The sequence below is a fragment of the Lemur catta genome, chromosome 1 (genome assembly GCF_020740605.2).
Source record: "Lemur catta isolate mLemCat1 chromosome 1, mLemCat1.pri, whole genome shotgun sequence".
NCBI classification, from domain to species: Eukaryota; Metazoa; Chordata; class Mammalia; order Primates; family Lemuridae; genus Lemur; species Lemur catta.
This window is the reverse complement of record NC_059128.1, coordinates 16,464,934-16,609,112: the sequence shown is the minus strand read 5'-3', so window position 1 is coordinate 16,609,112 and position 144,179 is coordinate 16,464,934. Positions and strand designations below refer to the sequence as shown.

General features: G+C 39.3%; 1 protein-coding gene across 2 annotated transcripts; it reads left to right on the top strand.

Annotated features, from left to right (window-relative positions):
- The first annotated feature begins 39,241 nt into the window (after positions 1-39,241).
- On the top strand, positions 39,242-128,110 carry FLRT2 (fibronectin leucine rich transmembrane protein 2). 2 transcript variants are annotated; one of them, XM_045562424.1, is made up of 2 exons: positions 39,242-39,608; positions 121,275-128,110. In XM_045562424.1, the coding sequence occupies exon 2, from the start codon at positions 121,650-121,652 to the stop codon at positions 123,630-123,632; it is 1,983 nt and encodes a 660-aa protein (XP_045418380.1). In that variant the 5' UTR covers positions 39,242-39,608; positions 121,275-121,649; the 3' UTR covers positions 123,633-128,110. The 2 variants fall into 2 exon arrangements, with proteins under 2 accessions (XP_045418380.1, XP_045418389.1); XM_045562433.1 differs by lacking the exon at positions 39,242-39,608 and adding an exon at positions 42,832-43,054.
- The last annotated feature ends 16,069 nt before the right edge of the window (positions 128,111-144,179 follow it).

Here is a 144,179-nt window from a genome sequence, read left to right as displayed (position 1 = left end):
AACCATATTCAAAACCTTGCAAGCTACACGTACAGGTGCCTACCCTCTCCCCCATCAGTGTCTTCCCTGAGACACTGAATCCAGGATGGTTTTCTGTCATTGGAGATGGAAGTAAGGTTAAGTGGCCATGGGTGACAGTGCTCTACCTCCTATCAGATGCCACAGGGTGCTAACCCAATAGCCTCAAAGGGCTCATTCGTGGGGAAGGAGGGTTTATCTTATAAATTTCATGAATTATTGACCATGAATTATTGCTTCTCTTATCTATTACCACCAACTACTGGTAGGAAGCTGCTGTTTGCACAGGCTCCAGTGGACAGGTAAATGTGAGGCTATACCAACAACACCTTGAAATGGTTTTATTACCAATATATCTAACCTTAGTGAATTATAATAAAATATGTAAAATAAATAAACCTGTATGTGAAATATAATTTTTCCTGTAGTTCAAGTTAGCTGTGGCCCAATAAATATTATTCTTGTTGCCCAATTGTGAAACAATTGAGAGATAAACAATGAAGTTAGGGAAGTGGAGTTCGAAACAGTTGCTTTTCACTTCAAAAAAAAAAAAATGGATTGGAAAATGTGGCTTAGGTATGTGGCCACAACAGACTTCCTACTAGCGAACTCCGGAATGAGCCTGATGCACCTAAGCCCAGGCAGCACTGAGCAAGCACAGGCTTTCCCACGTTGGGGTCATCCCTGTCACACGTGGAGCATGAGGACCAGGCAGAATGCATCCGCTCTCTGGGCAGACTAGTTCCCAAGGGGAAGAGAAGGAACCGGGTTACTCTGTGCTTATGGGCTCCTTACCCGAACTCAGCATTCTGACAACTTCTTCCCCTTCCCTGGGGGAATAGTGAGGGTGTGAGTTAGGCAGGAGACCAGGAATGTTTATGGAAAAGATTTGCTCATTAGAAAGCAGAGAACTGGGGAGTAAGTGAATCCTCCCCCCCGCCCCCCGAATAACAAAGAGAGGCTTCCCTGGAATGAAGCATCTCATAGGAGGTTCTTCTTACATGGATTCCCCCAGTTTCTAACTTTGCCAAGGTATTCATAGCTTTTACATTGATCTATGAAAGTGCCAATTTCTTCTGGACTTTGACTAGCCTCTACTATAAAATCAGTTGCTCACTATCTGGAAAACCTTGGCCTTCTGACAATAGACAGCCTATACCATGATATATCCCCCTCTCTGCATCAGTATCATTTCCCATGTGAATTTCTCAGACTATAACAGTATCCTCAAAGAGGTGCATTCAAGGTAGTCAGTGGTGGCATTTGGCATGGATATTCCACTGCATAATCCAGAGGAGCAGGTGGGTGCTTTGGAATGAAACCTTGGCACTTCTAGCCCTGCCAAATAGGCCAGAGTGGATGTTCCTCCCTACTCCCCACAACACCTGTGTTCCTTGGGTCTATACATACACCTTTCTATTCTCTTATACTGCTGGTTGCCTAAGAGAAAATATTGACTCTGTCACAGCCAGCACCCAAGGACAGATTCTTTCAGTTAAAAAGTTATAGGCGTAGTTTACCATTAACAGACATAAGGACCAGCCAAATTAGAGTAATAATCTCTCAAAATTTCTATGACTAACATTAACACTGTGGTCTACTGACTTAAGCATCTTGTTACACACTACAGTTTTTTCTCCTTTAACAACCAAATCACGACTTCCTAGACTTTTATATGGAATATGCATTAAGTACTTTCCTGTAGATTAAATCTATTTGCCCTATAAGTGTCATTTGAAGTCTACTTTGATGTCATCTTATCTGACAACTCTAGCTGAGGACTGACTCTGATCCCATATTGTACTTGTCTATATTAACTGTTTCAGCATTATATTATTTGTCCTGGTTTAAACAAAATTTATTTTCAGAAAGCCCTGGTAAGTTCTTGAAAGCACTGACCCTGGCTTCTATGTCTCTAAAATCTCCCACATTATGTGTTCATTGACTGCTAATTGATTGCCTTGGCTAAAGAATGTGTCCTCTTCTGACACTATGTTTGTGAATAATGTTGCCTAATTACACATACTTCTTTATCAGTGTCATGTTTTAATACAACTTAATGGAGATAGGAGGAGAAGGAGGAGGAGGAGGAGGGAGAGGACTAAGAAACTGGAGCCAGATAATTAAAATGTTTCTGCCCCAAGCCATCCTGCTAGTTAACAGCAGGTGTGGGACCAAAAATTTAGTTTTCCTGACATTTAGTACAATGGGGTTTTCCTGTCACCATTCTGAATCCTTTTTGGCTACTATGGTGATTTCTGTAGTCTGGGAAGCCATGCTTATAATTAAATGTATATTTTGGAGCCTGAATCTCAGAGATTGAGATTGATTAAATTTTAGGTGGGACACAGGAATCTGCATTTTTAGCAAATACCCAAGGTGATTTTAAGCAGGTAATTTCAGAACCACAATATGAAAAACACAGGTCTAGTCTTACCAACAGTTTTGCTGTCTCCTACTCACCATGTTATTTTTTCCCTAGGCCTAACTTTTACATATATATATATATATACATATATATATATATACACACACACACACACACATATATATACACACACACATATATATACACATACACATAAATGTACATATGTCACAATATATATGTTGCATTGAGTAAGCATGTTTAGAAATGGCCAAGGAATAGTCATGCCACCAATAAGACAGTCCTTTATTGTAGCAACAGTGACTCTGGTCTATAACCACACACTTGCCGGAGTAACTCGCAATCACAGGCCCTTTCCTCTTACCTACTCATAGCGAGCCCCAGGATCTAGTGCATAACAATACTCCCTAACTACTTTACAAGCTCTTAATCAGCAGTGAGAGCCAATTAGGATACACTAATTTGAAAGTGTTTCTGACACATTTAAGAAATAGCAGCAATATATTCTCCAAAGCAGTGGAGTTCAAAGAAAACTGCCATTTGCTATTGTCCCTTGAGGAGCAGGATACAGTAACTTTGACCCAGCTTCATAGCTTGAAATGTCCAATTTGTTCATAAATTCATGCTTATATTACATCTATGCTCTATCCCAATTATAATATAAGCTACTTGAGGGCAGGGGCAATGCCTACCTTGCTCATTTTTATAATCTAGAGCCTAGCACCACACCTAAAAGACAGCATATACTCAATAAGAGTCAAGAAAACAAGGGTCCTGAAGAAATCCACAGGAGGCTTCCCCTACCCATAGGAGGCATTACCAGAGAAATGTGTATGTTTTATGCCAGCAAGCAACTTCTGCTAAAATGCAGGAAATGAAAAATACTAGATCATATTTTTTTTTTATGGCTGAGTAGTTCTAAGTGAAGTTTCACAAGAATGGAAAGACAAACACTACATATATTCAATACTAAATTGAAACTAATCAATCAACACTTACGTGTACGTATGGAAGTAAAACTCAACAGAAATCAAGCAGGTGGGAGGCGGGAGGAGAGGATTGGTAAATTCACACCTAACAGGTACAATGCACACTATCTGGGTGAAGGGTACACTTATGACTTTGACTCAAACTGTACAAAAGCAAATTATATAACGAAAACGTATGTACCCTGGTAATATTTTGAAATTGAAAAAAAAGACAGGAAATGAAATGCCGTTCTTGTTTATATCTGAGGAAGTGATTATAGAATGACATGGCATATATAAGGGAATGAATGTTACATATAAAATGTATGAAAAGTATTTAGCATTGAATCTGGCACATAGCAAATGCTCAATAAATAGCTACTATTATAATTATTGCTACTATTATAAATATTAGGTTTTAATTAAAGGAAACCGTTTAGGAACTGACCTTCAATTATATGTGGTTCCTTAGCCATGGAACCTGACTAAAAATTCCAATCCCCAGGAATTCTGCCTCTGAACATAAGGATAGGGATCTCTAATATGTAATTACAAGATTATCTCTGAGTTAGCAGAATATGGGCTTCTGATCATTTTAAAAGAAATCTCTCTTCCTACGATCATTTTAAAATAAATCTGTCTTCCCATAAATTGCACATATTGAGAACACCTTAAAACCACAATGAATTATTTTGTGGCATTTTACAAGATTATACATTTTAGGAGAAAGGAAGGCTCTATATGACCCTGCAGACTCACACATGTGTATATGTGTGTGTGTATTAGAAAGAGAGAAACATAATAACTTTCTTAATTGATACTGTCTAACATTGCCTCTCTTGATTTTTAATGTTCCAGAATTCTGTTAAAGCTAAATGTATAAGCCAGAGACATGCATTTTGCCCATAAGTCTCCATAGTTCAAATTTTAGACCAATATTACACGGCAATAAATTCCTATTTACCCACAGTCCAGACCACTAGGACAGGGAAGTACCATAAATGGATTTTCTGGGATTTTTGTAAATGCTGTCCTTCAGTTTTATGCTAAAAGAGAGGGAAGCGGTAAGTAAATACACTGTTAAGATTATGGTCAGATGAAAACAACCTCCAGGATGCGTCAAGGATCAGCGGAGGCTGCCCGAGCTTTCATGACAGGTGGTTCTTAACCTTTTATTTCTCAGGGATTACTTGGAGAGCCTCATGAAAACCATTGATTTTCTCTGAAGAAATACACTTTTACACATGCACATAAAATCTGGCATGCAATTTCAGGGTGTTCACAACTCCTGGAGAAATTAAGTTTAAGAAAAGGACCACATGCCAGTTATTTAAGAAATCCCCAGCTGAGGTTGAGAGCCATTACTCTTCCTTGCCAAATGCTACATGTTTCCACTCAGTGACTCAGTTGGTGAAGAGCCAGCACAAAGCCCACATGTGAGCAGGTGCACGAGCAATGAGACACCACTTTCTTAGAAACCGCAGGCATAGGGCTGAATGTATGACTCTGGCCTTTTCTTAGGGATGATGTCCCTCTTTCTCTTTGCAAATCCCAAGAACTCTCTCTTTAACAAATTGTGACAAGTATAACGGTCTTTTTGAATGCATCTTAATTATCAGCATGTCAATAACTTGCTATATTAATTGTAAGTATTTACCCTATGTTTGGTGTATCTCTGGCACTGCACTAGATAGACACTATGGCAGTCACACAAAGGCAGCGAAAAGCATGATCTTACTCCTTGAAGAAATTTAAAGCTGTTTGAGAGTCCTGAATATACTTCGAAACAAGGACACACCTAATGAGAATGTAGCATGCACCAGGCAAATCTTGAGACGTTTGGCATTATTTATTATATGAGTCACTAGGGGAATACACACTATGTTTTAGATTGGCAAAATGTGATGTCATATGTAGTGTTAGTTGCCATTGCATTGCGGGGCTCAGCCAGGTATTGCCCACTGGCTTATAACAGGAGAGAACAGTCTGAAGCAGGGGCTGGAGATTGCGAATAGACTGCAGGGACGAGCCTGCTCCTCTCCCTCCCCCATGTCATAGCAGCTAACTTCAGAATGTGTGTGCCGGGCTCTTTTCTAAGGCTTTTACATAGACTAGCTTTGTTAGTCTTCATATGCACACTATGAGGTAGATTCTACCTTCATTTTACCCCTGTTATAATTGAGGCACCTCATCAGAGATCCCATGGCCAGGAAAATGGAATAGCCAAAATACCAACCTGGGCAGATGTGGTTCCAGAGGCTATGGCTTTAACCAGTGTGTTATTCTCTTTAGGGGACGGTGAGCATGTATTCTGTGCTAGCACAGTGCCTGGCTCTGGGAAGACGAGAGTTCACGGCTAATGTTCCACTGTGCTAGGTGGTGTTTCCAAAGATGGTCACGACAGCATCTCTCATCCCACGTGGTCTGATGCATATTGTGGTCTTGCCCCACTCCCATCGGTGGTTGCAGTCTATTCTTTTCCCCAGATCTGGGTGGGCTCTGTGACTGCTCTGACCAATAGAGAACAGCAGAAGTTCCGGGGACTTCTAAGCCCAAGTCTTCAGGATAAGTAGGAGCTCCTGCCGGAGCTTCTAAGAATGCTCACTCATGGGGCACTATGTGCCCCAAGAACCCTGCTGTCATACTGACAGAAGCCCAAGCCACGTGGGCTGAACAAGTGTAGGAGCTCTGTAGACAGACCCAGCTGTGCTCACAGCCAACCACAAGCATCAGCTGCCACAGATGGGAATAAGTACCCTGTGCATCCGGCCCAGCCCAGCCTTCAGATGACTCCAGCCCCAGCTGACATCTTACTATATCCACATGATACCTGGCAAAGATTTTCCATTTAGCCAAACTTCGGTCAGCCTCCTGAACCTTCTAGGTCCATCTGTGCACTTTCTCATAAATTCCAGTTTTACCAAAGAACCTTGCCAAGTTAGTTTAGCAAAAACCCTGCACCCTCGATATCTGATCACCTTCAGTATATAGTTAAGTGCCTCATTCTCCACCCCCACACCCCCAGGCAATGCTTGATCACCATGGCCTGCCTTCAGTAATAATTCTATTATGTCTATTTAGCCAAAATCTTTCTTATCTCTGATGTTTCCTCTTAGTATTAATAATTTTCCAACCATTGACCACTGCTCTGCTCCTTGGCTATAAATTCCTACTCGCCCATGCTGTATTCAAGTTAAACCCTATCTCTCTCCCCACTGCAGGACCCCATTGCAATGATTCCTATACCTATTGCAATGGTCCTGAATAAAATCTTCCCTGCCATGCTTTAGCAACTACCACTGAATAATTTTTCTTTAATAGACCCCAAGTAAGAATCTTTCAGCAGTTAATCCACCAAATCACAAGAGGTAAAAATAGTTGCTTGTTTTAAGACATTAAATTTGGATTACAAATTTTGGGGGGGCAAAAAAAATTGGACTGATGTGTTATATAGCCATATATAACTAAAATACCCACCCACAAGAAGCTCTACTAGGAGATAATCGAGTGGTGATCAAATAAATATAAATTAGAAATAACATAAGTTACAATTAAAATAAACATAGAAATTCTGGGAGCACAAAGCAATAACACCCACCCCAGACTGGAGGATGAGAAAAGCTTCTTAGAAGCAGCAACAGCTGAGACAGAGAAAGGTGAAGGAGGAAGGGAAGGCATTTGGGGGGGGGGAGGGAGAAGGTGCCAGGAAAGGGGATGGATGGGGAGAGAAAGGGAGGGAGAAGAAGGAGGAGAGAGAAGCAGCTTTTGCAGAGAGGGATGCATGAGAGGAAATGGCTTATTCAGGGCAAGCTAAGTAGGCTGGCTTGGCTGAAGGAAAGAGAGTATTCGGTGTGAGTGTGTGGAGAGAGTGGTGGTTGGTGAGGGGGAGGCTGGGTTACAGTAGGCTTAAGTAACTGGGTAGCATGCTAAGAATTGTAGACTTAATGCTAAGGTAATGGAGAACTCCTGAAAACTGGCACAAGGAAGAGCTAACTGAGCATATTTGCGACTTGGGAAGGTTAAGTCTATTTGAAAGCAGTGTGCAATGGATAATAGGAGAAGGTAGCCACACTGAAGGCAGGAGATTCTGCAGGAGGTAGTTGCAGAAATAACATAGTAGAAAGGGGAGCAGTGAAACTGAAGTTGCAGTTGTCAGGGTGAGGAGGGAGTGACATAGAAACAAACGAAGGAGCTAGAACCAACACTACCTGGAGACTGATTCCATGGAAGGATAAATGAGAGGACGCCGTCATAGACCAGTCCCGGTTGTCAGGTGTGGGCATTTACTGCCTGGTGCTGCTACTCATCAAGATAAGAAATAGAGACCAGGGAGCAGCAATGAGGGGAAAGACAAGGAATAAATGTTGAACACGCTGAGGCTGGTGTGTCTTGGCGGTATCCATGCGGAGATATCAAACCACTTGATCAACACGAGTCTCTGAAGTTCAAGAAAGAGTTTGTCTCAAACTTACAGAGCTGGCAGTCACCGATATGCAGGTGTCTATTAAATTGCAGGAGTGATTTAGAATTCTTAGAGAGAGTACGGGTAGTGCTCTCCCCTCAGGAAAAATGGTAGGGACTGATTCTAATGAAAATCTAATACCTCAGTGATTCCAAAGATATATATATTATTTTGACATTTTAAAATCTCTGAAATCAGAACGCTTCTTAAAATTAATGGAAGATCATAGTTTAGTTGACAATACTTTTTAGTGTTACAAAAAATAATAATGTCTTACAATCAATGACACTTTAGATTCAATAAAATAAAAGAGCACATCAAAGCAGCCTGGATCTAGTAATTACTTAGGAAAAGGCTTACCTTTATTTAAGTTAAAGAAAAATTCCATGGAAAATATATTAAGAAAATGGTAGTGCAGGTAATATGCTAGTAGGGAAAAATAATGACAGGACTCAAATGGCAAATTTGGGAACACTACTCTAAAGAGCTTTAATAAGAGCAACAACAATAGTGATTATCTATTGAACACTATAGTGCCCTGATCGTGCAGGTGATCCACCAAGTATTTATGTGTATTAATTTCATCCTCATATCGGTCCCTTGGGGTAAATACTGTTATTTACCTCATTTTACAGATGAGGAAATGCAAGCAGTATGATATAGCATCAAGTCTTAGTCCTAACAAAGAACACAACAGGAATCAGAATGATGTGACGGAGCCCAAGATTGAAACACAGCCACAAAGAAATTTTGGAAAGATAGCACTAAGCAGTAGAGGTGCAATAGCCTGTAGAAAGAGACAGGATTCTGTTAGCAGATGGCAGAATTCAAGCCACACATCACAATTCATGAATGAACAAGATATAAATACTCAGGAAAGGAAACTTCAAGAATAAAGCAAGACTTCATTTCCAAGAAAAGAATGGGGCACTTAGGAAAGTTACTAGAATAAGGAATAAGGGACAGGACCAAGGTAGACACCCTGATGTGAATAGGATAAAAGTGATTAGGATCCTTCCGGGATATACTCCGGGGAGAGTGAAAGGTGATTGCTTGGGATACCCCAGATCATGCACTGAAAAGTAGCTTGGGACCTGCTTCAAACTTAGTCAACTTCAGATTCAAAGTAATCCCGGAACTGGGCAAAGAACTAGCTTATAAAAGAGGATGAAGTAGCCACAGTTATGAGGAGAGAGAGGCTACAGAAACTGGAGAATCAGGCAGGACTTGAAATCAGCAAGAAAGATGTTTAGAGATTCCTTGGCTGTTTGATGCTATCAGTCAGCAGGGGAAGACTCAGTACCATAGGAAACAACGTTCCTCTTCCCAGACAATAATGATGAAGATAGAGACTATCATTATAGTAAGTTTCAAATAACTAGACTATTTGGCCTTCCAAATGATGGGCCAAAAATGATAAAGTAATAAAGCATGGAAAATTTAAAAAAAAAAAATCTATTGTGATTTAACCAGATCTCTCTATAGATTAAAAGCAAAAAGTAGAAATGTTTATAAGGATACTGTTAATATTAATAATTGAAATATAATGTGTGTTTATCATGTACCTTATGCTGTACATTTTACATCCACTATCTCAACTCTAACAACAGCTCAATGAAGAAGGCCTGCTAGTACCACATCTATTGCTACATACAAGGAGACAGAGGGTCACCAACGTGATGCAATTTGCCCAACAAATAGGTAGTAGGGACAAGAATCAAACTCAGTTCATTGACTAGAAGCCCATGATCCTTTCATTATATTATTTTTTTTCCAGTGCATTTTTAAACCCTCAGATAAAATTTTAGATGCTGGCAATAGATAAAAAGTTATTCAGTTCAAAATGCAAGTGGTTAAGGAGACTAAACCTCAGTAGATTTTTGGTCAAATGAAGAAGGACTTCAGAACTGATAAGGCTTTCCTATACAGAAGCACCAATAAATAAACAAGCCTCCCATCTTTCAACATGAGAAACAAACCTACGTGTCAAGGAATCCCGGTTTTTATGCAATTCAGGTGTTAAAAGGTAAGAAAAAAAACTAGATTCACAAAGCTCCGTGGTGGTCTGAGCTCAGAATGTGAGTTGGAAGATGACAAAATCCTTGAAATACTCTAACTCAGATATGAGCAAACCACAGCCATGGTCCAAATCCTGCCAAATGACTATTTTTTATACAACCTGTGAACTAAGAATAATTTTTCCATTTTTAAATGCTTAGAATAAAAAAAAAAAAACAAACACACACAAAATAGAATATTTTGTGGCATGTGGAAATTATATAAAATTCAAAATTCAGTTTCCATAACTAAAGTGGATTGGAACACTGCCACGTTGATTCACTTGCATCTTGCCTGTGACTGCCTTCGTGCCACAGCAGCAGAGGGGAGTAGTTGTAACAGAGACCACGAAGTCTTACTATCTCACACTGCACAGAAAAACTTTGTTGACTCCTGCTCTAAATGAAAAATGGCAAAGCATTTCTCTCAAGCCAGTCTTTCATGACTCCTGAGATCATTCATAACCCTCTAGAGGCAAATGAATAAAGCCCAGCTTTAAAACTGGTGGGGAAGATCCCTCTCATTTCATATCTCTGTTTTCCCTTCAGCAACCCACATTCTTAATCCTGGCTACACATTATTTTTAGAATCTAGAACATGATGTCCCTCTACTTTGAGTTTCTGCTTATGCTGTTGCCTGCCTGAAACATTTTTCCCCTTCCCTCCCTGCACCCATAATGATTATTCATTGCTCAATCATACTGGCCTACGATAAAAATATGTAGACAAATTTAAACTTATTTTAAAATTTTCTGTAACTATAAATCTACAGATTGTATGTTATTTTTTTTCTGGATTGAAGTGTCATTGCAATTTTTAATTAATTATGTTCAATTTGACCAGATTATATCATTATTTTACAAATTGGATTACAGTTATTAAATATAAAAGATGAAATTGTATTATAACAGCATCCTTAAATAGATGGACTAGGGTGTTTTTAATCTATTATTTCCCTAGGTTCATGTGTCAAGAATGGATATTAATCATTGATAGAATAATACAGGACACAGAATCCAGGGTTTTCCCCCCATTTTTCCATTATTGTCTTTGTTTTTAGATGTAGTGTTTACCATAAACATAGTGGTTGGAAATGGGAGAGTTTTGGGAGACTCAATTCATAGACCCATCTTTTGAGTTTTGCACCAAAAATTACACCATCATCTAGCACCTAAAAATATTTTTTATGATTCATCGGTCTTCCACTATATCAAGTTCCCATTCTTTTTAAAAATTTATTTAAGCAAATGATTGGAAACCACCAGATTTTCAAAGGAATTTGTTACGCAGTTCTTAGTGATTCATTTTCTTATCATCATTGTTCTGTACCTGAAAAGTTCTTACCCCTCTGGGTAGAACCCCAGAGACATGCCTTTCTTTTGTAACTGGAAGGAGAGTTCCATGAAAGGAAGTTGGCAAAGTTCCAGCCAAGGTAGATTAATTTTAGAAACTCGTAAGAATAAAGTCGACAGTCTAGACACTGATGTCAATAGAATTCTTTGGCCTCTCTTACCTGCCTTGAACATCTATCTGTACAGGTCTCCAAAGTACGTGTAGTCACGTGTAGCCAAGTGTGAAAATCATTGCTCTAATAGATGTCTTTATATTCATTGTATTGATGACATTCACGGCTGTATCCCCAAGTGGCCAGAACAAAGTGTGTTCAGTTGTGTTCAATAAATTAAGCTTAGATGAATTACTGGTCGAATTACACTGTAAGATTCTGATTCTCAAAATGCAGCGTTTTCCTTCCTTGTCATTCAAATAAGCCAGAAACTTCTAGATTTCAAATTTCTCAGCTTTCAAGGACACAGTTTTTCTCTAACAAAATCCTATAAAGAAATGCAATGCAATGCTTCCAACCCTTTTTGAGAAAAGGTGAACAAGAAGCTTTGGGCTATGACAATACACTAACCTTACCTTTTGAAAATGTATGGCTACTGAAAGAACAGATTAATTAACACTTCTAAAGCTAGGTTATATTCACAAGATAGAAAACTCAGTCGAGGTGGCTTCTGGCCAAAATAAGAGTGATAAGTTGCTAATTAGCTTTGCCTATTATTTGCAGAAAGACACTTATTCTCTATATGAGAATAAAGTATATATGAGCTGCCTAAATTATTAAGAAACTTGATACATTGCAACCAGCTAAAAATAATGATGGAATAATAGAAAAACCTGAATGCTTGCATTTTCCAAAAGAACTTTAATTTATGTTCTGCTCCTTCTTTGTGGTTATCTTTTTTCTATATCTGAAAACTAAAGGAGGGATAAATCACAATACAGGAGTTTTCTTTTTTACAGAGCATTTTCCCAGGTACTTTTCCTCCTGCCAAGCACCCCTTTGTCTATAAAGGCAAAGAATAAAATTGATTCCACTCAATTTCTCCTAAACCTGCTACTGTAGTTTTATAAGACAGGAAAACCAAGGGCAAAGCCATCCAGATTTGCTGCCTGTAGTGGTAGAATTAGCTGAAGTCTCTGGTTCACTTTGTCTTTATAGATATACCATAAATTTCAGGACTTGACTTTCTACGTCTGTATGTCTTTATTGGCACCCACAGCAAAAATTGCTGACCCTATTAGATCCCTATTCCTAAAGTAAGTATTGAGCTTTCAGCTTTTCTTTTTTCTTTTCAATGGCAACTCCTATTCCTGAGATGATCGGAAACTCATAGGAAATCTCAAAACATACTGTGGACAAATGGATCTACAATACTAAGACCAATATATGTCAAAGTTGGTTTCATCTCATAGAAAAGTGGGCCTAAGTGTAATTTCAAATAAAATTTATAATAATGTATAACACTGTCTCTGTGTACAGATGCAAAACCTAGAACTAGAGTAAGCTGGCCAGGGTTACAAGGCTATTAAAACACAGATCTGCGTTTGCTGACTTCAAATTCAGTGTCCTTAACATACCATGCTTCAAAAGAATTTAAACTCTAGAGAGGAACATGCAGTGATAGGCAAGCACTTAGAACAGTTTGTACCCAACACAAGGCCAAAGACACTTTCCTTCTCTTCCCCCGAGGACAGAAAGTAACACACAGCAATGATTGATCACAATACTCCGAGGATATAGAGTTAATCAAGTTTTGAGTTATTCACTACAAAACGTAAATGAATATAATCTAAGCATCTAAACATATGGAGATTATTTACATGTGAGTTAAGAGTTAAAATGACTATAGCTAAAAAACTGTTCAAATATTTCAAAAATGTTCATCCTTTAGGATCGCCAAAGACGACAATCAAAAAGACAAAAGAACATGTTTATATCAATAAGTTCTACATTATGTTTATATAACTCAATTAGCAGAATTTTATAATAATATCTTAAAGTGTCTTACAAATAACTCAAGTTTGAAATACTGGAAGGAATTATAAAATCCATCAAGTATCTTCTTCCCACCTCCCAATATCTATCTCAACTCCTCTGTAGTCTCCAGCATCTCTGCTGGTCACTCCAAGGTCAATACTCCAAAGTCAATACTCCAAGATCAACACTCCAAGGTCAATATAAAAATCAGAAAATTCTCCAACAAGAGAGGCAGCTCACCCCTGAAATAACCAAACATCTACCCATGTCTTTCCTACCTAGTAAAAAAAGAATATATAGAACATTTCCTTCCCTTCCTTTCTCTGTCCGGTCCCATTCCTACTTCTTGGCTCCCCTTAATGGCAACATTCCTTACAGATGTTGTCTGTGTCCACTGTCTCCAGGTCTCTCCTTCCATACTTGCTTGAAGCCACCCAAGTCAGATTCTCTCTGACACACCTCCATGACACCAAAATTATTGTTACCAAGTTCATCTAGGACATTTGAGGAAATAATTAAGATTAAATGAGGTCATAGGGTGGAGCTCTAACCCAATATGCCTAGTATCTTTAAAAGAAAGAGGGAAACCAGGGGTGTACATGCACAGAGAATAGGCCACATGAGAACACAGAAGAAGACACTGTCTGCAAGACACAGGGAGGGGCTTCAGGAGAAACCAACCCTGCCAGCACCTTGATCTCAGACTTTCAGCCTCCTGAACTGTGAGAGAAAAAAAAAAAAATTCCGTTGTTTAAGCCACCCACTCATGTTATTTTGTTATGGCAGCCCTAGAAGACTAATAGAACCTCCTCTTTACTAAATCCACTGGCCGATGTTTTCATTGTCTAATTTTATTTTAACTATCAGTAGCATTTGATACAGTTGAACATTCAAAGTGTGTCTCTGGGGATACCACAAGCAACTAGTTTTTCTCTTATCTTCCTACCTACTCTTTCTCATCTCCTTTTTTCACTCCTTCTCATTTCTCTACTTCTAAATGTTGATGTGCTCCACTCAGTAAACTGATTCTCTTTTCTAACTGTGCTCAGTCCTGAGGTGTTCTCATCTTGTTTTTGGCTTTATTCATGACCTGTATCCTGACAACTACCAAATTTGTATCTCCAACCTGGAACTCTCCCCCGACCTCCAGACCTGAATATCCAACTTCACATAAGACATTGACACTTGAATGCCTAATAGACATCTCAGACTTATCCCAAACTAATGTAATAATCTGCCACCACCTCCAACTAGCTTATGCCTCCTAGAGTTTTCTCATCTCAGTTAATGAAAATTCAATTTTGCTCAAGGCAGAAGAATTATAATTTACTCACAATCCAGATCCTGTCCATCGGCAAATCTGTTTGCTTTATTTTTGAAGTATATCATTGAATTTGTTTACAAAATGAAGGTACACTTAGTTGGAAGAGATCAAACAATCAATCGATTATACCACACACAGTTTAGGCTACCCATCTGCTATGGTTTGAATATGTCTCTCAAAAGTCATGTGTTGGAAAGTTAACTCCTAATGCAATAGTGTTGGGAATTGGGGCCTAATGGAAGATGTTTATGTCTTGAGGACTCCACCCTCATAAATGCATGAATGTCAATTATAAAAAGGCTTAAAGCTGGGAGTTCAAGCACTTGCCCTCTCTTACTCCCTCTTTGCCCTTCTGCCATGGGATAATGCAGCAGGAAGACTCTCACTGGATGCTAAGGCCTTAGTCTTGGACTTTCCAGCCTCCAAAACTGTGAGAAAATAAATTTATGTCCTTTATAAATTACTCAGTCTCAGACATTCTGCTGCAGCAGCACAAAAATGGACTATGACACCATCCATATAATTTTCTTCCTCTAAGGGGGCATCTTCCACCCACAGGACCCTAAAGAATTGGCTTAGGCTTCTCCTGGTCCTAAAGATTAGACCAGAATGAGCCACAGCGCAAGAACAGTGACATACACAGTCCTTTAAATTAAGCTCTCATCCCTGTAGCCTCACTCAAGGGAGCAGGGGAGCCAGTAAGAGCGCTCTCTCTCCAGCATTTGGTTTTGGAAAGCTGAGGGATTGACCCACTTGCTAGAGAATGATCCAGAGATGGCAATGAAGGTCTGTGTGGACAGCAAAGGTAAGAGGGAGCAGTGGAGAACATTTGAATGCAGATGAAGTTAGTTTATAGGGAAATGGAACTGGAGCAAGAACAGAGCATGGAAACTGAGATAATAAAACAAGGGCTCAAGAGGAGCCTTGTTTCCTAAACATACCGATATGTCTATAAATCACTGTTTTAAGGAAACTTGAATAGATTTTTTTCTTCCTCGCCAACAAGCTAGTCTGACAAATTCACCAGTTAAGGGCGCTGTAAGGTTATATTTATATTAACTATACAAAAATGTATCTTACTCATGCATTTGAGCCAATGTTTAAGTCAGGTGTGTTCGCCTGAGGATGTCGATGAACAAAAATGTACAGAATCACAGTTAAAGGATTAAATGTTTGAGTGAATGGCAGAAAACAGTGTTTTGCTAAATGGCATTTTGTTAAAACAAGTACATTTAATGAACTACTTGCAAATGGTTTTGTCTGTGTAAAAATCTAGTGAAGCTCAGAACTGTGCAGTCATAATTTAAACTGAACTGATGGTAGTTAAGTGTAGCAACTTTGTGGTCTTTCATTTTGTTCATAATTTTCAAATATACTCAGCTAAAGATGAACCCTAACAAGATAAGTGGTGGAGGGTGATCTTTTCTAAGGGGATAGAAGCCACATTTGATTGGTGATGCTAATTTTGTGACATCTATTGTGTGAAGGTGACAGAGAAAAATAGACCCCAGAGACATTAATCACACAAAATCTGTCACTAAGGAGGGACACAACCAACAATTTTACCATCAAAATGCAATCCATAATCAGGAGAAAAGGGAATTGCTTTGCTGTGTGATTCTACCCTGATAACTAATTAATTAGATGCCAACTGCTAAATACTGGAGCCAAGGCAGACAAAGGGTCTATTTTCCCCGTTTGCAACAAAGGCATTTATCAATGGACTACATTCATTTCTTCAAAAGTTATTTCATTGGTTTGAGATTTGAAATGAATCCTTTTTAGAACTCTGATAATTAAAGTCTTTAAAGCCTTGGGTATAAATTTACAAGTTGAAAATTTTTAAAATGTGATCAGTAATATTTATTCTATATATCTTTGAAATAACATAGTGTGCTGCTTAGAAAAAATCTATACATGTGTTGTTACCTTGAGCTAAAATTTAAATAAATGTTAAACCAGGGCAAACAAGTTTTACTTAAAGGCCAGATTGCTATGTATTTTTTGTGTACACATGGTTTACATTTCCTGTTAAGAATTAACAAAGGAAGTAAAATATGAATAAAGAAAGAAAGAAAAATGTTGTCCTTGGTCTTCAGATTTCAAATCCATTTTAAAAAAAGGTTTTAGGGAGGTAGTTGTTTTATCTGAATTGTTTTTCTTTTATTTCTATTCCTATCCCAGCTATTAACCAAATTAGAGTTATTACCCAAAGAATAAAAGTCCTAGAATCAGGCCCAGAGGGAATTCAAGGGCATTAGCTTTTGTGTATGAATTTGTGCTGTTATGGTTAAAGAAAGCCATTCAGGCTTTCTACAACTTTATTTTTATCAATGTTTTAGGAGGAACAAAAAAAAAGAATTAACATTGTGTGTGCATGAGGGAGGATGGGGTGGGGAGGTTGGGATTTGAACGGTCTAAAGGTAAAACTGAAAGGAATTGGTGGAATTTATTTTCAGTGGTTTCTTGGAAAATGTCAGACCTATGGGATGTTGTATCATCTAGTTGATAGAACTCAAAACCTTACCTGGTAGATGTACAGATCAGTTACCACTAACTATGCCCAATACTTACCCACACGTGTTCTGTGATTCCCAGTGGGAAGTAATGTACGCATGCTCTCTGGATCTCAAACCAAATAAAAATCTCTTTAATCAAAAACATTAATCATTTTTCATAGAACGTAAATTATTTCAGTCCTCTTGGGCTGAAGCCACTACATTTTTATTCAGTACTCATCATGTGACACACCTATGCAGCACTTTCTGGGGGATTCGATGTTTATGAGAACTATTTAGTTCCTGCCCTCAAAGAGGCCTGTAATCTACAGACTTGCAGTGGAGGTAGACCCAACATACGAGAAATAACAAAGTTAGGGGAAAGGAGGGCAGGGAATGGGACAAATAAATTGTGATGCTGACTTAAAAAATCAAAAGAAAGTCCTTTATTGTCAATCCTACAGTTCTAAAGTAATTCATTTATATGTGACGGTGGGGTATTATGATAGCAAAACACAAGCTAATTCTGTTTATATTTATGGTATCCATTAGAAAAGTTAGAAAAATTTATGTTCTTTAAATATGAAAAAGAAAGAAAAACCTGTTTCCCAGTTGCTCAGTGCTGGCCAGCTTTTCTTTAAATGCCACCTTCTATAAATGTCTCCAATATTATTAGTTTAATTTTAATGGCATGGTCATTTTGTTCAGAGTGAACAAACTCCACCTTTGAATCCTTCCTTATCACTCCATTTTCAGTTTCCATCTATTGCAAAGGGTGTCAATGACACCTTTTCTATGGTTTAAAGTAACTATTTGATTAAGAATTTCTTTTTCTTCACCATATAATACATGGTGACATATTTGAATAGATTTTTTTTAAGTATACCTGTATCATCTTTACTTGTCAAAACAAGGCTGTTTTAAATTATTTTTATGGTGTTTTATGTAAATTTTGCACTTGGGTACACAAACATCATTTGTGTTTTAAAATGTATGCAGACAGGGTTTGGGTATATTATGCCAGTTTATTTATGGAGAGCACTATAGCATTCATACTTTTGATATCAGTGGGCTCTATAAATATTGTACAAAATGGCCATTTTTTCAAAGATTTTTAAATACCTTTGTTTCCACAAAATGTTAAAAGCAGTGTTCTGTGCTAGGAATCAGGCGTCCTAAGCCTTACCCTCTGCTATATTGTTATTTTCTGACTGCGAACAAATCACATCAAAACCTTTAATGATTCCCCATGTTCTAATAATAATAGCAACAACAACAATGAAAGTTAACATGTACTGAATGCTTACCACACACCGGGTGCTACATGTCTTTATGCATTTACTCTTCACTGTACTCTAATGAGGCTGGCACCATCACAGTCCCCATTCACTGATGAGGAAGGACGCACAGAGAGACCCAGGATCATCCAGCTAATAATTGGCAGAGCCAGGACAGGGACAATGTGACTCCTAAGTTCAGGTTACCTCTGAAACCTAAACTCCCTAACATGCCATGCACTTCTTTCCACCACGTGCTTTATCCTTATTCTCCAACAGCTTTCTTCAGACACTGTTTGTTCCAAACAAATTACACTCTTTGCCCTTCCCAATACATCTTCTAATCTTCACAGGCTGTGGATTTGCACTTAGGTTTGTTTCTCTGGAATGTTCTTTGCCCATCTCTACCTTTCCAAAGTCCTACCCACCCCTTAAGAACTAGCAATTATTAACACTAGTAATAAGCAATGGGCAAATAAAATACTCTTCACAATAACACCAAAACATTTAGCAACCCACTACACAAATAAGAAGAGGTTTACAGTCATAGGAGAAAACTTGAATAAATGAGATGATAAACTATTTATATGGATGGGGGATATATCATGACCATGTCATGCTTTCTGAATTGCACTACAAATTCAAAGCAATTACAAAAAAACTGTAGCTGAAAGTTTTAGAGAATTAATACAACTCCTCTTAAAATTAATATAGAATAATAATGGCCTACAAGTATTTATGTGGGTTTTGAAAAAGAAGAACCAAGGTTGGGTTAGGCAGAATTAACTGACCACATATTAAGATGTATTACATGTTTATAATAAGAAGAAAAAAAGTGTGGCATAGGTACAGGAACAAAAATGCTGATGAAACACAATGTATAGCTTATAAATAGAAGTACTTAGACCAAAAAACCTATACAAAGAAATAAATGATAAAGATGGTGCTTCAAAGCAAAGAGGACAGGATGGGTTGTTCTGTAGATGGTGCTGGGAAAACAGGCTCCTTCTATAGAGAAAAATTAAACCTTACACAAAATGCAAAGTATACTCCATAAAAATTATTAAAAAAAATACAAGAAGTAATTCTATTAAGCTGATAAAAGGAAATGTTTAGGAATATCTTTGTGACTTAGAGAAGAAGAAAAAAACTTTTTTTAGAAAAGGATTTTTATCTAATAAAGGAGAATATAGACAAAGTTAAGCAGATAAGAGACTGAAGAAAGGTATTTGAAATGTCTAAAATAAACACACTATTACTATTCTTTTATTAGAAAGAACTCAAAATTTAAGAAAAGGAAAAACCTCAATTTTTTCAATTGTCAAAAATATTTAAAAAGCAATTGACCAAAGGGAAAGTTCAAATACCAAATATATAGATAGAGATCCAAACTCTTTACTAATCAAGTAAATTCATATTATAATGATGCTATTTTGTATTCATTAGAATTGCAAATTTTTTTTTTTTTTTTTTTTTTGGTGAGATTTGCTGAGGGTGTAAACCAGCAGTCAATCTGGAAAGCAGTTTTTCAAAACCTGCTGAAATAAACTGAACACATACTCTATGACCTATGGGCACCCCGTTCCTAGAGGTTTGTGAGGGTCCAGTATATAAACATGTTTCTCGGCTTTGTTTGACATAAAGAGTTGGGATATATAACTAGGGAGATGGAAAACAAAATGTCAAGGGTGCATGCTATGGGATGCTATCTGTCAGAAGCAATAAATGCACATAACTCAAAAGCATAACACTTAAGTAAAAAAAAGAGGAACAGAATAATATTTATAGCACAATACGATTCATGTTAATTTAACCACCCCCCCAAGCACTACATTTTTTTTAAACAAAGCTGCATATGTATTTAAGGACATACCAAACACATGACAGTAAATGCCTGTAGGGTGAAAACATTGGGAGGGGAGGTCAGGGATGAAGGGAGAAAACTAAAGATAAAGTAAGAGAGATACTTTGCTTGCACTCACAATGATAATCTGGCACAAATGGAGAAGTACTATTGTCTCCAATCTCTGCACCTTAAGATCAAGAGAAAAACCAAAAAAGTATGCTTTAGATTCAGGTGGATACGCCTGGACTGCTGCAAAGGGGAACCCCTGAGAGGGGCCTAGGGGTGCGGAAGGGTCTCAGAAGGGGGCAGGAAAACGGAGCAGAGCTTTGCCTTTCCTGTTCACTAGGAGCAGGTGCTGTTCCACATTCTCACTTTCACTCTGATATGATCATTTTTTCTGAAAGCATGTTCTTATTTGGAGAAGAAACTGAACTAAGATATCCTTAAAGGACACCAAGGAGTCAACAGAAAAAATGGCTGCTTGGGCATCAGAGTTAACTCTGCCCACTTCTAGACAGGCCACGGATCTTTGAGTGAGTCACTTCTTTCTGTTTCATAAGCCTCGTCCATAGGATAACAGCACTTACAGCACAGGGTTGTTACAATGAGATAATTTATTCATTTCATTCTACAAATATTTATTGAGTCTCTGTTGTACTCCACTGTTCTTGGGGCTGGGATCCAGCAGTGAGCAAAAGAAGTTAAAAAAAAAAAAAAAGCCTAGCCCTCATGGATTATATAATAGTTAGGGGGAGGGACTACAATAAATGAAACAAGTAAAATCTCTAGGATGAAAGATGGTGATAAATTTAGGGAAAACCAAAAAGAAGGAAAACAGATGGGAATCCAATTCCATGTTAAATAGGATTGTTGGGGAAAACCTTGCTAAGAGTTTTAAACAATGATCTGGAGAAAAAAGTAAGGGAATATGCCAGGCAGATAACTAGGAGAAGGACAATCAATCTTGACCATGAGGTAGATGCTAGACTGACATGTCCAGGAAGAGCAAAGATTGGGTGTGATTAGAGAACTGGGAGCCAGGAAGGTGGCAGGGGTGAGCCATTGTAAAGCCGGTTGACCTCTATTCTGACACAGGAAGTCCCTGAAGGGATCTGAATGTGGAGGGCATAGGACTTGACTGACTTTAAAAGAGGACTTTCTGGCCACTGTGTTAAAATAGATTGCAGTAAAGCAGGCTGGAAGCAAGAAACCAGCCAGGAGGCATTTGCAACGATCTCAGCAAGAGGTGAGGGTGGCCTGACCAGACCTGCAGAGTGGAGCTAGTGAAAGAGTCAGATTCTGGATCTCTTTTGAATTTGCTGACTAATTTGGATGCAGAGTGTGAAAGAAAGAAAGGCATTCAGATTAGTGCACATAAGTCACCTAGCTGAACACTTGGAATCTAGAAGTCACTTTCTAAGGCAGTCACCTAAAACATTAGTTTATACCAGAACTCCCTGAATGGACCCAGTTACAATGCAGAGTCCTGTTACCTATGGTCAGGGATTATCATTCAGTATGTCTGGGATGAGCCTTCCCAGGAATCTGCTTTCTTGGCAGGTATGTTAGGTGATTCTGGTACAAATGGTCCACGACCACCCTTCAAGAAACACTAAGCTCTATAGTGGGGCTGATGTTTTCAAAATGTTAAGCATGCTTGGAAGAAATGCAATTAAACTTAAAAAAAGATCAGTAAAAATCCTGCAGCAAATATTGCATTTTAATTCTATAATAGGGAAAACTCTACTGTAGATAATATTTATTTCTAAGTGTGACAAGTATAGAGGCAAGTGATGAGTGACTACAGTTAATGCTTTCCAGTGAATATAAAAACCAAGACAAGTACTGAATATGCCTGTGAAGATATATATTTAATTGCCTTTATACATGGGATGAGTAGGCAATATAAAAATTGACATAAAAGCAGAACCCAGGGGAAAGGGACTGACTGTATGCCAATTCTTTTGCCGTTATTTTGTGTTGAGGTTAAAATTAAACATCTGTACCTCGGCTGGGGCAAAATCAGATGCAATGAAAAGCATCTAACCCTGATTGTCAAATCTCAACCTGAACTTGAAGAGTCAAGTTGAAGGAGTAGAAAATATTTTTAAGCCTTTTTTTCTTTTTAACATGATTCTTATCTTTCTTTAAAAAGTACAAACTACTTAATGCCTCTTACCCAGGGTTTCTGTATTTGTAGACTGAAGGCTCTCACATGGATTGTAAATTAAGATTCCTCCTGAGTCCAAAATAATATGTCATGCTAAACAAAGCCAAGTGACAAAGTGTCAGTTGTAATTTTAATTAAATATCAAAGGCTCACATACAGAAGTCCCCTGCATATGCAAATTCTCCCTGACTTAGTTAGTTTTCTTAAAAGCAGGAAGCCTAGAGACAGAGCTTGCTCTCTGATTTCAGTTCAGTATTTGAGATGTGAGATTCAGGAAGCCCAGATCATTTAGATAAGGTTCAGATAAAGATCCTAACATCTGGATGTGTTTGAACCTCTTAAATTCATCCTCTCCATCTAAAGTGAGAGTTGAGTATTTGTGAATAAAGCCTAGAGATTGTTGGTGCAGATGGAGGATGTAGATAAACATCAAAGTTAATGGCAAGTGGTACCTTTCAGTAATTTTTACAAATAAAAATACAAATAACATCATTATTTTGGCTTGGGGACAGTTAGAAGATTATAAACAACCTTGTTATGTAGCCTGGAAAATTAAAGGCTGGGAGTGCCAAAAGTGGCTTATACTGACGACTCATCACAGATTGGTAAGTAACCAGGCAAAATATAGTACGAATGCAGAAAGACCAGGCTCAAATGCTTACAGATGACAGACAGTTCAATGTGGAATGAAATGTAATTATGACTTTGATGGTCTTCATGCCACAAGACAATGCTTTGTAAGAAATAAAATGTGAGATTTTTTTTTTTTTCCTGAAAGGATGAAAAAAAATCTCTGGAGACAAATGGCTATGTGTCATTAATTGAAAGAGAAACAGAAAGAAAAAGATAAATCAATGCAGCTAACGAGAGTCTTAATGGCTCAATTGTGTATTCACTTCACCAAATCTGAACACTTGAGAGAGCACAAAACAAAAGACACTGGGGAATTACAAAATCCTGGAAATGAGGGATAGACTTCCAAGGTCTGGGTAATCTCTGAATGGGGAGGATCTGTCCTGCATCCTCTCAGGTTTGCCTTTGATAAATCAAAAATTATAAAATGACACTCACAAGATTTCCCAAATGACAGCATTTTAGAATATGTTATTTCCTCCTTCTTTTCTTTTTTTCCCCCTATTCTTGTCAACTGCAATCAATCCTTCAAGGGATCTCACTGCCCTTCAAGGGGCAAGTGAGAACAATTCATTTAAGATGAATTCAGTGGATATTTGGTGGGCATGGGACCAAAGCCAGGAAGACGAAAAGGTTTAATTTACAACAATGGTTTTTGACATCCAGGCAGTTTTGCTCCCCAAGAGACCTCTGACAATATTTGGAGGCATTTTTGATTATTACGACTGGTTGAAGTACAACTGGCACTTTGTGATCAGAAGCCAGGGTGGTGCTAAACATCCTGCAATGTTATGGAGAATGTTCCCCATACAAAGACTGGTCCAGCCCAAAATGTCGGTAGCACAGAGGCTGAGAAACTCTGCACTAGAACTTTAAGGAGCAATCAGTCTATGCACCTGGAGCCAAATAGGTAGAGTGCGGTATTCAAAGTATAATGGGAATGTACCTGAGAGAGAGAACAGTTTTTTTAGGGATGTGGAGAAGGTGGGATAAGAAAGATTCTGAGGCTCTATCAGGAATCAGTGAGAGATTACATGAATCTGGTGATACCTTCCATGGAAACAAGGAAAATAATAAGCAGTACTCACAACATACATTTGTCACTTATGGACCAGAGGAAGGTAGCTCAAGATAGTTTGTGTAGTGGTTTTAAACATTCTTAGCTCATGAAAATTTTCTTCAAGAGAAACTGCACCTAGAAATGTAAACAAACAGAACAGATAAAAGTAAAACTGTCTAGATAATGTCTAGCCTAGAAACCCCACCCACTCTATTCTTTCTCCCCACTGACATCAATACTCATGATAGCTTCTGGAGTTAATTAACTCGTTGTGAAAAATAAAGCTAGCAGATGCTAAAGGAAACTAGATTTGATGGACACAAACATTTCTACCTTATCAGGAGAACTACTTCTCTCTTTTTTTTTTATTTTCTACATTTAGTTCCCACTTGTTCTTCATCAATATTCACTTAAGATTTGGGGAACTTCCAGAGTAATTCAGTTTGACCAATAGATAATTAAGGGGAGAGATTTTTGGCTCACACGGGGACATTAAGGTAAAAGATGGGAATTTACCGCTGAAGGACTCAGTGGATGCTGCGGGGTAGATCGGCTGCAGTAACTGACAGTGGGAAAACACTAAAAGAAAGATGGATCTGTGGCAAGCAGAGGCAGAAATCTCTTCTCTCCCTGGCAACCACCCTTGTAGAACCTGAGAGGTTTTGAGATGGTATTAATAACTCGAGAATGATTTCTTTGCAGTCCTGGTTGTTAACTTAATGGTTTGTCCTGTAAACTCACAGTGAACTGCAAAGTGCAGGAACAACATATTTTAAAATCGTATTTTGTCTTGGAACGAACAGAGAAGTACTACAAGAATAATTTGTCACTTTCACAAGCTTCAGATAGCTAATTTTGAGCTTGTGGCACTTAAACCAGCAATAAAAAGAAAGAAAGAAAGATAGCTAATGAAATTGGTGCTTTTTAAGATTAGATCTAGAACAAAAGCAAACCAATAATTTGGAGGTGGGCAATAATTGATGAGTTTTATCTGATATATACAAACCATTGTTGTCAACGAAAGTAACTTAAGGTTCTTTTCTCCAGTTGCAACCAAACCCTGAGGGCTCACAGCTAGGAGAACTTCCTCTTCAGCTTTACATCTCCAACACCTAGCACAGGTGTCTAGCACATGTGCGGTAGGTTCTCGGGAATTATTTGCTGATGTAAATTTACTGTCTTCTGAGTATCTAGACCACATGCAGTAGCCACAGCTATCTTCTGAGAGAATTGAACAAGGAAGCTGAAAAACTCTAGTCCTCTTTTCGGAGGCCTTGTAGATATCTATGAGGGCATAAAGTCTATGCTCAAGTTGACACAAAGTCCTGGAGGACTTTGTTCCATCCATAGATGGTGTAATTAGCAAAGTAGAAAAAGAAAAGGTAATTTTTGCTGTATTACAAATTCCAGCCTATTACAATAGATTAATAAGCATATTTTAAGCAGTGACTCTCCGAAAATAAGCAGTAAATCTCAGAACATTCTCCTAGTGACTTGGATAGTTATTTGCCTAGATACGACTTTTTTAAATAGTATTTTTATTCTAATGCACTGATTTTGTGTTTTGAATTATCTAAAATATATTCCATGTACTGTGGCTGTGAAATTTTGAACAGTTACAATCTTGATCACTAACCCTGGGTTTGTTTCAGCCAAAGCAATAAGTTTTTTCAACTAATTGTAAATATCACCTTTCAGTGGTTTTAATGAACCTAATAAAGAGATGTGGCAATTTACCTGCTGTGTACACACACTTTGCAATGAGAAAATTAAACTAGGATTAAGCCATATTAACGCTCATTACTTAGAGCAGGGATATATTTATATAACTTAAGACAATAAAACAATGTTATATATGAATCTTCTGAATTTTTGAAATTAACATGTGATATTCTTTACAATTATATTTTAGGTGGAATTATTCTTTACATTTTGAATATGGTCGACTATCCACAGGGGTACTTGAGGTTAAAACCGGATCGATTCAGCCTCATGCTAACAATGTATTTGGTAGAAAGCTGGTACTTTTTCTTTTCTTTTTTGTTTTTAATGTGCACCCTATTTCATGAAAATAGACCATGTCATTAAAGAAAAAAAAACTCAAGGATATGTTCAACCTATGTCCTTGTTTTCACACGACAGACAATATAACTAAAAAGACCTTTTGAAGTTGATGAAAATATTTTTAAAAATTAGTGAGTCCTAGGACCTGCACTTTGGAACATAACAGAAATGATGTATGTTATGTCTGGATAATGGATTTTTTTCCTCTGAAAATGTAAATCACTATATATACACATATATATACATATACACACATATACATGTATTTTATATATATGTATATAGTAAACCACTATACACACATACACACAGGCTTTAAATAAACAGCCTTCAACTCCACGTTCTTTTCCGAGCATGCTAAATGAAACCTTATCCACATGCATCTGGACATACTCAGGGCTTGTCATGTTGGAAATAAGAACTCGGGATGGCATCAACCCTGCTGTCATTGGTTTTTGACATTAATATCACTGTCCCTCCTTTAAAATAGGGGCATTTAGACAGTTCCTGGGGGGGATCTCGAGATCTAAAGCACATGGACTTGACTTGATGTACATGAAAAGGAAATGTTTCATTGTTTGGTGGTGGTTTCCATTGCCAAAAGTTTCCAGACGCTGGAGATACTGACAGTAAGTTTTCAGAGAATAGGGATTGGTAGAGTGGCAAAGGGTATGGGTTATGGGCAGGATCTCTGGATTCTGGCTGCTAAAACTAATGAAAGCTTGAAGTTTCAAGTTCTGTTTGCCAAGAATTAAAAAACTACATCTTCTCCCAATGGTGGGCTAACTGTGATGACCCAAGAGAGAAGCGTGCCAAAAAGGAGGGGCAAAAGGATTTCCTTTACTTGTAGCATATAATATCTCCCAAATGTCTTGCAGAACCCAGTAATTAGGAGTTGCCAAAACATTTTAACATCACACTTGGCACATTATGGCACAAATTCACTGACTCCACATTCATTTGTAGAATATGAAGGATGGAAGCAAAAACCGAGATGGAGAGAATGAGAAAAAAGTGGCATGAGAATACCAGGTCGTTAAGGTGACAGCGGCAATATTATCTGGAAAATTGGTAAAATTCCAATTTTGGATAAAGATAAATTATAGGTAAAACCACTCCTAAAAGGAAAGAAATGGAATAGAAAATAGAAGGTATGTAGCTTTTTAAGAAGAAAAGGCAGATTCTTCACTCATCTTATCTCTTAAGAATGAGATATTGCACCATCTGCTCCCCAAACCACTATTTCATTTCACTCTGGATTTTCGCCTTGGTATCCTCCCTCTGTTTCTCTGAATTTTCGGGTTGGCTTTCTTCCTGTGAGTCACATCCTTTCTTTAAATGTTTCCATATTTCCTTCCCTCTCTCTGCAGCTTATGTGTGACTCTTTGTTAAGCATTTCAAAATATTACATGTTACTGCGTGGTAATACTTTGCCTGTATCTAGCACCCTTTTATTTTTAGAACTCAGTGGTGTTCAAACAAATGCTGTTTTTCTGACTACTATGCTAAAAAATGATTATTCATTGTACAGGTGTAAAGTTGTGGCATAATTTTTAAAATGGCAGAATGGCTAGCTTGTACTCTGATTCTACAGCGCTTAATCTAATTTCATGGTTTTTGTAGGGCCATTTCAAGATATTCTTCAAATTAGAGTCACTCTTTTATTGTGTCATTGCCTTTTTCTATAATATTTGACATGGTATATTAACATCCATACTTTAGGATCACTCAATTAGTAATTATCTGCTACATAGTGACTAAGCTAGAGACTTGATATCTCCCTCTCCCTTATTTTTACACAGTAACCAAACCCTTGTCATTTTACCTCATCAGCAGCTTTCTACGTTTTGCAAACTATGAACTGTGGGCTAATTCCAATCAGCCATGTTGTTTTGCAAATAAAGTTTTATTGGAACACACCCACACTCATTTGTTTACATATTGTCTATGGCAGAGTTGAATAGCAAAAGCAATGGGTCACAATCAATAACATGTGTTTACAGAAAATAAAGCCTATATTTCCTATGCCTGTAACAGCAACTTTCTTCAGATTTATCAGAGACCCTAATATCTCTTCTTCTTCTACCTTCTAGAAGTTTTACCACTTTCATGCCAACTAGCACTTTTCACATATTTCAAAATAGTGAGATTCAAACTAAGCAATTATTAGTAGTAATACTAATAATTAATAAAATGCATATCTAAATAATTGTAATGAATAAGTTAGAATCATTAAAGCAGAGTAATGCAGATTTGGAAATGTCAACATGCTTATAGTACAGGACTGAGCAACAGAAAATATGGCTACAGAATTGTTTCTTGGTCCTTGCATATCACAATCCAGTAAATATGTCTAGCTATTATATCATTATGTCTTATAGCTATATCATGACCTATTTATTAATAGGTGGTTATGGGTTGTCTCAGATCCAGCTATATGTTTTTTCAATGCGTACGAATGTCACACTGCGAGATAGATGAGATTTTCTACATTATCGAAATGGAAGGAAGAGAGCTTGGCTACTACATTAACCCCAACATTTGCCTTATTAGACCAATCTCTAACCACCTTACTCATGAGTTTACCTGGAGTGAAATGAATGGAGGGGGTCAAAGGCAGAAAAAGCAGCCAGGAAATTATTTATATTCAATTTAGTGCGTCTGGACCTCCCAAAACAACTTGGAAATTGGGACTTAATATGGACTTCAAATACATTGTAAAATTTTATTCATTTATTTATTTTGAAGAAACAGGGTCTTGCTTTGTCACCCATGCTGGAGTACAGTGCTGTCACAGCTCATGGCAACTTCTAACTCCTGGGCTCAAGCGATCCTCCTGCCTCAGCCTCCCAAGTAGCTGGTGCTACATGCATGCACCACCACATCTGGCTAATTTTTAAAAATTTCTGTAGAGATGGGGTCTTGCAATGTTGCCCAGGCTGGTCTCAAACTCCTGGCCTCAAGTGATTCTCCTCCCTCAGCCTCCCAAATTGCTGAAATTATAGGCATGAACCACCATGCCTATCCCCCAAATTGTAAAATTAATAATATTTAAATATACATTTATATGTTCTGTACAAACTTCACCCACGCAGTTATTTAAATGGTCTTGTTAGCATTAATTCTGCTGGGACTTTGTTATTATTAATATAACTAAGGAGTAAAACTACATTCCAACTAATAGATGGACTTTAAAACATTTCCAGGAAAGAAGATATTAATACAATATTAGTAAGTAGATAATGAAATATTTACAAATGAGAAAATTTTGGAGGCTAAGTATAACCAAAATATAAAGCGGAACCTTATGTAGCTGAGTCCTAGTGAATAACAAATGTACTTTAACCCATAGTCCCAAAGGTGACCTGGCTTCTTGGTTGTGTCAAAATAGCCCCTTCCTACATAAAAGGCTTTGCCAATAGAATTTATGAATCGGTCAGAAATAACACTTGCCTTTTAATCTCACCCAAAATATCCACAGGAAGGACTGTCAGCATTCTTTTTCTAACTGTAGCTTTACAGCTTTAGTTTCCAAAGGCAAAGAAATGTGGAATATTATGTGATTCGCATAAATGACTTGACTCATCCAGAGAAAGGAAAGCCCCCCTGCTGTTCTTAATGGTTATGTGATGGGGACAAACCATGTTTTAACTGTTTGAATACATATCCCCTTACTTCTGCCTTGTGGGATTCATACTCACCCGCTAGGCAAGGTTAACTAATGACTGAAATGAAATCCAGTCATTCAAAGAAATCTCAAAGGCTTCCCGGAGTTAGGTTGGAAAGATGTCACTAAGAGAAAAGCTATGCTTTATGCTTTTGCAATGTTTACAGAACCTATAACACAATGGAGCATGATTAATGAGGCTCTTCAAACTCTAGCCCAAGCATAAGACTTGTCATGTCTAAAGATCAGCCTTTATCACCCCCGTAACATAAGAAATGTAAACCAGAACCTAATCATTTCCTAGAGGAGTTATCTTGACTTTCATCCTCAAGTAAACCAAGGGGTTAAGGAGGAGACATTCTCATTTTTTAATAAGAATGACACCTTTGTTTTGGGAAATGCTTTTCCTTTAGATACTTTTACATTTATCATTTTATCCTATACTTACAAAATGATGTAAGGCAAGTTTGCCAGAAATGAACCCCTGTGACAGATGAAACATCTGTGGCATAAGGAAATTAAGTGACTTTCCTAAATGCCCAGCTAGTGCAAAACATATTTGATACCAGAACTCAGCCTGATTCTATTCCAAATAGACTGCAATATGCAATTATACTTAAACACATTCTACAAGACATTAGCAAAAGAACCTAGCCAACTAGCACATTTTCTCAATATCTTCAAATCAAGTTTCTAATCTTCTCCTAAAGCCTGAGAGTAATGTAAAAAATTTTTAAAGATGTGATTTATAGCCACAATAAAATATTTTTTCATTGTGTCAGTTCAAGAAGTGGATCTCAAAACCTTCAGAATTGTGTTTTTCTGTCTGTTCAAAGCTCACACCCCATTAAATGTGCTCACCCTCATCTCTCTTCCAGCTGGGATCCTGTTGTGAATGGGTGATGGATGACTAACAGGTTCACTAGATCCAGTCACAATTCTAACCTTCTTCATTCTATCAGCAGTTTCCTGAGGCCTGACAAACAAGACCTTCCTGGCTGTAAAAAGGCCATTAAAGAGCGTACCAACTCGATTTTACCACATCTAGTGGGAGAACTTCTGCTTGAGAAAAATGAAGACAGAATACCAACCAGGGTCCATTTCCACCTGACGGCAACTATGCCAGTTGTCCTGAAGGTCCTCATGTGGGGATCATCAATCTGTGCTTTGGGCCCTTTTGTATCATTGAAGGAGATGTAGATTATTCTTCCTGGGCATTTTCGTCAGCAGCATCTGGGAAAGCATGGTGGTAATTTATCCAAAATGTAATAGACATGGCATGTCCCTTTTCAATTTTCTTCTTTTCTCTTTCTCTGTTTTAGTTATTTTTTTTTAATCAGGTAATCCTAGTAAAATGACATGTTTATCTGTTCCAGACATTACAGTGGAAACCATGGAGAAACACCTTTGGTGGTTTTGCTTATTTATTTTCTTCTTTCTCACAGCTCTGGAGCTGTCATCATTTGAGAAAAGAATGCCTTGATCTGTGCCCCTTGATGGACAAGATGTTGTCTTTATTTTTTTCCCCCTTTGGCAAGTGATGCCGTATCTGACTTTCTTCTTATCCAATCTGTCTTATTCTTTCTTTTCTGCCAAAAAAAAAAAAAAAATTTGACACCTCACAAAATGTTATTTATATTGCCCTAATTGGAGAGAGTCAAAAATAAGATGTTTGATTGATGAATATCTGAAAGAATGAATCTGTTTTGTGAATATATTAAACTATTTCATAATTATATTATTACAGATAGATTTTGATTAATAAACAATCATGTTACCTTGAGCTATAGTAAACAAATGTGTCATGGGTTGTGAAAATGGAAGAATCTTTTGGCAGAGGAGACTGGTGAGCAGAGAACTCAATACAAATACATAAAATTTGTTTTCCCTTGGTGATTCACAAGCCATTTAAAAATGTTATCTTTTTTTTTTTTTTAAGAGAATAGGGTGGAAAGGACACGTCACTTTGTATTGTGTTTATTTTACTTCCGAATTTTACAGATCATATAGATAGATTTAATCAGATTGGAAATCACTTGGTATTTTAAGGAGAAATTGTTTAAAATTGTGTATTAGTTTACTATTTCTAATACTCACCATAGCCTTTATTTATCACTCTTAAGATAATTCAAGTCCTATCTATTGGTGATGTAAGAGGACCTAAAAAGAATTTTACCAAGATTAAATATTTGTAGGTGTTGACATCTTCCTTCTTAGCTTTTATAAAATAATTATATTTAAATATATTTTGTATATCATATAATTCATTCTTTTTGAGTGTACAGCTCAGTATTTTTTTAAGTAAATGTTCCAAGTTATGCATCCATCATCAGGAATCTATTTTAGAACATTTTCATCCTGGCATTAGGATTCCTCATACACATTTACCATTAATCCCCATTCCCTCTTTCCTCCCCTAGACTCGCTCCCTGGGAAACCAGTAATCTGTTTTCTGCCTCCATAACTTTTCCTCTTTTGTATATTTCTATACATTAAATCATATACAATGTGGTCCTTTGTGTACTGCTTTTCTCACTGAATGTGTGTTTGAGGTTCTTCCATGTCATGGCATATATTCATAAATTGATCCTTTTTATTGCCAAATAGTATTCCATTGCATGGATATGCCATATTCTGTGTATCCCTTCACCAGCTGATGAATTAGGTTATTTCCAATTTTTGACTATTATGAATAATGCCAATAACATTTGTGTGAAATTGTTTGTGTGGACATGTTTTCTTTTCTCTTGAATAGATACCTAAGAGTGAAACTGCTGAATCATAAAGTAAATTTATGTTCAAATTTTTAAGAAATCATTATGTCAAACTCTTTTCCAAAGTGGTTTCACTCTTTTACATTCCTATCAGTAATGTTTGAAGGTTTCAGTTTCTCTACTTTCTTGCTAACGCTTGCTATTGTCTTTTTATTTTAGTCATTCTACTAGGTATGAAGTGGTTTTTCATTGTGGTTTTGATATGTATTTCTCTAACGAAGTGGAGGACCCCTAAGCTTTTCTAGGCTTACTTTTATAATTTTTAAAGCCATCTGCTTAAGATAGCTGTATAAAGAAAATACAGTGTCTTTATGGGAATTTGGCTTTTAATTCAGAGATATTTAGAAAGTCTTGAAAGTATCTTTGGTTTTTATCCATAATGACAAGAAAAAATTTTCTGCTGATGAGAGAATCACATATATAGCAGGGCAATGGGCTAAGCTCTGGACAGGCTTCTGGAGACCTGGGGTCTATTAGTGTCTGTATCTCTGATTCTGTGACCTTGGATATGTAGCTTACACTTAATTCTTCATTAGTATGTCATGGTGGGCGTGGGGTGGGGACCTCTCAGATAAAATAATTCATTTAGGAATGCTTTAGGATAAAGATTCTACAAATGGAGGTATGTTAATGTCAACTGCTTGACTTCCTATCAACTCTGACCTATAATACATGTTCTTGTATCTGCTGCACTTAAAAATAATCTAACACTATTCTATGTATTTACAAAGTATTAAATGAAAATGCAGGAGAAACCCCACTATATAAATATGAAAATGCTGCAAAATCTCCAGAAATAAATAAATAAATAAATAATTCAAAACCAGAGCAATCCTGACCTGTCTGTGGTTTGGTATTGTGTTTGGGATTAACTAGGCATCCCTTCAAAACACTAAGGAAAATAGGAAGGATTTTCAAAATCAAGTTCTTAATGACTTCTTCAGAGAAAAGAGCCCTTAGGCCTTTGTCAACCTACAAAACAGGCTGGTGACCCAGACTAGCTCTTTAGCATGTAGGAAGGAGAATTTAACTCTTGCCTCTGTACTATTAATAAAGAGCAAAAACCTCATACAAATAAACTCACTTATATTCATGGTAAGTGATTTTTCTAACCTGTTTACAAAACACTATACTAATGGAAACTTTGGAGCTTTTCCATTAGACAGGAACACAAAAAGAGACACTATCTGGGAGGAACTATTTCTTTAAATTTACTCTCAAGTTTTAGTGTTAATTTTACTTTTCAAAAATGTTTTATGTGGAGAGAGAGGAAACATGAAATCCAAGTTGTTCCAACTGAGTAAGTAAATGAGATGACTAAATCCAGAAAACTCAAGCACTAAAATAATTCAAGAATAAAATTAAAAAGCAAAATAAAAGAAGCACTTGAAAAACTTTACAGTTACCTCTATTAGCTAAGAAAAGGAAGTGTGAAAGAAAATTGGCCAAGCAATTTATACGAATTCTTTAATAATTTAGTGAAAAGGTAAGCTCAGAAGTCTGTGGGCTGAGGAAGTTTATTTCTTGGGTAGGTAAAAACTTGGTAGCAAAAGGTGGTACTTGAAGAAATTGTATAGAGTCATTAAGCAGCCTTGTACTTTTGAAGCTCTCAGAGGTTATGTGGAGCAAGGTCACCTGCAAAGCAGGCAGTAGCAACACTAGTAAAACTCCATGGAGTGGCTAAGGTTATACAGAGTAAAGTATTATATATCTCACATTAAAATGTGTTCTGCAAAACACAATAATTATATAAATAATGGTAGTTTATCCTTATTTTGAGCTTTGAAATACCTCACCTCACTTGATCTTCATGTACCTATCCTGGAATATAGTCTTGGTTTTACTTTTCATATTCGATAGAAGGCAGACTGTAAGCTCAGAAAAGTTAAGTGATTTTCCTGATAAAGTAATGGAGATTTGAAGTCAGATCTTCCAAGTTCAAGCTCAGAGCTCTCTGTAATTGCACAAAGCTCGAGTGAAGACATTCATTCTTGCCATAAAAGTCAGTATTGAAAACTGTCTCTGCCACTCTAAAGAATGTAAGTTCAGTTTTCTAATATGTTGATAGATAGTAGGAGGAAATATGTACCAATTTTAATTCAGAATCTTATATGCACATTTAATTGTGTTTTCTTAGATTAAAAAGTCACTTCCCTCCTCCTCAGACCTATAGTTAGATACAGGTAGGCTCAGTAACGTTTTCTACAACGGTAGCATCTAGGTTTGAATAAGTCCCTGGGTAGATCTTTTACCTCTTTTTATACTCTTTTTAAAAAGGCGTTTCCTTTACTTATTCCTCCCAGCACAGTTGGAGAATGTTTGTATCAAGTTTATGCCAGCTTCCCTTCAAAACAGAGAGCAACTGCTTAACAAATGGCAGGTTTATGTAAGAGGAAATCTCCATGGTTTAACGTGCTTTTGTTTCCTGTCAGTATGTACCTTCTGTTTTTGTTCACGCATAATCATCTTGTAACCTGCACAGAAAGGCAAAGAAACCAAGGCTTGGGGAAATGGATATTCAAGCAATTACTTCCACACTGATTTTCCAATTCTTGGCCCCAAAGGGCTTTTCATGAGACAGGGGACTCTATTTAGTAGCTGGGGCTGCTGTATGCAGAAGGCTGGATATAAAATAACGCCGCAAAGTCCCCTGTAATATCAGTACATTGTCAAAAGAGCCTCATCATCACTTGAATGAAGCCATCTCTCTAGACTCTGTTTCAGGGCACTAAAGTATTTTGCACGTACGTAAGTTGTTGTATTTCCCTAATGAGCACATAATTATTTGTCTGTGTGTCTCCACTAGACTGTGAGTTTTGACAGAAGAGAGACTGACTCTATTCACCAAGGGCCTGCTACATGTTTTATATTTTCTATGACGTTTGTTGGATCAAAGGATGAACCACATACTCTAGCATGGTGTTTCCAAATCCGTGTGCATTTCAATGCCACATATTCATGTAATGAAGCCACAATTCACTTCACGAAAAGGATGTCATAGATTAAGAATATTTTATATTCATGACAGAAAAGAAACGCCACCTCTCCATAGTGTACTAGGCATGGATTTTCTTACAATGGTCCTCATTTTATGGAAAAGGATGCATTTCTCTCTACCTGCCAGAGGAGCTTATTTGTTAAGTCAACAAGCACGTTTTGAGCATCAGCCAGGTGAAAAGCACTATATTGGACACTAGGCAAATATAAAAGTGAAACCAACTTAATTTTTTGAGACAGTAAGATCTGGTCAAGAGATGAAATTGCACATCGCTAATATCACTTTAAGGGCAAATGAAATGAGCACCACACTGGTCGAAAAATATGAAAGGGAGAAGGGGCAAGAAGGTCATGGATGTCATCCTTTCATAGGAAAACTGAAGTTTTGAACCACACAGAGATGTGGCAATGGGATTGGTAAAGATGGGGGCATTTCAAAAAAAAAAAATCAAGATTTGGGGAATGAGTGGGTTTGTAATACACAGATGAATTGAAAATGGCTTCAAAATATGTAGCCAGAGGAGACTGTTGAGCACTCTCTTGAGGAAATATAGGAGGACTTTCCTAAATTCTATGTAGAAGGAATTTTGTAAGACTATTCCTGAGTGAATTTGACATTTGGAATGTTTACAAGTCACACTAAATGCTTAATTTAATCATTTTAAAATCCCAAATTCATGAGGCTGGGCTGGACTTTGGAGCTCACTTTCAAAGAACAAAGTATGGAAAGGGCAAATAATTGTACAGTAGAGAAACCTGGTGCAAATATCTTGGACACTATTAATGTCGTCAATGACATCATGCCAATACCATGTTCCACCTGTCGTAGTGATGTGACCAGTAGGACATTCTTTCTTTGGTATTTTTTCTTAAGTCTAGTAACTAGAGTCTTATTATAAGAATGCATCAGACAAACCCAAACTGGTAGATATTTTACAAAATACCTGATCATTATTTCCCAAAGCTCTCAGGGTCATAAAAAATAAGGAAAGACCGAGCATAGGTTAACTATTGATTAAAGGCAGTGTGATATCCTAGATGGGATCCTGAAACAGGAAAAGAATATTGGTGGAAAAACTGATGAAATATGATTGAAGTCTGGAGTTTAGTTAAGAGCAATGTAGCAGTATTGGTTTCTTAGTTTTGATAAATGTTCCAAAGTAATGTAAGATGCTAGTAGTAGGGGAAACTGACAATGTTTATATGGGACCCTGTGATATAATGTTAATACCATTAACAATAACAAGTCAAATTTCTAAAGCACTTTCACATATGCTGATTCATGATGGGACAATGTCAGAAGGCGAACAGGAATTTTTTTTTTTTAATGTCCATTTTACAAATGAAGAAGCAGTGACTCAGAGATGAACTTACCCAAGATCAAAATTGTCAGTGCTTTGAGCTTAAATCATGATCTTATGATCCAGATACTGTTATCTTTAATTTCACCAAGTACTAGACAGACAGGCCAATGTACATACATATATGTGTGTGTCTGGATGAGGAATGATATAAGAAATTTGGAGGGGTGGCTAAATAGTTTGAATAATTTGAGATAGCAATCAAATTTCAATTGAAATGAAAACTCTATTGAAGAGTAAAGTCTTAAGAATATTGAATGAGTTGAACTTCTGTTTTTTGAAGCTCACAAATTTGCTTTTTGTTTCACTTTGGCCCACCTCTCTACCCTTATGTATTAGTGAGTTTCTTAATAAAAATAAAGGAAACTCATTTCCACAGTTTTGTAAATCTGCAGAATTATTGTGCTTTGGAGCCCCTGAACCACATTTCCTATTCTTTTGCTAGCTCTGGCTTCATCATTCTACATTTCTAAAGCTGATTCACAGGTCATGTGGATCAGAAATTTGTTACAACGATTCTGCTCATACATTGGGTGTGATATTTTTCCCTATTTAATTTTTCTTGTCCTGGTTACAATAACTGACCCAGTAGCCCTTAATAGGAAGCACATACTTACAGTTTAGAAACAGCAATCATTTAAAATATGAATTCTGTACGTCTGCAACCACCCCTCCCCCATTTTCAATCTCATTCCTTCTCTAACAGCATAAATCAGAAAGTAAAACCTCTACAGGGTTCCGTTTTACCTTTTCAAATAATGTGTTCTTAAAGATGAAATAATTATGCTGCTGTTTCAGATCAAGGTTGCAAAGGAAGAGCCTCCTGCAGATACTTATATACACTTACATACGAAAATGGATGTTTAAAAGCAGGTAGATGAGTATTTCTCCTAAAATGTGATCTTCCTCGTTGATTCTGGAGCCTGAGGAGCTATCCCTATGCTTTGCTGCCACCTTGGCAATCCAGAAGGATTTACAACGGAGTCCTGCACAGGGAGGGCTGGAAGCAGCGTTCCACTGCTTCTGTGGCTGACATAGCTCAGGGAGGCATTTGAAATGGCTATTACTGAATCCCATTGGCTTGGGTATGCTGGAAAGAGAAATTAGAACGTCTCTCTGGTGGAAAAACACTTTCTCTTTTTTAAATAACTGAGTTTGAGCAAGATCCACGTGCTATCCTCTGAATGCTTTATAACGGCTCAGTATTTCTTTCTTTCTTTAGTCCGGAATGGAGTCGAAGGAAGAAGGAATCGGTTGAAGATGTCCGTGTGTGGATCTGAGTTTGCGCTCTGAGAGACGTCCCGGCTCATTTGGGCGTGACGGTGACAGCAGAGACGCTCTGCTGACAGCGTCCTCTTGTCTAAGCTTCCATCCAGCGTTCAGTAGATGACTCGCCTCCAACTCCAGTTAACTTCGTGGGAGTCCAGAGCGCTTAGTCAAAGCTGTTTACAAAATGCAAAGCATTTGGGCAGCCAAGGCAGAGGCTCCTGTATTCTCTATTAAAACGCTGCCAAAGGAGATGGGAAAATACCGCGGATCAAAATGTAGGCGTTTAAAGCTGACCTGCTGCTTTCAATGTTGGGACTTGGATTTATTTATTTATTTTTGCATGGTCATTCTTGTTTGCTTTTCCCCTGTTTATTTCATTCTAGGGTTGGCGCGCATTCTCTCTCTCTCTCTCTCTGTCCATTTCCCACTCACATATCAAACTCCCTCCTCTCCCCCCACCCATTTTCCGGTGTGGTGTCTTAGTCTTAATTATTTGAATCTGTGTCATTAAGCGGACTCGGGCACTTGATGGGTGGGTGGGAGGCAGCTTTCCTTGTGGTTTCATTTACATTTAGCATGGGTGGGTGGGTGACCTCCACAATTGGTCTCGCACACGCAGCACAGTTAAAAAACTAGCTAGCACGAGCGACGAGTTCCAAATCTTCAAAGCGCAGCTAGGAAAGGAAATAATACGAGGGGCGGAGGGTGGAGGAGGAGAGGAATAAAAACCAACTTCGCTGGCAACTTCAATAAATCCGGTAACTGAAGGCAAAAAATAGATTCCGAGGGCTGCGTCTGGTCCGGATGAAACGCTGGGGCTCCTTCCCATCCTTGAGACTGGCGCTGGCGGCCCGCCACTGGCGTCTTGCCACGCGGGTGCCCCTAGACAGCAACACACCCACTGCAAACGCACGTGAACAAAGCTCTCGTCCCGGCAGCCGCCGCCCGCGGTTTCCTAGTCGATTCCAGCTTCTCCAGGGAGTGTAGGGCGCACACAGGGTTAAGTTAGTTCCCTCCCTGGTGGGAGGGAGAGGAGGGGGATGGGAGAAGCAGCTTACTCTCTCAGGCTGGGTACCTTGCAGTTAGTTGTACGTTCGAAACCTGTCGCCTTCACTTGCGAGTTCGGTATCATCCATTGCGACCGCGGAGGCAAGAGTGCTCGGAGTTGACGTCCGTGCTCCCAGCCTCCGCGCCCGCCGAGGTGCGCGTCTCGTCCTCCGTCCCACGGGCCCAGCGGCGAGGCGGCACCTCCGCGCCCGCCGCCGTGTCCGCCGAGCCCGGGGACCAGGGCGGCAGTTCTCAACGATGGGCAGGAAGGACCTCGACGGCGACCCCTAAAACAATACCATGCCCCGGGAGCCCCGCTGCTGCCGCGTCAGCTTCTTCCCTTTCCACCTCCCCGACCCTGTCGGATTCGGATGAGCCCACCGCCGAGAAGACACGGCCGCCAGGTAAAGGGGCTGCTGTGCCAGGTGAAGTTTCCAGTAACCGCCGGAGCTGCAGCTGCGCGGGCGCCACGCTTTCTTTGGGGGAAGATTTTTTTTTTCTTTTTTGAAACAGCGTGGGGTGGTCATCAGGGCGGGGTGTTCTAGGCTTTGTCTTTCGCATAGAGAGAAAACGGGCAGCTTAGCTTTCCCCTGACTTTAGGGACGTCTCTCTGCAGGTCAAATCCGTCTGCTCTGAGGAGTTTTGTGACTGAGCTCGGGGTCAAAACGCAAATTTGCTTGCCTGCTACAAACATGGATCTTAAATTGGGGCTCCAGAGCCCCTAACCTTGCCGGAGTCCAGTTTCTCACTTCCCTAGAATGAATCTCAACTTCCATCAGTAACAACCCCCTCGCCCCATCCGCTGTTAATGTCACCAGAGTTATTATCAAGGTTGTATTTAAAGGCACCAGCCCGTTCCCTGCCCACAATCCGCATCGGTTAGCGGCTAAAGCAGATGCAGTGGATAATAATTCGTTTTCCTTGGGAGGACGGGGTGCTTTTTTCAAAACCAAGCTCCTTTCCAGCCCCGCTAGTCCTCCTGGAGCTGGCGGGCACTGAACTGAGGCCATCGCGCCTTCCTGGCGCGCCTGCGGGGGTGGCGAAGGCGCTAGGAGCGTACCAGGATGAACCGGGATTGCTTCCTTGAGCCGCGTACGTGGGACGCAGGGAGGGGGCGGATAACTCCCCTAGGCTCTGAATGCTTGGGCAAGGAGACGGCGAGGGTGACTTGAGCAGGGCCTCGTCAGCTGCCACCCAGTCTCTGCGGGAGGCTCGAGACCTGCTAGAAAGATCCCTCCGCGGCGCTGACCAGGGGCTCAACTCCTCGCTTTCAGCGCGGGCGCGGTCACTTCTCATTTGTAATCAAGATCAAGATCAAGGTTGCCGAGTTGCTGTGAGGGCATTAACCAGGGAAAGGAAGCCTTAGGGGAAGAGGATGACTGGGGCAGGCTGGACTCACACCTGACGCCTGAGAAATTCCTGGAGTTTGGGGGCGTCCGGTCAGCGGCCAGTTGAGGCTGGGGCCAGCGCCACAGTCGTCGTTGGTGCTTTGCTCCTGGAACCTCCCAGCAAGATGGCACTTGCTGTCTGTTCCCCTCCGATTAGCGCCCCTAGCCGCATTCCCCACCCTCCCAGATATTTATTAGTCACACGCTCTGTTTGGAGAGAAGATAGCTTATGTGCATGCAAGTCAATGCTTTTTCCTAGCCACCTTTACATAACGCAACAAGAACAGTGACCCGTGCGCACGGTGCGGCTACTCGAGTGTATGTGTGTGTATCTGCATGTGTGTGAGCGCACGCGCGTGTGAGCGCGTGTGCCATCGTGCGTCTCCGCGAGGGCGTGCATCTGGGTGGATCCATGCGTGGCTTGGGAGGCAAATCGGGCGTTTCTCCAAGTCGTCTTAACATTGGAGCGTCTTAGGCGCTCAAATACCTGCAGGCTGTAGACACAACAGGGATGCGAAGGAAATAAAAACAATCTGGGAAGTGATGCCAAGTGACTCAGGTTTTGAACTGAGAATGTGGAGTGCGGTCGCGCCTCGGGCGCGTCCGGAAATCATCTTAAGCGGGTCTCTGGCACCGCCCGAGCCCTACTCTTCTGCCCCAGGAACTGAGGGGATCCCTAGGAAGTTGGTCCCAAGCAAGTTTTAAACACGCTGGTTGCAGCTCGTGGGCCCCAGCGACTGCGCGTCTCCGTGTAGCCCAGCGCTTGGCGCGGGCTCGTTCTCCCTCTTCTGTTCAGATTCAGTGTCTCTCCGGACTTGTTAAAACATGACAGCAACTTACCGGAGGCAGGAGGAGCAGCAATGAAAAGAAATGAGAAAACCCGAACCTCCCCCCAACCCCTATAAAGAGACGTGCACCTGGTTTTCTTACATTACTCTTTAACCTTTGCAAAGAGATTGCGAAGTGGAAACGTTGCCTGTATACAAATTAGTCTTCTTTAGCTGTCAAGCCTGTTTCCTAAATCTTTGAGGCTGAATCTCTGGTTGTCTACTGCAATCGATGGGGAAATTAAACCACGCTCTTTCCAGCAGCCGCCGAGTGAAGGGAGAAAATGGGGGTGTTTAAAATAATCATATCAAACTTTAGATTATTTCCTACTTAAAGTTATTTAAGAAGGTCCAGGATGAGGGAACCAGTGATGGGGTGGGGCGTGGGGGGCACATCACCAAGGTTGCCTGCACTTGAAATAACGCCATTTTGGTTGAGAGGCTTGCTATATTTTTACCCTTTAATCTCACGTTTCTATCATTTCTCAGTGTCTAAGTAAAAGATCCTCCCGCCTGGAAGTACATTAGGCAACATGGGGAAATCGCCTCTCTGGGCTCAGTTGGCGGCTTTATCCCTACAAGCTGGAGGTAAGGGAGGACATGTACAGGAGAGAGAGAGAGAGAAAAGGTGGGCTGGGAGGGTCAGGGTGGCATTCGCGGTGTCAGCCTGGGCGCTCTGCAAGTCTCTTCAGAGAGGACAGGGTTAAAAGCCGAGTCTGACTTTGCCTCTTGGAAAGCTCTGGGTAGCAGCCGCGCCTCCCAAGCATTCTTTAAATCAGAAAAGTGGGAGGGACTCCGGGAGGGAGGGAGGGAAAGAGGGCTCGAGAAGGGGAGCGCGCCAGTGCGCGAGGGACGGAGGGAGAGGAGGAGCGCGGGAGCAGCGGAGGCGATCCCGCGAATTCATTACTGTAAACATCTCCCGGGGGTGTCAGGAGGGGTGGGGGTGGGGGCGGCGGCGCCTACATTAGCCGTGCCGCGCCGGATCGAGGCAGCAGTGCGGTCGGAGCAGCCTCCAGACCCGCGCCGGGCGGGCGCAGCACTTGGAGCGAGCCCCGCGCCCGCCCCCGCGCGGAGCCGCACGCCCGGCTCCACGCAGTCAGCACACCCGCGTCGGAACGGAGCCCGCCTCGCTGTCCCGCCGATCCCCGGGGCCCTTCGTCTCCTAGGAGCCCCGGCGCCGCGGGGCCGCTCTCCGCCACCTTCCCCGCTCGCCCCGCTTCTTTCGGGGTTCGTTAGCTTGGCCAAGCGGAAAAGGGGAGGCGCAGGAGCAGAGGAGGCGGGGGCCGCGGCGGCCGGAGCCGAGAGAAAGTGGTATGCCCGAGCCCTGGAGGCGGCGGTGGCGGAGGACGGGGGAAGACGATGCCGCGGCTCCGTGGGGGAAGTAGGCGAGAGCGAGCGAGGAGAGCGGGGCTCCCGGGCGCCAGCCGGCTGCGGGGAGGCGCGCGCCGCTCTGAGTCTCCGGCCTCCGCACCCCGGAGCCCCGACGCTGCGGGCGACAGGGCTTGGCTCCAGCAGCCGCCGCCTTCGCCGCCGCCGCCACCTGGAGGACCGAGCAAAAGTTTGGATCTGGGGGAGGGCGCGGAGCTGAGCGGGATTACCATCAGGGCTGGAAGGAGACCTCGAGAAGCTTCGCAGGTAATGCGCACCCCCATCCCTCTCCCGCCATGCCCCTCCGGTAGGCTCCCGCTCCCTCCTTGAGCTGTTCGTGGCGCTCGCTAGGTCTGGCTGAAAGTAAGAGGGAGGCGAAGTTCAAGATCCCGGGGGTGGGTACTGAGCGCAGGCAGATACAGCGTCACGTTAGAGGGGTAGCTGTGCAGGGAGGCGAATCCCCCCGGGAGTGGAGGAGAACCCTCAGCCCCAACTGGTGCCTCGTCTTGGATCTCTTTGGAAATTTGGAATGTGAGTTCAGGGGCTTTTAGTATTCTTCAATCCAGAGAAATGATTCATGGATTTCGCTCACGCCGACCTTCTCACTCTCTCACCCTTACCTAGCATATTAAAAAAAAAAATATTTTGAACCCGCTGCCTACTCGCCGCTTCGTTTAGCTGGTGCAGGAAAGCAAGTTTGGGGGGTGAAAATTGCAAGCGAAAGGGGAAAACTATCCTTTCCCCTTTTGACATCCTCAGAGTCCTCCCCCTCTTCCTCTTTTGGCATCATAAAATAGGAACTTTGGAAGTCACATTTTCATTGAGGGGTGAGATGAAACGTGTTAGCCATTGGTGATGTGAATTTGGCATGATTATCCGTGTGTGTGTGTGTGTGTGTGTGCCCGCGCGCGCGCGTGTTTAGTGGTGTTGCAGAGAGGCCGAATTTTTATCGGCGGCCTGATGCACTGTGGGGCCGGGGGAGTGAGTGGCCACGTGTGCATTGAGGCGGGGGTAGTGGAGGAGAGACGACGGTCACGTCTCCCCTACGGCAGCCTTACTTTGGGTAAGAAAATAGCTGCTGCTTGCTCCAGGAGCAAAAAGATTCCAGCCCCAACTCCCTGACGCCCCCTTTCCCCCAACTGAGTTTTGAGTTTCTAAGCCACTCAGTGTTTGCTGCTGTCTTTATTATGATCATTACTTATTCACCTGGAAACTCATCCTGTCTTCCCTTGTGAATGGAAATCAGCCTCCAAGAGCTTTTGATTAATTTTAGTGAAGGGAATCTCTTGTAAAGCTTACAGTAAGCTAATCAAGTGCAAGGCACAAATCCGTGTAAATGCTCGCACAGGAGTGCAAGGTGCTGATTAGATTTCTTTACATGCTGCATTTGCTATGCAAAGCCTCTTCTAAATGGGAGCTATTGCTCCCCATTCAGCTGGGAGGCTCTTTAATCACACAGGGTTTCAGGGCGCTTTGGAGCATGTCCACTCGCTCACAGGCTTATTGCTAAAAATTTATGATGTCTAATTTCTCCTAGCCAAATGACGCTAGCTTCCATATCAGACCGATATTGTCTGCAGACTTAGCCAGCATGACCTTATTAAATCTCCAATGAAAGGATCCCCAAAACATTTTGAGGTAAATAGAATGCAGGTTGGCATTTGTCCAAGGATGTATTTGGTTGTTGCAGTGTGAATGTAAAATTTTAGTTCAGTACTTAAAGTGTTAGAACTGGATTATTATTTCTTTAAATCATGGAGCAACATGAACCAGATACCTATGATGGGACAGACCACCGTATTAGAAGAGAACCAATCTGTAGATAATACACATATCATAAAAAGTTGCTTATTTCCCCACAACATGATTGCTCCTGAAAATAGAACTTCTCTTTCTCCCGTCCTCAAAAGCCAGAAACAGGATAGGGTTAAACCATTTACGGATTTTTAATAATCATAGATGACAATGCAACACCATAGTGTCATGTTGAGTTGCAAATATCTGTGACTAGAGAAGGTTGGAAGATGAAATTTCAAACATTATTCCATTTCTCTGCCAGTAGGTACGAGAAATTGTAAAAAGAATCCGGCTAGCTGTAGCAGAACCTATTACATACCTAGCATGGAAGGAATGCTGTTTTTTTGTTTTTTTTTTAAATGCCCATGTCTTAACACTTCAGTAGTTTCATTGCAGTTTTAGAAATTCCAGGGGATGCTTTTAACAGAAGAAAGTAGATTTCCAAATGACACCATGCTGGGCTACCCTGGAGTCCCCAGGGCACTCATGGCTTTTCCTGTATGCTGGGTTTCAGATGATGTGATCATATTCGAGTTTGACTTTGACCGGCTGGATCTAATTTGAACCTTCTCTGATGCCCATTACATTTATATTCTGGCCTGCTGGAGAGTTTGATTTAGGATGTAGACATATCTCCTTAAAGCAACCTTATATTTTCCCAGTTTGAAGCTGTGGTTTCAAGAAAGGCTCCAGGATGTACAAGTCCAGAAGCCTTATTCTGTAGAGACCCAGTGTGAACATCTGATCTAGTCTGACTCTTCAGCTTTGTACTTTACAAGGAAGAAATTCCTGCTTCTGTGATCATCGGTGTCTGAGTGTCTCAAGTTAAAAAACAGCAAGAGTGATGTGCGGCTTTGGGTTTTGCTCTCTGTTTATAAGATTCAGAGAAGGTCAAGGTGATGTAATTTTTCTTTTCAAGTCAGAAGATAATCATGTTTTGATATCTTTATTTTAATTTCAATTCAAGTTCATTTTCACTAGATTACATTAATAACTTTGTGGTTTCTGCCACAGTGATTCAAATTCAGTCCATTAGTGACCTCTATCTGTGAGAAGTGAATACTCATTGTTTTTCTTCCTTTGCATCAGACTCTGTAGGTTATGTTGGGGGTGGGGACCCCACTGGCTCTTAGTTCTTTCTGGATATTTCAATTTTTCTAATTTGATTTTTTTTCTGATATGGAGTTCAGTATGGATAATGATATTTAATAACAGTAATAAAAATGTTATGGGCTAATAGAGAAGCTACTAAATGGTTATTCCATGTAGCATTGACAGTGTAATCAACATAAATAAAACACTGGAACTCTCCAATGCCAATGAAAGGATTGTACAGTTAGGTAGACTATTGTTTTAGGACTCACAATACTGCCGAATTTAAGTGAAATTTTATTGCTCCTAAGTGCTTACATAACAAGGGAAACTTGAGACAAGCTCAGAATATATATGTGGTAACTAGACTTCATGGTAGCTGTGTGTATGTCTTTAAATTCAGCTGTGCTTCGACTGTGAACTTATTGTACAGATCAAAGAGTGTGAGAAGAGTATTTATAAACAGATGGACCTTTTAAGGAGACTTTTAAAATTTGATTCCTAATCCAGGTTTGTCTTCTGAGGGTTTTCAAATAGAAATATCAATTTTAGTTGATTATTCTAAATGCTAATTGAAGACAAAGTTTACTGAATTTCTTAGGTGGGTGGATACCATTATCTGACATTTTCCAGATGGTTTTTGATGTAGTGGTATTTGGGGATATGGAATTTTTAGGAGGTTTTCTTTCTTTTCCCTTGGGCAGGTTTTACGCAAAAGACTTTTTAAGACGAGTTATTATTATTATTAAAGTTAAACATCCATTATACTACCTCAGGCACCTTTCTTACCTTTTCCACCCTCCAAATTTTTTGCTTTTGTGCAATTATGTTTTTCTTCTAAAACTACATGTTGAAGATGGAACTATTTTTTTTTGTTGTACTCTTTTCAGTAATAAGCTACTTCCAATTAAGTATCTGATTATAGTAAAATGCACACACACAAACACACAGCAAGAACCATTTAAGACAGACATTCTTTTCAAGGTTTTAAGCATGTTCCTTTTTTAAGGGCTATGACACAAATATTGTAATAAAAATATCCTGTGTTCTGATGAATACAGAGACTTATTTCAGCAGTATGGAACAGTAAAACACTGTATTAGCAGAATAATCAGCGGTATTTTGAGTACATGGTCAAAATCTGTTAGAACCTTCATGGTTTTTTTTGTTTTTTTTTCCCTTGGCGAATTTTGCGTCTATTGGTCTTTTTGGTTTTCTTTGATTCCTTCTACTGTGGCTCTTTGAAGTGATTCAAAATTAAACAGTAGCTACTTTTTTAGGGAAATTCATCATGTTATGTTCAGGATTCCAGAAGAGTTAATGATGCAGAAAAAGTCCTGTAAAACATCTTTCTAAAAGAAGGCCTTCTCTTGCAGGCTTCCTACTTGCTGGCCTCCTGTACCATTTGCAGTGAATTGGAACTCCATTATTTATTTATTTTTCAAATACCACCTCTAACTTAATTTAATGTGGGATGTGTTTCTGCACAAGCAGGCAGCGCCATGTGTCCTGAGTCGCCTGAACAAAGCAGTGTCATTGTTACATAAGGGAAGGTCAAAGAAAATATCCTCGTATAATTTGGGAAGTCAAAAGGCCACATTCATGATTCTCAAACACTGGTCAGTTTTGCTGCTAATACTTAATAAGGACATGCTTTTTCTGGCAGTTTAATAGTTAAAGACCGTAGCCATTTTTTGAAGCATTCACAAAATAAATCTCTGGCGCTACTAACCATTAGGTGCTCATTAGAACTGAGCATTTTTCCCCACTTTCTTCCCAGGTTGCTTTTAAGGGAATGTGCAAGAAACTTGGAAAAAGGTCTTCTGTTCCCCTCAGTTCACAGGTCATATTGTTATATTTCAGTTCTCTTTATTAGAGCTTTCAAGATATGGATAAAAAGAATCTTCCATCTGAACCCTTTAAAAACCTGAGGGCTTTTGGATTTAAACCCACTAAAAAATATCAGGTCTCAAAGTTCATAGATGCTATTAGGCCTCAGAACACTGAAACCACCTTCAGCAGGGAGTAAAAGAACAGTGGTTCCTAAAATCAGTTCACAAATATACTGTCGATTGAAGTCAACAGAGGTCATGTGGCTGAATGGAAAACATTAGACGCATATCAGTCCTGAAATAGGTTCACATGCTGGTGTCACTCTTAGCCCCAGCTGCCTGTAGGTGTCACTTTCATCAGAATCCAGTATCTAAACAGCCTCTGTGATCATTTCTTCTCCCACTTTGCTCCCAAACATCGACTCAAATATTAGAAGAAGGAAATAATGCAAGAAATTGTAATATTCATTGTGCATAGTAAAGAGGAAGTGAGAGGTTAGTGGAACAGTGTGGATAAATACTGGCCATAGAGGTTCTAGGGAGCTCTTTTGAAGATTGATTTAAAAACACATTCATACCTGCCATAATTACCCCTGGCCTTCACATTTTCCAGTTCTCACCTGCAGGATTTCACTTACTCCTCACAACCGCCTCTGTGAGTTGGTACAAGAAAGCCCTACCCACCTAGCTTCTGATTAGGTAAACAGAGTCAGAAATGAGTGAAGAGCTACCTAAGGCTGCACATTTTACATTACATCACATAAACATAGAATTCCCCAGATACAGTTTAGAAGTTTCATTTTTCACAAACCCACCTAAAAGGATCAGAGTTGGGTTTTTAAAAGTTAAAACAGTAAAAAATGTTGCAGTCATATAAACATTTAGATTTAAAATAGTAGCATGTCATTCTCTCTCCAGCATTATAGTAGATTACAAGTTTGCCTGTTCTGAATGAATATAATTTTATGATGTAAACATTTGGCACCTTAACTATGGTGGGGAGTGAAAAATAGAGGAAAGAAAAGAAAACCTCATTCTCATGTCAGCACACTCCTTTCTACATACGACCTTGTACAAATTACTTAATCTCTCGGAGACTTAATTTTCTCTCTGCAGAGTTCAACAGAGTTGTTGAGGGGTCAAATAAGATTAATGTGTGTGAAAATACCTTGATAACAATACAGTGTTATATTCCCATAAAGAGGCCTTATTCAAATTGATAACATTTATCACTGCATGACTGTCTTGTGCTAGAATAGACTAAGTTTTATATAAATAAGATGGTAACCAAGACAGAATGCCCTGCCCTTTAGAAGCTTTTGCTCTAGTGGATGCTACTGTGTACCCAATAAAGTGTCTAGTAGCCCCTGCCTCATTTGTTGCATTGATTTAATGATGAGTTATCTCCCTTTGTGGGTTTGCTCTATTTTGATGCAATTATTTTTTTAAGGATGAAGGATAATTAGGGTGAATTGAGTTCAGGGGTCAAACTTTCCTTCCTTAATAGGTTGGCTTGATTTTGTAAATTGAAAATTAAGGATCATTTTTGGAAAAAAAAAAAATCAATGTTCCCTGAAGTAAGGTTGTTTCCCTTTTGGATGGGGTTTATACTTTAGCCATCCAAGGTTCCTTTTGCAAAACCAGCACATCATTAATAGAATATACAATGATTTTTTAAAGATTTTGTTTTGCAAAATAAGGCTAGTGCAAAAGACTATCTTTTTAGTAGTTTGGCAAACCTCTTTAACCCATTACCTGTGTATAAAAAGACATGATTTATTTAGGAAGCCAACATACATTCCTAAGCCTGGCCTTATTTTGATGATGTTAGTGTCACTAAACCCTGTGGGACGGTCCTTTACAATTTCTTTGCAGGTTTTGTTCAGTTGTATTTTTACAGTTGTCAAATCTGAGGTACTTTTAACTTTAAATGTTCCAAGTGTGAGCATGTTTATTTCACTTTGCTAATTTGATTGCATTTAAGCCTTTGTGAAGGTTAATTCTTAATTGTTTTATCATTGCTTAATTGAAGGCTTCAAAAAACACATGCCTGTGTGAAATGCGTATTTACAAAATGCGTGGTTAGATTGTGATTCTTGGTCAAAATGAATATTTCTAGCAGTGATTTGAACATGAAATCTGTATCTAGCAAGGTTCTTTTCTGTTTCTGATTTGCTATTTTTCAAAATTCTAACACTTGCTTTTTTTTTAAGTTGATCAGTATTTTAGTAATACATTGTAAAGTACATTGCTATAGAACTGTATTTTAACATGAAAAATTACTTTCATAGTTTGGCAAAATTAATCTGAGTACCTTTTGTTCTAGTAGTTCTGAAAGATATAATAATAATATTTGAAGAAAGAAAATGTTTGTTCCTACTCTGATAAATTCTAATAAAGTGAGAAGAATCTCTAGGTATATGCCTGGAAGTTATAGGTATTTGTGTCTTTGAAATGCTCAAACAAATCTAAGTCTTAGCTACTCTGGGGAGGGAGTACTGTTATACTCTGAAGTTAGGTGGTGCTAATTTAGCCTATATGTCCCCAGTATGATAAAGTAATGAGACTAACCCAAGTAATTTTTTGTTTTTTTTTTTTTTTTTTGAGACAGAGTCTCACTCTGTTGCCCGGGCTAGAGTGCCGTGGCATCAGCCTAGCTCACAGCAACCTCAAACTCCTGGGCTCAAGCAATCCTTCTGCCTCAGCCTCCTGAGTAGCTGGGACTACAGGCATGCGCCACCATGCCTGGCTAATGTTTTCTCTGTATATATGTTTTTAGCTGTCTGTATAATTTCTTTTCTATTTTTAGTAGAGACAGGGTCTTGCTCTTGCTCAGGCTGGTCTCGAACTCCTGAGCTCAAACAATCCACCTGCCTCGGCCTCCCAGAGTGCTAGGATTACAGGCGTGAGCCACTGCGCCCGGCCAGTAATTTTTAATTGGAGACTTTTTTTTCCCAAATAGGTCTTAGGAAAACTGTAAATGAAGAAAAGCACAAAATACAACCAGAATATATATTTTTGTGCCTGGTCCTTATCAAGGAGATATTCTTGTAGAGGCTGAAGGTATGCACACCAGATGTTGAAGAAGGCTTATTTATTCATTCATGAGACTGTTTTTAGCCCTAATCACGTACCAGGCATAGAGTAAGACTGGACGTGCCAAAGGTAGGTAAGACAGGATCTCTCCACTGAAGGCCACCCAGGCTGATGAGGAGAGCAGGAGACACAAAACCTAATTGCATTGCAGTTTTATGCATGATTGAAGACAGTGCAGTGAAGACTAAGTGTGCCAGGAATGCATAGTGTTAGTGAAAAGAGCTCTGCATTTGGAGGGGGATAGTCCTGAGTTCCAGTGCTGGCTCTGCCACTTGTTAATTTTGTAAACTTGGCCACATTTTCAAATGTCTTTTAGTCTTTGTCTCCTCAAGTAGAAAATGGGGGAAAAGCCTTTCTACTCACAGAGCTATTCTTCTGAGGATTGAGATAATCGTGTTAAGTGTCTAACTGTTCTTGCACATAGTAGAAGCTTAATAAATGCTGACTGTCGATCCTTCTGTCTCCGAAATGATAATGATTTCATTATGTTACCCTTACCTTCTGACAAATATTTTTGCCATTTTTCTGGAATCCCAAAGGCTTTTGATTCCTGGAACATGATACAGCCTTTTCTGCAAAATAAAATTTCATTCTTTGTGCATGTAACAAAGCATGAAAAGGACAGCAGAGGAAATTAGCATTTCACACAGGGGCACAATGAGCTTATTAAAGCTAGTGGTGTGTAATGTAGGATGATGGCATAAGAGAGGACCCAGGGAGGGAAGAAAAGGGGAGAAATGAGGACATGTCTCAGTTTGGGGAATCAGAAAGTGATGTTAGCTGGGTCCTGCCTAACTTGGACTTTTTTTGTTCGTTGAAAGTATAGCCTTTGTGGTAATTGAGAGGTTTGTCCCCACGCATCTCTGCTTATGGACATACAGCCTTCCACCGATGACCAATGCCTGCAGCTTGCAAGGAGTCCTGTGTCTAGACTGTGATACTGAGCACAGTGAGTTGTGGTTATTATGTCTGTGCCATTAAACACTTGCTTCACATAATTCATTTCACACGTGACTCTTGGCAGAGTCATGAAAATACTTTATTGTAGAAGATTAACACGTAAATTATTGGTCTGCTTACATAATGCTTATTCTGTCCTTATAGAATGATTATACCTTGCTCGTATAATGACAGATGTTAGAATCAGAATGATGCTATTGGAGTATCAGCTCAGTGGGGAAATATTTCTTTCAGAAGGTAATTTTCAATTAATTTAAGTAAAGGAACTTCTCACTGATTCTACTGCAGATGCTTCCAAACAAATACAGTGCTCAGACAACCTGGTCAAAACACGTGATATTGGAGTTGGTTTTCATTTATCCTTATAATTGCATGTATACATAGTATAATTTCTATATTTTATTTCATAGTTGAGGTTTGTTGCTTCCCCCCACACCAACACTTGGAATCTGTAAATGTATTGATGTAAGAAAGTTATGTTTAACAAGACGTTAGGCATGCCCCAGACCTGCACGCTGGGAAACACACAAGCTTTTCCTGTTAAGATCACATAATATATAATGTAATATGTACACATATAATTAATCAAATTGGGAGCAGTGAGAAGCAGGCACTAGAGTATATTTTGTAAGCTGTTAACATCTTAGTAAGTAGCTTCTGAACCAACGTTCAACCCAACATAAAACAATAAGACCTTGTTTTGCTACTTTAGGAAATGTAAGAGAGATTAAAATTCTTTGGGAAATAGTTTAAAAAAGTATTTCTTTACCCAAATGGGTAAAGAACAAGTCCAGTAGTGCTGACAGCAATGGAATTTAATACTCGATTCTAATAAACTCTGAGTCCCTAAGGAATGCCAGGCAGACTTTCGTTCAAGTCACGATCTTGTGACTGAGGATTTGACAAAGATTGAGTCCTTACTGGGTGCCAGGCACCATGCTAAGTTTTGTGCGAGGCATCAGGGATATACTCTTTCCAACAAGACCTCGTCCCTCTTCACAAAGAAGTCTGGTGGGTTAGCCTATAGTCACTCTTTTTTTAAACTTGACTCCTCTATCTGAATTAACTGGAGGAGCTGGTTAAAAATACAGATTCCTGGGCCCTCATCACTTGTGAATTTCTGAGTATATATTTTTTGTGTGTTTATTGCCACATAGGAAATATCGCTCAATTTAACTCCATTCTTTTAGAAAAGAATCTTCAGAGGGGCCAGATATCAGGGCTGGCTTTCCTCTTGGTAGCTAAGTCTCCTGTGTTCTCCCCACCATCAATGTGCCCTAAACCATTGTGATGTTTTTGATGTCTCTAGAATTAATGTCCTAAAAAAAATTACATCATATTTTTTAGTGGTTACCTACCTCTTGGATCCCCTGCCCCTCTAGATAAAGCCCATTGAAACTTGTCATGTCATGTGAGATCCATGACGGTCTGGCTCACAAACCACCACTCAGACCTCATTCTGCAGCACCCATAACCTGCACCCTTGTTCCAGAGATGGTAAGTCCTGGCCCTCTTGATGCTCTGCCTCTACTGTGCTGTTTACCCTGTACAGAGAGCGTGTCCTGCTCACTCTCCATTTGGCAAAGTCTTTTCCTTTAAGACCCACAAAGATGTCACTTTCCCTCCCAATCAAAATTAATCACTCCTTTCCCTGGGCTTCTGCAGCATTTTGTCTGAACCTTTATTGGTTCCCTGTTTGTGTTGTATTTTAAGATGTGTGTGTTTACATGTCTGTCTCTCCCATTAGGCCCCAGGAACCTAGGCCCATTCATTCTGTCTCCCTAGTGCTAACAAAGGTACCCAGTGCGCCAGGTTCTGCAGAAATGTAATTGAATAAATAGGCCAGGTGCGGTGGCTCACGCCTGTAATCCTAGCACTCTGGGAGGCCGAGGCGGGTGGATCGCTTGAGCTCAGGAGTTCGAGACCAGCCTGAGCAAAAGCGAGACCCCGTCTCTACCAAAAATAGAAAGAAATTATCTAGCCAACTAAAATATATATAGAAAAAATTAGCTGGGCATGGTGGCGCATGCCTGTAGTCCCAGCTACTCGGGAGGCTGAGGCAGGAGGATCGCTTAAGCCCAGGAGTTTGAGGTTGCTGTGAGCTAGGCTGATGCCACGGCACTCACTCTAGCCCGGGCAACAAAGCAAAACTCTGTCTCAAAAAAAAAAAAAAAAAAAGAAATGTAATTGAATAAATAAACTTATAATTGCACTGGCCAATCCTGGAAGACAAAAAGATCTTCATAACGTAGTGAGAGGGACTGCTTCCTTAGAAGTACTTTTTCATTCCCATAGATTGGTTGCCCAGTCGGGGGGAAATATATTAATATAACCACCAACTTTCTGCCTTACTCCAAGCAGGTTTGTCAGGCAGATGGGTGCTGGTTAACCCAACCTGATCCTCATCAAGCTCTCCAAACCACATATGAGGCAATTTAGATGCCACACCGGATAGATCTGTTTAAAGAAGAAATAATTTTGCTTGATGGTATGCCTTTCTTGGCACTGAGCAAAGCTGTCGGTTATGTAGATATTCACACAGATGTGGTTTTCCACAGAATGAGAAGTTTAACTCATAGCATTAATTTTGTGTGTCTTTCTTGGCATAATTAAAAAGAGCAAAGCAAAGAACTTGTGAAAATTTGTGCGCTCACTCTCTATTTTATCTTTTGCTCTTTTTAAACAATTTTGTGTATTTTTATCCTAGGCACATTATTCCCTGATGGAGATCTCTGAGGAGCCAAGAGTTTTCAGAAAGGAAAGATGACTAGAAATATTAATAATTCCTTAATCACTCTGTCTTCACAAAACAGGATCCACCTTAGTCTTCATGATTTGCACATTGAATACAGCAAAGAGCATGAGAAGGTTACAATACATTCTAAACTTGCATGATTTAATGTGATCGTGATGGTTATATAATAGAAGTTGGACTTTAGGTCTTTCTTGTTGGCCAAAGGATGATTCTAACAATACTTTGCCACTTCCATGGTGGATTATCCACTGATGGACAGAGATGACTTGCATGGAAGTGGTGTGTTTGTGAACACACATTAAACACACTCCAATTCCCGTCTCCCCCTTTGCAAGCAAAATTTCAGTGGCTGAAAACAGTAGAAGAGGATGGAGTATTTGATATATCCTTTCCTTGGCCCTTGATTTCCTCTGGGCTGTCTATACATTGGCAATACTTCCCATGCTGGAAGGAAATACATGATGTAACACCTGAAATGATTTTTGATAAGCCACTACCCTTTAGTTCTGGGGGCTTACAACACCATCCAAATCTGTTAATGTTAATTCATGAGACTGTTGAGAAACAATTTGCTCTCCTAATTCTTGAATCACACTGAGTATTAGCAAGGCCATATTCTCATCCAGAGAGGATCAGTAATATTATAACAACAACAACAATAATGGTATTAATAATAGATAAGGTTTATTTGGAGTATTGCTTATGTGGTTCATGTATGTTATCACATTTACATACTATAAAGTAGGTTCTGTTGATGAAAATTGGACATTGCTCACTAACCAATGGCTGCTAACCAGTGCTTCTGGCTTTCCCTATGTGATTTTTCTAACAGATAACTATCTAACAAATCATTATTTAGTCTTTGCCATTTTGAATGACAGAGATTCTCGAGTCTCTTGATGTATTTCTGTAACATGGGAGTAGTGGAGAATCGCTAATTTGAAAACAAAGCATGGCAACTTTTAGCACATTTTCAATACTAAGGAAAGTTCGTGGAAAAGTGCCTAATGATTAGAGGCTACATTTATTGTAGAAAACACTCTCCATTTTTTTCCCCTTACCGTTTTACCAGCACTACTAATAAATAGTTAAATGGATTGATTCGAGATTTACCTCTTTTTCCCTGTGGAGGTGATAATGGACAATGGAATGACTAGAGGGCAGATAATAGCATAAAGCGTGTAGCTTCTGAGAGACCCTAGGAATAATGGAGAATTGACTGTGTTATAAATAGGTCAGATTCACTCATTTTCAAAATCTATGTAATTGTTCAGGCAGTGGAGTTTTATAGGGTGAAAAAATGACCACAGATGGGCTGGCAAAGACTTATTCCACATTGATAATGTGAAAATGAGTACGGTGTGTGCTTGCAAGTCTTCACCTTGTCGAGTTGGGTTTTTAACTATCCCTCCCTTTTTGTACTTTCTGCTGATGTACTTGTCTCTGCATATATGAAAGTTGTTTTTTTTTTTTTTTTGAATTCTGAGATTGTAATTAAGACCATTATTTGTCCATGGTATTTCCATGTAAATATTGTTAATACTGTTTAAAGTAAGTGATCCATTCCTTAATTCCTTCTCTTCCCTTCTGTTCTTTCTATGTTCTTTTGTTACCTTGTCCCCATGATCTGTCGTGAGGTGACTGTGGATTATTTCTGACCTGGGTCAGCTGAGATGGGCTCATCGATGGGGTTGTTTATGAAATCAGGTACTATCTAGGTGTGGTAGCAGTTGGGTGAATGGCTCCACAAGGAACCAGCCCCATTGACACATGAAAGCACCAGCTGTGTTTGGCCCTCTGGTGAATTCTGCCATGTGTCTATCTATGAATGTGCAAATCTAGCTGAATTGGGTAGAACCAATATATTTGCTCCCTGCAATTTGCAACTGAAAAATGATCAGGGCCTGTAAAAGAAACCTGAACATTCCAGTGTTGCTGCTACTGGAAATGGCTGCTTGGCTTCTCTGGACCCCATGCATCTGTAAGTGACCAGTCTGTGGCACGGTGTCCCTTTTCCCACCCCTGTCCAAGTGTTGAACTCGGTTGGATTTTTTGCTGGACTTCAGAGTCAGTATGTTTTAGAATGAGCTAGTCATTCTCCGTAAGTCCTACTCGTGCTTAATTCACATTTCTTTATTGAACAAGATATGCTGCCTGGAAACACTACTTTGGGTCATCTTTGATGACTCCCTTTCACTTATCTTCATCTCTTCCATCACTAGTTTTATGCATTTAAAAAAAAAATTCTGTCCTTCTTGCCCTTTCACTTTGGTTCTACTGTGGCCATCGTAGGTAAGCCCACGTATGTCTCCCTCCCTTTCATGGTTATTTCCCTCACCTGCACACCAGTTACATTACTCTTCTTCATGCCTGTGCTGATAACATCACTCCCCATCATTTACAGGGTCAAGTCTAAACTGATTTTAACACTCAAGGTCCTTCTTTCTGAAGCTTTCTGTAATCTTTCTAAAGTTAATCTTCTCCTCTTTAGAACAAAATTTAGCATATACCCTTAATTTTATCTTTATAGCAGTCTCAGTGTGGTATGAAATGTCACCAGATACTCTGTCTTCACTGTCTGATGGTGTGCTCATTTAGGGTAAAGGCCATATTGCCGAATAAATCCTTGAAGAGTTTAGTTAAACTTAGGTGTCTGGCCCCAACCCACCCCTGTGAAACTTCCATACAGTACCATATCTGTCTACCCCATGGATGCTACTTCCCATCAGATTTAAATATTGAGCAGATTGATATTTACAAAGTTTGTATGAATAACTGATACATATGAATTTTAAATTTATCTAATAGAAGAAGAAGCTTCCTTTGTTTTCTCCATGGAACTTTTTCAAAGCTCTTCAGTCTTTTGCTTTGAAAACAGGAAGGTAGAACATTCCAACAGCATCATGAGTCCTCTGTTTATATTTGTGAAACCTGTACTCCTTCCAGGCCTCTAGGCAAGAGCAAATAGAAATAATCAGAGGCATTAGAACTTGATTATGTTGAATTGGATTCTTATAACTGAGGCTTGATAGCTAAAATTAATGGTGTGGTAGTTTATACTGAAAGAGATGCTTGTAATATTGCTAAACCATAGTCTCCAGCTTGCTGGAATCTTTGAAGACATCTGGATGTTTTGAAAAATACAATAATCACATGCTTTTTATTATCTCCATAATTGTGTTCGTTTTAAAAGGGAGCTGTATAAAGATGAAGGGTGGGGGTAGAGAGAAGGCCTTGGAGTTTGGATTCAGACAAGACTGGATTTGAATCTCTGTTCTGCCTGAAGCAGCTGGGATGACTTCAGCATATTTCTTCATCTTTGTGTCTACTTCCTCAATTTTTGAGTAGAGCAAAATCAGTTCTCAGAGGATCACTCTGATGAACAGATTATGTGATATCTGCCACAACTCAAGTGCTATTATGCATTTAGCTCCCTTCCCGTTTGCCCTCCAACTGAAATAGTATGAATGCTGTGGCTTATAAATAGCTATTTTTTTCTGCATAGATAAGGCTGTTCTGTGAGACCATGTTACCATTTCCCCAAAGGATTTCTCTGTGGAGCAACAGTACATCTTGCCAAATTTCTTTATAACAATATTTCTTTCTGGGGTCCAGAAGAGGATAAGATACCCTAGAAGTAGTCACCACTCTATCTCAGTTAAGACACTTATTGTTGAAGAACTCTTAAAAATCACTTCTCTTCCTGGGAAAAAAGGAAATCTTTCCAGCAGTTGCATTACCTTAAAACCAGTGGGTATGATGGATTATTGGAAAGAGATTACCCAAAGAAAGTGCTCTTACAAACACCTGCCTATATAGAAAGTTGGCTTATCAACAGGCAAAAAATGAATTTTTCTACTTATTTTCAAGCTTGTCACTATAAATGATAAAATAGCAACATTCACAATATACTCTATGGGGACAGTGCTGTGTGTGTTTCCACCAGGTGGAATTCTCGAGCAAGAGCTTCTAAGAATGAACATTTACTCTTACAGAGCCTTAGGGAATGTCTGTTAGGAAACAGGTAAATAACAAAATGAGAGCCATTACAGAGAGGGTAGTAAAAAAGGCGAATCAAGTAAATAAATTCACTGTAGACTGCATTGTGGGAAATGTGTGATATGAGACACATTTCATTTAGCATGAATGACCAATGTAATTATAATCAGCTAATGACTCTTTTTTCTGCATAATATTAATATGTTATGAAGGTGTTTTCCATATCAAAACCCTACAGTTGTGGAGAATTATATAGACTTCTTTTCTGGTGCTTGGAGAGTAGTGTTGTTTAGCCTTTACTTAGATTTCAGTTTAAAGGCTTCTCCACAATCTGGAAACTCATGTGAGAAGATAAAGAAGGATGGATTTTTTTTCCCCGAAAACAAATGGATATTAGAGCTAATACTTGATTGTATTTTTCTTTGTGTGGAAGGAGTCATCTCTTTGCATAACACACTTCGGAAAACTAGAAGGGGTTTCATGGGAAAATGGTGGCATTTCCTTCATTAGAGCTTCTTAAGGAAGAATTAATGTGATGGTTTAGCTTAAATTTGGTCTTCTGATGACAGGTATACAAACAAGTTGGCCTGTCATTGCCCCTTCCTGTTCCATGATTCTGTATTGCTAAGTCATTAATGGAATTTCCATGAAAATATATAACAAGTAGATTCCTGAAAAAATTCGTATTCAGATAATTCTTCACCCTTAAATGACAGAGAGACCTGTAAATAATGAAATCTAGTGAGAAATTTCTAATTTCATTTAACTGGTCATTTGGATATGATTCTGATTCCACCTTTTTACCAGAACTCCTAAGAAGAAGACAAAGGGATTTAAACTTCAAATCTCATTTCCTTTTCTGTTTGGAATTAAGAGCACCTCCCTGATGGACGAGTGGTACTTGGTATCTATGCAAGGTGGGAAACAGGACCGTTGGATCATCACTGAAGTGCTGTAAAGAATGGGATTGTCTGGAAAGATTAGCAAATTGCAAGGGGGAGAAAGTTGAGAAAGGCACAGGCATGCCACTGGTAGAAATAACCCTCTAGTGTCTCCTTTTCTGTGTACAGTAGCTCTTACCCTTCTCCAAGAGGTATTTATTGAGAATTCCTAAAAATGTGTAATATTTGCTTTCTTCATGTCACTCCGGATTTCTCTCCTTAAAGCCCAAACGGTAGCAGTAGTCTCTAGTGTCACCTCCGTTTGTCCTGTGTGATAGAAGGGGATGGGAGGTGTGGTACCTGCGGCCCTTGGCATATCCAAACATGACTCTAGGTGGGTGGAATCTCAGGCGCAGCATAGTTGATCCATGTTGGAGTTAAGTGGGCCTGACTTTAAATCCCAGCTCTACCACTTCCTGACTGTGAAATCTTGGGCAAATTATAAATTGTATCTAAGACTCTTCTGTAAAAATGAAGATATTAATACTTTATAGAGTTCTTATAAAGAATTAAATGAATAAGCTATGCAAAGCATTATGCACAGTAGGATTGTAGCCTGTTGTTGTTATTTTATGTGTTTGACTAATTACCACTGCATCCTAAGTTCTTTAATAAATGGATGGCTGAATGCCTGCATGCACAGGTGGCTGCGTGCAATAGATGAATGTGTGGAGGGGTTCTGCCCTGAAATGCCTTAAACATTTATTTTATTTAAAATTGTAATGGTACCAACTAAGAAGACTGAAGATTTAATTCAGCTATTGTTAGTGAGAAAGTGTAGCTATGCAGTGAGCAACTGGGAGGTGAGAACTGTTTTTCATAATTCTTTCCATTTTTGTAACTCGTATTTCTTTTATTTCTTAAACTTTTCATTTTAGTTTTCATTTTACTTCCTTATCTCCTATAGTAGGTAGGGCATGTGCAATTATCCCTGCTTCTAGATTCCCAGAGAGGAAAATAAACTGCTGAAGGTCATATCGTTTTCTGTTTTGTTCAGCTGTGTACTAAATGGGCATTTTGTCAACAACTGATGCCATCAGTTGAATTGTACAAGCGGTATGAGATACTCACAAGAACAGTAGGACATTAGGCAGCAGCACTGGATTCTGGTTTTTGTACTGTCCCTAAAATATCTTTGACTTCTGTCAAATTACTTAAACCCTGGGCCTCAGTCTGCTTATCTATACAAGGCTGGGCAGTTCTAGTATAATAATTCTCTGATTCTTAGAATCTAAGGAGCTGGTATTTGGTTAGGAGCTTGTTCCTGGATTTAATCTTCATGGGTTTGTAGCTACCTTCATTGCCTCAAGCTCTGTCACTTGGCAAGGTGCTTAACCTATATAAGCCTCACTTTTCTCATCTGCACAGTGGGGATAGCAATAATAAAATCCTCTGAAAGAGCTGCCATGAAGATTAATTGAGGTAATCCACAGGAAGCATTTCACGTAGTGCCTGGTGCAGTTAAGTGCTCAATAAATATTAGCCAGTCTTCCACCATGGCTTATTCAAAAACGTTAAGTACCGCTGATGTTTTCAGAAAGCAATTGACATTAATGTGTTCCTGTATTACTAACTCAGCAGCCTAAATCATGCCCATCAAAGCTCCCCAAAGGACAGAGCCATCATGGCTAATTCTGGAATGACCCCCATTCCTCTTCAAAGAGAAAATTGGTCCCTCTAGAGACTTAGCAATTGTTTGAGGATGCTAACATTGACAATTACGTCGTAGCATAGGGTTTTCTGGTGTAGACAGGTAAGACGCAAGGACCTTTGGGTTGGTGGCAGGATTTTAAGGGCTGATTATGGCATCTTTGATGTCAGGGAGCTATTCCTGAAATCTTTCTGAGATACCTAAGCTGTTCTAAATAATGAGTCTTGTTGCTCATATATCGGATGCTTCTGCCTCTGTGATAAGTCTCTAAAAAACATCTAGGATCTAGTTTTAGAAAACTGCAGGAGTAATTGTATTTTTTCCCTACAGTACTCAGCATATGACTTCTATGTTGAATTTTAACTATGGGATTTTTGTGAATTAAAGACTTTCAGGCAAAGCAGATACAGTGAATAAGGCAGAGGATACCTAAGACAGCAGCCACCTTTCACCTATTGGCTCTTTTGATTCGGATAAGATTCTGTGGGCATCTGCATTAGTCATTGTTATGAAACGCACACCCATCTCTTCTTTGCAGTATTCAGACAGAGCAAAAGGATTCAGTGAATAGTGCAGCATAAAGGTTTATTGGCCAAGAAATGTGAATGAGGACAAGATGTGATGATAAAATTTTTTTAGAATGCAAACAGAGTATTTAGTACTGGCCAACTTTTAAATGCTTGCCCCCAGTAATTCATGAGCTCTCTGACTCAGTGGGGCTATGCCACTATGGATCATTTTCTTTGTTGAACCCCTTGGAGACTGTGTACGTCGGATTTGTATTTTTGTCCCCAGATCCTAGCACTGATGGGGTATCTCTCTAGTCAGGATTCAACAAATATTTGTGGAAGGAAAGAGTGAGGATGGGAAGGAAAGATTGAAGGAGAAGAGAAAGGGAAAAAGATCTCAGCTTACCTCCAGCAGGTGAGTATAAATAGTTTGTTGTTGCTGTTAGTTTTTGTTCTGCATTTTAATTTTGGAGAAGGATAGAGTGTTTTTGTGCTATTGAAGAAATAGCATTAATCGATGAGTTTTGGGGTGCATTAAAACTCAACTCTGCCTATATACTGGACAGAGTTGTCCAGAATAGATTTCAGTTTTACGTTCATTAGCTTACAGGGTAGGGTAGATATATGTCAAATGTGGTTTTGAGGATTTAAATTGGAAAGAAAATTTCATCAGAAATATAAAGCAAAGCTTCCTTCCTCTTTTCATTTTCATGTGGACGAAAGGGGAACATATCTTATTTTATTCTTTTTTAAAGAGCTTACCTTATTAGAGGGCTTTATTGCACTCTGCAGGACGCCACCTATATTTGAGTAAAAAAAGATTCATGATTGAGCGAGCAATCAACAAGGATTTACTGAAGTCCCAAATACCAGAGAGTTCTAAGTGCTAGTTTAGTGGTCTTCCTGAGGGATTTAACAAACTGGCATCTTGCAAAATACATTGTAGAAGGCAAACATTGGTCAGTGAGCCGTCACAGGCTGCAAATGCCCTTACTACAGAGTGCAAGTATGGGCTTCATTGAGTCCATCAAAGACATAGAGTTCAGGTTGTATAGGATGTACAACATTTTCACTTTTTTTTTTAAATGCCAGTGGCCTACATATGACTTTCAGATCCTATCAGACCACTTCTGTGTGGTTTGTGTACCTATTTTGAATCCTCTCCTCTTTTCCTGAATGGAAACCTGACATTCCAATTAAAACTGATTACAAGTTCAACTCACCCATTAGAGTAGAGAATGCTTCCTTCTTACATTGTGATGCTTCTACCTGACCTATTATTTGTAAAATTTAATTCATTGGCTTTGACCAAAACAATTAGCATTGTGCATATTAGTGTGATTTTTAGTCTAATCCAAGGCATGGTTACCTGTCTTTGTTTATTCCTTTCTAAATGTAAAAGTAGAGAGTTGCTGCTGTGAATTTTAATAAACTCAGCCTGGTTAAGAGAACAGTTCTGTATCAATACAGGATGCCCGTTAAGAGATGACCCTGAGGTCTCTTTTCCCTGTGGCTGAAGGTGGTGGCTGGCTGTCCGTCAGGGTAGGGGTAGCATCTGTCACATGCCACTATACCATGTCCTCATCCTTTGGGTGCATATCACATGCTGCAGGATCCATTGGTGTGGATTAAACACTTACAACATAATCTTATAATGCCTGTCTAATAGAGATAGGTATCATTCCGGTAGTGTAATTTTTATCCTTAAAGACTTGGTATGTAAGTTAAAAATTTGATTTTACTGTTTGTCTAAAAGCTATCTTTAATGTAAGGGAGAGAGGCAAAGTCTAAGGTGGTAACATATTGAAGGTGAGTTTTTCACTTCAAATATCACAGTAGATTCAGATCCTGACCTATGGGGCCAAAGGAGGTTAGTGGTCCCGATAACCTTGCTGTGCATTCAGAAATGAGCTAGTTGGTAGGTTAGAATATGCCTAGATTCCTAGAAGATGTTACAGATCAGTACTATAACTGTTTCTCCCCTATCTGAAATCTTAAAATGGATCTGGTAAGGAAAGAAGAAAATTGGAAGAAAGCCTACTATTAAAAACCAGAAAACACTTTTTAAGAACTGAAGGAAGAAATAAACATTAAGATGTATACATGTTTCTGTTTTCTAGCAAGGAAACGTTAGGATAATATGGATAGAAGGCATGTAATTAAGAAATTTACTATTAAGTTGGTAAATCCTATCTCATGAACATGGATGTTTTATACTTACATAAATCCATGTGGAGTATACACATGATTTTCTTCAAATTAAATTAAAGCAATAATAATAAGCAGTGCTATCTGTATGTTAATTTTTTTTAAAAAAAGTTTGGTATCCTAGAGACAACTGTATAGATTTCAGCTGAAATAGTTGCCATTCTGAGAAAATGCCTACTAAGTTGTTGAAAAATAAACTTACACAGGGGTCTGTACATGGCATAGTAATTTCATTGGTAGGAGCTTTCTTTTAGATTTTTACTTACCTTTTAATGGGCTTTATCCTACATCTCAGATACCCTATTTTTTCCCCCTAAACTTCACAGACGAGTGGTGCTCTATTAATTTTAAAAAGTTAGTGGTAAAATTCTGTTGTTAAAGGTGTTTTAACTTTAAGAGTGGAATCATAGCCTGAGCTTGGTCTGGGGAAGACAGATGTGCCTGGAGAGAAGCCACGTTCAACCCAGTAATACTGCATATGCTCTACCCTGCAGGGTGCGTCTATTCCAAGAGGCAGATGTAGAAAATGGTTAATCTAGTCCCGGGCCAGACTTTCTGCATTCAAAATCCCATCTCTTCCATATACTGGGTAATCGTAGACACATTACTTGGCTCTCTATGCCTTAGTTTTCTCCTTTAGGGCATGAAGATAATAATAAGACCTGCATTATAAAGTTGAGAGAATTAAATGAGTTAATACATAGAATGTCCTCAGAACAGTGCCTGGCACATGGTATATGCACAGTAAGTATTAGCTGTTACTATTGGGTATAAATAATGCCTTTCTAGCACAAATTCTGTACCATTTGCAGTTGACCTGGTAAACGACATTAGGAATAAAATTGCAAAACACAGAGATCCTCTTACTAAGGTAGAAGCTTATAACCATGACTAATTTCCGGTGTTCTTTTTTTAAAGCACTTTTTATTAGGTAGCTGCATTACTAGTTTGCAAATGCCTTGAGAGCAAGGTTCATATCATATTCCTCTTGTAATACCTCCACAGCACCTAACTGAGTATTGAAGTGATGAATAAATAAATCTTCTGGAACTTCCTCTTTCTTACGTTTACATTATGAATATGAGATACCATGAGTAGGGCACCTAGATTTTCAAAAAGGAGATTGACTAGGTGATGTCCCTACACAGGCCCAGACAGAGTATAAAAACAAAAGCAAAATAAAAAGACACTTTTCGTAGCCACTTTGCTTATACCTCTGGTTCATGTTAGAAGGAAAATGGTGATTGCAGAAATAGTCAACCTGGGATCCTTTTTAGGAAATGAAGCACGTAATGGACTTCTTTCGAAAGCATCTCTTACGGTGTTCTAAGACCGTAAGGATGATGATGTCTCCATGTGTTCTCTTTGCCCTTGGAATATATGTGCCTATATGTGTGTGGGGTGTGTGTGTGTGTTTATTTTCAATTGGCTTGTGCTGACATTTTTATTTTGTAAGCAGAACACGAGGCAAAGGGTTCTCTTTTGGCCCCAGAGTTATAGTCAGGTTTTTCAGGGAATTTGTACTTTCACCATGCAACGTTGATCCTTGCATGAAAAAGAAATTAAAAAAATAAGTAAATAAGAATAAATAGAGAAAAATTGGGTAGGTGGGGGGAAGGAAGACAGAGTCATGGGAATGGCAGGTGCTTAGCTGATTTAAAATGAGAAGTAAAGCAACGACTGATATTCCTGGATAAATGTCGATATGCATTATTAAATGAAACAGTGGTAAAATATAGACTGTCAGAAGTATTTTTCTTCTAGAGACATGGGGAGAATTGAAATGCAGTTTCAAAGAAGTCTCCTTCGGTGTTTCTTCCATCATTCTCTGTTTGAAGCTTTAATTACAGTGCTCCTTGCTACCTAATGCTTGCAGTTTAAAATCACATCACAAAAGAGAGGGAAAGACGCAATTGTTCAGATGAAGCGCAGGCATCTCAACAGCATTGAGGTGTTTATTCACCAGGGAGTTCCTGCTACATGATTCCTTCCCAGATCAACATTTTGTTTTTAGAATGCTTTTGTATCATGCATATTTGACACAGTTTTTCTTTACAGTGATTGCTGTGATACTGCTATTGCCAGAGCAGGTAATAACCTTTGGGAAATAATGTATTCTGAAATAAAGGAACTAGTTATTTGCATAGCTTTCTCTGGATTGGATAATGTGTACAGGGTGGCTAGTAGCTTTCTTAAGGTTTAGTATCCTAGTCAAAGAAACCTATATTTAAAATACATTTATGTGGACAGATAAATACACATGGAAGCATATGCATACACATAAATATGTGCACATGGGTATACTACATATATATGCACGTATGTAATTGTCATAGTTACTCATGAAGAGTTTTGTTATTCAGTCCCATCAACACATACATTTTGAGCATGTCCTCCGCATAGTGGTGCAATGTATAGAGGACTCAGCCCCGTTTCTCAAGATGCTCATGGTCAGGTGGGGGACAAATGTGGGCGCCAGGATCATACGCTATCATGGAGGGAGTGTACGCAGCAGCCTGGAAACAGAGTAGAAGGAGGGCTTTTTCCCTTGTGGGACTCTAGGAGGTGATGACTTTTGAGATGATCCTTGATGAAGGAACAGGGATTAGCTGAGCAGAAAAGAAGATGGTGTACCAGATGTAGTAAGTAATCATTTTGGGACTGATTTACACTAAAATGAATATTAGCTCTTTTGCTTCCAAATAGTTCAGATGTTCTTTGCAGGCACTGTTCTTACTGCCCAGTGGAGTCATGGAGCTGAACCATGATTGCTTGTAGTAAATATTATATACATATATGTGTGTGTGTATCATAAATGCATATGACATATGTATATATACATATATGTCATGTGTGCACCCAGGGATAGATGTGCCATATATATATATATATATATATGTATGTATATATATATATATATATATGTTTTTTATAAAGCCCTTTTATGCTTCATTTTTCTTTTTACTTCATAGCAGCTCAGCGAGTCAGACTGATATAATCATTATTTTTCAGGTAAGGAAAGGGGAACTCACAGAGGCAGTATCACTTTTGCAGTGTCACATGGCTCTCTTTCCCTCCAGGGACATTCTGGGACTGACTTCTACTTGGGTCTGTGTCGCCCGTTGCCACCCTAAGGTTAGATTACAGGTTACAGGTTAGATCTCTGGCCCCAGTGTCCCCTGGTGGTATCAGCAGCATTTAGTCAGTGACTTCCTCGGGCCTGCCTGAGTCACTCTCACATCATCTCTGACGATCCATCTCAGGAAGCCCCTAGAATTGAGCAAAAATGTTGACTTACTGGCAGCTTTGCCTGTCCTCCTTCTTTCTCCGCGCCCCTGCCTCAAGGAATTTCAACAAATCTCTTAATATTGCTTTGTCATTTTTATACTTCAAAGTGTTTCTGCCAGACATACCTTATCTGTCCCAGCTCTGACTCTTCGGGGATGAGGAGGATTATTGGCTTATTTTTCAAATCTTACTTGTCTCTGACTACATGTGGAGTTTTTTCCAATTGGGTAAAACAGTTTTGATTTTCTCATGTTTATAGGTGAGAAGGTGGGAACACACAATTAATTTAAACTAAGCTCAGAATCAGGAAGCACAAAGGAGAAACACATTTTAGGTTATCAGAATTACAAATGATATCATACAAAAAAGGACCAAGTCTTGAGAAAGACAGTTTTGACACGTAGAATCCATGCTCTGTGACCAGGAATCCATAGCTGCTAGAAACTATAGTTGTTCATAGGAAAAGAAAAATTGGAAGAAGCTATGTGGCAATGTGGCTGGTATATCTGCTTTAGGGTTCTGTGATGCTATTGGGAAACTAAAAACAATATATGAAGAACGTTCATTTCTCTTCTTTTTTCCTACAACTAGATCTTCTTTACTAAGAAAAAAAAATGCAGAAGAGCAATTACTCTGTTACTTTAATTACTCTCCTAATTATAACGATAACCTTGTCACATTATCATAATTCCCCAAACAGAAAATGCATGCTCCAAATTGTACCAATATTTGGTAATTTTACCTTGCTAATGGCTTGCTGTCAGTGTGTAGAACACTAAATTTTTTTCCCATTACCTTTTTTTTGGCACAGTGTATATTTCTTTGCTTCAGAAAATGATAATACATTCTGTACAGCATGTTTGTGTTTCACAAACCCATGATTTGAATGCAGCTTTTTAACGTCTCCTTATAGTTTCAGGAGTTATCTGCTAAGCAGTATGTAATTCTCCCTTGGCTGTTTGATGTAATGGGAACTGTACATGTATCTGGAGAGAGGAGAGCACAGCCCGGGGTAAGAAAATAACTATTTATCAAGGTATCTTACAATCTCAGTTTATGTTGTTGTAAAACATTACTGTGCATGTTCTGTGAGATTATATTCAACAGAAATTTGTCAGCCATTGTCAACATACTGTAAGGAATAAAAATGTGTACTATTCTAGTCAACTTAATTTTATTCTGCATTTCTTTGCCCCTATTTTCAAAGAGACTGACTACCAGGGACACTTGCTTAATGGCGCCATCTGTTAGGTTATGAATTGTACAGAATGAGCACTGGAAATATACTAGAACACTCCCCAAACCCTCGCAGGTAGATGACAAGGTCTCCTGATGCATGGGTCCTACCATCTTGGAAATTCTCCTTCCATTATGACAGGGGACGATATTGACAACCAATAAAGTTGCAGAATGGCTGCCTAGTATATTCTGATAAAATAGGAATGAGATAAAATAGAATCATACCAGAAGCCTTTCCACATAGAATGGCAAATTGCCCTTATCTTAAAATGTATAATAATGTGGCTTGGAAAAATCATTAGTTCTTCAGACAGCCCTAGCCTTTGGTAAAATTATGAAATTGTTTCTGTTGTTGTTATTATCTTTGCATTTTATTTTTGTTGTTGTTGTTTGGCTTTTGTGCTCCTAAAATTCTAGAGCTCCTCATCCTCCTGTCTTTGGGACACTTTTATCACCATATTTCTTTTCTCTCCTTAAGCTTTCTTCCCATGAAACTGGTCGCAAGATGAGTTGGAGACTCATTCCCATTACAGTGAACATATTATTCACTGACACCAATGCTAAATGTTAGCTTTCTGAAAGTTTTTACACTTTAAAACTATGAATAAAGCCTCAGACCAAATGCAAATATCTGCTGAAATGGGAAGTTTGGTACCTGCTGATAAAGTGGGTAAAAAATGTTCATGGGAGGAAAGGCATCACTTGCTTCTGAAGTTTCACCACACACCTTGGTCAGCCTTCTGAGTCCATGGGATTCACTCACTTTTCCAAAAGAACATTTAATTTTCCCACGCAGACATAGACATTTCGGAAATTCAAACCAAAAGTCATTGGAGTGTTATGCAAACTTTGACAACTGCTTTATGTATTTCTTGGATGTATGGCAGTTGGCATCAAGAAGACCCAACTTTGAATGAAATCTTGATCACATTTTGGCTGTGTGAATCTAATACTGGTGATTTAACTTTCTGGAAACTCAATCTCCTCCTCTAAAAATTAAAATTAACACTACCAACTCATGGACTTTTTCTAAGGATCAGATGAGATGATATAAATATCAGAAAGAATAGTGGGTATATAATGTCAGCTACTTGGAGCTAGTTTCCAAATATTCTCTAACCCCACCCTTTTTTTCCACTTTGGAATCCAGACTCAGGATTTCTAATTTATTTTATTGTTGCCTTAAAGACTATGATGCATATGGACATCAATTGTTTTCCTGTTCTTTAGGGCAGTTTTCATGCTACACAGTTCAATAACAGGAAAGAATGCCATCTCATGATTGCATCACGTTCTTCAAAATGAAATCTATTGATGGTTGAACAGTATAAACAACAAAGAACATAATTGGTCAGAATGGCCCAGGGGAAATAGCCCAGTGAAATTAAGCAAAGGAAATTTTATACTGTGAGGAAAAATCAATGGACAGTAACAGAACCCTGTAAGAGGAGACACATAGCTCTCAAGTCCCGGAGACCTAGAAGTGATTGAGAAGCAGTGTGGACCAGGCTTTTTCAGTGCTGTTCCTACAGTGTTAAATATAAAAATAAACACTAAAACTTTTCTTCTGTAAAGGTAGACATCCAGAAGTATCTGTAGGACATCTACTGCTTAAAAGGAACACATCCTATTTTTGAGAATCATGGTTTTCTGTTGCCTTACTCAATTTAATTATTACAGAAGCCTATTGAAGTATAGATTATCACAGTTTTTCCCAGGTAATAGCACAGCAGTTGTCCTTGCCACCAGGGCCACACAACCAGGAAGTGGTGAGATTGGAATGGGACTGGATGTGCCTGATTCTGTAGTCTGTGCTGTTTAACAAACACTAGATGCATCGAATCCCACTCCCCTTTTGCGACTGGCATGGCTCAGATCCACTCTTACCTCTCAACCCTAGTACTAAATTTATGTGATCTTGGGAAAGAAAAACTGAAAAAGATACAGTAGACCTTTCTCTCAAAAAACAGGAAAGGTATCTGTTGCCTCCTAGGTGAATACCATGGATATGTCTGTTATTTGTACATGACTCAGTGGATGATAGCTGATCTAAATCCCAATGAAGATACTAGCATTTAAAGGGAGCTGGAGTTTGACACTTTTAAAAGTTCTGTCATGAAAAAAGCTCTTATAAAAAGACAGTCCTCCATTTGCACTTGAATGGGCAGCCAGAAGGTAGGACACTTGTCCTCTTCCTATGTAAGGTGACCTTATCAAGGAACAGATAGAGTAGGCAGTGGGTTTTTCTTTTCAGTGGCTCAGTTTTCAATGTTTACATGGCAGACAACCAAAGTGGCACTTGGCTACCTGCTCTTCTCTGCTCTTACGTGGAGAGTATCACAGCCAAATGTCATTTTTTTGCATATCCCATGAATTGATTTGGCCAGTGACTGTGTATTACTTGAATATGTGTTGCTTGGATTGGCTTGAATTGCCTGTATCGGTTTAGAAGTTTTAGCAATGTTTAACCCATATGTCGAGTAGCAATTTGGGAGTGAGTGTTAAATGCTGATTTCTCTCATTTTAGTCCAAATGAATTGTCTTAGAGAAATAGGAAGTAATCAAAAATTAAACAAGCAAATACAATCTCTAGCAACCTGAGTTAGAAATGTATTTAGGTAATTAAAAGTCTAAGCCTTTTTACATCACCATTGGGCCAACTAAGACCACTGCAGATGTATTTGTGGAGGATCTATTCAAAGATATTTTGACATTGGCAAAAAGGGCTAGTGTTCTGGTGTGTCATAAGACTCTCAGATAACATTAAAAGAAAGTATTTGAAAGTAAGATTCTGTCATACACACCATTTTCACTGTCTTTTGTAGTCATGGGTAACGTACTATTACAGAAAAATACTACTAGACCTATCATGATTGAAACAAATGATATGTAATTTAATGTAATAGTTCTTAAACTGTGCAGCTCTGTATCCCTGCAAATCACCCTCTTTATCTACACAATGAGGATTATAATAGCACTGATCTCAAAGATTTTTTTGTAGTGATGCAAGATGAGATATTTATCATGTGATCACTAGTTTTCTCAAATGGAGGAGATAAGATGTTTATCATGTGATCACTAGGTTTATCTTGGCTCCGTCTTACCATTTCTGTGACAGCAAGAAAAGAATAGTGGAGTTAGGAACTCTGCCAGTCTTAGGTACAGAGTTTGTAAGATACTAAATAGAACAGTCAAGGGTACAAAGCCATAAAAATCCTAAAGTTTTATTTTAAACTAGATGTTGATTTTTGTCACCCGCATTCCTTTCACGGATCTTGGGAAAGAGTATGAACTACTTTAAAAGCTGGTTTTTGTTTTTCTTTTTTCTGAATGATGATAATGAAAGCCTTTCTGACCCAAATGGCATGCAGCCTAGAGTGTCATAGATTGTTTTTGCATAGGAGTGATATTAATAACCTCAGTATATATGGAGTCATAAAAATAGCTTTTGTCATAACATCACTTGTGTGCTGTTACTTTTCTCATAAGAAATCTGTCACATTCATTTTAAGTTAAAATGTAGATGTGAAACAAGCAGATCCTGAAGTTATTTTAATGGGCTGAGTGTAGAAATAATGACCTTCATGTAGCTATTCAGAGTATTATGTAGCATCTGGAATCCCGATAATTTCTCAGTCTTACTTTCGATAATTTCTCAGTCTTACTGTACTGATAGTAATATTACCACTTCTCCATTACATGATGATTAGTGACCACGTTTATTTATTTATTTATTTGAATTTTCAAATGATTTCTGAAACCAAATACATGGATAATGCATTAAGAGGTATGTGCATCTTGTGCTCCGGTTATTGGTTTTAAAAATACAGGTTGTTAGCTTTTAAAATAAAAGTTGCTATTTCAGATTGTCATCATTGAAAGACACTCGGAAACAGCATAAAAAGACTCTTAGATTGAAAGGGCTATTACAAGTCATGAGGGAAAATGTGCTTGATATGACACTGATGTCTTTGTCCCGATTGAATCCGTGGAGCCTTGGAACCTGTAATGGAATTTATTACAAAATATCTACCAACAGGCCTTATTTTAAGGGAGAAAAGACATTGCTTTCTAGTCCTCCGGACAGAAACTTCACTGCTTGTGAGTGATTTCAATATTTCAGTAGAGGATGAATAAGCAAAATGCAACAATTTTTGTAAAATCTCCCCTCATCATTAGAATAAGAAAGATGGGCCCTTGCCCTTTGCCAAATCTAGGCCATGCTGACAGATAACCAGTAGGAGAAAATGACAAACTTAGGGAAATTTGCAAATGATACTGTGCCAGCAGTAGTTTTTTTCCATGAAGTAATTGGATGATTCATATGTTGGAAACCAGGAAACAAAGTAGATTATACCTGGATAGATATCTACTTTCATAATGGTACTTGGTCTGATTCATTCTGGTTGAGGGCGTTAAAGAATACACATGATTGAACAAACAGTAGTGTCCCGATATGTCAGAGGGAGAAAAGTCAAATTGTTGTACCCCGATGAGCCAGGCATCTGTGGGTCAGGGAAGATGATTGTGAAATGAATCCTCTTCACAGTCTTGTAAGACTTACAAGGGAAGGTTTCATTGAGAAGAAATGCAAACACAATAAATTGTTATACTGTTAAAGACTGAAATGAAGACTGATTTCTGAGAATAAAATGGCTTCATAAGGGAATCAAGGAAATCATCTCGATTTTTCAGCTCGTAAAATAACAGTAGGTAAATTCTTAAGTCTAATCCTAAAGAAACTTTCCTCCTCATTCCCTTGGTTGTGTGTGTGTGCCTAAGATGGAAATTTCTGCTGTTATTTTAGTGAAAACATTTTGGAAAGTGTGATATTTAGTATTGCTCAGTAGTTGATCCAAATATATATGGTAGAATATATAAGGTTTACATTCCTAGCCTAGTTGCAGGGAAAAGAAAATGTCATCTTGTGGCTGAAAAATATTCTCAGTATTGGACACTATCGAATCTTTGGCGTGAAAAAAGGACCATATCACTTATATGTATCAGCTTCCCAGGAATGAAGAGAGCATAAATATTTTTCAGTTTGGTCGTTTGTAAATTAGTCATGATGAAAAAGCAGCCCATTGCTGCCAGATGAAGGGTAATACAGTGCAGAACTTTCCAACAGTATTAACATTTGTGTTGTGACTGAAAAGTAATGAAAATGGTTTCCACAGGTCACACAAAATTTCTCATGATTCAAACAGTGTTGTTGAAAGTTGGAGGAAGGACACATCTGTTAGAACCTATTTAAATGAAAAATGTGTTGATGCTTGCACTCAGTGGCAATTTTTTCAAAGGGGCTGGGGTTGGGAAAAGTACATGCAAACACATGCAGAAATTGGGAGTAGGATAGTAGTTGTGGGCTTTATAGAAGGGGTTGAAACCATCCTGGTTCAGCTGCTGCACTTGACATGTCCTCAGAACCCACAAACACCAGGACAGTGTCTTGAACAATGCAGTGGCCCCATCTCTGGTGGATGCCTGCACATTATAGAAGCCCCAAAAGTATTTGGAACCTCTAAGTTTCTCCCAGCGTGCTTCCCTTGTTAGACCAAGATGGAGCTTTCTAGGAAAACACACACTCTGAGCGTGCAATGTGTGTGTTTGCCCTATTGCTGTATCGTATTGGTTAAGAGCTTGGATGCTAGAGCCAGACATCCTTGGCTCATTTCTCAGCTCTGTCACTTATTTAGGAGCTTGGGCAAGTTTCTTTATCACTCTGCCTCGGTTTTCTCTGTACAATGCAGATAATTACAGTATCTACTCATAGGGTTGTTGTTACAATTAAATGAGTTAATATCTGTAAAAGGCTTAGAAGAAGGCCTAGCACACAGTAAGTGCCTCATAAGTGAATTTTTTTCTTATAGGTACCAGGGGAACTTTAATTTCTCCTATGAACAGCATGACTTGCCCTCTTCTCAGCAGACGAGTTCGGAAGGCCTGTGCAGTCCCACTAGAAAGGGACCTGGCTTACACTTATTTGGAAATTAAGCATTTCTGTTCTTGAAGTAGATTCCTTGAGAATTTGCCTCCTTTCCTATTTCATAAGGGAACAAATAAAGAGGAGGTAGGGAAAGGTGGTAGGTGCTGCCTCTGTTTGCAAAACCGTGCTGAGCTGTGGGAGGGAGGCTGCTAGGAGGAGGCCAGGGGCTTCCGGGGCGGAGCACATGGTTTGCTCTAGTCCTGCCCTGGGTGAATGGCTCAGTGTCTCGCCCAACGGGCAGAGTGTTTCTTCCCTGATGGGCAGTTGAAAGGCTTATTGTAAGGAGGATGAACATGGAAATCACAAAATGATGGGACAGGCTCGAGGACTGTATGTACAGCTTTCATTTACCTGCCATTTCTTCTGTCTTTTTCTCTGTTTCCATGACCTTCCTTAGGGACTCCGTGTCTTGATCCTGCACCCTCTTCCCCCAAATTAATGAGGACACATCCCTGTGGAGCCCAATTGTGGCTGCTTTCTCCTCCTGTTTCTGGGATCTTTATCTTTCTCCTCACACTCACCTTTTTGAAACCCAGTCTCATTGTCTGCAAAACGCAGATGCCATTGCTGACGTTAGAGTTTCAGGGATGTGGTGTGTCTAGCACAGTGCCTGGCGCAGATTAGCTGCCTCTCTTCCACTCGCTTGTCCCACTTCCCCTTTTCCCTAATCTCCTGTTCTCTTATGGATTCGCAGGTCAATCTGTCTTTTATTTTGGACATCCCAATTATGATACTAATTGATCAGCAAACCCTTTCATGATAAATAGTAACATTTTAACAGCAATTTCCTAGTGACTGCAACCATTAAGGAAAGATTGCTTAACAGTGGAACTGTAGGCCTTGTGACAGACTAGGGAGGCCTCTCTGAGGGAACAGGAGCGCACTTTAACCACTCCAGATGATTGCCATTTTGCCTTTGAGCAAAAATCTTTCTTGTATTTCTCCTAGAAAGAAAAAAGGAAATGTGTCTGCCCAAAGCAGCTCTGCCATCACCCCGCACCCTTGGCAGCGGAACATGCCTTGTCAAGGCTACCACGGGCGACGCAGGTTTTCTTTTGCCAGCCTGGCGTGAAATGAAAGGGAAGTCTGAGCTCCTCTGATTCCCTTAGCTCACCAGGAAATGGCACCAGGAGCAACAAGGAGGGTGGAGTCGGGCGTAGAGTCCTCTGTGCTGGGACTGTGGGACAGGGCAGGACAAGAACGGAAGGAACCAGAGATCATCTCGTGCAGCAAATGCCACCCACACTGGATCCATTCACCTTGGCTCTTAGAGATAAATCTTAGAGACAAGGAACCCTTAGGAACCCAAGGCATTGTAAGTGTACTCTAGAGTTCTCATAAAAGCCTGCAGACAATCACAGTGAGGAGTGTGGTTTAAGAATTTCAGATGACGTTTATTTTGTCCTCCAGCCCTTTGGTTACCACAGTTTGTTTTAGTTTTATCAGAGCTGCAAAAAAAAACCCCCCAAAAACAAAAAAAAAAACATTTATCTTGCTACACAGTGATGAGACAATGGCAGAATACCAAACCCGAAATAATGTTATTAAAGCATTTTTTTCCCCTGTACTCTTGAAGGGATTTTGTATTAGCCATAAAAAGGATCACAAGGGTTGTCACAACCAAGCTGTTTTCTTTTAAAAGTTTTAGCCAGATTGAATTTTCAGATCATGTTAATTAAATGTGACAGCGAGTCTTAGTGGTATTTATAAGATGGTGGCTTGGCCATTTCATCTACTACAGTATTCTTTAAACAGTCTTTCTCCAAATGGGCGTATCATCTTTCAACCTTAGAGCAAATAGGGAACAGAAAGTGACAAGCTTTCACACCAAGCAGGACTATGTATCTCCACCGTCCTATTCTCTAGCTTCCGGGATTGACAGCCATCACCCAAGAGGGTAGACTTGTCATTTTGACACATAAATTATACTTTGGCTCCTGCAAAGATGTCTGCTTGTTCCTTTGCCAAATTTGCATTGAGTATTAAAGGTGAAAGACCTTGGTTTTTATCGGTTTCGAATTCCAACTCCAGATTAGAATCTGTGTGAGGAAATACATACGAAAATTGAACATGTAATAATTCCACTCCTTTTTCATTTTAGGCATTAAAATTCACAGTCTTACTTTCTTACCTCACCCTGAACACAGTATTGGAAGCTGCCAAATGACTTTCCATTTAGAGGTCAATTATTTTTTAAATCATTGCCTAGGTGAGGTTTAATCTGTACAGTTGGCTGGTCTGATGGTAGTGGGTTATCAGAACTTATTAATATTAGTGTCACTAAAGTTGGTATACAACCCCCCACTGCTAAATTTGACTGGCAAAAAGAACAAAAAAAATCTGTACAGTTAATGAGAGAGCAAAGAGTGAAGTGCATGGTTTTAACAAATTCTTTATGTTTGTGGTTTTCCTTTAAATTCTCCCTATTTCTTTGAAAACAGCTCTGGTAGCTTAATAGATTCCATTATACTTTTCATTGCCCTCTTTACTGAGTCGAGAGTTTAGATTTTAAAGCATTTGTTGCTTCAAGTGTCTGAATCTTAAGAAAGTGAACTGTTTATGGTTTTCAGTGGTATTGTGATTAGGTGATGTTAGGTGGTAAGAGTGGATAAGAGTTGAGTCCTGGTGACATCTTAAGGGTTTGAAAATCAGGGCTTTTCTTTGTCTATTTTGCTCAAGGCTGATGTGATTTAAAATAGGTATACTTTTTTCAGCACAGGATGCTGTCTGCTAATGTGTTTCTATAGAAGATTATGTCACTTTAAGAATGCCATGATGTTTACTCAGGGTTTGCTATAAATGTTTTTTATATTCGAGAATTTCTTTCAAAATGGAAATTTCACATTATTATACATTAGTTTCAGAAACTTTACCAAACTATAAACAAAGTAGTGGGGTGGGGGGATTTATTGAACTATTAGGGGAGCAAATAATGCATAATATGACATTTTCACTTAACTGTTCATAATTGGCAACATAGAGAGTGTCACTCAATGAATGGGGTGATTGATGCAGGCATGAGAAAGGAGAAATGGTTTGTCTGATCTCTGGACTCTTCCCTTCCATTGACGTGCCCAAAGACTTGCTGTTCCAAATATCGATTCCAAAACATAGAATCAAATGTAATCATTGCTCATCTGGTATTGGATATTTCACTTTCTTACCATGGTGGAATGGGAGGAATTGTATCAAGGCAGGCTGGGGTGGGTCAGCACAGGGGCAGAGCCATAGAGGGGCTTTGCTTTTCTGACTCCTTGTGCATTTGATGTCTGAAGAACACAAGTAGCACCTTCTTTCCTTATCAAGTGTCTCATGATTTGGCATGTCAAGGCTCTTAGTGGCTCTTGTTTACCTCAGCAGCGACATAAACCAGGTGTCAAGAGACACTGTTGTTGAGGCCTAGACAGCAATGGTCCAGTTCTCTTGTACCTGGAATTTAATGCTATAAACAACGTGAATCGTGTACTGTATGTCTTTAAGTCATCACTTAGTCCTGCGTTTTCGCATTTCTGTCGCTTTACTTATATCATAAAACTAAGTTTCCTCTTTTCTGCTTATCTAAATCCTACTTCTCTTCCAAGTCCAATTTCAAGTGGCTTATCTTCCATGAAGAATTCCCAGACTGTTTTTCTCAAGGTGGCTCCCTTTTCCTCTGAGCTCATAGTCTTATCAGTTATACCACTTTGGGCTATTCATCAGGAACTGCTATGTGTGCTTTTATGTTGTTCTTTTGTAGTCGTTATTTAACTGCCATTGCTGTTATTTCTATTTTGCAGATCACTAAAGGGTGCAGAGAGTTTGAGTAAACTGCCCAAGGTCTCATGGCCAGTCAAGGTAGAACTTGGATTTGGACACAAGTCTCTGTCACTCTCCAGAGAGAGCTTTTTATCACTCACTGCTTCCCGCTATACTGAATTCCTGACTGCATAGACGCTGTGCTTCAATTTTTCCTAGCCAGTTCTTGCCCATTGTTATCCCTGATTAGCCACAGTTTTTGTGACAATATCTTTCCTTGTCTGAGTCATCATTTTGGACATTTAGAACTCAGAGTTAGCACCCCGGAATTGTCAACTGTAGCCTCCGTGGGAGGGAAATTCTTATCAAAGTAAATGGAAGGGTGGGTGGGGAGTTATTTTAAATAGCCAGTATATCACAGAGAAGACATTTTGCCTATATAAAAAGAAGGAGACACTCCCTCCTCCATCCTCCACCCCTACCACACATATCACACACATACACACACACACAACCTTGGAAGCAAAAAGGAATTGAGTTTGATTTTCAGTGTAGTGCGATTAGCTTTTTCTTTACTCACTTTTAATGCTATGTTAGCATTTACTGATAGAGCAAAGAAGCAGTTTACATCTGTTGAGGTAATTCCCGACTCAGATGTGAATTTCTTTATGTTACATTGTGATTGGACAGTTGGCTTTGTAGTGAAGGAGTCTGCGCTTTAGCTAAGGTTAGAAAAATGTCTCAGCTCCTTCTGTTGGGTGTGTCAACTCTTTCAGCTGTTCAAGAAACAGGATGTAAGGAGGAATTGTTGAGCAGTGACAGCACGGGGTGAATTCTGGCATCAGGTGTCACAGATGCTATTCTTGGTTGTGCTTCTGATTGCTAATTTAGGGTGAGGATGGTTTTTCCCTTAGAGTCCTCATCTGGGTAATAAAGAAGTGGTCCATGACAGTATTTTCTCAACCAGTATTTCAGTTTACTTTATCTCCTTTTGACAGTCCCATTTAACACTGCCTTAAGATTTAAGACTTCTAAACCATCTCTAAAGGCCTGATGGAGTGATCTGAGCCATCAGAAAAATCCAGCTTATTGTGTCTTCCTCATTTCATTTTACTAGTCTGGGTTACAAGGTCATTTTCAAGTGGTCGTGTGTCATGACTCACCTGGGATCTTTGTAAACACAGTGGTGCTTGGCCCACAGAGACCCGATCCACAGGGGAAGGTTCCAGTAGTTTGCATTGACAGAGTACTTCCAGAAAACCATGAAACACACTAGAGATTAAGGACGGCTGGGTTGCACCATTAACTGACTCAAAACTAGTTTATTCAGAATTTTCCCACGACTGTTTTATTGTTCATTTGTTAGGGTTGATAGATTTAATAAATAAAAATATAAAATGCCCAGTTAGTTATATTTGAATTTCTGATAAAGAATAAATTTTTTTTCAAACATATATCTCATGCAGTATCTGTATTTTCTTTTATCTTGTCTGGCAACCCTTTATGTTATAGAGCCAGCGGAAAATCTCAGTTCTGAGCATTATTAATGCTGAGAGGTCACAAAGACTCTTGAGACAAAGAGGTGTTTGTGGAGGCTTTGCCCATGAGCGTGTATCTTGAGTCCTTTTGAGAACCATCATATTAAAAATTTGGAGATGCTTTTTAAGTATATTTTTTCATTTTTTTTCCTGCTGCATTTTGCCAGTGTAGCATTCACTTTTATTCCTTAAATAAATTGAACTTTTTTTTTTTTTTAGAACACAAAGAAATTTAACCACGTGGCTTCTATTAAGCCATCACCTCGTATGGAAGTTTGTTCCAACTTTTCTCTTGTGGGTACAGCTACCTTCTCCTAACTTGCAACACTTGATTTTGATGTGAGGCTTATAATACATCTAAGACCTCCTTGTTGGCCAATTTGTTGTGTCTTCTCAGTTATTCTTCCAAATAGAATATTTTCCACTGTAGTTGAATTGCACCTCTTCGGTCTCCTTTGGAAAACTTTTACCCAGGACATACTGGGCAAGGTTGGAAACAAAGGCATTGGCCATTGTTCAAGAGCAAACCAGGTCAGCCCCAACAACACCCGGATTCATTTCCGCTTAAATTGATCTCAGGGTACCACTCACACTTATTACAAACTGACTTGGCAGAAAAGGCCTGTGGTTGTTAGATAAGCAAATATTTTCACTTTGGCTTTTATTTAATAAGTTATCAAATGTGATTTCCCAGCCCCTTAATGGGCACACTTGTCTTGTGAGTATGGCAGATACAAGCACACCACCTGTATTGGGGGCTGTGATTGCCAAGGATATCATTCATCTCACGGGGCCCAACCTTATCATTGGTCTGAGGTTATTTATTCCCAACCATTATTCCAGGGCTTTTACCATCTTACTGAAATGATGGAATCTAGACCCAGATCATCCTTATGCAACAATCCTTATGTCTAAAACAGGCCCAATGCTCTTTTGCATGTAAATGTTGAAAGTGTGCATCTGCTATTTCTGGGTACTTTGAGGAGGAATGTGGATGGGTGGACTCAGGCCCTCTGGGACTGAGAACCCCATTCCCTACCTTCTGGGGTTGATAACAGTTTCATTAATTCTTACTGAAATGTTTTTTCAAGCTCAAAAATACCAATACTGCTGTTTCCCCTTGTAAAATATTGTTTTAGAACAAATTAAAGGGTTCTGCAGCTCGGAAAAGAAAAGTGCCCCAGAATGTACTCACCTTTCTAGTCAGTACAAGTTAGGTTGGAACTGGGGAAATAAAACAGTTCTCTGCTTTGCGACGGGAACGTGAGCCTCCCCCGTGGTGATCCCAGGCAAAGGGTAACTAAATGTAGCAAGGAGAGATGAACAGTTTGCATCCCCGAGGCCCCAAACCACTGGTTTTCTAGGCAAGCATTGAAATCCCTCCCCTAGACTGTACTTTTCCCCATAGGGCGAATGGACTAATGAATACAGAACGTTCTGCAGCAATTTAAAGCATCTCTGGAAGAGTTCCAGAGATGAGAGTGTTTAGGAGGGAAGGCAGAATGGGCATGGCTTTGTTGCCCTGGGCCACCTTCTAGCTGTCCTGTGCAGCTACGCTTCACTTCTGAATGTCAAATGTTCATCTGTGAAGAAGTGATAATGCTACTTACTTGGCTGGGCTATGGAGATTAAAGCAAGTAATATATGTTAAGTGCCTAGCACAATGCCTGGGAGGGGTACAGCTTTTCAGGAGTTCAGTAAACCTTAATTCCCTCTTGTCTTTAAAACTCCATTTGTGAGGGCATATTCTCGAATTGGAAAGGGCGCTTATTGCAGGAACTCGTTAAGAGATTATTCATGGACTTGTTTATTTATATGCTGTGTTTCCTCTGATTAATGACCTACCGTGGTGCTCACCATGACCAATTATGAGGTAAAATGATCTTTCTTTACTCACAGTCTGTGCTAGATTTGAAATTCGGGCTGACGGAGGCAGCCTCAGAAACCCATGACCTCAGTTATCCAGGTTTCTTTCAGGTTTGGTGCTGTTTTAATTGTATGTGTTTACTTATTTTTCTTTCAGGACAAGAGCTATGCATTCCCGTCACCATGGTTATCTTCCTATGCCTTAAAGTATTTGACTATTTTCCTCTATTTAGGCATAGAGGCAGAGACATAATTTGTCCAAAAGCATTTGCTGTCTCCAAACAGCAGACAGTGTGGCTTACATTTATAAAGTGCTAAAACATTACCATTGTTTTGTGTTTGGTGCTTGCAAACTGGGAACTTTACATGTTATTAAAAGCTTTCAACACTTTCTTTTCCTCCTTTGAAAAATAATCAGCATATTGCTTGCCTCCAGCATCCTTTTAAGGAAAGCCAGAGACGGTGTTTTTCAGTTTCTGAAAATCTAATTCCAAATGCGATAAGCAGTACAAATGGATTGTACCTTTTGGGGGTGGGTTAACAAGCTATTTGTCCTGTTTGTTTTCAGATTCATTTCAGATTTGCAGCTCTCCACGTTACAACTAATTGCTGGCTTGACGGTGGAAATACTTTATTGCATTGGAGAAAAGGCACTGTAGACACACCTTGAAAATATTGCAAATGTGCCCGCAAGAGCACCGACATGCGGCCATCAGATGGGAGCAGGAATTCTGTCTGCAGACTCAAATCCCTGACATGAAATGCACACAACACACACATGTTTTGTATTTCTATTTAGAAAAAGTGGGAAGCCGGCTCTGCCCATGTGCGCTTGTGATCTTAAATACTGTTATGCTTCCAAATATAGTTCAGGACATTTGTCAGCTAACTGTGAAGCTATTGTTAAAAATAAAATGGAAATTCAAGCCTCAAAAAAAAGAAAAAAAAATTGAAGAGCGATTTGTAACGCATTGCCACTTGCATTTTTCATTTGGGTTGGTGAATCTGAGGCCCGTGGAATTCCATTGTGAGTGACCCCATTCAAATAATTATAAAGGCTTTCGAATCTTGTAATTCTGATGGCTACTTTTGCTGTTCGACTAGAAAGCTACATAGCTGAATTGATATTTTAAAAATGTATTTTTATATTTTGTCGTTATATATAAAAATGGAGGAGAGAGAGTTTCAGATGACATATGAACCCATTTTCCCCTGCAGTGCTGTCACAAAATTCCTGTTGACATTAAAGTTGAGCACAGGCACGGAGAGAATTCTAGTCACAAGCTCACTGCTACTGTTTCTAAAAGGAGATGCATGGATTTTTATTATTAAATAATTCCCTGCAGCCATGCTCCCTTTCAACATTCTGCTTTCTAGGCAGTATGCTCTCTTTTAGTCTGTTTATTAGCCTCCGAGGACCATGTCCTAGCTTCATTGTGTGTTTAACTTTTTTTTTTTTTTTACTGTCGATAGGACTTGAGTGAGAAGGAGGTCAAGGACAAACTTTGGCCTTTATTCAGCAAATGACCATCACTATCCTTAGAGAGTTTGTCAAACTGGGAGTGGAGCAGGAAAGGGCCAGACGTGTTTAATGTTGCATCCAGTGCCACTTTTTTGTTGTCATCTGTGCACAAAAGGACACCCGGTTTGTTGTTTTAAAAAATACATTGGCACCTGTTTTTTTGCCTCAGTTCTACGTGTAAGGATTCAGAAAGCTGCTAAACATTCCACTGCAGCAGCTTTTTTTGTGACTTGTGCCAGAACAAAACTATTAACTAGGCACTGTAAAAAGCATATTGCAAACATTAGTATCAGAAGAGAACATCTTTATAAGTCTATAATCATTTTGAATAATAATGGCAGCAGTAACAATGATAACCGATGGATGATAAACCGAGAATGGAGGGCTAAGTGGCTGTCTAGAAGAAGTCAGCTTGTAAATCAGAGGCAGAGCGGAGGATGGAGGCGTCCCCTGACTTCCAGGCAGAGAAACTAGACACTGTAGCCATGTGGGGAGAATGGGGGTCGAGGAGTATCACAAACCTATTTTAAGGAACTTTCTGGTTTATTTCACATGTTTACTTTGTCGCTTAATCCGGGGGCATTCTTTTACAAAACGAGTATTGCTCTGAATTATAATAATGTAATAATGTGCAAAGTTACAGGCAGCTTTATTTGAGGATAAAATACTTCTGCCTTGTCATGGGAAGGGTTAAAATTGAGTCTGAGTGACACTTGGATGGAAGTCGCTGCTGCTCAAACCCAGACTGGCGCTCCAAAACCTGGAACTGTCTTGCAAACCTGGGAAATGTCTGAGCAGCAGAAATCCGTCCCTCCCAGGTAGAACCTCGCATCTTCTGATCCTCCCCAGCATCCCAGATAGAAATCAGCTTTAGGAAAACACTGTGAATTCTTGTTTTGGCATGACTGGTGTCTACAGTGACTCTGTGCTCTTCTCCCTCCCTCCCCTATGGAGAAGGTCCTCCTTTCTGCAGGCCTGCTGGACCCCATTGTTCCTCCTCCCCCCAGGAGCTGTCTTTGAAGTCAGTGGGAGCTGTTTGGTGGGCTGGGGGGAGCAGGGAAATTGGAGGGGAGGAATCAGGCCAGCTGCAACCCATGCTGCTCGGTGGGATAACAGGTTTCTCCTTCTCCTTCCTTTTTATATATTTATTTTTATTTTGAAATGTGTGTCTTCCTCTGGCTAAAATAAAGACTGAGGGAATTTATCTGGCTTTAAAGAACCCTCCAGAGCCAGCTTGGTTTATATACAGAGTGGACTGAGACATGCAGCTGCTACCAGACACCTAGCCAGGATTTGGAAGCTGGACATATACCCATTTCATTTTGGCTTAGGTTATTTGGGGGGAGGGAAGCAGAGTGCCAGGAAGTGTCACAAAATTTATAAATGAATCCTGTTGCCCTCCCTTTCCTGGTGTCTCATTTTTCTGCAACTTGGAGCAAATCAGTTTACCTCTCAGAATCCCAATTTTCCTTTTCTGTAAAATGGAAATAAAACTCTTAGCTTATAGAGTTGTTATGAAGATCAAAGGATATGATATTCTTAAGCACTTTACATAGTTTCTAGTTCATTTTAACTGCACAATAACTTGAATCCTTTGCCATTATCGGGACTGTATTCATGGGATGGCAAGTTTTTACCGAATATGCATGAAGGTTTTAAAGGACAAAAATGACAGAGTTCTCTTTAAAAGCAGTACCACCAGAATCATAGTGCATACTTTGTGAATGTATATACCAAAAACTCCAGATTGGGAGCGGGGTGGACATTCCATGCATAGGGTATTGGGAGTTCCTAAAATAAGTGGTTATCAAAAAGGGATGCCTGGGTCACTTGTATATTTGTCCTTGAACATTCACCAGTCTGATTTGGGTTGTCTCAATTTTGTCACTCAGATTTGCATCTTGTTTTTCTTTCTGTTTTTAGTTGTTTGGATTTCTCCCAAAGTATTTGTGGCTGAAATTCCTTTTGGACTCTGAGCTGCTTTTTTTTTTTTTTTTTTACATGAGCTTTGAATTGGAATCAATAGAATGTCAAGATGCCAGGCACATTCAGCCTAATAGCAGGTGGGTGTGTGCTGGACAGTGTGCCTGATTTGCCTGACAGTAGCAAATTTAGGCCAGAATTAATGAGCCTGAGAAGGCACTGTTGGTGTTCCAGGATTTCTGCAGAGTTTTCAGAAGTAATTTTATTTTCCGTTCTAATCCGATTATATTTGCAAAAAAAATATGTGTTCACATACATGTGTGTGTGCCCCTTTATTACAATACCTTTATTATGACATTGACCCAATTTATTCTTGGAAAATAATATTCACATATACCTAAAAAGCTGGTTCATAAACCTTAATAGAGTTTAGTTTAACAGGTTGTCTTAGTCTGTTTAAATGTTCAAAGAGAAGAAAACACCCCAAAGCTTAGTGAATTGCTGCAGTTTTTATTTATACTTATTAGGACACATTCCTGCTATGTGAAGAGCTAACATTAGAAAACAGCCAGCCAGCAGAAGGCAAGTCACGTGGGCTGGCACGTAAAGGAAATGGGTTTAGAGTCAGACACTACTGTGTTTGAATCTTGCTTCTGCTGTTTAGAGGATGTTTAATATTGAGAAAAAAATGCCTGCCTTTGGACTTTCTTTTTTCTCTGGGTTTGTACTTGTATCTCAGGGAGTGAAAAAAAACTTCCTAGGTCTTTTTAAATATTAAATGTGGAAATGCAAGCAAAGTGCCTGGTGTACATCACAGACACTCCCTACGTAGTGGCTTTCCAGCTAATCCACAGCAATAGCAGTCTGTAGTTATGATTTGAGTTTCGTCCGTGTTTATACAGTAGCTGGCCTCTTTGTTTTCCTTGTTCTCTGTGTTACAACAGGCATTCTCTTATTTCAGCTTTTAATTTCAAATATAAATGCAACTCTGGAACCCATACCTTCTAATTGTTGACCATGAATGTCCTTTATATTTGCACGACCTCCCACGGTGGGATGGTATTAAAACATCCTGATCTTGATTTGGGCAGAGGATGAATAAAATAGAAATGAGGCTTATGCAAATTAGCTTCCCGTTTGTTTGGGGATGGTCTAGGGCAGCAGCGGTCCTTGAGTATTCCAGATTCTAGAACAGAGCAAGCAGTGCTCTGAATGACAAGATGTGGCTTCACGTGGCTCATGACAGGATGCCAGTTACCCCAGAGAAGACTGGCCTCTATAGTTAGTGGTTAGAAAAAGGAAAACCATAGTTTGATGGTACCACTGAGTCCTAGTTCAGTCTCAAAAACCCTACCACGTCTCCACTTCTTGGAACAATATGGAGTTGTTCCCTTTGCTTAGGTGCACAGCCTGAGTCTTCATGGGCATTCATAGTCACAGGACAATAATGTTAGTGTTTGATATTGGGTCTAGGAGGAAGACCTGCATTTCCTTCTGGAATAAAAGAATAAAAGGTTTAATTCTCCCTATAAAATGGTCATATGACATACATTTTTACAAATTTGTTTCACAGTATCAGCCATTTTAAGTTTATAGAAATGGATTTCCAATAATGAAATTATTTATTTTTATTCAGGAAAAACGTGTTTTTATCTGTGGGACTTAGGAGAATGGTGCCCCCAGATTCTTTTTCCACATTTCATTTGAGTAAAACAGGATATAATATTTAGGGTCATTTTGCAGTGTTATTTATTATTGATAATAGTGCTTCACTCACAGGAGGTATGACATATGTGATTCTGTGTCATCTGATTTCAACTTGGGTCATAGCCTTGGAAGGGGTGAAGTTTGGCTGTGGTTGACAGCTGCTCTTGCAAACATCGATGTGGTTTGGTATTAGCTTGTATCTTTCTATACAGTGAGGAGCATGGAACAGTACCTTTATAAATGGGAAATGCTTACTTCATAATAACCACCACTCTATAGACTGTGTGATATATGGGGTTACATATAGATGCAGTTACTGCTCTTAGGCCCTCCGAGTTGGTGGTAAAGCAAAACAAATGGAGTATTTAATTTTGTTCCATAGCCTTATGAGCATTATTTTGGTGCATATACAATATGGCTTTGTGATTATATGATGTGTGTGTGTGTTCATGCATGCAAGGTGCAGTTGTGGTTTGTTTCAATTTAGGAAACTTTATGAAAATGGCAGAAAACTTGAATGGAGAACCTAAGAAAGAGGTAGAAATTATTTGTTCATTAACTCTTAGAAATCATTTTCAACTCCAGTTATTGATTTGTATTTGTACTTAGTGTTTGTTTGAGAGTGTAGCAAAGTAGATAAGAAGTCTAGAATCAAGTCAGTTTGGGTTTAAATCTTGGAATTTATTAGCATAGATTTGGGCTATATTACTTATCCTCTGTGGGATCAGTCTCTTCACCTATGTAATGGGAGTAACTGGAGAAACAACCTCATGATGCTACTGCAGGTATTGAATGAAGACATTTTAAGTAAGGTGCCTGGCATGTAGTTAGACATTCAATAAATCATAGCTTTTATCATTGTTATAATCATTACTTTAATACATATAATGGGAATAATAATTATTCCCATCTTATGTGGTCCTTGCAGGGATTGTAAGTGCTCAGTAAAGCCTAGCTGTTTTTATTATTAACTCAGGATGAGAGCACCTAATTTTGAGAGCCATTAAGTATGGCTGTGAAAGAGGACATCATTTTACACGGTTCTGTGTATGTTAGATATATTTTAATTTTAACTATATATTTCTATAATTTTCTGCCCTATCATTTCATTGCAAAACTCTGGAGGTTAAAGCTAAGCTACCTCTCTCCACTTTCCCCTTCCTGCCCTTATCTAAAATAGAAAGCCATCTGAAATAAAAGAACCTAGGGAAAATTCCCATGTGAGCAATGAAACTGTCCTTGTGAAGGGTTAGGGCTCTATGAACTATGTGCAGAAAATCATTGAAAGATAATCTCTATACGATTCTGGAAATTACTGGCAGGAATCAACTCTGAAGGTTAAACTGTCTCTCCCGATACTTCTAATAGTAAATACTTAAGGGAGATTTATTTACTTGTAATGACCACCCGCCTTTTATATGCTATGTCATCATTCTTAAAGAATACAGGCAATGAAAAAGAATATGTAAAGTTCATTCATTTTGTTAAATCAGAAATTAAACACTCATATTGCCTTCAAAAGCTTTGGTGTGGTAAGCTGAAGTGGCCAGATTTCCCCTAATTGTAGCTGTCAAGGGGTTAATCCAGTGAGCAATCGATGGGCACCCTGTCTCATGAACAGAATTCAAATGTGGGTTAAAGCAATGAATTTTAGGAGCAGAATATTCCTATTTTGGCAACACTTACTCGAAGCCCCAAGTACTCCCAGAATCAGGCAGTAGATGCCATTGAGAGATGCTCCTAGCACATCCCAGGACTCCTACAGGATAAAGTCAGGATTAGAGTTCCTGGCCTGCTTAAAGGATATTCCTTCAAGGCATCATGCAAAGGAGGTATAACTTTATGTAACATGGGGTGCTGCAATGTTGATTGCCAAGTGCTAGAGAGAACAAAAGCAGAAACCTCCTGAAAATCAGGCAGAAGGAAGACAAAGTGGGCCTTTCTTAAGCTAATCAGAATCTGACAGAACCGGATATTGTAAGAATAAGTACCAGCCAGGCACGCCTATAGTCCCAGCTACTTGGAAGGCTGAGGCAGGAGGCTCGCTTGAGCCCAGGAGTATGAGGCCAGCCTGGGCAACATAGTGAGACCCCCATCTCTTAAAAGAGAAAAGAATAGATGGTGATTGGCATTAGCAGTTTTGTTATTGATTAGCTCCTGTGGTGCAGTGGACTGTCTTTATCGCTGCAGTAGGACTTAATTCATTTACCCCTCAGGGAATAGGGGCTTCCACGCTCTCTCACCAGTGAACTTGCAGGCTCAGGAAGACTTTACGATTAAATCGCTCTATTGTCCTAACTTCTCTGTTTAAGCGTTGGTGAACGAGGGCTCCTTAGCTACTTGCCTGGCAAAATGAACAAATTGATTAATATTTGCACAGGACTAGGAAATGCCTTTTTTGAATTTTCTGAATGGGATGTGCACATATCAGGCTGCATAATATTGACTCAGGACATTGCCCTTATTTCCTTGTTTAAATAATTAGCAAAAGAATGACATGGAAAAAAGTGCCGAAAGGTATAAATGAGAAAAACATGGGGGCCCATCAAAGCTGTGAAAGTCCTTTCTTAAGCTGTGTCTTAATTCTATATTTCTGTAAAGCGGTAGACATTGAGTGCCTAATTGGGGTGACACGGTACAGTCAGACTTTGAGCTTTTTCCTTAGACCTTCTGTAGTTCTTTCACTCCTTCCTGTCTTTCAAGACGTGACAGTGTGCCCTCCAGAGCCACAGAGAACAGACTTTCTTCTCTGGGCCCCCTCACCTGCTTCTCTGTCCGCAGGGCAGGCCTGCTTGGGCGTAGGAATCACTTCCTGTGCAGTGGCAGACGCCTGCTGACACAGGGTTCTAAGTGGTGCTGAAAGCTGATTTATGAGGCTTGCAGAGGCCGTGTGCACGTCTGCAGCTGCACATCTGCGAGGATACTGGTGGCTTCGGGCATCGCTGGCCCCACCTTAGCCAGGCCTTCTGTGTGGGAGCTGTAGGAGGCTTTTGTCCTCTTGCTTACTTTTCATTGCAGATGGGGCCACGTCCAAAGGCATATAGTGGGGGTGGGCTGGGAGGGAGAAACGGTCCCGGTAGTGCCTAAAGGTACAGGGCTGGAAGGCCAGAGGCAGGCGAGCACCCGTGTGGCATGGCGAAAGAATATTTAACTTAACACTAAGAAATGGGGTTGGCATTGTAACCCTGCTGCTGACCCGCTGTGTGTGCTCGAGCCCTGTTTTCTTTGTAAAACGGTGGCCTGATTACTCCCTACAAAGTGGGAGTGAGAGTAAGGGAGACAATGCACGTCCAGTCATCTGCTGTGAGCTCTCAGGAAACCTCTCCTTTGCCAGCCATCCCTCCTCAGGTTGGGGGTCTGCCCTCTGGGTGAAAGAGCCCCATGTTTTGTTTCTCTTACTCATCTCTTTTACACTTGGTTCACCCCAGACACTCATTTTTCAGGGCACTGTTGATTTTATCCCTCTGCTCATCCTGCCTTCCCCAGACAGAGGGGGGGCATAGTAGTGTTCAGTTATACTGGTAATACTAAAATTATCCTCATTTTAAATACGTGAACCTTTTTGATTTCCGATCACTAATAGAAGGCAAGTTTATTGTAGATAATTTGGAACATCCAAAATTAAAGGGTAAAATAACTATTAGTTGTAATCTTAACACACAGAAAGGATCATTGTGTGTGTGTGTGTGTGTGTGTGTGTGTTCTGTATGCATATGAGTGTGTATACAGGGCATTCTATTATGCATTGCGTTTCCTGATATACTATTTAGGGTTCTTGATATTGCAAAATAAAGTTTTCCAAGAAAGAGGATGGATGAATTTGTTTTCTTCATATTTAGCTAAATCTAAATGACAAGAGATTCAGTGAGGAGAGGTATAAAAACTACAAGGGCCCCTGCGGCACCTGCCGTGAGGCCTAGGTGAAGAGCCGGGAAACCAAAGGTGAGCGGCTGCATTTTCTGTTCTTGATGTTCTTGCAGGAGTAGCAATGCTTTGGCTTTGCTAGGAGTTGATGGTAATGACAGCAAATATTTTGATATAGTTACTTCCTTTGGTGTTGGTTCTACATGCTTTTAATTAACATATAAATACATATTTAATTAAAATATATATCACATTTAATTTATATATAATCAATGTATATATAATACATGTACACACCAATATGCACCTATATATGTTATATATACACACACATATTATACATAAATGTATGGTTAATTCTTACAACTTTATGATAATGAATCAGAGAGAGGTTAATGAAGTAACTTGCCCACGAGTCACATAGCCGGTAAACACTGGAGCCAGGCTTCAATCCCAGGGGACGCTGGGGCCTGAGCTTTACTTATCTACCTTGCTTACCATGTTGACAATACTGGTTGGTATACGAAATAATGCTCCGTGAATGGACATAAAGCTTCAGTTATGCAACATGAGTAAGTTCTGCAGATCTGCTGTACAACATTGTACCTACAGTTAACAATGCTTTGTGGAACACTTAAAAATTTGTTAAGAGGGAAGATCTCATGTTGTGTTCTTACTACAATAAAGTAAAATTAAAAAAACAGAATACTCAAATTTGATATTTCATAGTCCTGATATAGCTCACTTATATTTATGTACCAATTCTTGCATAGTTTAGGAATTGAAAATATGGTATTTTGATATATATATATATATATGTGTGTGTATATATATAAAATACATATGTAAAGTAAAGTAAATACATATATATATATATCTCAAAGTAAAAGGGAAAAAAATGATAAAAACAGTCTTTGGTCTTCGTTTAGCTTTCTTTTTAAACAGTTAAAGTTTTAATACCAGTCAGGCAAATTCTCATGGGCATGGTAGACATGAAATCAATTTACCAATGATCTGGTCATTTGTACCAAGGGGCCATGGCATTTCTCAAAGTCAGAAGAAAGATATTCTCATCTAAAAGGTTGACACAGGAGGATAAGCTGGTTCTCATGGAGCTTAGGCGGAGCTGGTTTTCCTTTACAGGTCAGTATTCTCCGGTTTGACCACAGGAAAATCTACACTGTTCTGTATAACTTATATCTAACTTGATATTTGGCCCTTAGCTATATTTTAGACAAAGTTGTGGTACAATAATTGCCCATTTTACTATCAAATGAGGAAGCTAAGTTTTACTTTGTTTTCAAAGTGATACTTGAAAATACACACACTCATGCACACACACATTTTTTAGCGGTTCAGGAAGTGGGCACAAGTAGATTTTAACCTTGAAACTGCTTTGTCATCCAGTTTGTAGCTGGCTAAGGAATGAAAAAAGAAAAAAAAAAAGCAGAACTCATCTTGGTCACTGTAATTGGCACCGACAGCAGACACCAACGTGCCAATAGTTCCAAAGAATTCCTGCGTAAGAGCTACTTCAGCTGTCTGAGATTTTCCCGATTTGTTTTGTTTGCGCATCTGATGTATAATCTTGTGGTTTCTGGCCCTCTTCACCACCTAACACAGAAGAAACATATTCAATTCAATTCTTAGGGCGTTTTAACTGGAACTAGTTCTTCAAGTTTCAACTATGTCAACAAATTAAAGGACTTGACCGTGGACTTATTTTTTTCCTTCCAAGTGAACACTTTGGTGTTACTCAAACCGTACCACGGGTTCAGCAGACACAGGCCAGGGGCTTCCTTAGATGTGGTCACAGTCAACAGCTCTAAGGAACAAAATCAAAACTCTTTAGACTTTAAATTAAAAACTATCCTTGGAATAAGAGCTCATATTTGAAAGACGATATTAATATGATAATTTTTAACATCCTCTTTTAGCATACGTGTCTCCTGATTAAACTATTTATTTCAGCTTCCTTTCTCATTGATGGTGATGGGAGTAGATTAAAATATTCTAGAATGAACCAAGAGTGACTATTCGAGGTACTGAATTTTATTTTCTTAATACAATTGTAAACTTAAAATTAGTGCTTATTTTTATGGCATTTTATAGTTTCCTTTCCACTCCTCATGTGTTCTTAAATGAAAGGCATACAGGCATTATTATTAATAAAAATAATAAAAATACTTCCCATTCAATAAGCACGCCAGTAACTACACAACGTGCTTTGCTTAAATTATCTCTTCTACGCTTCTAGGTAGGTACTGTTGTGTTATTAATAGTATTATACAGATGAGGAGACTTGGGCTTCCAGAAATTGTATAAGTGGTTCAAGATTCTTTCACTAGTTCAGATTTTCTTAGCTATAATACTGGTGACCTTTTGAGCTGTTTGTCGTAGGATGCTGTGGTGTCATTGTATGACATTTAGCAGAATCTATGGTCTCTACCCACCAAATGCCAGTAGCATCCTTAGTCGTGATTATCAAAAATACCTTCAGCATTGCCAAATTTCTTTGGAGTAAGAGCAGGGAGGCAAAACTGTCCCCATTGAGAAGCGCTGTGCTAATTACATGCAGAACCTGGGCTATTAGGCTCTGGACTAATTCCCGTCCCATTAAGTCTTGTGCTATGTTGCCGCTCCTTGTTTATAGTGTACGTAGCTATAGCTGTCAGCTCTTGTCCTTTCGATTCCTTCTTCTGAACATAGGATTTCAACCTTGGAAAATGAATCCCTAATGTCTGCTTGTTCATCTTGGTGATAAGTGAAGTCCATTGATAAACATTTCTCTTTTCTTTTTGTGAGTATAGTCAATTAAACATGGTAGAGAGCTTTGTATTGTGAAGGCAGCATCACATATGAAGAGGCATACATTAATAGTAAGTATTTCATGAATTACCGCTCTTTCCTCATTGAATATGTGCTTGGGATATGCATAGTCACATGTTCACTGAGTCAGGCTTCTAATCACTGTTTCCTCTGAATTGTCAAATTGCCTTGAGCAAGTCACTGAGTCACTGAATCATTTGTGTTTCTTCTTTCTCCTTTTGGGAAAACAAGCTACTCTAATGCCTCTTACCTTTGACTTTGAAGGGTGGTACGATGTTTATTGCAAAACCCTTTGAAAGGAATTCTAAGACATCTGGTTCACTGAAAAGTAAATACAATTTGGAAAAAGAAAGTATTGTTTATAAGAATAAATTTTTGAGATGAAATAGTCCATTTGTCAACCACTAATATTTAAAATACTGTAAGAAGAAAGCCAGGAGGTAGCAAGACAGTGCTTTTCTAAGCCAGCTACAGTTTGGTCAGGTATAGACCCTTACAGTCACTGAGGATTGGGTAGATACAAAACCATGGTAGAAAACCTGAATGAAAGCACACCTTAGTGGTGACTTGATGTTGGTGACATCCATTCATTTCACAGAAGCTGAGGGCACATCTTGGCCTTTTCCAGTGAAGATATATTTGAAGTGCATTGTCTGATGCGAATGCCTTCTCTCTATTAGAAAGTCTGCCGTGGAAAAAGGTTTGGCCTCTGAAGATCTGAAGATGGACAGGCAGGGACTATACCTGTGCCTCTTGCTTGAGGAAGTTACAGAGCATGTTCTTATTAACCACTTGAAATGTAACTTACATGAATGCTTAGGTGATCCAGGAATCTCCTCCCCTCAAGCCTAGAAAACAGCCATCAAATTGTTTTTGCTAATTAGTACACAAAATAGTTAGCTGAGAATAAAATAAATCGTCATATATCTACAGTAGTAGGCAACCAAATGTTTCTTCTTAATTGCTCTTGATTTATTGAGTGACAGGTGTACATGGCTGCCTAATTTATAAATGAGGTGGAGTTTTGTCTGGTGAATATACAGCATTTTTATTGCTTAATAAATATTTCATGAGCTAAGCCCTGACTCTTATGGATGTGGGGAATAAAGAGGTATTACGCTTACATAGAATGCAATATAATTTTAACATGCATTTATCTTGCTGTTTTAAACACATAAACAGTCAAGAAATAAATAACTCACTTCACTAAATTGAAAATAACAAAGTAAATTGCAAATTGATTTTAAAAGTGTCACCTTAAGTATTTCTTTGCAGACTAGTTGATTTCACCCTGCCTGAAATGGGTCATTAAAATAGAGGTGACACCAAGAATACAAAATTCTTTCATAAGGTTGTTTTAAAAAACAAGTGATAGAATAAAAATGGCTTTCTTCTTGTGATGATAGAAAATAGAAAAGGAAGGAAATGACCCTCCTTTTTCTGCTCATCACATCCCAATAATCACACCCTCGTTTCTTTCCCCATCTGGTAATAATTGGGCTGCAAATTGTGGAACATGCAGTACATGGAACCCCCCACCCTCCTTTCCTTCTTTATCAGAGGATAGAACTGGTAGAACTTTCTGTTTGATGATAAGAATGTATCAACTCTAAGAATAAATAGGGTCTGCCATGTGCCAAGAAGTATTGGTATTACTTGTTCAATTAATAAAACCTGGAGCCATATCAATTCTGTGCCTGTTCATGCAGGATACATTCCGAGTGTTCTGGAGGATTCAGAGGTGGAAAACATACTACATTGTCTGTTCCACGAGCACTGGGCTTTCTTTGTAGTCAATCCATAATATTTTTAAATTTCATAAAGAGTTTACATAGTATTTTCAAATCAGTGGATGGATGAAAATGAAGAAAATACAACTTCATCTACCATATATTAAGTCTCAGTTCACATCTGGATATGGGTAACATTTTCTTTTCTTCTTTGGCCCAATCATTGCCAGAGTGTTACACTACAATATGTTTGTTTGAGAACATTTAGGTTAACTGCAGAAGAAAAAAAGTACATTTTACTAGATGTCTATATAATATTCCTAGATTAACTTTTAATATTTTGGGTATAAGTGCCTTACAAATGGGTAATCAATGAGTTTTTAGACTTTTCCTAAAACTTTTAGGTTTTTCTACAGTGTGTATGTGCCCGGTTCTGTAGTACTTGTGACATTCCATGAAGTTAACTGCTACTTCTTGCACGTAACTGTTCAAACTCTTTTTTTGTTCTTAGACTTCATCTTCTGGGTGTATGGCCAGTAGTTTAATTTAAGGCTTGTCATACCTTTCATACGGTTCCTCCTTAAATACAGTCAAAACCCTGTTGGTTCGATAAGATTGAAAACATATTGAGCCAAAACAAGTTAAGTGCCTATAAAATTTTAAATGTCCTGTACGTTTTGAGGATAAGAACCAAGGGTTATTTTGGGGTATTTATAGTTTATTGAGAACCAATGAATAATGTTTTATAAATTCTGGACTCTTTACCTCATTGCCAACCCTTAAATATTTCTTTTGATTGCTTAGCAATATTTACACGACTGTTAGTTACCTGAGTATTTCTTATCCTTTAATTGATTTTGCATCTGGCTCTGAGCATTAAAGGCACTTAGCATCTGATTTTTTAAAAATTATATCTTTAAAATTCCTGATGTTCTTATATATTGTGGATCCCATCATTGGTCTGCTTATTTAGAATATTCAGGACCAAGTATTTGTTTATAATTTCTTTTCAAATTTACTAGAAAACAAATATCATTTAATAATAATAAACATACATTGACCATATAATGTTTAAATATTATTATCTAAACAGTATTAAACAAATAAGTAACAAAACTTCTGACAGTCAGTGAATGAGCATAATTAACTCTTGCCTAAGCTAAAATGTGTACTTTCAATAGTAATGAGGTTTTAATTCCACTTGAATTGTGTGGTCTTCTGAACATTTTAATGATCTGACTCTAGACTTAAATTCAAATTGAAGTGGGCAGAGCCAGGTAATTCTTCAGCCATGTGAAAAAAGGAGTAGGCTCTGTCTTGACACGGCTAAGATAAGCCTCCTCCCGTGGTTGAGAACATGCTGCCTCCGCTGGGTGGGAGGAGCCCGTGCTGCCATGCTGTGCTTGGAGACAGGGTGGCTGGGTGCCCTGCCCCAAACACCAGCCCCACTGCTGTCACCCTTCAGCATGGCTTTCTTCCTTTGGATCCCCAGGGCTTTTCTGTAAAGAAGAATGCATTTTAAAATATTGAGCCCTTAAAATGGGGCACTGTTGGCTGCTAACTTAGAACCAGAATTGGCCTAGGAAAGGTGTCCGTGGAAAGAAGAGGTGAGGCCAGATGCAGTGGCTCGCACCTGTAATCCAAGCTCTTTGGAAGGCTGAAGATGGAGGATCTCTTGAGGCTAGGAGTTCATGACCATCCTGGGCAACATAGTGAGACCCCGTCTCTACAAAGAAATACAAAAACTTTGCCAGGTGTGGTGGTTTGCATCTGTTGTTCCAGCTACTCAGGAAGCTGAGGTGGGAATATCACCTGAGGCCAGGAGTTTGAGGTGACAGTCAGCTATGATTGGGCCATGGCACTCCTGCCTGGGGCAACAGAGTGAGATCATCTCTATTAAAAAAAAAAAAAAGAAGAAGAAGAAGAAGAGGTAAGATGGACTAAACCATCTGATGTAAGGTAAGGGCCAAAGGAATAATAGGAGAAGAAATTCCACAGACATACCCTATGCACCTCAAGAAGCAAGGCCTTGGCCCTAAGGAAAGTTAAAAAGTATGTAAAAGGAAGCGACTCTTGGGCAGGAGGTTGGGCATGCAGGCCATGTGGGAATGACTGTAGCTGGGTGCAAGGGTCTTGCTCAGGTCCTACCTGTATTTCAGGTTTGCTCTCAGTGAAGGGAGAGGAGGAAAAATGTGCAGGCCTTGATCACCAAAGCTGGGAAAGTCTGGGATTTGGGTTGTGTGCGGAACGTGTGTGCGTGTGTCTGGGGTATGGTTTTGTGCCAGTGAGCAGAGCTTCACTGAACAGCTCACAGCCAGGGGTGGGGACCTCCGGTCTCAAGGCCACATGTGGCCCTCCAGACCCCCAAGTGTGGCCCCTCAATTGAATCCAAACTTCACAGAACAAATCCCTTCATCAAAAAGATTTGTTCTGTAGAATTTGGATTTAGTCAAAAGGCCGCTCCCTTGTGCCTGCAAATCTCAGCTCTCGTGTCCTGGGTGAGGCTTAGCTTGACTGTGGCTATTTAAAACTGCACCCGTGGGGCCCTTCACCACACACCCTAATTGTCTCTTACCTCAGTAGGTGCTCAGTAAACATTTTGGAACTTTCTCCCTGAGCCCTGAAAGAAATAGGGCCTTTGGAGTTGTCCTGATCTCACTCATTTTCAGTTGAGAGACATACATGATGATCTTTTGGTATTTCTGAATCTAAATCCTTCTCCTGTTCATTTTTTCTATCACCCCCATAAGAATTACAGTTTAATACAGTTGACTCTTGAACAATGCTGGGGCTAGGGGTGCCCACTCCCTGAGCAGTTGAAAATCCACGTATGAGTTTTGACTTCCCTAAAACTTAATTACTATTACTATTATTAGCCTACTGTTGACTGGAAGACTTACTGGTTACATAAATAGCCAACTAATGCATGTTTTGTATGTTATATATATCATACACCGTGTTCTTAAAGTAAGCTAGAGAAAAGAACATTATTAAGAAAATCATAAGGAAGAGAAAATATATTTACCATTTATTAAGTGCAAGTGGATCATCATAAAAGTCTTCATCCTCGTCTTCATGTTGAGTAGGCTGAGGAGGAGGAGGAAGAGGAAGGGTTGGTCTTGCTGTCCCAGGGGTGGCAGAGGGAGAAGAGGTGGAGTAGGCGGAATGGGAGGCAGGAGAGGCAGGCACACTTAGTGTGACATATATTGAAAAAAAGCCACATGTAAGTGGACCTGCACATTGAAATCCATGTTGTTCAAGGGTTCAACTGTAGTTCCGTATACCTGGACAGTAATTAGCTAATAGGAAATGTGTGCCATAAGTTAGAAAGACCTTGGGATTTTGGAGTTGCATATACCTAGGATCAATTGCTGATGTTTACGATCTGTGTGAATTTAAGCCAATTATTTTACTTTTCTTAACTTTAGTTTAAAAACAAATATCGAAAATGGGTTTGTAATAAGTTGTTAAACAGTGCCCAACAAGGTGCTTGACATTGAGAAGGTAGAGCTGGTATGCACACATTTTAGCCATATTTGTGTGCCTGTTTGTTATGTATGTGTATATGCAGACAACTATGAGAAATCATGGATTCCTTTCAAAGATATGGAAGAAAGAACCTTTTGAAGTCTATATGAAAAGAGCTTAGGAATTAATGTCCTGCTTTTATCCAAGGTATAAGTGCCTACTGTGTTCAAAAGGCATCAATAGGATTAATATTCAAAATTTTCTTTGAAGTCCTAATACAGGAAAGCCTGGGAGTAAAATCCATAGCTATTTCTATAGGGGAATAAGTTTTCAGTATCAAGTAACAGGCCTAGTGGGAAAACTAGGCCATTTCTGGTTTGCTGTGTTTTCTTATCTTCACATATGCATTTTCTTGGTTCTGTGAAGAAGATTTGGAAACGTTCAATTGACTGGCAAGAAGCCATTGTGTTTCTTGGTCTGTTGCTTGGAGTTGAGCTGTACACGTCTCCTGGGGCAGGTTCGGAGGTCTTTGAGATTTCTGCAGTTGCGATTGGGCTCGTTTTCGTTCCTATTCAGACAGACTTGAGGCTGCATCTCTCAGGAAATTGCAGTTCACTTTTTGACTGTCCAGGAAGAGTTTTTTAAAATCCTGGTGCCCAGAAAACAAACAGTGACTCCCTGCACAGGGCAAGGAGGCCGCATCTCACCCAGGGGCCAGGAAACAGGCCCCTCTGAACCTTGGCCTGCTGTTTGTTTTCACACGTTATCTTATCTTCCAGATCTGGAGAGTGACATAGAAACTGTCCTCACGGATTTAGGTGGGGTCAGTTCAGTAACCACCGCCCTCATCATCACAAGATGCTTAAAATGAATCAAGCATTTCTGTAAATATTAAAACAGTCGGACACACTTTTCATGTAGTAGTTTTATTTTCTTTTTTGAGAAGCTCCAGCACATTTGTTAGCTGTTTGTCATGTCATGCCTTTTAGAATCATGGACCCAACCAGAGCTTAGATACGAACATAAGACAGGCCTTTTTTCAAGTAACTTTTTTTTAATGTGGAAAAGGGATTTTAATGGGAGAATTTATTTTTTGTATTTGTCCAATACAGAACTAGATAAAAGAATTTCAGATGTAGAAATTCTAAAGTGGTTGAACTCATCATCTTTCTAAAGAAATTATTATTTTTTTTACATTTTCACTGTTTAAACTCTTTTTGCCTGTCACCATGGTAGCTGGGAAGATTGGGATGTTTCATAGGTGAGCAGTCACCACACAACTGCACAGAGCAGAGCGTGCTGGCTGTGCCCTGCTATGTGGTGTGTTGACTTTCAATTGATTTTAAGCACACTTTAAATGGTAATGAGAATGCTGAGCTGGGAGATAGCATATGGCCTTAACGATTTGATTCTCAGAAAGCAAGCAAACACTTAAAAATGATAGAGTTTTATGATAGTCACAGTCAAGGTGAAATCAGGGTGTTTGAATGACAGATGTGATTTCTTCTTCTTTATTATTTTTAGCTATGATTTTATTATATTTTATTGTGTTGATATGAAAAAATAAAGAACACCAGTGTTTGCTATCCAAGTTTGGATCAAATTAAATATGACATAAGGTCTTTGCTCAAAAGGTATGACTTCTCTGGTACTTTCGAACTCAAATCATCCTTTCAAGCAAAATTTAATATGAAAAAGTCAATTAAAATATAATAAGGAAAAATGTAGTTCATGGAACTGGAAAATGAGAGAAAGTGTGTTAGGGCAAAAGAGAAAGATGAAGAGAAATATTAGCTATTTAGGCAGGAACTTCATTTATATATACAATGCTCAGTACATAGTCTTTTATTAATGGAGAGAAATATGCAAGTAAATAAGACGGGCCATTTAGAGATAGTTGATTTCTTTATGAGGAAAGACACCATATACATGCCATTATAAGTTTGTTTTTTTTTAATTTTTTCTACTAGATTTTGGTGACTGCCATTCCCAGCTAAATGCCAAAGTCTATGAGCTTATTGATTTCTTAAATCGTCCTATTTTCTTGGTTAAAAGCCTGATACTGGAAGTAACAAAACACAGCAGACTTCAAGATATTTAGTGGCTTCACACAACTTTCAAGAAATCCAGTTTGTTCCCAGAGACACCATGCTTCTCTCCTGTGTAGTCATTTCTACCTCTGCAGAAATCCAAAGGCATTAGTGAATTATGTGAAAATATATAATGGCTTAAAATTATTTACTGATACTGAGTGGGAATGCTGAGACAATAAATTCTGGTGGCATTCTTTTAAACCAGCAAAACTGATTTATTTACAGTTATAAACATAATTGCAGTTGGTAACTGAGTTATCTCCTCAGTTTCCAACTCTTTTTAAAAGGCTTGTCTGCACTTGTCACTATTCAACTTCAGTTTTTGCACTAAAAATGTCAATCTAGTCCCTTCACATAGACATATCCTACATCTAATGATGACAATGATTACTATTTATTGAGCACTTACTTCATTCAGGTCATTTATTAATACTAAGTAGAGCCTTTGCATAAGCAGCCCCATTTAATCTTTACAACCATGTTGTAAGGAAGCTTTGGATTAGAGAAGTTAAATGAGTCACTGAATATTTGCCTACAGCTCATTAATGGCAGTGGAAGTGTTCAAACATACAAGTCTGTCAGACAGCATTTCAGAAAGAAAAGAGAAAGATGGAGTCGGAGCTTGGTAAACTACATTTCATTCATCCCGGAATTAAATAGGTTTCTTAACTGAGTCAAGACATTGGACTGGAATTCTAAACTTCCTTAGATTTTTCAAGTGATTTTTGGTTGCAGTGCACAAGTAATACCATATACTGGAAGCCGATTCAGGTATCTGAGTCTTCTCTGTCATCCTTATTAACACTTTATATCCACTGGATTCATCGTAGAGCTTGGCTTCTGACGGTGACATTCTGATGCTCTGAGGAGTTCTGCAAAAATTCTTCAAATCATTGAGCTACTTCTTAATTGACCCAATGGGTGGCTTTCTATACTTGGGACTCATGGGACTTTCAAGTTGGAGGAGACCTTAGTTAGACACTATAAAAACCCTCTTCTTCCTGTTACAGTTTTAATAGTCAAGCCCAGAGAAAGGAAGCGATTGACCATTTAGTTAGTGACAGAACTAAGATAAAGATCCATGTCTCTGGAATCCAAGGGCTTATCTCTTTCTACTGTTCAGACAGTCCATCACTTGATTAACAAATGTATATGTGTATTTTACAGGCGAGGAAACCAGGTCACAGGAAGATTAAGTAATTCCCCCAAGTTCACACCATTAGGAAGTGTTGGATCTCTGAGATTTCAGTCTAAGATCCAAATCAAAAGGCTACAAACAGCTGTGGAGACATGCAAATGATATCATTGTCACAGGCAGTAGAAATATGTTTTTAATAGAACAGGACAGTGATGGGTACAATGATACTTTCAGAGTATCAACTGTAAGTGGTTGAGGGTGATTAGAAAAGAGAGACTGAAGACAAAGATACGAGGCAAGCGAAATTTCACTTCATTCATGGGGTTAGCAGTAAATACGTGAAGAAGGAGAGGCATGTGAGAGATGTTGCAAAGGAAGAATTGACCTCACTAATGATTCATGGGGGAATAAGAGGAAGTAGGAGGCAGTGATGGCCTCTTTATTGTGGGTAACAGGATGGCAATGTCTTTGGTCAAAATGGAGAAGTCATCAGAAGAGCCTGAGAGATGTGGATTGAAGTTCCCAGATACATGTATGGCACAATATCTATGAGTTTGGAAATGCAGGGCTAAATTTCTGATCACGTGTTGTAATTGGGTGAAAGATTTGGGATCCAGTTTTATGGGATTAAAGTGGTAGCATTTACATATTCACGTACCGGAGAGAAGGTGCCTGGGGGTAGAAGTATGAGAACTGTCCACATGTAGGGGCTGGAAAAAGACAGGCGTGGTCAGAAAAAAGGGGACTCTGACAGGACATCGGAGAAATTGATGGAGGGGAGAGTTTAGAGAAAGGAAACGTGGTCAGCACTATCAGTCCTCACAGAGAAATCCTGGTAAAGGAAGATGGAAAGAGACCATTAGATTTTGTCTTAGGAAATCGCATTGTGGACTTCTTAGAGAGTGGTTTCAAAGGTATTTCAGGATAGTGTGGATTATAAAGAGCCAGATGGTAAGAAATAGAGACAGTATAATTTACATGAAAGCAAAGAAAAAAATGGAGTAGGAACTTGGTGAATTTGCAGTGCTGGCAAAGAGTTTTTGGAATAGTGGGACCTGGTTGTCTTTTTCATCAGGGAAGACCTGGTTGGAGTCCTGGAAGTCTGTGGCTTATGCATCATGCTATGCACAATGTCTAATCCATTCTATGTGCTGAGTAGATGTTTGTCGAATGACCAATTTAGCCTTTTATTAAGACTTTCGTATCTCAAAACAAATCATGGGATAAAATAAACAAACAGAAGCCATGTCCTGCAGTAGCAGGAAGGCAAAAGAGAGGTTGCATGAGGAGCACAAGTTCAGCAGCAGAAAGGAGAATGTTCAGCTGATGAGCGGGGAGGGACTAAGGCACAGGAAGGGAGCAAGGATGCAGGGACAGAAGCTGGAGTGCTGAAGGTCGTGTAGGATGACATTGAAGGGAGATGCAACATGGAAGCGACCGAGTGACAGAATGTGGCCCTAGATAGGCAGTCTACTGGCAGTCCCAACCCATCAGGGCCAGGTTGAGCTCGCCGAGGGCTCATAAAGTGTGGTTGAGGCATTTTGTCAGCATTGCTTACAAGCTTCTTTGAACTTTAAATGACACAGCACGATCCTAGTAAAGAGGTTGTGGAGCACAGCCAGACTTTCAGGACTAAAATTATGCCCAGCATCACCAATTCCCAGGGGAGACCGCAGGCCTCTGGGTAATGGAAGGCAGCAGGCGGCCCTAGCAGCTGGTGAGCGGCAGGCTGCAGTGGATAATGGCCTGGGGAGCAAAGCTCTAAAGACCTTTCCAGCCCAAAGGAGGGAGCACAACCCTGGAGTCAGATTACTTGGGCTTGAACCCCACCTCTGCTACCTGCCATCCAGACAAGCTTGAGCAAATCCCTGGTGCTCCCTGGGCCTTGGGTTTGTCGTTTGTAAAATGAGACCAGAAACAGAGATGTGAATGGCTAAGAATGAGTACTAGCGGAAGGATTGCCCTATGTCTGGAATACACTACTCAGAAATGGGAGATTTTTCCATGAAGTCACTCTGAAATATTTTGGATCCCAGGCTTTACAGATAGTTGCTCCTGGAGGTCTGGTAGAAAAGTTCATTGTCTTCTTGATCTATGCTTCTTGATCTATGTGAAGAAAAGTCACTTTTTACAGTAGATACTTGCTTTTTAACTGTATTTAAACTTGTTAATAAAATTTTTCATTAAATACTTATTTATAATACAGGGCAGTAAAGTGTTTGCCTAGATATATTGTGGCTGTAGCTGCATCTGCATATATATTTACATGCATTCATACACATACCCTGTAAATGCATACATACATACATGTATATTACACAAAATGAATATATGACTACTTGATTTCCTTTGCTCCCTCATGACAAAGCAGTCTATTCAAATGATGATACATTTATTCCAATTTCTTGAAGTAACCATTTTGCTAAAACAAGCTTAGAAGAGTCCCTTTACTCCAATAGGGAGTTGGCATTGCAGGAATTATTCCTGATACACCACTGGCTCTTCTCCCTGCCCAGCTTCTCTACTGGAAGCCAAGATGGCACTTCCAGTTTCATTAAAGCACCTTGTAGCTCAGAGAACAAACTGGAGAGATCAGGATTGATTACATTTAGTGCTCTATCTTCCTCTGGGTTTGTTCAAAGCCAAGTTAGAGTTTTCAAAACAGGAGTAGCTTAGTGGCGCGCTACACTCAGCACAGAGAATTAGGATTTGGCAAAAGTTCCGATTATTATAAAGAACGAAATGGAAAGAGTGGGCATGATTTTGCTTTAGGACCTGTACCTTCACATCAGTGACTTTTGTGCTGATAACTGAATGCATCTGGCAACTTATTAGGAAACAAGTTGCTAGAATGTCACCAATGAGTGGTGTATCCTTTGATGCATGTGAATTCTGTGTAGGGACCCTTCATTTCACTTAAAAATGAAACTAACAACCTTTTGGAAGATGTGTTGCAGAGAAATCTGCCACAACCCCAGAATAATGATCGCCTCGGTTCGAAGGTCACTTATTTATTTTTTATTGGAGGGTGGAGGCATTTGGATATCATTTCCTTCTTTGCAACTGATGAGGAGTGTGAAAAGTGCAAATGCCACTTTCTCTCCAAGTCTTTCAAATACTCCCATTCAAATAGGGTCTCTCTTTTGTGCCTGTATATAATTTTGTTGATAACTCTATAATGGCATTTATAACTGTCTGCCTTAAATTATTCATTGAGCCATCATCCTTGTCTTCCTCTCTCCTAAGTAAGGTAAAGGCAAGGACTTGGACTGATTTATTTCTTAATTCCCTGAAGGTATGTAGTATGAGCTCCTATAGAGAACACTACCATATAGAGCCATCTACAGAGAACAGGAGACAGAGGCTCCTTTGTGTCTATAGAGAAGAGGAAAGTTGAGTTTCTGGGCATTGATTATTAAGGTAGGAAAAAAAAAACTTGTGTCCTAGTGTTGTCTAGAATAATGGAACTGACTGAATAACTGGTAACCTATAAAGAATGTCCCTGTCTCATTGCCCGTTGCTGAGTGAAGCTTTCTGATGAGGACAAGATAAGGGCAGATAAATAATTTCTGATATAAGATGATGGGATTCCCTCTTCGTTCTTTTGTCACATCTTGGCAGGTCATTAAGATGTAGACTAAAAGTGGAGAAAAGTTCAGAGATTAAAATCGTACATATTCTGGGTAACAAAATTAACTTTTCCTTATGTCTTGATGGTGCCATTTTGACTGGGTTGGAACGTACTACTTTCATGAAAGCCTGTGTCTGTTACTTTCTTCGAAGTTATTCCAATGAATTTAAGAACTTCAAAAAGCCCTCCTACCTAACTAAATCAATCCCAACTGGTCTTACTAGTTTTTTTAAAAACATTTTTGTGGAGTGATGTTACTTTATGGAGGTGTGGGATGAGTTGGAAAATTGTCATCTATTTTAAAATTGGCAAGGAACTTAGATATAATCGAGTCCATCTCCTTTCACACATATTAGTGACACGATACACAGCAAAGTTAAGTGATGTGTCTGCCTTAGTGGATCATTCGGCAGTAAAATCTTACTTTGTGACTCTTACCGAGATCTTCCTTTATTTAGACCTATTTTCTGTGTTTTTCCTATATTAATATGTTGCCTGGTAAATCTCTTATGTGCTCATTTTATTTACCTGACTAGACTGTAAATTTTCCAAGGACTTGAATCATATCTTTGACTTCTTTTGACCTCTCTCCACCTAGCCCACGTCTTGGGAACATTATTATTCACAGCAGTAGTATTATTCACTTTAAGGATTAATGATTGATGTGGGCAGCATTTGTTTTCATAAATTGCTGTGGGTGAAGAAATTGAGAGAGAGTTGCAAAACTCTACCAAAAAAAAAAAAAAAAAAAAAAAAACCAAGAAGAAAAAATCAGAAGCAAAATAAATAAGCCTAGGATTGTTTTTAAAACTGAGAATTTTTTTTTTCCATTCTTACTGTTTTTGAAATTGGACTAATGGTAGAAGGAATAAAAGGATGCAGATCAACTAAATTGCTCTAAATCTCTGCAGTTCAGAGCAGTGCTAAAGAAATATCTTCAAAGAAGGCTTAGAAAATGGGGAAGAAATTAGTCTTTCCAACTGGGTGTTTGCAGAGGGGTGGAATCGGGGGGTGGGGTTAGGAAAGAAAATGGGAAGACAACTGGCCCTCCCAGCCTGGCGTGGCTGTCACTGCTGTTAGTGCCCATGTGTTTCTTTGACACAGAAGGTTTAGAATCATCCAGGTCGCAGAGAAGATGCCACTAAGAATTCATAGTCCTTTTGGGGCCTGAATGCAGTGAACCTGATAAATAATTCAGGCAGTCAGAAGTGCCTGGGTATGGAAGACTCTAACTCGTTTTCATCTTTTACTTTAATATCGTCCCAGGCTTTTCTGTCTGAGTCAGTTAAAACCGACACCTCCCCACAGCCCTTTCTATTGTCAAGAAAGACCATTTAGAGAACCCAGAGTTTCGTTTTCTTTCAGCTACATTTTGCTTTTGATAATTCACAAATATTTTATTGGAGATTGGGGAGCATAATTTATATCAGCTCATCACTTTTGCTTGAGTTTTTTCCCTCAATAATTTGTAGATTTTGTAGGTTTTAGAGCTGAGAGAATCATGATATGCATTTGAAAATTTATATAGTGTACAAGTTATCTAATAGCAGACATAATTGGGACAGTTACTTTGGTTAAATTAAGAAAACAAAAATACCTACTCATAACTTATACAAGAAAAAAACATTAAATTGGACATTAATTGGCCAATCTTTTGAAGTAGAGCTCAGGTTTTTGTCTGCATATTTCCATATCACTGATTGAATTAGTATCGTTTTCTCTCCTAAATATGTCAACTCTGATTTCCTGTTTGCTTTCTCCTGTAGAGACGAAAGATTTTTAAGATTCTACCTCCCTCACCAATTTGCCTGCAACTTTAACTGACGTGCATTCATTCATTTTTCTAAGCCATTCACTAATTTTCCATATAACAAGTAACTCCTTTCTATGCCTCTATTTTATTGCTTTACAAAATATTTATTCATGTTATATAATAACAGTTAAAAAGTATAAGAGACATCGTATACTTTGGACCTCTGGATAAGCAGAGTGCAACAGTCAGAAGCAGCATGTAAACATACTGGAAGAATATCTTAGCAACAGCTAACAGTGTCCTGGGTGAGTATATTTCACCGAGGGCATGAGAGCGTAGTGTTTTCTATGATGAAGTAGGAAACTTCCTCGTGTATACATACGTATCTCAGAGTATATCCCAATCACCTGTAATCTTGGGAGAGTGACTTAAACACTTGATGCCTCGGTTTCTACAGCAATAAAATGGCAGTGTAATAATACTTAACTCACAAGGTGGCCGTGAGAATTAAATGAGTTGGCAAATCTCAAGCACATGGCATGGCGCATCTCCCACTTGGCAAGGTACTCAGCACGTGTTAGCTGTTATTATTCTTACTTCCGCGCTTGATAGTCTATGGCAGTGTCTCTCAAACCTTTTTCATTATCCTTCCCCCTATAGGCATAGAAGGTTGTTTAGATGTTTAGATATTTTTTTCCCTGAAGATCCCCTTCCTTCATGACATTTTAATACCATGACTGTACTATATATCTGTATATGTACTGCGGCCACTTGGAGGGCCATAAACCATCATCATATCTAAGGTTTTTTCCTCCTTTCCCCAAGATCCAATATTTATCCCCCTGGGGACGATATCACACTCAGTGAGATGCGTAAGTGCATGATCTGTTGCGTTTCGGATGACCGTGTTCTCCCTCTGCCCTAGGCATCCGGGGACCGTGTGAGAGAGACATTGACTCTTCCTAATGTGGGATTGAGCCAGTTGTGACCTGGGGGTGTCATGATTCTTTCTCCCATGGATGTCTCGCTCCTGAGATAGACACTTAGGTGTGGGAGCTATTGATGCAGAGGGTACAGTAAAGGATTGAAGTGCATCGATGATTTTTAGAGCCTGAGAAAGCAGTTAGAGTCAGGCGATAATACTTTTCTTAATAACCACTTAGCAGCAGTTTTCATTGTTGTTAATGGACTGTCATTGAAGATATGAAGTCATTACTCATTGGCCAGAAAAGTACAGGGTGAGTGGATTCTTGGAACTGCTGAGGGTAGGACCACAGCACTTGGGCAAAGAAAAGTTTTCAGCACCCAGAAGGAGTGTGCTCTTGGGGAGTCCTGAGAGCTGAAATTAGATTCAAAGCGCCGTCCAGAAGGCTGACTTGCCCTTAGCAGACAAACAGGTTTGCTTTGCAGTCCTGCTGTGAGATTTGGATACAATCTCACAGAAACAGTGGGCTGTTTCTTAATCACCTCGTGTTAAAATAATTTGTGGCATGCCTTTCTTATGTGTTAGGTATTTTACGTGCTTTTCACTGTATTAGGAACTCAAATGTAGTCGGCTGAGATTGCCATAACGAAGTCCCACAGACTGGGTGACCTGAAGGAACAACAGAGATGTACTTTCTCATGATTCTCGAGGCTGGAAGTCCAAGGTGAAAATGTCAGCAGGGTTGGTTTCTTCTGAGACTTCTCTCTTGGATTGTAGGTGATGGTCTTCTCTGTGTGTGTCTGTGTCCTAATCTCCTCTTCTTACAAGGACACTACTCAGAGTGGATTTGGCCCCACCGTAAGGAGCTCGTTTAATATTAATTACCTCCTTAAAGACTCTATCTACAAATACAGTCACGGTCTGAGGTACTCGGGGTTAGGACTTAAGTATATGAATTTTGTGGGGACACAGTTCAGTCCATGACAGGCCACTACCCGTCACGCAGTGGTCATCTGATAAATGGATTATTGCATAAATAATAAATGGAAGGATGGATGGATTTTTATTTAATTGTGATAAGTCTGTGGATTTAGCAATCCTAGCAATATTTATGAGTTGAATAAAAGTAATAATAATACTGTTTCTTAAAGTTTCCAATCCTAAAGATATGCTTAAAAGATAACATTCCTCTGTGAGATTTCTTTTTATTCAGGAACTTTGCACAACAGTTTTGTGTATGGAGGCGGGTCCCCTCATCCTGTAGGGAAGAGCCGTCCCCCTTAGCAGACCTGCCCCAGCATCTGCAGGGCCCTGAGTGAGCATGTAGGGAGAGGCCCGCTATAGATCCCATTAACAAATTATTTTAAAAGTGTGTGCAGTTCTCCTATTGTGACCGATCTGCCTTTCATAATGTCCTGGAAGGCCAGGCAGGTTTGACTTCAGAATTCTCAAACTTAGGACTACGTTCTGAACAGAAAGTGGCAGTGCAGGGAGAACCGGTCCCCAGTCTCTTCCTTTCCCACTGGGGTTCTGTCTGACCTCCAACGAGCTTTGCACACGCATCCCAGCTCTGCATCTAAACAAGCTTTGAGGTGTCATGAGCTTAGGGGGGCAGACCCAGAGGAGAGGTCCACCAAGGGCCTGGGAGAAGACTTGGACCAGGAAATTCTGGAACCTCGTACCCAGGATGTAGCCTGGAAGGGGCAGTACAGGCTTTGGACAGTCGCACCTCCTTGACCCTGTGCATTTCTTGTCCTGATAGGAGAGGTGTGGGCTGCAGGTCTAAGGAGGATACTGTGGCCAGTTCCAGCTTTTCCAGGAACTCTCACTGGTTGGTTTTGAGATTATTCCCATCTGAATTCCCTGTAGAATGATCAAGAGAGTTAGGGAGACAGAACATTCTGAGAAAACACCAGGGTCAGAGCTTAGCCACATCCAAAGGTAGTTAATAGAGGTGGCTGTGTCACTGGGAATTCGCTTCATTAAGTCCTGACCCTAAATACCTACAGTTTTTGCACCTGTGAGTCCCCCCAAAGACCAAGCAACCCCTTGTGAGGAGACTTTGTTCTAGAAACGTGTGAGCAGGCAGGTTTCACGTAGAAGCACAGTGTGAGTGGGCTCCTGCACCCCTTGAATGGGGCCCGCCCCCACCTGCAGTGAGCTGGAGGAGCAACCTGGCACCCCTGTGCACAAGTGGGGCTGCCCAGCCGCTCACGAATGACGCAGTTCAGGCAGCCTTCCAGAAGCATGTCAAACTCTGTATTACCCTAGTAACTTTTTTAATCACTAGGGTCACTAAAAAAGAAAAAAACCCTTTTTCAAATTATCCAAGGTGGTTTGCCAGGCTATGCACAGAGCTTTAGAAGAAAGAAAAAAGCCAATGGTTTTCTTCACCACATAGAATAATTTATAGGTAGGACCAATTTACTTGCCAGGGAACAGCAGGTGGCCTGTGCCTTCCCCAGTGGAAGGGACATTATGCTAAGCAGGGTGGCAGGCTTCAATGCTCATGATAGAAGGCGAGAGACCCTTCTAATTAATTGCATGGCTGTCTTTACCCAGCATGGGAACCTCACTTTCTCATCAAAGTCCTTGTTTAGTCAAAGCTCTGTATTTCTTTTATTTATTTATTATTTATACTTCATCTCTTTCCAAAGAGAATTTGAGATGGTTGGGGAAAAAAAATGTGTGAGGGTGTTCGGGATACTCCCTGAAAGGGGACATTTGAAGAGAGATTTCTAACAGGAGAAGTCTGGAGCTGACTTTTCCTCTCTGAGATCTTGCTCTTGATAAAATGTCCTGTTCTACCTCATCATTACTTCATGAGAACTTCTCTCAGCTCTTTGCCGCACAGATCCAGATAGCGTCTTTGATCTTCCCCTTCTCTCACCGTGTGTTGCCTGCGGGCTTTCCATTGCCCTGAGAATAAAATTCAAATGGCTCAACAAAGCTGCAAGGCTTTGCCTGTCCTAGGGCAGTAGAAGTCTTGGCCCTGTTCCTGAATTCTCTGTCCCCATTCCTCATAAATGTGTCCCAGACACATTGGTCTTTCAGTTTCTAAGAGGTCAGGCTCTCTCTCCCTTGTACCTTTGTGTCTATTCTTACTTAGGCCTAACACTATATTACCCTCTCTTCTCCGACATTCTGTCCTTCTGCACCCTGGATCCCCCATCTTTAACAAGGCCTCATTCTTTGGGAATCCCGTTCTCCAAGGTGCCATCCATGGCTGCCATATTTAAACCTACTCTGCAACTCCTCATTATTCTCTGTGACTGTATTTCTGTCATGACATTGCTCAAAGTTTTACCACTTCAAATCTCAAATTTACAGTTTCTCTTGGTTTTATTTCCTCTTACTTTCTTGACATATTACTACATGACTATAGAGACTTGATCTGTCTTGTTCACCTTTGTGTCACACGGCCCTCAAACTGAATCAGACACACTGTAGCTGCCACTCAACAACTATCTGATGAAGGAAACGTTGAGAAATACTAGCTTTAAGAAAAGGTCTGATCCATTTCACTCGATTTGGAATGTTTGCCCCAAACATGTGCATCTCTGGAGAGAATAACATACAAATCTAAAGGAATTGGCTTACAAATAAAATTTTAAGCATCAGAGAACCATTGAGGTAATTTTTTTTTTTTTTTTGAAAAAAGGAAAGCCCATGGGAAACAATAGCACATGAAGTTGTTGCCCACTCATGTGTCTTTTTCCTCGTTTTGTCTCAGACAGCAGACCTGTTTTGGAGATGGAATACTTTATAAGATAGAATTTTATAGACCATTTACAGTATTTCCAAGGACCAGGGCCTGTATTCACTTAAGTGTGGGACTGTACCTAAGGAAGGCATTAGTGACTCAGTCTTCAAGCATAGGATGCTCTCCTTATCACTCTCACTGCTTTAAATCTTCCTCCTCTTCTTCTTCTTCTTTTTTTTGGGGGGGGGGAGAAAGAATCTCACTCTGCTTCCCAGGCTGGAGTGCAGTGGTGCAGTCGCAGCTCACTTAACCACAGCTTCAAACTCCTGGGCTCAAGCGATCCTTCTGCCTCAGCCTTCCAAGTAACTGGGACTATCTATGGGTACACACCACCATGCCCAGCTGGTTTTTGTATTTTTTGTAGAGACAGAGTCTCGCTATGTTACCCAGGCTGGTCTTGAACTTCAGGCCTCAAGCGATCCGCTGGTCTCGGCTTCCCAAAGTGCCGGTATTACCGGCATGAGCCACCATGCCAGGGCTTAAATCTTTTTTATCATCCCAAACTTCACAGAACTCTCCTAAGCTTGCGTTTTATTTTTTTCTGGACAAACATCAGTGGTTGAGACAAAGATGAAAAGTCAGTCAAAACTATCTTCTCATGTGAAATGCACATGTCTGCGTGTGTGTGTGTGTGTGTGTGTGTGTGTGTTGTTGGGACCACCTTTCAGCTGTGTTGCCTCCCTCTGGTGGCCATTGTGTGCACATGTGCCTGGCTGATATGGACTAAGTCAGACTATAGCTTGCTTTCCTTAAATAAAAAAAGTCAAAAGTCATTCATCTGCTCCTGAGGGTTTTATTATTATTATTATTATTATTATTATTGGTGGGAGTTCTTTTTTTAAAAAACAAAGAATTAAGTGGTTAAAATTAATTGACACCATATACTTAAGAAAATACAAGCTTTTTGCCTTTGGGGTAAAGTTTAAAAGCTATAATATCCCTCAATGAAAGCAGAGCTCTGATTGTGTGTAAACCAATAAAAGGATCTATTTGTATGTTTCCATTCCTCTGTGTTTGGAGAACATATCTTAAAATTCATTCAAATGAGAAAGGCCACCAGTATGGATTTTTTTAAAAGATGGCTTTTCAAATCTATTGTGTGTATTTTAAATATTTTCCTTTGAAATATTCCTTATGTGTACTGAGTAGCTAAACTAGATATAATGCCATCTGGAGTTTTTTTTAAGCTTTGGAAATGACTTGATTTGATCTTAACCCATAATATCTGGTCATGTTCCGGGCGGGGCTTGGGGGATGGCCTTGAGAGAAGAGGGTCAAAGATAAGAAATAATAATTTTCTTATGTCATACCCTCTTGTCCCCCCAGTGCAGAATTTGTCCCCTGAACATAGCCTGACACCACAGCATGACAGGTGTTCTGAAGATGAGAAGGCACATTGTAAAAACCTATTTATTCAGTGAGGACATTTTATACCATTTACATTCAGAGCCATCCCTGTGATACCAAAATAGGCTTAAGCAATGAATTTTTCATTTTTTTAGACTCAAAACCGGATAACTCACCTGGAAATATACACTATGTAATTTCATTTCATGCATCTAATCAATATTGCCAACTGAAATCTATATTTTCCTTGTGAAGGAGACGTGAGATTTTCTGTTTTATTATGTGTATTACATATGTGATACAATGCTTTGGTGGGGAAGTAGGCCATGTTTATATTTTTGGATCAGTTTATTTTTATTGTACACTTTTTTATAGCTTTCAAAGATACTGGCCTATTTTATTTTGATTCTGACTGTGTGGAATGGCAAAGTAGTAACCAATTAAAGTTCAGTTGAACTGTTATATTGAATTTATGTAAATATTTAGAAGCTATTAATATTATATGAGCATAAAGACATATTTTTTTTGTGATAAACCACAAAGACTTACCTGATTTCATGTTACAAGCATTGTAGAACTGAACTGTCAGGTATGGACATACTTCTCATCAAACCAAGTTTGCAATAATGATTCCAGCTGACCCCATTTCAGCAGTGCTATAGGTCAGTAAGAGACTAGAATTTGATGATATTTTGTAAAACAAGTATAGTGCTATAGTAATTGCAATTATTTTCTAGTTGCATGTTCTGTGCCTTTTGCGAAGGTCAACTAGTTTCTTTATGTTCAGGAACTATCCATCCATCTCTGTATCTCTCCTTCAATCTCTCCGGATAGGTTAGGGGAGCTTAAAACCCTTGAAAGCCGTTCTGAAATATTATCTCAGTGATTCCTTATGGGACCTCAGATTGAAGATGTCGAAGAGTTTTTACAGACTGCCTTTTCAAACAAAGTAATCATCTGAAGGTCGTCCTTTGATTCGTTCATTTATTCCACACACAGTTTCTGAATGCTTGCCACGTGCTGCTGTAGGCTTTGGGGAAATAACAGTGAGCAAAAGCAGAACGGCCTCTGTCTGCCTGGAGCTTACAGGGAGGCAGGACAGAGGTTGGGAGCAAGGTTCTGCAGCCCATGCCTGGGTTCGAGACCCAGCCCTGTCACTTGTTCACTGACTGACTTAAGAAATGTCTCCACCTGGGGACAGGGTTGATGGATGGTGGATATGTATGTATATGTATCACCAAAGTAAAGAACTATGATCAATGAGTGAAGGAGGAAAGTTAGATTCAGCACAGCTAACACTCTACCAGATTGGGAACCAATGCTTCCCGCACAGGAGGTTTTGTTAGTGTTGAAAGTTAATGATAGGAAGGAATGACCAGCATGAGTGTGTGCTTTCCACATGTTCGATAATAGTCTGAGTGATTTCTCAGCCCTCCAACAACCATGAGAGATTAATACTATTATTTTCTCCATTTTACATGAGTTAACAGGGGCACAGAGAGGTGACGTTACGTGTGCCCAAGTTAACACAGCTAGTAGGTGGAAAAGCTGCTCGGGCCCTCTCTCTCCAGACCCCACTCCTTGTGCACTACACTTTCTCTCCCTCTCTTACACCAGTTTATGGAGTGCCTGATTGGTTCTCTTCTTATTCACTTTCCATGCTTTATGGCTAATCTTCCCAACAGTTCCATAGGCATGCTGATTATTCCCTTTGAGATGAAAAACATGAGGCTCAGAGAGGTTAGTCAGGTGGTCATCATGCCCTGTGTGAGTGGTTGAGTTGAGACAAAAACTAAATTCTGACTGACTCCAAACTCCCTGCTCTTTTCACGACATCAAGCCAACTCTCACATGTGTGTTTGACCCAGAAGAGAGAAGGACCAGTTGTCTCAATTCCCTGAAAGCAGTTCCTGATGGAAAGTAGACCCCTAACGTGGCTGGTTATCAGACCTACCTGGGCAAAGCTGACAAAAGGCACAAGCCCAGCCTCCTTCGCAGACCTGTGGAACCAGAATCTGCAGGGTGGGACCCAGAAACCCTCGTTTTTCACCACCATCCCCTGGTGACTTGGGGTTGGGTAATCACTGTACAAAGCAGTGGGGGAAAAAAGTTCTTACCAAAGGGAAGAATGTAAGAAATCAGTTATTTTCTATGACACAGGAGATGTTTGGGATCTGTTTGAGCAAATGAATGAACGTTATGAATAAATTGAACTACTTCCCTTTGAAATGCATTGAAAGTACATAGATATGAACTATTGTAGGTCCATCTTTTAAGGATCATATAATTTTATATTTTATTAGCACTCTGTCAATTCATTTCCCCCCCTGAAATTCTGCTCTACAAGCTTCCCTTCACTACCGGCAACCAACTGCCAAGCCAGTTGCTATCAGGAATTGTTTTCAAGGCATCAAGACAGCTGGTCATTCTGTCTTCTGGATCAAACCAACATGCAGGTGGCGGCTGATGTGGAAAGAGGCCACCATCGTGCAGTCCAAGATTTTAAAGGGACCAGGAGACGATCTGTGGGAGCTCCCTAGTGGATTGAGAGAGGCATGTGGTAGTCGTGAATATGTCCTCAAAGTTTATGCGTTTGACTTTATAACATTGGTTGTTTGTTCTAAACTTACCCCTATTATTTGAACCAGTTGAAAACCATGTGAGAATAACTCTCTAAATGTGTTGGAGTATTTTCTGTTTGCCAAGAGAATAGTTTTTTATTTGGGGTCTGATTTTAATGTTTTCAATTCTACACTGACTGGAGCCAGGAAATCGTCAACTGTTTAAATAAAGTGTTTCCTTGTTTTCTTCCCCTCCTTCCTGCCCTCCTTCTCTCCCTCTTCCCTTCTTTCTCTTTGTCTTAGTAAAGAAAAATATTCATCTAGTGAGAAACTTCAAGGGGCTTGGTTAGAGTTTCAGTGAATGAGATAGAAAAATGGTTTCAAGTTAGAGGGTAGCTGGTGTTGAATTTTCCCCAAATTCCTTTGTTAATCCCCACATCTTGGCCAGCTAACTATAGAACTCTCTCAGTTATTGTGCGAACAGTATTTATAACCTATCTTCAGGGATGTGGAAATGCGCACAGATTTATAAATTGCTTTAGTATTTCCAGATTGTAATAAAGACATTTGTAGTGTAGTTAGGCCTGTGGATTCTGCATGTGCACGTGTCTGATTTTAAGCAGAAATTCCTTAACTTCAGAAGCTCTAAGTCAGATATAACCCCAGGAAACTTTGCTAGGAGAATCCCTCTTTGGTTTAGCTTCCTTATTTATACCGCTTCACGCACTGTGCTGCCTTGTCACAATTCCGCTGGTTCTGCAACCATTAAGATTTTATTAGGTTTGTCATAGTGTCGTTATATTATGCAATTGCCAGTGCTTATTGACAATTCTTATTTTCTGTACTATGATTTTTATAGTCTGAGTTTATTAAGCACTCCTGGAATACAGCCTCCTGGAATTAATTAGAAAAATAAAAATAAAAAAAACTTCCGCAGCACTAGGAGAGAGATGCTTTGCAGAAAGCTTTTGCATGACTTACGTGCTTTGAGTCTCAGTTCCTATGAACAGAGTTAAAGTAAAGTCGCCTGGAATAACTGCTGCTGTTACTGTCATCTTTAAGAGACTGGCAGGGCCAGGTTCGTGCTGTCCCCAAAGAGCATTTTTTGCACATTGATTTACACTCAGGCTTTTGAAACTGTTATCTCCTTTAAATGAAAATTCCTGTTTTTAGCTAGCACCTTCCATTAAGCTATTCTTCATAATCTCTAGTTTCCTGGAGGGGAAACATATTCAATATACTATTCAAACAAATAGGGAAGACATTTTTTTTAAAAAAAAACTTTTGCTCTCAATATTTGCAGTTCATCTGGTAAAGCAATTTTTTATTCTCAGTATTTTTGCCTTATACATGAAATACACCTGACGATTTTGAGACATGGGTTTGTTTATTATCTTCTAGCAGCATGACCACCTCAGTAAGAGGCAGACAGTGAGCTGGGAGAAGGTGCTGTGTGGTCAGTGTCGTTCCTTCTCTCAGCTGAGCTAAGCTTCATCTCGCTTCATGTCACAAACAGCTTGGATCTGTATGCAGAACTTCTGGACTCTCTTCCCTGGCATGGGCCTTCTTTTCCATCATATCTTCACAGAGGCAATCCTTCCCTGGCAGCATTTTCCCTAATACCCCAAGGGCCAGGGTAGAGCTCTTTACATGGTACCCTAATTCCCTGCTTGCTCATTTCTCTCTGCTCCCCCCTCCCCCACCTGCCACTAAACTTTAATCTTCATGAGGCCAAAACCCACATGAGTTCTGCACACAGCTGTGACCTCGTTCTAGTGCCCAGTAAATATTGGTTGAATGAATGAATAAAAAGCATATTACATTTTCATGCTTTTTTGGTGTCCATGACAAGAAGCCTTTTTAGATTCTTAGAAACTTATCTTCAATTTCCTCTAGAAAATTATGGTAATAATGCCAACCTTGTAAGGCACTCGTAAGCGGGTATAGTCAGCGTTCACAACCGGGAGTGATTTTGTTACCCCAGGGGACATATAAATGGCAGGGTTGGGGGACATTTTAGATGCACACTGCAGCCCTACAACGAAAAGTTATCTGGCACAAAATGTCAGTAGGGCCAAGGTTGAGAAACTCTGGGATAGGTGAAAGTGCATAGAACTTGGTAGGTCAAAGGTGACTGTATTTTGTTCTACATATTGGAGTTCACCCCTTTGGATATCATTAATAATAATTACATAGGAAATAATAGTTTCTATTTATTATGTTCTTGCCATGTTCAGGCACCTTATAAGCTTTTCATAGATATTATTTTATTTAATCCTCTCAACAGTGCTGGGAGTTAGGAACTATTATTATCCTCAGTTTTCAGATGAGGAGACTAAGCCTTGAAAGATTAAATATATATCCAAGATCCTGCTGCTACTTGGTGACGGAAGTAGGATGAGAACTCAGGGCCTGAGGTTTTGACCACTGTATTATCTTGCTGTCTGTATAAGTGTGGTCTCCAGCTTAACATCTGAGCAGATCTCTACCCTCCATGTTCAGTAGGAACCACGGCTGAAACTACAGAGGGAATTTTAATTTAAAAATTTAAATAACATCATTATGGCCTAGGTGTTTGTAATTTTACACTTCTACTAATTTGAACAAAGATACAGTATAATGACTGACAAGCATAGGCTTTTGTTGATCCAAAGATCAAAACAAATCTGCTATATGCTGTTATTCTGTGGGATTCCCAGGAAGCTCAAAGAAAGCTCTGAGAGTTTATTTTCATTCAAAATTGAACTTGTCATAGCTGATCAACACATTGTGATCTAGATGAGTCTTTTCTTCTATTAAGGTGTATGAACAGTGACAGTTTGCCCCATGTAATCTTATTAGGAGCTTTCTTCAGGATCACATCATCTTCTTACATAATTATAAAAGAACCACTCATGAGTAAAATATGCCTGCAAGAGAGCAAGACGGGGGCAGAGGGTTGATGGGGCCTATTCTCTCCTTACTGAGGACAGGGTTCAGGCAAGTGGAAAATTTACAATTTGGATGCATAATAATGGTTTCTAGGTCCATCCCTGAGTACCGGTTAACTCCCAGTGATAGTGTCCTTGAGGCTGTTAGCTGATGAACTTTGAGTAATGCCTGTCATCCTCAAGTATTGCTTTGTTTCTTAGGCCCTAACAACTTGGCTTGGAGACACAATTTAGAAGCCTCTTTTCTTTTTACATAGGAACTTAGAAACCCTCAGGCTGCTGTTTTTCTCACTTAGGACATTCTGTTCATCATGTGCTACCGTCACACTTTGAAGATTACAGTGAAATACTCAAAAACATATTAGATTCTATTCTTAAATCTCACTTTTCTGCCTCTTCTGAAGAGTAATGCTGATAGCACCAAATGGTTTTTTTGTTCTTAAACACTTTATAAAAATGAGCTCTTCTGATTGCAAATAACTGTGCATTTGTATCCAGATAAACATTTTCCCTTTGAGGCTAAATGACATATATAGTCATTGCACTGCTCTTCCGAAGAAGTGATTTACATATAAGATGTAATTTGAGACTATCTCCTGGGGACAAAAGTGATTAGTATGCCTTAGGCCTTTACTCTTCTCAAAAGAGTCATGTGACATGCTCTTGCCTTTATTTTACATTTAGTAAATTAAAACATGAATGATGAAGTAAGGTGTCAGGGGTATTTAGGGCAGTGCTTCCCAAACTTTAATGTTTTCACCGGAGGCTCTTGCTAACAAAGCAGATTTTGGGCCTGAGGTGCTGTTTCTGCTGCTTCCCAAGTCAGGATCCTGGTGCTGGACCAAAGACCACACATGAGTAGCAGGATATTAGGGAACATCAAGATGGCTTGAAAGTTGGGCTAAGGATGGCATCAAGCTGATGGCATTAAACTCATTTTTCCTATGCTTACCCTTCATTGTATAAATGATTCTTTAAGCATATAGAGAGATTTCTTCCAGAGAGAATGACTCCCTTTCCGTGGCAAAACAAATATTTGCAAGGATTTTTTTTTTAATTACATAATCCTTGAATTTTAATAAAGCATCATATCACATCTCCTCCTCTGCCACCCCCTTTTTTAAGTTTCCTAAACAATAAATGATGGATTTTACTATTTCTGGTCATCAAAGGCATTTTTTTACATGATGTATAATCTTTTGAATTGTAGAACAAATTTACAATATCCTTGACACTTAAATAACATTTCCACTGGTATTTTTTTTTTCTTTTTAAATTATAATTCTCAAGATAGCTAAAGGAACAATTTCAAATAGTTTGTCTGTGCTTTTTTAGATATAAGTTGTTTCAATCTCTGTGTATTGGTGAGAATTAAGAGACTCGCGGCTTGCCGTGTCCTGTCATGTCCGCTTATTTTGTAGGGAAATCAAATCTTGCACCTTCCAATTAACTTCTTTACCTCTCTAATCTAAAAACAGATGGAATACATTCTGGAACAAGAAGACATGATTATTATCTGTGCATTGCCTTGATTTCCTCAACTGTGTCTTCTGTCGTTTCAAAATTTGCTAAAAGTCCTTCTTTTAGCAGGAAACAGGAAAGCACAGACAGGAGGAAGGTGTTGTTGATAAAAACTTTATCTGCAGTCACGATCTGGGCAGATCTTAAAGGGGATCACCATGGATCACCATGGTGTATCTCATCTGGTCCTGGAGGTCCAAAAGGAGGGGACAAGTAGAAATGTGTCATGCACTGGAGCATGATCATTGTCCTTGGTGACTTGAGTGTAAGCCATTTTGGAGGAAGAGAAACAGGAGGGAAGGCAAGAAGTGGGAAAGGAAAGAGAAGTCATCTCTCTGCCTTCACACTTGCTTCTGTGCATTATGTGTATACTGCCTCATTGCAGATGGTCCGTAGGATGCATCTGTTTTATTTTGAATGATTTTTTTTAATGACGTAGGAATTTCCTCATGACATACCATTAGGTAACAGAAAGAAAAATGATGATTCCAATTTTGTTAAGTATATGCATAGAAAAAAGGAAGTAAATAAACTAATTTGCTCCATTATCTCTGGGTGATAGATAACATGAATAATCTCGATAACCTTTACACTGTGTTCTTTACATTGCAGTCTCTAAAGTTCTCCATTAAGCATGAATAAACTTCTGTATCAGAGTTTCAAAATACGTTTTAAAGAGAAATGGCAACCGCTACAGCTTTTTTATAGCAGAGTATCTGAAAGATCATATATGATAAATATTTTTGGAAATATAATGAACTAGGAATAACTTTTTGATAAGGATGTATCTTTTTACACGACTTTCTTAAGTCCTCATTTTGCATTTTTGAAATATATGACTGTATAGGGCTTCACATTTTTCCCCTCAGTTTTACCAGTTGCTCAGTTACCATCTCCATCCTGAAACAAGACTGTGACCACTAGGATTTGTAAGTGGTGATTATTAACTGATCTGGTGGATTCAGCAGTGTACCTGTGGCACTTAACCTGTTTGGATATGCAAGTAGATATTTAGGAGACTGAGGTAATGATTAGGATGTAAAATTCCACAATGTGGTTATTGATATTGATAGGTAACAGTATGGTTTCCTTTTCAGGATAAGATATTTTAGTGATTTATTATACCTGTTCAACTGAACTACTCTTACTTAAAATACCTCTTAAGTCCAACCACTCCACCTCTCCAAATTTAGTCCCAAGCGCATTGTGTTTGAAAGGCTTGTAGTCATGTTGACATTTCTTCCATTTCCGCCCGTACCTGACCATTTCTTCTTTTCTTTCCTACAACAGATTGCAGATTGAGTTTACGCAAGAAATTCCTAGGCTAATCAAGGCTGGCCTGACCCGCAAAAGAAGAAGGGAGTTCTGCCTGCCCTCCTGGGCTTGCCGAAACCGCTGATAACTTGGCATCACCCATTGCCTGTGTGGAAAGTTCTCCCTGTTGAATTTTTTTGCACATGGAAGACAACAGCAAAGAGGGCAACGCAGGCTGATAAGACCAGAGACAGCAGGAAGATTATTTACCATACGCCCTCAGGGCGTTTCCTCCAGCTGGAGTTCTAGACTTTGACAGGACCCGGTCTAGTCATTTTGATTTTGCTATCTGTTTTTTTTTTTTTTTTTTATTTTCCCCACCACATTGTATTTTATTTCTGTACTTCAGAAATGGGCCTGCAGACCACAAAGTGGCCCAGCCATAGGGCTTTTTTCCTGAAGTCTTGGCTTATCATTTCCCTGGGGCTCTACTCACAAGTGTCAAAACTCCTGGCCTGTCCTACCGTGTGCCGCTGCGACAGGAACTTTGTCTACTGTAACGAGCGAAGCTTGACCTCAGTGCCTCTTGGGATCCCGGAGGGCGTAACCGTACTCTACCTCCACAACAACCAAATTAATAATGCTGGATTTCCTGCGGAACTGCACAACGTACAGTCGGTGCACACGGTCTACCTTTATGGCAACCAACTGGATGAATTCCCCATGAACCTTCCCAAGAATGTCAGAGTTCTCCATTTGCAGGAAAACAACATTCAGACCATTTCACGGGCTGCTCTTGCCCAGCTCTTGAAGCTTGAAGAGCTACACCTGGATGATAACTCTATATCCACAGTGGGGGTGGAGGATGGGGCCTTCCGGGAGGCTATTAGCCTCAAGTTGTTGTTTTTGTCTAAGAACCACCTGAGCAGTGTGCCTGTTGGACTTCCCGTGGACTTGCAAGAGCTGAGAGTGGATGAGAATCGAATTGCTGTCATATCAGACATGGCCTTTCAGAATCTGACGAGCCTGGAGCGTCTGATCGTGGACGGGAACCTCCTGACCAACAAGGGCATTGCCGAGGGCACCTTCAGCCATCTCACCAAGCTCAAGGAATTTTCAATCGTGCGTAATTCGCTCTCCCGCCCTCCTCCTGATCTGCCAGGTACGCATCTGATCAGGCTGTATTTGCAGGACAACCAGATAAACCACATCCCTTTGACGGCCTTCTCCAATCTCCGAAAGCTGGAACGGCTGGACATATCCAACAACCAGCTGCGAATGCTGACTCAAGGGGTCTTTGATAATCTGTCCAACCTGAAGCAGCTCACCGCCCGGAATAACCCTTGGTTTTGTGACTGCAGTATTAAATGGGTCACGGAGTGGCTCAAGTACATCCCTTCGTCTCTCAACGTGCGGGGTTTCATGTGCCAAGGTCCTGAGCAAGTGCGCGGGATGGCCGTCAGGGAACTGAATATGAATCTTTTGTCGTGTCCCACCACAACCCCGGGCCTGCCTCTCTTCACCCCCGCGCCAAGTACGGCTTCCCTGACGACCCAGCCTCCCACGCTGTCCGTCCCCAGCCCTAGCAGGGGCTACACGCCTCCCGGGCCCACCACGGCCAAACTCCCCACGATTCCCGACTGGGACGGCAGAGAAAGAGTGACCCCGCCGATTTCCGAGCGGATCCAGCTCTCTGTCCACTTTGTGAATGATACTTCCATCCAAGTGAGCTGGCTGTCCCTCTTCACCGTCACGGCCTACAAACTCACGTGGGTGAAGATGGGCCACAGTTTAGTGGGGGGCATCGTTCAGGAGCGCATCGTCAGCGGCGAGAAGCAGCACCTGAGCCTGGTTAATTTGGAGCCCAGATCCACCTACCGGGTTTGTTTGGTGCCGCTGGATGCTTTCAACTACCGCGCGGTGGAAGACACCGTTTGTTCCGAGGCCACCACGCACGCCTCCTACCCGAACAACGGCAGCAACACGGCTTCCAGCCACGAGCAGGCGACTTCCCGCAGCATGGGCTCCCCCTTCCTGCTGGCCGGCCTGATCGGGGGCGCCGTGATATTCGTGCTCGTGGTCCTGCTCAGCGTCTTCTGCTGGCACATGCACAAAAAGGGGCGCTACACCTCCCAGAAGTGGAAATACAACCGGGGCCGGCGGAAAGACGACTATTGCGAGGCCGGCACCAAGAAGGACAACTCCATCCTGGAGATGACGGAAACCAGTTTTCAGATCGTCTCCTTAAATAACGATCAGCTCCTTAAAGGAGATTTCAGACTGCAGCCCATTTACACCCCAAACGGGGGCATTAATTACACAGACTGCCATATCCCCAACAACATGCGATACTGCAACAGCAGCGTGCCAGACCTGGAGCACTGCCACACGTGACAGCCAGAGGGCCGGCCTTGTGGAGGCGAGGATGAGACTCTTGAGCTCACACACGTGTGTGCACCTAGAGACACGCGAATTACATTTGATAAATGTTACACAGATGCATTTGTGCATTTGAATACTCTGTAATTTATACGGTGTACTATATAATGGGATTTAAAAAAAAGTGCTATCTTTTCTATTTCAAGTTAATTACAAACAGTTTTGTAACTCTTTGCTTTTTAAATCTTAAAAAAAAAAATAGTTGCTAAAGTACTGTACAGGGTTGTACAATGAGAACCCAACGCCAAGGCGAAAGAACAAGTGATTCTTCCTTATAATGCACATTAACCATTTTGCTGTTGAAGCTGTCAGAGTAAATTCCTGGTGGTCAGATGAAAGGGCAGATTAAAATGGACTCATCAGGGTGAGATGAGTACTAGGGGTGAAACAAGAAGTGGCCCAGATATTTTCCTGCTATTTCTATACCACCTGGTCTGGAAGACAAGTGAAAAATTCTGTGAGGATGGAGGTAGTTACCCTGATTTGACCCAGTGCAGGAAACACAGAAAGCGTCGAGAGGAAGCCAGTTCCCGTGAAATAAGTTAACCCAACGTGACAGATTCAAGAAAATTGAGATAAGATTTGAAAAGACCTTAAAACCCAGGGGTTGGTTGTCTGACTGGGAACTTCAAAATCACCCTTCATGCTTCCCTGGCCCTATGTGGTTACAGGGCTAGAAACTTGAGTCTGATTTCAGTCATCTTCAGGGACTGGTGTGATGTCCTAGCAAGAAACTCCCTTTGAAAGTGTTACTATTCAAATCATACATCAGGTTGAATCACATTCAACAGAGATATATTCTAGAATACTTTTTTAGAAGAGGCTAATAAAATTAAAGGGAAGAATTATATTGAATGGAATTATTTTTGATAATGAGAATTATTTGGGTAGATTCACTGAAGCTATGTCAACATGATATTTAGACGAACAAGAGATCAGTGTTTGGAATATACTACAATCTCTTATTTGAAAATCACTGATACTATTTAGACAAAAAAAAACTGATCAGTGGTTCTGTTCATCTATATCAATTGACTTTGCCAATACCATGTTGAAATAGCTTGAATTAATACTTTTATCCCCCTGGCAAATTCTTGTCTTCCAATCATCTCCCATATATTTTCATGATTAATTGTTTATGCCACCTTTGTTTTTCTCCCTCTGCTCAGTATTTCCCAGAAAATTATGGATGCCACTCTTGGCTGCACAAAACATCTATATGTACTGACACATTTTAAAACCCATACTAATTTTCACTGCTAATAATTCTGTAAGGACACATCAAAACTGGCCAAAATAATACATTTTTTTAAAGCAATACCTGGTTTCCACCTCAGACTGACTTTGATCCTGTTTTCCACTTTTGAAATTTTATTTGTTCCTTTTCAATTGTGGATGTTCCTCTACTTTGGGAATTGTAGAGGGATAATCAATCTTACATTAGCAGGACAACCAATGAAAAATGAACAAGTCAGAGAGTGAAGGCTCCTACCCCTAATCCTGGTAGAGCAGAGGGCATAGGAAGAGAGGGATGTCTGTGCTTAATTCTAGATATTTCTGAGGCAATGTTCCATCTTCAGAAAACATGCGTAACTTAATCCATGCCATCCCTTAGATATAGAAGGGCTATAGGTCACATACATTATCTAAAACTCCTCCTTGGAAAATTCTTTTTAAAATCAAATTTAGACATTTCATTCTGTGCTGCCTATTTCCTTTACTGCTGGCCATTGTTTTAGGGATCCATGAAGTAATTGTCACAATCATCTTTCTCTCTCTTTCTCTCTCCCTCTCTCTCCTCTAAGCAAAATAAAACTGTGATGTGTCTTCTTTGTAAAAGCTTAGGTATAAAATGCTATGCAACTTTTTCTTTATAGTAAGAGCTTTATTTTCTTTAATAATATACCCCAACTTATATGTTTTAGTCTCCCTTGTCCCTCAGAATAAGCAGAGAATGTAACTGAAGCTATAATGTTGTAGACACAAGAATTGAAACTGTGCAGTCAGTAGAGCTGAACTTAGCTACGAATTAATTTCAATTAATTCTAAAGTGACTCTGGTTTCCATTTTAGTCTATTAGCTGGAGGGTTTTGGCTGTTGTTCTTTTAAAGCTAGGTCCATGCAGTGAAGGGAAAGAATAGTCCGTGAAGGTGATGAATATAGCAGTAAGCCACCTACCATCAGGACAATGACGTGGGGCTTTATGTGCTTAGCTGGACGATTCCCTTGCACTGTCCTCTGCCCCTTGGCTGTGTAGGTAAAACTGTGTGTTCAAATGATGGTACTTTGACTTTTGAGGGCTTTTATTTTTGTTACCCACAAAATAATCATTCTCATTTATTTGTGTTGTATGTTAAACCCCCAGTGGGATTTTTGGCTGCTGGAACTTCTTTGCTTTGGGTCAGGAAGAACAAGGTTCCCAAAATGTCTTATGGGATTCACAGAATTATCTGGGGCTTAAGTGGTACAATGGAGACCCAGTCATGTGAAATGGTCAGGATGGTCTGAAATAGTCCCTCTGCTAGAAAACGTTCCTGAAGAGACAGAAGCCTGGTTACAGGCTTTATTTTGATCTTATGCACAACATAACAAAGACTGCTAAAATGAAAATCAGTCTCCCATTTGTTATACCTTGGCTGTCGTCTAGACCAGGATAGAAAGCACATCATAGAAACTGTGATGTCTAGTGTGTCTTATGAAAATTGCTGAACAACCATCCCTGGAGGATTATGCTTGGATTGGCATTTTTAGTCATGGGAATCTGTTTTGCTGATACATCTACTCTGCATTTGGGCCTCTTTTGCTGTCATTATTGTGTATTTTGAAATGATTAGTCAAGAGTCAAGGTTGAAAGTTCAGGCCAAGACCATGGAAAACAGCCGTGCTCACTGGCTTATAAAGAGCTTGATGCTGTCTGACAAAATGATGTGATTTCAGGTGGTATCTGACTGCTTTCAGAGCTCTCTACCTGTCACTGTACAGAGGACATTCCAAAAGGAACAGGCATAGCCACGATCACACACACATATTGGCAGTTATTCCTACCCAGGGTAGTTGTTCATACCTACTTGTTTGGGGAGATGTGTTTGATCAAGGAGGGACCCTGGGCTTCCCTCCAACACTGTCAGGTGCATTAGCACCCCTTGTATGGGACAATCACAGACAGATATGAGGGATACATCCCCTTGCCTATTTTCCTTGTGTAACAAGTGGAAAACATTCTCCCCTGTGAGAAATAATGTACTTTCTAATTATCTGGATGTTTACTGAAAATATATTAGACATTTTTTTCCTGAGGTTAAAAACAAAAAGTGTAATGTGACCAGTCTGGTGAAAAGTATTAATGAAGTAGCTAATATTGCAGCTCCGTCTCCTACTAGTGCTGATCATAACGGTTTTGGTTGTCTCACACAAATCAGAACTTCCTTCCCCCCTGGGGAGGACAAGCTCTTCCTGTCGTGAGCAAAGCATCCATTCAAAACACGAGGCAAAAGTGTCATAGTCCGCAGGGAGCACAGGCTTCACTTGATCGGCAGACCTCAGCTGCAGAGGTCGTTGCAGCTTTTAAACAGTGAAGTGGTTAATTCCATTGGCATCTTTGTTTCTAGCATTTTCCTTTAACCTATAACAAGGAGACATAACATTTTACTTTAGAACATGAGCGTAGCAGTTTTGCTCATGACTTACCCTTCCATGCTATGTGGGAAAACAAAGCAGAAAACAGTGCCCCAAAGGGAAAAAGATACTTACACACAAAACACTTGTCATTCTTGGTCTTGTCAAATCTTGCCTGATACTCTTTAGAAAGTCAAAATACTAATGGTAAGAAGATGTAGCTTACATCTATCACATCTTCAGCAGTGTCTAAAGACAGCTGTTGGCAATGGGGATGCTCATCGATAATTGTGGGGAAAAAGTTCTGTACACGATGATACTATTGTTGCAACAAATGAGATACTTTTGCTTGTAGTTTTTTTTTTCTTTTTCTAGCTGCACACCCACCAGAAGAGCACAAAACAAGGCCATTGCAACAGGCATTTTTAAATTAGTATAAAACCTGCAAACACATGCATACACACACACACACACACACACACACACACACAGGGACGTTTGTAAAGGTGTCCGTGGGCTGTAAGATTTATAACCAATTTGAGACAACGTGAAGACATTGCCAACCGCGTGTCCCTCGTAGGACTAGTGTATATTCACTGAAAGTTAATCCTGATGATTTGTTATTGTTTGAACCATATGTTGATTTGCTTCTGGTTTGTGTTTAGCGTGTTCTCTCTGACAAGGGGCTGGAAGATTCTGCATCACACATCCTCTGAGACCTACCATGTCGCACACTTTGTTAACTACAAACTTCACTCTACACTATACAGTACCTTGTTGATATATTCAGTAAAGGCTTATTTTAAAAGAAAACCGCATTGTGTTTATCTGAGTAAGTTCATTGGGATATAGCCAATCCTTGTGGTGTTAATGTAAAAGAGAAATGAGGGGTGCTTCTGGAGGGTGCAGGGTGGCAGGAATAAAGGAGGCAATGGGATTTTCATATCCTTTAACCATGAAGACAACATCTGTTTTTAAGGCCATTTGATCCTTTTTGTGTGAGGGATTCATAGGAAATCCTCATGTTCATTTCTGTTTCCCAACTATACTGTGTGTTCCTATGATTATCTTTTAAATATACAAACAAACACAGAGCTTATTATTTTATATTTGTGAAATCTGTGTTTAGGATACAGATAAAACCAATGTAGTTATCCAATCAGAATAGTATTTTCCCCTACTTTATAATATAAATGATTGATTTTAAATGTCAATTTTCTTTGAGGATTTTCATGGTACTTTTCTACTTCAGAACGGTTTAGAGTTCATTCTCTCATACTTTCAATGGGCATTCACAAAAGTGTGTCTGTTCACATGCTCGAGTTTGATTTCTACATTAGTCTCATGATTTTCCAGAAACCTTTTTGCTAACTGCTCTTGGCCATTTCACTAATAACATATTTGAGAGAGACTGAATCAGGAAATAAAATTATAACATTTCAGTTAACTAATATTATTTGTAGAATCTCTGTTGGAAAATTAACTGTGAAAGACAGTGGTAACAGGTGATTCATATTACATTTGGGGAATTTTATGTAAAATAATGCCCATGCTATTCTTGGTTATGTTTGCCAAGAGTTACAGACCTTATTCTGTGGAGACTAGATCCGTAGTCAAAAAATACTATTCATTAAAAAGAATTTATTAAGGTCCCCCTACTCTGTTCCAAGCACTAGGCTGAGTTCAGAAGCCTCGTAGAAGAATAAAATGCAGTTTTAACCAAATCAAGCATATCTTTTATTTCATTATGTCCCTAAAGAAATCTCTCCATCCAATGTATTTACTCCTCATCTACTTTCTACAGTACTCTGTTAGGGTCTGCTGAAGATTGAAAGAAAAATATGACTCTGCCATTAAGGAGCTCACAGATCAGATAATAAATGCTTTTTTCTAATGCCTTCCAGTATTTCAGAGTCCGTGTAATCACTTTACATTCTTTCACTAATTCAACAGAGTATCTAGGGTAACAAAAAAGATATTCCTACCTGTTGAGAAAGTTGATGATACATCTGTCTTATATATTAAATGATCTTGGTTTGATGATCTTGGTTTTTAATAGATGAAGCAAAGTGATAGTACATTGATAAAATCAGAACTCAATTTGAGTTAAATATTCAAATTTACACCAAGTAATTGAAAACTAAAAATTATATTTGATAATTATACATACAACGTCATACATTCAACCTTCTGAAATCAATCTAGAAGAGTTATAATGATACCTGACAATTATTGAGCACCTATGTATATGTAAAACCATATGCAAAATACTTTGATACACGTTTGCAGTTTGTCTCTAAAGTAACCCTGTAAGTTTCATTCTCTTAGTTTTTCAGGTTTTAAAACTCAGCTTCAAAAGAAGGCAAGTGATTGGTCCACAGTCACAAATCCTGTAACTGGCAGAGTCAGGAATTAACCCCCCACATGACTCCATGGACTCTTAATTGTTTTCCTGCTTCTTTATTATAAATTGACTAGCCTTAAGACTGGCCTTCAGGACAGATTCTTAGTTATGTTTAATGATTTTTGTTGATAGAACTACCATAACTTCTCTCAGTGGATGCATATATTATTGTTTACAGCAAATCAAGGGAACATTTTTAAAACCTCAAAATATCTATGTCTTTTAAAGCTCTTGGTCATCCATTCCTCCTTTTTATAGAAATTCTGTTTTTTGTGATTATTTGATGACTGCACATTTATCTGATATGAAAGTTTCAGATGGAATCAAGATACATCTGTACCCATAGGGTGAGCTGAAAGAACTATTAAAAGGACTTCAGTTGGGTTATTTTTAGTAATGAATTTGTTTCATACTTGAGAGATTGCTCTAAGTATTTTGTAGATCCTGCTGAAGATGCACATATGTCAGAATCTATTAGGGCATTAGTAAACTGGCTTCTGGATTTATGCTCTTTTTATTCATAGCACAAATAAAGAATGTATGCTTTAGGGGATCTTATATAAGCTTTATTTTCATCAGTTAAGGATGGAAGTTAAGGATGCAGGATGTTTAATGGTATACCCCACACCAGATGCCATTTCAGCAAACACGCCAACCAATGATCCCATTCCTCAGTTTTCCTGGTATGAAGTCTGAACTAGATGACAATTTCAATATATACTTAGGTGGATTCTTGTCATTTCAGTGATGTTATAAACCTTCTTATTGGGTCAATCTTTTCCTAACCCAATATAAAACTGTGCTGGCTCAGAGTCTTTTAAACTCTCTAGTTTAGATAGTATGGGCCTTTGTTGGTTTAGTTTTATTTTCATTCAGCAAATACTTATACTGAAGCCTGGTAAGTTCTGGTGCTGAATAAGACAGCATGTTTTCCAGGAGAGTTAAGCTATGTTTCATCAAAAAATCTTCTCTGGAAGCTGCTGGTATTCAACACCTGGCCAAGGCTGTTCCTGCCTCTTTGCTTTCCTGAAACTCTCACACCACTACATTTAAATAATCAGCCAAGGATCCCGCTAGTTCCAGCACTTGCCTGGTCTCTAAAAATGTGGTTTCACCTCTCAGTCCCCTGACTCTGATGTTATTAAGATCCTTCCTTTAGTCATTTCCCACTTCAGCCTTTCCTACACATCCAGAGACAAATGATAGTCTATAAAAAAAATACCTGAATATATCACAGTCTTTCTTTCAAAAATTCCATCGCCATTCCTTACAAGATGGATAGAAGCAAACTCTTTGTGTGACATATACGTCCTACCCAACGTTGCTCCCTGGCGTCCCTTGTCCCTTACCAGTATTACTGCCTCCTTCGTTATGTGCTCTAGGTTAGATATATATTTAACATGAACAAACAAAAAGCTCTCAGTTTATCTTCTAAGGACCTCAAACTCCTTTATGCTGCTGTACTTTTGCTCTAGGTTTTTCATCCTATGACCTTCTCCTTTGCCTGGTGACATATTTATCCTGTAAGACACAAGTCAAATGCCCTTTTCTTGAAAAGCCACTTGAATCACACCTGCCAATTATCTGAGCCCTCTGTGTGGCTAAGATAACTTTAAAATGCTTTTATTTTTAGCACCTATATATTTTAATTTGTTGTGAATCTGTTTCATGCTCGTACTCTGGGCTGCTTGGAGAGAGAGAACGTATTCTCTCAATTGTTGTGGCTTGTCCAGTGCTGAGTATGGTGCCCAGCCCTGGTAGATGCCCAGCTCGGGGAAGAGCCACCCTGTCTATCTCTTGTGGCTGGATGACTTTAAAAAACAGCCTCAGAAGGAGCTGTGGAATTCTGAATCATGCGAGATTAGCCTTGCTCAAACACCATAGTATGCATTCATTTTACAAGAACAGCCAAACGTGCATATTTTCTTTAAAAGTCTCTTGGTTATCCATTACATTTTTTAAAAGAAATTTTGTTTTTGTGATTATTTGGTGGCCACACATTTATTTAATTTGAAAGTTTTAGATGGAATCAGGAGATGTCTACACCCAAAGAATGTGCTAAGAGAACTATTAAAATGATTTGAAGAACATCCTTTGGATACGTTACTGACAACTTCAAAACTCTGAGCCAGTTTGTGGAGAAGCATATAAAGAGATATCTTAAAAAATCACCTTGCAACAAAATGTCACCATCATGAAAAGTCCACAAAGCACAGGTAGACACAAAGTCAAACATTTTGACAGTTTGCTAGTCAAAATAAATTCTTTCTTTCAGAGGTAGATTTTTTTCTTCATTTCCATCAGCAAAATCAAAAGAGATAGCATTCACTGTGTCATATTCTATATAAAAATACAGCATATATTATTTAAAGGTTCACATTGTTTTATCTTGATTATGCCATGATCATAAATAGACTCCACAATGGAGACTGCCTCCTTCATGGGCATATCATTTCTATATGTTGGTTATTAAGAACTCAGACTTGAAATCAGACTGACTTATTCTGGAAACCTGCCTCAGCCACTGACCTGCCAATTGGCCTAGGCAATAACTTAAAATTTATGATCATGAGTTTCTTTTTCCTATAATGGGGATAACAACGTCTAACACATGGTGGTTGTCAGAATTAAAGCCATGTAAAGTAACTGGCACAGTATCTAGTATTGAGTATGTACTGAATAAATGACATTGAGCATCATGTGTTGTTCATGCAAACTTAATTCACAAGCACGTGGTGACATATTATCACTCTTCTGATGAAAACCAAACTTCTCTATTAAGATAAGAATTATACATAGGGATTATCTATTTAAAAGTAACTAGCATCCAAAATTCCACATAACTGTGCACAGCCATTATCAGTACAAGTCAGACAAGGAGTTTTCCATTTTCTCTATTCTTTTTGGGGGGAAATTTGGGGAAAGTGGGGTGCCACAGGATAACATAGACCATGTAGGCCCATTGTCTCATGGTGAGTGGGCCCATTGAACAGCAAGGTGGAACGGAGAGAGCAAACTTCTTTTTAATGTAGCACATATGCTCTCTGATCTGCAGAGCACATATAGGTGTAGTTATTGCTGAAAATTAATTTAGAAAATGTGAATATCAAATAGGTACTGAGAATGAGGGTTCAGATGACATTGGAAATCTAAACATTAAAAAAAACAAGGTCATAAATTTGTGTGTTATTTTTACATGATGAATGCATTGCACACCGTCTGGGGAATGGTCATGCTTGAAGGTGCTGACTCGGGGAGGTGGGGGGGGGGAGGGGATGGAGGTATGACTACATGGTGAGTGCCAGGCGCACTGTCTATAATTTTAAATGACATAGTTTTATTACCTTCTTCTACATCATGACATCTAAACCCACACTTGTTTCTCAGATCATGGGGATGGTGGCAAACAACGGAAGAAGGTTTTAATGGCTCTGCAGTGCAGATGCAATAGTCTACCACCTGTCATGCGGTTCCTTTTTGGAATCAATACCATTCCTAATTTTGCAATCTGGTTGTGATTAAGAGGCATGCATCCTCCTCAGTTGGGTCCTGTTGTTCTTTTCTTTCTGTACACTTTCTGTTTGTAGTAGTTAAAATAGTCTGAAAGTAGCTTCCTCACAGTGGCCTATGTTAGCATTCTTTTCCGTTCTCTTCTTGTCTTCTCTTGCTGAATGAATGTAGAAAGTCAGATATTTGAACGCTGAGGGAAAAATACTTTCTTTTCTAGTCATTGACTGCATGGTTTAATTGGTTTTAGAGCAGTTATTCAGCAAGTATAAATGGATACTGTCGTTCCTCTGATCTACACCCAATCTCTTATGTTTGGACCAGTGTCTGTTTTGATTAGTTGCCCCCCAGCTCTTTTCTATTGTTAGATATTTTACATATCCACTCCCATTAGTTGGAATACACTATGCTTCACTAGTGTATCTGAAGTAAGGAGGAACCAGGAAGTGAGTTGTTTTGTAATGGAAGCCAGTCATACCTGATAGAGCAGCAGTGTCTATAGGACACAGCTTATTGGGTAGAAAGCTGTATTACTTAAAAATAGTGGATGTCTTTAATTCTGAGTTCAAAGCTATTTAAGGCTAAACTCAAATCCCTGTTCCAGCTCATACTAACCTTGGACCTTGGGCACATTTATGCTTTGGTTTTCTCATCTGTACATGGGGTAATAACAGTGCCCACCTCAACAATAACAATACAGTACAGTGCCTGACACACACTAAGTGCTCAATAAATGTCAGCCACTTTCTGAAAATATATGGAATTGGTGTACAAAAAGTTGGGCTACATAGCTCAAGTTTCCCTTGCATCTTGGGTAAGACCATTTGTCGCTCTGGTTTGTTTCTTCTAGTTGAAAGCATAGGGGTTTGACTGATCTCCTTAGTTTTTTGGACTTTAAATTCTGTTTCTATGAAGTTTAGCTTTAGTTAAGTGGGCTAATTTATATCCTGCATTCTTGTAAAATTCAGGAATATATATACGGGATAGATACAGTGAATATTCAAACACTCAGTTGCATTGGATTTATCATAAAGACTCACATGTTTCCCATTAGTTATAACAGCCTTAAACCAAATATGTTTGGGAAGTAACCTGCATCTTCGTTGAAAGTGGGTTACGGACTCACAGAGAATTGTGACTTTGTGTCTGTGTGATACTGTTTCATGTTCCTAAGCTTCAGTTTCCTCATTTGTGAAATGAGGTACTGATGCTTGTGAAGATTCAATGAAATAATTCATATCAAGTCTTCAGGAACTGGCATCTATTCAAACCCATTATGGCTGAAAAATTACAAATGAATAGAAAGAGAAGCAAGTGGAGACAAAACTCATTCTTTTAATTCCATTACCAATTCCTCAAAACAGGGAAATTCAAACTATATCATTAAGTAGACACATTTATAAAATAATGTATTGCAGTAAAAATTATCAAAGATTGATTTCCATACAATAAAAATTGCATAAAAACTGTTTCTTAAAATACTGAATACATTGTCTATCTTTGCAGGCCTTTTATATAGTAGCTATTAAACACTAATATTCAACAGGAAAGGACTTATGAAAAGAATATGCAGGAAAATATTAAATGATAAATGTGGTTTATTTTTGATAGAATAGAACAGATTTTAACACTAACTCTGTCACTTTTCTCTGAACCTTGAACAAATGCACAATTATACTCTAAAAAAGTTAGAAGGCAAGTTTTTAGAATAATAAAAAATTTCTTCTTTCTAGAACCTTCAATAGCTTTATAAAACCACTGCTTAACAGGTAACAGTGGGGAGTTGCTTTCAAAATCTTTAGTTATTAAAGTGGTTGCCTAAGAATACCTGCCAGTGAACACCAGCTTCATCTAATCACATCATACACCTGAATATAATAATAAAACATTGTTTTATTAAAGAAGTTTAATGCAGACCTTCCAATAATTTATAATTGGCTAATGATTCATATTTTAAATTAATGGTTGGTAATTGTGTAATTGGAACGTGATCCTTGGGATTCAGATTGAGATATCATTATCTATTTTACTAGCTGTTATTTACATTTCTCATTCATTAGCCCTTTATTATGAAATCTTCAAAAGTTCATTAATTCTGTAAAGGTAATTTAATAAAATGCAACCAAATTAGGAAAATACCTCTATAAGAGATGACAGTAGCATTTTCAAAGGCATTTATCAAAGTAAATATGATAAAAGTATTTAATAGCATTTTTATTGCAAACATTAAAATTCTACCTGGCAGTGCAGGAACATCACTAACACTGCTTAAATGCAGGAACATCAAAAGTGAAGTCACCGTCACCTGGGAGGAAAACAAACATTCTTATTAATCTAAACTAATTTTGCATAGTGAGAGAAATTCAAAATTTCAAAGAAACATGTTTTTCAAATATTTTATTTTAATAAATACAGCGTTTACTTTTGAAAGAATTACTATAAAGCAAGTCTGTTTTAAAAAGCAATGGAACCTGAACAGTAAGGAACAAACAAACCATCAGGAGGAAGAGAAAAAGACAGACGTATATAAAATGTTTATACAAAATTAATAACATTTTAACAGGCAACACAAAACAAAAAGAACATTTAAAAATCTAAAAGCATGTCTTACAAAACAGTGATCAGAGCGTGGGCAACTGAACTGTGGTATGACGTATACATTTTTAGGTAAAAATTAACAACGTGTTTTGTGGAGATATGAATAAACACATTTCAAACATACAAATCATTTCTGGCATGGGCACAAGTGTGACAAATCAGGTCTAATTTAGAAACTATGAAAAAAATTTACATCTAGACCAAGAAGTTATTAAAAGCATTAACAAGTAGTTTAAAATATTAACCTTCCAAGTACTAGAAAGTCAAACTGCTGTAATTAAAAGTTCTTCAAGAATCCCCATAGTATATGACGTGGTAGGAATAGCATTGGCTTTGGAGTTCAAATATTGACTCATTCACTTAACCAGCTGTGTTTCCTAGCCAAATAACTTCACTTCTTTAATGTTTGGTTTTATATATTTAAAAACTTATAATAAAAACACCTACCATAGAGTCAGTGTGAGAGTTCATTTAAAGTTACCAGCACAGTGCTTAGTATACGGCGGTCACTTAGTTATTTTAACTCCATCCGACGTTCTTTCTTTAGCTTCTCTTTCACTCCTAGCAGAACTAATGGCTTTTCCATGATCCTGTAATGACAGCAAACATATCACAGTCTACTCTTCCATGAGATCCTCAAAAAGAGAGGGTTGCCTTCTCATGTGACCAGGGGTGATGTAGCTTTTAGCGTGGATCCACCATGCCTGCCATGCCTTGGGTATGCTCATCTATCCTTTGTCTTAAAGTAAGATTTGAAACATAATAGCCCTTTTGAGCTTCTATGAATGTCTCTGGAAGAGCTGGTGGGACACACATATTTGCAATTTTTTTTTTTTTTTTTTTTGAGACAGAGTCTCACTCTGTTGCCGGGGCTAGAGTGAGTGCCGTGGCGTCAGCCTAGCTCACAGCAACCTCAAACTCCTGGGCTTAAGCAATTCTTCTGCCTCAGCCTCTCATGTAGCTGGGACTACAGGCATGCACCATCATGTCTGGCTAATGTTTTCTACATATTTTTAGTTGTCCAGCTAATTTTTTTCTATTTTTAGTAGAGACGGGGGTGGGTCTCACTCTTGCTCAGGCTGGTCTCGAACTCCCGACCTCGAGCGATCATCCCGCCTTGGCTTCCCAGAGTGCTAGGATTACAGGCATGAGCCACAGTGCCCAGCCCATTTTTGCAAATTTTTCATGCTGTAATCTCCCACCAGTAGTAACAATAGGATTAACTATATGTACCCATATAGTAGTGTCTTTTAAGGGGAACTTAAATACTCTTATTATCCTTACTCTTTGTTCTACCATCCTCCACTCTGCTTGAAATGCCCACCGTTATCCTCATTCCTTTGATTCCAGGTATCATTACCAAAATGTGTACACATTACCTACATTTTCAAAACCTGAAGTGTTTACTAACCACTGTGATACAATCTGGGACTGTGGTTTATCCAAATATAACAATTACTAGTAGAGGATGGGATAAAAGACAATGGAGTGTGGAAAGAGAAAGGAGAAATGGAAGAGTTTGGGGCATAAGCCACTAGAATGGACAGACACCAAGAGGGATCCCAAATTTGGGGGCAGCATTGAGGAGAGTGAGCTCTGCCTGTGTGGTTGGCATTCCTGGAAGTGCTCTGCTGCTGCAGGGAGAGAGCCTCTGCTATCAGTCCCCTTCGATATTGCCCAGGCTGAAGAAAGAGTACTTCACCGTGCTTCTGTCCTCTTCCCCAGGACACCCGTAAGGTTGTTGACTGATGGATATGGGGGTGGAAAGGCCTGGGCATCTGAGTCTAGCTCAGATCAGCTCTAATGGACCATGTCATCTTCCCAGTGCGTGGTCAGTTTAGGCTTCAACTGCAAAAGCCACCTTAGTAAGCCTCTTGCATGCTACTCCCAGTCTCAGAGTCTGCTTTTCTAGGAAGCCCACCTGCCACGGCCTACCTCACACTTCTGCTCAAGGCTGTCTTAAATTCCACCAGAGATGGAACTATCATTATGTGAAGGTATAAAACTGATCCCAAATGATTTATTTATTGAGCAAAGTGAAGTAAAATTATACTTCATGTTATAACCTATGACTGTTCTATGAATTTCATTGATGCACCTGAACAAATATGGGGCCCAAATTTTGTTGCATGTTTCTAAGCTTATTTGGGTTAATTAATGTTGAACATTTCCCCTTCTCTGATGATTGTCACATCATCCTAGTACACCCTAAAAGTAAAAAATTAGAAAACATGAATTGCATAAAAGCAAACAAAAGTTAGTTAACTCTCAACTCTCTTAATGAGGCCAAATGAAACCAAGTTTATCAACTCTATATGAAAATAAAAATATGTAAGAAAATGGCAATCAGAATGATTAATGTGTAAAGACAACTGTTTCCTGTGCCAGATAAAAACTAAACTAAAGCTGGATGTGGTGGCTCAAGCCTGTAATCCTAGCACTCTGGGAGGCTGAGGCGGGAGGATCGCTTTAGCTCAGGAGTTCAAGACCAGTCTGAGTAAGAGCAAGAGCCAGTCTCTACTAAAAATAGAAAAATTAGCTGGGCATTATGCACTCACCTGTAGTCCCACCTACTCGGGAGGCTGAGGCAAGAGGATCGCTTGATCCCAGGAGTTTGAATTTTCAATGAGCTAAGATTGTGTCACTGCACTCTACCCAGGGCAATGGAGCAAGACTATTGTCTCAGAAAAAGAAAACAAACAAACAAACAAACAAAACCCAAAACTAAACTAAAACCGAAGGAATTTCCAGAGCAGGCAGCCTCTAGGACAATTTTCTCTCATAATCCAATCATTTTAACAATATCTGCAGGATCTCATAGGTTTTCACAGTCAGTGGCTGGAAGCTGGGTAAGCGAGCACCCGTCATAATACTCCTTTACAAATTCGGTTAACCAGACAGCAGGGTGTTTATTGATCATGCCTTCTCATTACATTGACAAAACCTTGACAGGAGTAAAGGAGAATTGAATTCTCTTTCTGAACTGGTTTATGTTTTTAAAGTAAGCAGCTTTTCTTGAAAGTAATTTACCCACATGGACAAAAAGAGGATGAACATTAGGCTCCATCAGACATTCAAGGAGCCAACTTTACTTTCTACAATGTAAATAAAACAAGGGGCCCCACCAGGAATTCTGACTTTGCTTTCCAACTTTTTGCTACTTACTTTTAGAGAGCCCAAATGATGGTTGCAATGAACTACTTGTCTCAATCCTCTTGGACAGCTGCTGAGTTTTCTCGTATAATTTGGCTAGGATTAGAGTGTATGGTAGTAGAATTTATATTTACAGACTCTTGGTACTGTCAAGTGAATCACCCATTTTAAAGATGGAAAAACTGAAGCTCTCAGAAAGGAGTGGCTTAGATTTTACAGTAAGTAATGGAGTGAGCTTTGAAACATGGGGCTTAGGATTTCAAATCAGATAGTTCCCACTTGCTATTCTATATTCTATACTGCTTCACTAGTGGCATTTTGTACAGTTATTGTTATTATCTAACTACTTAACTAGTGTGGACCCTCCTGTGAGCTTGCAGTGAGTTACTCTGCAGAAAAAGCAAAGAGAATCTGGAAATGACCAACCTGAACACTTTTCCCAAAACTGTATACTTTCTCAGGACAGTAAGGCAATCAGTGGAATAATGACCCTTTCCAAACTTATGACTATATTTAGAATCATGCACTTATTAGTTTTTAACATGGGTCATGGCCAAGCTTCCCATGGGAAGTAAAACTTGGCCACCAAAAATGTAGCTAGCAAGTATTAGAATTCTGAAAAGTTTTTTATTTTAATTGTTTAATCCTTAGGAAAGCCACTGAGAGCCTTCTCCCCAGAAGCAAATTAGGAAAGGCAGAATTATCTAACAATAATAATAATGACTAAATTCTTTCATCAAGATCTCTGTCATGATAGGACTATTTGCTACCATAAATTTCCTACTAGTTAATAAATGTGCCTTTTGAATATTGCTCTGTCTTCCTACACGTGCTGAATTCTCACTGGCCAGTCTCTGTTTTCTCCAGTAGAGTCTACCATCTCTGCAAAGAGATTTAAGCCCCTTGACTAGAACATAGGAAACTGCTCAAATGGCCTGGCAAACACATCATGAGAAGCTGCCTTTTATTCACTCTCACAAAGAGCTTGAGCGCATTGGTATAAACAAACATTTCTGAAGTGCAGATCCTACCATGGGCTTTGCTACAGCACCGCTGAGTTGCCTGTGTGAAAATCCTGACCTGACTATCTTCAAGCCATGAGACCACAGGCAAGTTGCTTCAACTGCAGCTGTAATTTCCTTGTAGATTTGGTGTAAGTAGTAAGTGAGTTTAAATGCATCTAAAGCATGTAGTACGTGCAGTGCAGTTCTCCATAATGTGAGTGGCAATTACTCTAATCCCTCCCACAAAGTATTTAGTCTATGACTTATTTCTGCTAAAACCTACTAAAGGAAAAAATAACAATGGAGAAGGCTTTTAAAAACATACAACAGCCTCCAAGGACCAAAGGAAGGAACGTGGTATTTAATGCCGGGGTGGCAAGCTGTGAGAGTCAACTTTTTAGGAAAAGCCTTAACTATGGATAATTGGTATTCATTATTCTAATTCCTTTTATATACCTTCCTTTCTGGAAAGAATCAAACACATTTGCCAGATTCCTTTATATTTGGATTCTATATGTGAATTAGGTTCTGCCAGTTATATGCACGTATACAAAAATAGAATTTAGGGCAGAAGTGAAGTGGAGGCTAACTTTTTTTAAATTTCAAAATATTAATTAAGGGGATACAAGTGTTTTTCTTACATAGATACCTTGTATAATGCTTAAATCAGGGCTTTTGATGTGTCCATAACCAGTATAGTATCCACTGTATCAAATAGGTAAGCTTTACCCCTTCCCTTCCTCCCTTCTTGATTTCCAATGACCTTTATATCTCTTTGTGTCCATGTGTGCCAATCAATTAGCTCCCAATTATTAGAATGTACATGTGGTGTTTGATTTTCCATTCCTGAGATATTTTGCTTAAAATACTGGTCTTCAGTTCCATTCAAGTTGCTAAAAAGACATTATTTCTTTACTTTTTATGACTTAGTAGTATTCTATGGTATATATGTATGTGTCTGTGTGTGTACACACACGCACATACCCCACATTTTCTTAATTCCTTTATGAATTGATGGGCACTTAGTGTGATTCCACATCTTTGCAATTGTGAATTGTGCTGCAGTAAACATTCAAATTCAGGTGTCTTTTTGACAAAATAACTTCATATCTTTTGGGTAGATGCTCAGCAGTATCTGATCAACTGGTAGGTCTGGATCAAATGGTAGGTCTACATGTAATTCTTTGAGGAATATCCATACTGTTTTCTATAGAGATTGTACTAATTAGCAGTCCCACCAACAGTGTATAAACATTCCTTTCTCCCTGCAACTATTTCATGATCTTTTGTTTTGTGACTTTTTATTAATGGCCATTCTGACAGGGGCAAGGTAGTTTCTCACTGTGGTTTTGATTTGCATTTCCCTAATGATTAGAGTTGTTGAACATTTTTTCATGTTTATTGGCCATTTGTCTATTTTCTTTTGAAAAACTTCTGTTCATGTCTCTTGCCCACTTCTTGATGGCGTTGTTTGTTTTTTCTTGCTGATTTATTTGAATTCTTGTAGATTCTGAATATTACACCTTTATCAGATGTATAGTTTGTGAATATTTTCTCCCATTTTGTAGGTTGTATATTCACTCTGTTGATTATTCTCTTTTAATTAAGTCCCATTTTTTTTTATTGATGTTTTTGCCTTTGGAGTCTTAGTGATAAATTCTTTACCTAGGCAGATGTCTAGAAGAGTTGTTCCTATGTTTTCTTCTAGAATTTTTATGGTTTCATGCCTTACATTTAAGTCTTTTATCCATCTTGAATTAATTTTTGTATATGGTAAGAGATAGAGGTTCTGTTTTATTCTTCTGCATGTGGCTATCCAATTTTCTCAATGCCATTTATTGAATAGGCCTTGCTTTGTCAAAGATCAGTTGGCTGTAGGTAGATGGTTGTATTTCTAGGTTCTCTATTCTGTTACATTTGTCTATATCTTTACATTTATACTAATATCATGCTGTTTTGGTTACTATAGCCTTGTAGTATAATTTGAGGTCACGTAATGTGATGCCTCCAGATTTGTTCTTTTTGCTTAAGATTGCTTTGGCTATTTGGACTCTCTATTGGTGCCAAGTGAAGCATAGAATTATATTTTCTGGATCTGTGAAATATGATGTTGGCATTTTGATGAGGATTGTGTTGAATCTTTAAATCACTTTGGGCAGTATGGACATTTTTAACAATGCTGGTTTTACTAATCCATAAGCAAGGGATGTTTTTCCACTTGTTTTTGTCATCTGCAATCTCCTTCCTCAGTGTTTTGTAGTTCTCCTTGGTTAAGTATATTACCAGGTATTTTATTTTCTTTGTAGCTATTGTGAATGGTATTGAGTCTTTGATTGGATCCTCAGCTTGACTGTTATTAGTATATAGAAATGCTAGTGATTTGTGTACATTGATTTTGTAACCTGAGAATCTGCTGAATCTATTTATCAATTCCAGGAGGCTTTTGGTGGAGACTTTAGGGTTTTCTAGATAAAAGACCATTTTATCAGTAAACAGGGATAGTTTGACCTCTTTCTCATTTCGGATACCTTTTATTTCTTTCTCTTGTCTGATTGCTCTGGTTGAAGCTTCCAATACTACGTTGAATAAAAGTGGTGGCAGTGTGCTCCCTTGTCTTGTTTCAGTTCTTAGAGGGAATGCTTTCAACTTTTCTCTATTTGATATGATGTAGGCTATGGGTTTATCATAAATAGCTTTTATAATTTTGAGGTATGTTCCTTCTATGCTTTGTTGAGGCTCTTATCATGAAAGGGTGCTGGATTTTATCAAATGCTTTTTCAGCATCCATTGAGATGATCATATCAACGTTTTTTTATTGTTGTTTCTGTTTATATTGTGCATCATGTTTATTGATTTGATGAAGTTAAACCATCCTTGCATCTCTGGGATTAAACCCACGTTGTCAGGGTGAATTATCTTTTTGATGCACTGTTGAATTCAGTTTGCTAGTATTTTCTTCAGGGTTTTTGCATCTATGCTCATAAGGTATATTGGTCTGTAATTTTCTTGTTCTGCTGTTGTACGCTTTCCTGGATTTGGTATCAGGGTGATATGAGCTTCACAGAATGAATTAGGGAGGATTCCCCCCTTCTCCAGCTTATGGAACAGATTCTGTAGGATAGGTGCTAGTTCTTCTTTGTAGGTCTGGTAGAATTTGGCTGTGAATCCATATGGTCTGGGATTTTTGTTGTTGGTGTTGTTGGGAGAAATTTAATTACTGCTTCAATCTCACTACTCATTATTGTTCTGTTCTGCTTTTCTATTTCTTCCTGATTCAGGCAAAGGAGGTTGTATATTTCCAGGAATTTGTCCATTTTTCCTAGATTTTCTAGTTTGTGTAGAGGTTTTTGTGGTATTCATGGGTGATTTTTTGTATTTATGCAATATCAGTTATAATGTCTTCTTTTTCATTTCTGACTGAGGTCATTTGAGTCCTTTATCTCTTATTTCTGGTTAATCTGGCTAGTGGTCTATTGATTTTGTTTATCTTTTCAGAGAACCAACTTTTTGTTGCATTGGTCCTTTGTATTGCTTTTTAGTTTTAATTTCATTTAGTTCTGCTCTGAGCTTTGTCATTTCTTTTCTTCTGCCGGCTTGGGGTTTGGTTTGTTCTTCTTTTTCTAGTTCTTTGAGATGTGACATTTGATTGTTAATTTGTGATCTTTCTGTCTTTTTGATGTAGGCATTGTGGTCTGAGAAGACACGTGGTATGATTGTGATTTTTTTGAATTTCTGTGACTTGTTCTGTGGCCTATGACATGATCAATCTTGGAGAATGCCCCATGTACTGATAAAGAGTGTATTTTCAGTAATTTTTGAGTAGACACTTCCGTAAATTCCTATTAGGTCCATTAGTTCTAGAGTTATTTTTAAGTCCTGTGTTTCTGTATTCATTTTCTGCTTCAATGATTGGTCCAGTTCTGTCAGTGGAGTTTTGAAGTTCCTGGCAATTAAGATGCTACTGTTTATTTCTTTGGTTAGATCTAGAAGAATTTGCTTTATGATACTAGGAGCTCCAGGGTTAGGTGCATATATATTTAGAATTGTTATGTCTTCATGTTGTATTTCTCACTTTACCATTATATGATGATCATCCTTGTCTTTTTTACCCTCGTTGATTTAACTTCTATTTTATATGAGATATGAGAATGGCTACACCTACTCACTTTCAGTTTCCGTTTGCATGGAACATTTTTTTCCATCTCTTAACCTTGAGTCTAT

Bases quoted from the DNA above. Each gene is read 5' to 3' on its own strand.
- FLRT2 (XM_045562424.1), top strand. From the start codon at position 121,650: ATGGGCCTGCAGACCACAAAGTGGCCCAGCCATAGGGCTTTTTTCCTG.